The sequence below is a fragment of the Pecten maximus genome, chromosome 15 (genome assembly GCF_902652985.1).
Source record: "Pecten maximus chromosome 15, xPecMax1.1, whole genome shotgun sequence".
Lineage (NCBI taxonomy): Eukaryota > Metazoa > Mollusca > Bivalvia > Pectinida > Pectinidae > Pecten > Pecten maximus.
In genome coordinates, this window is record NC_047029.1 from 36007719 (window position 1) to 36151897 (window position 144179).

General features: G+C 36.5%; 2 protein-coding genes across 3 annotated transcripts; one reads left to right on the plus strand and one right to left on the minus strand.

Annotated features, from left to right (window-relative positions):
- The first annotated feature begins 1997 nt into the window (after window positions 1-1997).
- LOC117343821 (transmembrane protein 19-like) lies at window positions 1998-56439 on the plus strand. 2 transcript variants are annotated; one of them, XM_033906340.1, is made up of 7 exons: window positions 1998-2111; window positions 8545-8655; window positions 8975-9112; window positions 13262-13519; window positions 37461-37676; window positions 50318-55940; window positions 55982-56439. In XM_033906340.1, the coding sequence occupies exons 1-6, from the start codon at window positions 2024-2026 to the stop codon at window positions 50482-50484; spliced, it is 978 nt and encodes a 325-aa protein (XP_033762231.1). In that variant the 5' UTR covers window positions 1998-2023; the 3' UTR covers window positions 50485-55940; window positions 55982-56439. The 2 variants fall into 2 exon arrangements, with proteins under 2 accessions (XP_033762231.1, XP_033762232.1); XM_033906341.1 differs by having other exon boundaries at window positions 56023-56439.
- Window positions 56440-63088: 6649 nt separating this feature from the next.
- LOC117343822 lies at window positions 63089-92908 on the minus strand. The gene is given in 6 exon segments (XM_033906342.1): window positions 63089-64166; window positions 66147-66401; window positions 70624-70799; window positions 78544-78910; window positions 78912-79036; window positions 91778-92908. Coding segments are annotated over 6 exon segments (1626 nt in total). The 5' UTR covers window positions 92247-92908; the 3' UTR covers window positions 63089-63932.
- Between the last annotated feature and the right edge of the window lie 51271 nt (window positions 92909-144179).

The window sequence follows — 144179 nt, forward strand, 5'->3', positions numbered from 1 at the left end:
CGAATTCTGTCTTACCGACTACCACCTGTAATCTCGTGTCTGTTATAGAAATAATTCTGTCTTACCGACTACCACCTGTAATCTCGTGTCTGTTATAGAAATAATTCTGTCTTACCGACTACCACCTGTAATCTCGTGTCTCTTATAGAAATAATTCTGTCTTACCGACTACCACCTGTAATCTCGTGACTCTTATAGAAATAATTCTGTCTTACCGACTACCACCTGTAATCTCGTGTCTCTTATAGAAATAATTCTGTCTTACCGACTACCACCTGTAATCTCGTGTCTCTTATAGAAATAATTCTGTCTTACCGACTACCACCTGTAATCTCGTGTCTCTTATAGAAATAATTCTGTCTTACCGACTACCACCTGTAATCTCGTGTCTGTTATAGAAATAATTCTGTCTTACCGACTACCACCTGTAATCTCGTGTCTGTTATAGAAATAATTCTGTCTTACCGACTACCACCTGTAATCTCGTGTCTCTTATAGAAATAATTCTGTCTTACCGACTACCACCTGTAATCTCGTGTCTCTTATAGAAATAATTCTGTCTTACCGACTACCACCTGTAATCTCGTGTCTCTTATAGAAATAATTCTGTCTTACCGACTACCACCTGTAATCTCGTGTCTCTTATAGAAATAATTCTGTCTTACCGACTACCACCTGTAATCTCGTGTCTCTTATAGAAATAATTCTGTCTTACCGACTACCACCTGTAATCTCGTGTCTGTTATAGAAATAATTCTGTCTTACCGACTACCACCTGTAATCTCGTGTCTGTTATAGAAATAATTCTGTCTTACCGACTACCACCTGTAATCTCGTGTCTGTTATAGAAATAATTCTGTCTTACCGACTACCACCTGTAATCTCGTGTCTGTTATAGAAATAATTCTGTCTTACCGACTACCACCTGTAATCTCGTGTCTCTTATAGAAATAATTCTGTCTTACCGACTACCACCTGTAATCTCGTGTCTCTTATAGAAATAATTCTGTCTTACCGACTACCACCTGTAATCTCGTGTCTGTTATAGAAATAATTCTGTCTTACCGACTACCACCTGTAATCTCGTGTCTCTTATAGAAATAATTCTGTCTTACCGACTACCACCTGTAATCTCGTGTCTGTTATAGAAATAATTCTGTCTTACCGACTACCACCTGTAATCTCGTGTCTGTTATAGAAATAATTCTGTCTTACCGACTACCACCTGTAATCTCGTGTCTGTTATAGAAATAATTCTGTCTTACCGACTACCACCTGTAATCTCGTGTCTGTTATAGAAATAATTCTGTCTTACCGACTACCACCTGTAATCTCGTGTCTCGTTATAGAAATAATTCTGTCTTACCGACTACCACCTGTAATCTCGTGTCTCTTATAGAAATAATTCTGTCTTACCGACTACCACCTGTAATCTCGTGTCTGTTATAGAAATAATTCTGTCTTACCGACTACCACCTGTAATCTCGTGTCTGTTATAGAAATAATTCTGTCTTACCGACTACCACCTGTTATTTCGTGTCTGTTATAGAAATAATTCTGTCTTACCGACTACCACCTGTAATCTCGTGTCTGTTATAGAGATAATTCTGTCTTACCGACTACCACCTGTAATCTCGTGTCACTTATAGAAATAATTCTGTCTTACCGACTACCACCTGTAATCTCGTGTCTGCTATAGAAATAATTGTCTAATTCTGCATTGTCAAGTTACCTCTGCCATATATAAACTCCAGATACTCTAGACTTCGTTTTCTGTGTGGATTTATATATAGATCTTTACGAGGTTTGATATTATTTTGAATGACAAAGTGTTGATAACGAAGCATAAGAGTAACATGTAAAGGGAGACAACCTCTATAGATGATGCAACGATCGAGAAGATAATTTCCCACTAAGGAGACTGTAGCTATTAATAGAGTTTCGTGATGCATTATGGGGAGAATTTGGATTTCCCTTCATTTCCGATTATTATTTCCGGTGTGGTGCGGAAGATACTATAAAGATGTGGCTGGTTATGTTGTTGGCGTTTGCTATGCCAGTTAGCATTGCCTGCTGGCTGGTTAGTTTGGTCTACACGGCCTTCAATGGCGGTAAGAGTGTACTCTCTATAGATGGAGGGCTGTCAATCGGGGAATCAAATAAAAAGACAACAAATTATACTAATATACCACAGGCGTCTGTTCGACCAGTCAAGTACATAATGTAGAATACAGATAAATACAATGTAGCACAGATGAATAATAATTGAGTGTAAGCTAACCTTTACATCCTAGTGCACTACGTTTAAACTAGTAGTGCACTACATTTAAGCTACAGGTAAACTAGTAGTGCACTACGTCCAGTCAGGTGTGACCATAAATCCCCCTATACAGGTATTAAATGGACAGTGCCACTGGACACCTGTGTTAGATACCTGTATTTGTTACATAAACAGCCCTGTGTAAATTGACTGCCTTATTTCTGTCATCCTGACTTTACCAGGTATAATTAAATGTTGATGAAATTTTATCTAAAATTAACTGAAAATAAAATTGGCTGCGGTTCTTATGATATATATTGCACAAGAGGAATTAAAACTCTATCAATTGATTTGTATTGTTTTTTTTATCATTATCTTTTTTGAAAAGATTTCATTATTGTGTAAAATTAAGGTTTATCTTCCTGATTTCAAAATTTTGATGCTTTTCATTTATCTTTTTAGATGTAGTTAATATACATTTTATATAAATGATTAATTCTACCTTTAGCCTTGATGACTGTTTGTAGATTTTTTTCTCAAGTACACTGTATATGTATGTATATTTTAATATTTATTATTTTATCGCACAAAAATATTTTTAAATTTAATGTAATGTTACTTCACTAATATCTGTTAATTCAACCATGAAATCAGGGCCCAAGCCCCACCTCACCACCACCTTACGGACCTCGATTCCATAACACCTTACCTGTAATATATGTATCTGATGAGGATCAGTCTTAAGGTGTGCCTGTTTTAACACCTGGCTATAGTTTTGTCAAGTCCCCAATTACCCCCAGGGGTCCATTTATAGCATGCTGTGCCAGGCTCCTCTGCCTTACCTACCTGTAATTAGCAACTAACACTACCCATATATAATATCTACCTGTGGATGTTTTTAAAAAAATATATATATATATATAATTTTTTTTTGTGAATCATCCAAAAAAATAATTTATTTTTATATACATTTTTCTTCACAATAAAGATATTCAATAAATATAGTTTATAAGCTGATTTTCTTTAATTACAAGAAGAGGTAAAATCCCCATCAGTTATACATTTTAAGATAAAGAACAATTATAATTCAAATTTCTTAATGTAATAGGGAAACACTTAAATGCTGATCAAAATATATCCCAAAATTTTGTTTTTAAACAATATTGCAAAAAACATGTTAGCATGAACTGTAAAAAAAAACATGATCCACATGTGTTGTAATATATTTGTTAGCAGGTAACTTTATACAGAGACATATGTATATATGTCTCTGCTTTATAGAAGAAAATTATGAAATTACTAATTCAAGTGTTGTATAATTCAAGTGTTGTATGACAAGTACAGCTACAGATACATGAATTTGTATGTGTTATATAAGCTTAAAACTGTTGCCCTCCTCCTCCCCAAGTTTGCCAGTATTTCATAACAAAAATGACATTATTTGTTCCCTAAGGCCATTATCTCATTCTGTGTTAGGTTCATTCCCACTCAGCCAACATGTTGATTTTGCTATATAAACATTACCTGAGTTTACCTGTGGAAAATGTAGATATAGTCTGTTTCAGTATACGTATACATGGGACTCAAAGGTGACTAACAATAAAAGTGATGAAAATGTTTAAGAATACCTTTAAAAATATACATTCATGTGTACGTATTAATAACAGAATACATATACTGATAATTTATTACTTATATTAATAATGATAGTACACAACACTTCAAAAATGAAATAACGGAAAAATCTTTCATAATTAAAAATGCACCATATACAGGTAACAATGATATACAGTGTACTTTCAATCATTTTTTCCCTTGTTCTTTTTCCCCTTTCAATTAGATATGATTACTATCTTATAATAAGCAACTAATTCTTACAAATGGAATTATTGTTTCAACAAAAATAAAGGTGCATTTTGTTAAAATCACATAAAGAGTTAACGGCATAAACTTAATGATATGTAGTCAAAACTGTTTACAAGAGTATGTGTATGTAACCAACACAAAAACAACCAATTGTTATTCCCTCAAAATTACAATAAACAGTATACACCTTGGTCCAATCATTTGACCAGATCCATTAGTTATTTTTCTCTGAACACTTACTGTTTCCTGAACATTAACATTCAATTTCATAAAGGGACCTAAGTGTTTATGATATACTTTGAGAAATTGAACTTGTGTATTCTAAACATTATATACAAGCGTAATTTAACATTCAATTTCATAAAGCAACTTGAACTTGCAAGGGTTATGATTACCATATACTCGTGTTAAAGGAAGTGACAATTATATAGACTAGTATTTCTTTGTAATAATAAGATTGAACTATTTATTACGTGAATAATTTCGTATGTGAAGACTGCATATATGAGAACCGCCGATATGATTAATTGACTTTGGTGATATTGTGAACTTTATCCGTGCTTTCTAGGATTATACTGATTTGTGCTTTATTATTCAATCAGTTTCACTATCATACATGATTTGTTTTACTTGAACTATTAAAATGTGATTTAAAGTGTTTTGTTTTTAATCGTTTTCTCTTAAGTACATTATATATACCTGTTATATATTACAATGAAACAGGTAACGTTGACTTAAACGTATTGATAATGTGACCTTTCAATGTAAAGGTTAAAATTGAACAAACGTATTTTCTGTTTTATTTATAAAACATAATAATTATGATAAAGTGTGAAATTTTTAACAATGAAAGATATAGAAAAATGAATTATTTTCAGTAATGTATGAAAATTTGAGTTATTTTATTTTAATTTTTTTAATATAATAAAAGTATTTGTGATACATATACATTTAGTATACATTATCTACAAACTGATAACAGCATGTAGCACAGGTAATACAGGTAACACAGGTAACTTGAGAATCAAGTACTTCTCCAAAACAGGCTATAACTTACCTGTAATTAGTGCCTATTGTTCTCTATTGTTCCTGAGGTACGGACAAAAGCCCCCCCGGACATTAGCCCCCCCGGACATTAGCCCCTAGGACAAAAGCCCCCCCGGACATTAGCCCCTTCACACTAATCAAAAAGTGGACAAAAGCCCCTTCATAAAAAAAAAATTATATTTTTTTTTTTTATTTTTTACGTTTTTATTTATTCATTTTTTTTAAAATTACAATATATGTTTTAGCAGTGGTTATATTAAGTGCTACATATATATGTAAGTGACTTCAGTCACCAGTGGCTTCTGCAATGTAAACAACCAGTTCGAAAAACAACTACTTGAACTGTTACATAAACAATAAGCTGTTACACAGGTGTTTGGTAGGTTTTTCATTGATTTTACTGTTACATAAACAATAAGCTGTTACACAGGTGTTTGGTAGGTTTTTCATTGATGTTGTATTCTCCTCGAAGGAAATATATCATTAATGGCTTCATGTGTATCAACAGTGAAATTTCTATGTTTGCACAGGTATAAATTGTTTTTATATTGTTTCTTTGATTTTAATCATTCCTAAAATTAAGATTACAACACAGAGCAACATGTTTGGTTAGGTACTTATTATATTTCTTTGATATATGGCTGTGTGTGATATTAATGAATAATAACAAATTAAAAACTATGAAATCTACACCATGTTTTTGTATTCATTAATTGAAGTATGCAACATATATGACAGAAATGTGAGTAAGTTTGTGGGAAAACATCATTATTTATTGTACAAACTTCAAGACATTTTGTTTTAAATGATAAGCTTTCCTGAAATTTTCAGCTTACTTAATAATATAAAGTTTGAACAAATAAATGATGTTTAACCACAGACATATAATGCAGCTCTGACATTGAACCAAGGACCTTCATTTTCCACACAATTATTCTCCAAATTTCAGAGATAAAAACAGCAGTATATATACAGTTTTTGTTTTTCAAAAGTACAGATTTATATAAAGTATACCAGCTAAATTTATAATGAAGGGGCTTTTGTCCGGGGGGGCTAATGTCCGGGGGGGCTTTCGTCCGGAGGGGCTTTTGTCCTAGGGGCTAATGTCCGGGGGGGCTAATGTCCGGGGGGGCTTTTGTCCTACACTCATTGTTCCTACCCCCAATGTTAAAATAGGATATGTTGGCTGAGTGGGAAGACACCCTGTGTTACATGTACCTGGAGTCAGATCCAATATGTCAGATCTTCAAAGTATTAGATACCTGCACACTGGTACATGTACAGAAATTTCAACTTTTTCAGTAAAGGAAGATGGAAGGTGTATTAAAAGTAATATATACCTTTGATAAACTTAATTTTTTGAAATGTAGAACTGTTATGATCACTTAATTACCAGTACATTCAAAGAATCTCTTTCTTTACATGTTAATCATTGTTAAATCAGTCTAAGCATTGGATGTATACACATGTAGAATATACAACATACAATGTATATTATGGGCTGAATAAGGTTTTAATAAGCAAAATATCACATCAAAAATGAAATTATGAATATGCTGCTTAATTTAATCTGAAATTAAAACTACAATAAAAATTAAATGTATCAAATTGAAAATGTTGAAGTAATATACGATAATTGTTTTCAAATGTTTGATTATATATTTCATGTGATGAAAACAAAATTGTGAAATATATAACTGATTAATCATTTAAAAATATAAAGTACCGAAAGATAAATGAAACTTGGCTGTAACAATTTAACTTAGTTAGAGCAGGGACGTATGTCCCTGGTTTGAGGATTTATAAAGTAAATTTGTCTTAACTTAGTTACAGTGTATAATTAACAAGAATAGAACTGTTGAAATATAACATCAAACTGAACATCCAAAACATTTTTAATAACTCTTTGAACTGCTGGATAGCCTTATATATACAGTACAGGTAAAAATCACAGGTAGCCTTTTGTACTGCTCATTACCTGTATGGGGGTTTTGCTGTTCATCACCTCTTAGGGTGTACGTAGTGCACTACTAGTCTCGGTTGACCTATTATGATCGCCTTTCGTACGGCGTCGTGCATCGTGCCTCGTGCGTCGTGCATCGTCCGTCGCAAACAATTTACATTTTCGACTTCTTCTCATTTACCAAAAGGCCCAGAGACCTAATATTAGGCCTGTAGCATGCTGGGATGAAGGGCTACCAAGTTTGTTCAAATGGGTGACCTTGATCTTCATTCAAGGTCACAGGGGTCAAATATGCTAAAATCTTTGAACGCCTTCTTCTTGATAACCAAAAGGCCCAGAGACCTGATATTGGGTCTGTAGCATGATGGGATGAAGGGCTACCAAGTTTGTTCAAATGGATGACCTTGACCTTCATTCAAGATCACAGGGGTCAAATATGCTAAAATCTTTGAACAACTTCTTCTTGATAACCAAAAGGCCCAGAGACCTAATATTAGGCCTGTAGCATGCTGGGATGAAGCGCTACCAAGTTTGTTCAAATGGGTGACCTTGATCTTCATTCAAGGTCGCAAGGGTCAAATATGCTAAAATCTTTGAACGACTTCTTCTTGATAACCAAAAGGCCCAGAGACCTAATATTAGGCCTGTAGCATGCTTGGATGAAGGGCTACCAAGTTTGTTCAAATGGGTGACCTTGATCTTCATTCAAGGTCACAAGGGTCAAATATGCTAAAATCTTTGAACGACTTCTTCTTGATAACCAAAAGGCCCAGAGACCTAATATTGGGTCTGTAACATGCTTAGATGAAGGGCTACCAAGTTTGTTCAAGGTCACGGGGGCCAAATGTGCTAAAATATATCAAAACTCAGGTGACCATTAAGGCCCATGGGCCTCTTGTTTAATGAGCCGGTCCATGTGTTACAGGTTTTTTTTTTCTGTGAACCACTTATGTGTTATGTGTGATGATATTTGTTTGTATAGTCACCTGTAATATTGAACAGTGTAAAATCCATCAGATCTGTGTTATTGAACAGTGTAAAATCTAGATACACTTTTACAAAATGTCCCGACACCTTTGAGACGGTATGTACTTTATAAGAAATATGATATGTCCATAATGCAGTTGCTGTAGATAAGGTAAAAACCTGGTAAAGTGTATGTTGCCCCCCACCTTTGCTACAAATCCCACAACATCGTGCGAGAGAGGTACCCAGGTACTTATCTGTTGAATGCATAGAGTGATGTGAAAGGCGACTATTGGCAAATATAAAATGTCACTGACAAAATCGTATTTGTGTAAAAGTGCAGAACTGGACTGCATGAACATCACTGAGGTCAAAGTGTAGCTCAAATGTATACGAGAGAGTGGCTGTTATATATATTAGAATTTAAGTTTTTGATTGACAGGTACACATTGTGTTAATCCTTGGCGGTGGTTGGTGGCCACCATCGCTCCAATACTGATAATGAGATGGGGGCTGAAGAAACGCAGTCTGGACAAGACAGGGGCAGTTGCAGGTTAGTTTTTAGGGCCTCGGGGCCCTCTTTTGACCCTATTTCAATTGACAGTAGAACGTTTTCTTTCCATAAAATTTGACAGTTATTTCTACAACCCCACCATGATCTGATGTGAGACATATAGTATTCAATGACAATGTTTTTTAAACTGAATTTTTGATATAATTATCTTTGTTCAAGTGAAGATGATAACTTATCTAACTTATCTAACAATAAAGATTATGATCATGGTGGTTGGAGCCCATAACTTTCTAGGATATTTTGTTTATAAATTATAAATTACTGTGGTTGTATACTGTGATGTATTTTGGTATTACAGGACTTGTAGTTGGTTTCGTCCTGACCATCAGCAGTCTCTGCTTCTTCTCCAGCTTGCTAGCTTTTTTTGTACTCGCATCAAAAGCGACAAAGTACAAATCATCAACCAAGAAAAAGTTTGAAGAAGATTTCAAGGAAGGTAAGGTATAATTAAACGATAAACATTAAAATTTAAGTAAAGTTACTGCATGGTATGACTAAAAGAAAAGAAACAAATACATGTATATATGTACAAGTTAACTTTTAGATTTATTTCTTTATCCTGTTAGACTAATTAAACAATTTTAAGTATTAAATCTCCCAATTTGAAAAATCCCTTGGTACAATTTTTTTGTTAAGCAAATAACTCCTGTATTATGATATGCATAAAAAATGAAAAAATAAATGTACACTATATTTGGTATATTCAGTATGAAGAAGTACATACAGGCTTCACATTTATTAAAACAAAAATTAATAAATTGGTTCCGGATTTTAAATATCCGGATTTTCCGAACGTGTATTTACACAGGAAATTTAGTTTTGCCTACAGCGAAAAATGGAAGCCCACAGAAAAGAAAAGATAGCGGAAAAACTTAATTTACAACATATGTCCAAACAAGATTAATTCTGTCTTTGGGATAGAGATATTTAATTTTAAATAGGTTTCAGAAAAAAAAATTGTGTAGAGAATTGTGCCATTTTGGGTCAAATATCATAATTTTTTGCAATTTTTGAGAATTTTTTAAGCTCTTACCATGGTATTCACAGCTCTTAAAATCACAGAAAATATCAGTTTACTTATCCTACAGAGCTCTATTAAAATTGCAAATGTTGTACAGATTTTAAATATATATACTTTATTAGAGGTTATATGTAAGGTTAACTGGCAATGTTTACATATCTAAAACATGTGCCATATTTTTCAGAATTTGGCATTTTTACTGTACACTGCTACCTATAGAAGTGCAGTAAAATATGTTAATAACCAAGGTCCAAGGGACCAGGAAATTGGTTTGTTGTAACCAAAATTTTTGGGGAAAAAAAATCAGAATTCATTATAGGAAATATTGCACAAGAGGATCTACTTTAGTTCTGAAGAAATTTGTTTGTATAGTGGCCCTGGTTATGTTAAATCACACTTGGTTTACAAAAGCTGAATAGTGTGACATATTTGTGTTCATTTAGAATGAACAAAATTTCAAAATTAGCTGAATGCATGATGCAATGAAATCACAATCCCAACTGATTTATCAGGGAACATCGTACACAATTGTGTATTTACCCAATACATTTCACACAAAATCTGTGATCTTCATTTCTGGATTCCACAATGCCCTATGTTTCAGCGGTCTAATTTCATATAAGCCAAGGATATTCCTACTATTAGTTTAAAAAAAGTAATTCAAAAGAGTCTCTAAAATGTACAGAACAGTTTGAAATTTTATAACTTATGTGGGGTAACTTTTTGAAGTCTTTTTCCTATGAGGAGACAAAAATGATATTTCTGAAATGATGATAACAAGAACAGTATGTATATGATCCCTGTACATTGTGTTGTACATAACTCACTCATAGTTCTGTGGTACAAACGGTCGCCATGGGTTACAGGCTCTTTATGAATTTTGATAGGAAAATGATTACCATAATGTTTCAGGAAGGGTGAAGTGTCTAGCTGCCATCATAGTTTAACAGAAAAGTTTTCCATTTATTTTTATTTACCTGATGTATTTTAATTTTGAATGTTGTTAATAACTTTTTCCACATTTTATTGATAAAAACAGTTCAATAACTATTACAATAGAACACCAGGAACATATAAACCTCTTAATTAGTCAAACTTACTTGTGTTGGACAATTACCTGGATACAGGAATCAAAACAGATACCCTGGTGTCACACAGGCCCTGGTGTCATACAGGCCCTGGTGTCACACAGGCCCTGGTGTCATACAGACCCTGGTGTCATACAGGCCCTGGTGTCACACAGGCCCTGGTGTCATACAGGCCCTGGTGTCACACAGGCCCTGGTGTCACACAGGCCCTGGTGTCATACAGGCCCTGGTGTCACACAGGCCCTAGTGTCATACAGGCCCTGGTGCCACACAGGCCCTGGTGTCATACAGGTCCTGGTGTCATACAGGTCTTTGTGTCATACAGGCCCTGGTGTCATACAGGCCTTTGTGTCATACAGGCCCTGGTGTCACACAGACCCTGGAATCACAGGGGCCCTGTTGTCACACAGGCCCTGGTGTCATACAGGCCCTGGCATCACACAAGCCCTCCTGCCACACAGGCCCTGGTGTCATACAGGTCCTGGTGTCATACAGGTCTTTGTGTCATACAGGCCCTGGTGTCATACAGGCCCTGGTGTCACACAGGCCCTGTTGTCACACAGGCCCTGGTGTCACACAGGCCCTGGTGTCATACAGGCCCTGGCATCACACAAGCCCTCCTGCCACACAGGCCCTGGTGTCATACAGGTCCTGGTGTCATACAGGTCTTTGTGTCATACAGGCCCTGGTGTCATACAGGCCCTGGTGTCACACAGGCCCTGTTGTCACACAGGCCCTGGTGTCATACAGGCCCTGGTGTCATACAGGCCCTGGTGTCACACAGGCCCTGGTGTCTTACATGCCCTGGTGTCATACAGGCCCTGGTGTCATACAGGCCCTGGTGTCATACAGGCCCTGGTGTCACACAGACCCTGGTGTCATACAGGCCCTGGTGTCATACAGGCCCTGGTGTCATACAGACCCTGGTGTCACACAGGCCCTGGTGTCTTACATGCCCTGGTGTCATACAGGCCCTGGTGTCATACAGGCCCTGGTGTCATACAGGCCCTGGTGTCATACAGGCCCTGGTGTCACACAGGCCCTGGTGTCACACAGGCCCTGTTGTCATACAGGCCCTGGTGTCATACATGTCTTGGAGTCACACAGGCCCTGGTGTCATACATGTCCTGGTGTCATACAGGCCCTGGTGTCACACAGGCCCTGGTGTCACACAGGCCCTGGTGTCATACAGGCCCTGGTGTCATACAGGCCTTGGTGTCATACAGGCCTTGGTTTCATACAGGCCCTGGTGTCACACAGGCCCTGGTGTCACACAGGCCCTGGTGTCACACAGGCACTGGTGTCACACAGGCCCTGGTGTCACACAGGCCCTGGTGTCACACAGGCCCTGTTGTCATACAGGCCCTGGTGTCATACAGGCCCTGGTGTCATACAGGTCTTTGTGTCATACAGGCCCTGGTGTCATACAGGCCCTGGTGTCACACAGGCCCTGGTGTCACACAGGCCCTGGTGTCATACAGGCCCTGGTGTCATACAGACCTTTGTGTCATACAGGCCCTGGTGTCATACAGACCTTTGTGTCATACAGGCCCTGGTGTCATACAGGCCCTGGTGTCACACAGGCCCTGGTGTCACACAGGCCCTGTTGTCACACAGGCCCTGTTGTCACACAGGCCCTGGTGTCATACAGGCCCTGGCATAACACATTCCTACATGTAGCTATCACACACCCTGGCATTACACAAGTCCTCCCATCACACAGGCCCTGTTTTGCATGCAATCCCTAGCATCACACAGGATCTGGCTTTACACAGACCACTGTCATCATGCACACAGGCCCTGGCATCACAGAGGTCATGGCATCACAGAGGTCATGGCATCACACAGGTAATGGCATCACAAAGGTCATGGCATCACACAGGTCATGGCATCACAGAGGTCATGGCATCACAGAGGTCATTGCATCACACAGGCCCTGGCATCACACAGGTCATGGCATCACAGAGGTCATGGCATCACACAGGTCATGGCATCACAGAGGTCATGGCATCACACAGGTCATGGCATCACACAGGTCATGGCATCACACAGGTCATGGCATCAGAAAGGGCCTAACATCACACAGGGGTGACGACTGCCTGAGGGCCAGTATATATATATGTTATATGGGTAATAATGAGTGTTGATTCTGTCCTCAGCAGACCTAGAAGTGTCTTTGTTATAGGCATTAGTTCAATTTGTGACGTTTGTTATATATTTATATATAGAAAAGATAGGGCATTTGACAAGGAATTAAAAACACTTCCTTATAGCCATGAATTTATGAATTATAAATAGTAAGAGTTATCTCCCTTCCACCTGGAGAGATGTTTGTTGAGAATTTGTATCATTGCTATTATAAACTACTCTGACATCTATAGTCTTTCTTGTGTTGTTGTAAAATTATTATAAAAAGTTTGAAGGTTTACATAAACCACATTTTTTTGTATAATGTGTGTGTCTTGTGTACTTACAGGGGGTCAGCGTAACTGGATACAAGTATTATGTAACGGAGGGATCGCGGCCCAGTTTGCAGTACTGTACATGTTAGACAGTGGGTGTACGGAGAGGATTGTCGACTTTAAGGCCTGGTACAACTCCTCACTTTTCTCCATGGCAGTCCTGGGCGCCCTCGCCTGCAGCTGTGGCGACACTTTTGCCTCGGAGATTGGCACTGTTTTTAGTATCAACACAGCTCCTAGGCTGATTACTTCACTGCGAATAGTCCCAAAAGGTTAGTACTTTATGATACATAATCATATTTTATCATACATATTCACATTTTATCATACATATTCATATTTTATCATACATATTAAATTATTATTTTATCAAACATACCATTTTCATATTCTATCATACATATTCATATTTTATTGTACATATTCATATTTTATCATACAGTACGAGGAGGGTGATTTGGTACTCAAACGCTCACAGAGCGTTGGCCCGCGCAGCCCTCCGCTCAGAATTTGCGCGGGTTTGCAGCGGGATTTGAGCGGGCTTCGAGCGGGCTTGAGCGGGTTCGCAGCGTGCTTGAGCGGTTTTGTAGCGGGCTTGAGCGGGCGGACTTGTAGCGAACCCGCTCGCCGGGCGGGCTTGTAGCGGGCCCGCTCGAGCGGACTTGTAGCGGACCCGCTCGAGCGGAATTGTAGCGGACCCGCTCGAGCGGAATTGAATAGGACCCGCTCAATCAGTAATGACGGTAGACTTTCAACAGCCTGGTGTCGATTAATTATACTTTAATTACCATGTATATGTTTTCAGTTGTATCGTCCATCGTAAGTATCTATTGGATGATGTACCTCAACTATGAGATACAAATTCATACGTGTAATGTATTGCTCATGAAATCTATGTTATAAGTTGAATAATATCTGCAATGTTGTACAATATGACAGTGTACTTGATGTCAGACCATTTTGATAAAAACTATTTGTAGGGAAATATTGTAGTTATTAAAGTTCAAATAGACTATTTTCATGCATGTGCAAGATCACTCACTCACGAGTCATAAATCCAGTAATATTGGATATAGTCGTCATTTAGTGTTAGGAGCTGAGTCAATACATTGTAAATGTATCCTGTGACTGCTAACTGGTGACCGCCTTCTTTGGGAAAACAAAAGGTAATTATTCCGGTTAATGGTGGACAATGAACCAAGTGTCCGCAGTAGCTTTATTTCATTCTTACGGAATGGGGACGGGTCAAAAGGCGGTTTTGTCATCATTTCTAGAGTACAGTACTTAGGACGGTCGGATCTTGGTCAGAATTTTTGTGCACCTCGAGTGGGATATGGGGAACACGGAAATGTGCTCAATCCTGTAACCATTTTAATAGTGGACAATGAGCCACGTGTCCACGGCAGCATTATTACAATTCTGATTTAGCTGACCTTTGTATAGATGGCGTTTTGTGCATGACCCCGGAGAGGCCACATAAGGGGCTCGTTATTTTGATCTCGACTTATTTTTACGAAGAAATTTGAAGTATTTAGCTAGCAACATGTCCGTTTGAGAAAATTATCTTTGAATTTCTGTAGTAAGTTTCATAAACTTTACAATTATTTGAACATTTCGTAGTTTTAAATCCACGGCCTAAAGATATTGTGTTTTTATTACTATCATTATCTATGTGTCCATCGGGGACATCTCTTGCATGGCTAATATCACGGACATACACTTACATGTATATTACCGGTAGATATCGAAATCAGTGCTAATAGTTTCCCAACTATAGTAGCTAATCATTCAATTACTTTCTTATCAGAAAAAAAATCGTCACAAGTGCATTGCTCTACTCGAGCTGACTTGAATTATATTTTTTGTAATCGTATGATGTTGATGAGATGTTTACTCGCAAGACTTATAAAGAATTGAAAAAATTGTTACCATTTTAGCAGCCTGGTACAAAATTATTTTGTGAGATATCGAACACTTTTGTAAAGGATAATCGATTGCCTTTCCGATCTCTTTTTGCCAGCAAAGAAATACATGTACATGTAGTACGGTCTTTGATTACAAGACCGAGCATAATAGTATATACGTATGTATGTATATCTTATGTTGTATATATGCTATTAAATGGAAATTGTCAAATAAAATACAGTTTAAACTATATCGACCACAGAATGATTGTGTGTGTAGTCCAATATTCTTTCTTTATTGTGAGAAAAACAATACATTTGTGTCATCTGTCATGTGTATGTGATAAAAACGTCAACAAAAACACATTTTAAACAAATTTTAATCAATTATAACGACAACATGGGAATATTTCCTGTCCTTTTTATTTCGGAAGTAAAAAAAAAAAAAAAAAAAATACGTACTGACTATGCGAAAGTCACCATTATTATCAAGACCTAACACCCAAACAATGTGAAGTATTTCCTCCTTCACCGAGCTATTGACCAGTCCATTTTATGTCCGATGAAGCCTGAGATTAGATTAACTCTAATTGTATTAGATACACAGTGTACGTACATGTAATTGAAATTTTCCATTGAAACTGGTAGGTAACAAAGAGTTTCAGGAGAAGATATGAACCTTGTCTTCAGAGAATGTAGGAGATAAGTATCATTATCTGTTTTCCTGTAAAAACGCAATCATTGAAAATTTGCAAAGAAATTACATATTCTAAATTATTACCGCTCAAATCCAAATAAAACTAAACTAAAGGTCTGTTTAAGGTCATAATTATAAACGGAAGTTCTAAATGGTTTGTCTTTTTTTTTCTAAAAAAATTTCTTCTTTGATTACGTGTATGTAATATAATCCTATGAATATTATGTTTTTGTAACTGGATTGTTTATTCATGTATATGTACGTGTGATACAATGCTAATGTTCCTCATGTAACACATTTCCATGTGTTATAGTATCCAAATAAAACTGTGTGTATGGAGACCACGTGGTTAAAATCGCGTCATTTACAAATCATGATTGGAGTTAATCAATGTGATATAGATAAATCCTCTATACACAGGACAAATACCGGTCGTGTACAGTGTAGTTACCGTTATAGAAATGTTTTCACCTGCTGTTAACATCTGCCAATCACAGATTTTGATTACAATAGCGAGTATACCTGTATCGCAGTGACCCCATCGGACCCCTACGGCTTTTTTTTTACCTGCGGGCAGAATGTTGTTACATAAGGATTTAGCCTATGCTCCATGTTTACTAGTCTACCTGTATCTCACCTCTTACATTTAGGTCTTTTAGAATAAGGAGGCACCTGCCGTTTTCCTTTTGAGGCCGTAATAGCGGAAGTAAAACCCGTTAAATCCGTATGCGATGATAATTGTATTAATCATTCTTAAATCATATATATATTTCAGATTTAAATTAGGTACGTAATTTGTATTGTTGAAAGTTATACATTTATAATAGGTACATTGTACGTATTGGTTTAATGGTTGCAACATATCAAGATATACACGTGCATTGAAATAAGAGCAATTACTTTCACTATATCTTTATATATACCCCCCCCCCCCCATCCTCTCTCTCTACCGCTAAACCAATTTGTAAACATGTTAAAAAATAATATTATATTAAAATATTATATTATGCCATCTTCCTGTATTTTTTTTCATGTATACTTGTGTCGGGAAAGGTGGTTTTTGCCCAATCTCTTATATACATATAAGTTACAATAAAAATATGTTTAAACAAAAAATCAGGGTAACTATTTATGTCAGGTTTCGTAAGAAAATAGAACACTCAGTATCCATATTTTTAATTTCAACACATCTTATTGACGAGATGTTAAGTCAATAGGATTGGACATCAGACATAGCCTATATAGATCGATATCGTGATACACTTATTTATTGATCTTCATATTACTTTAATAAGGACGAACTTGGATATTTTACCCAAACATGCATATACAATTTACATATATATATACACATAATACTAATCATAATAACAACATTATCCGTAATAAATCATGTACATGTATTTGTTTCAACAAGCACATACAAATGTACATGTACATGTATAATGTATATATGAGACATACGTTATGGGTCCGGTTGTTCAAAACAAATGTGTTTTCATTTTATGAAAAATGTCAAGACTGGTTACCTATCAAACGGGTGATATACAGATTAATAAGTTTACAATACAGTACATTTTACCGTCTCAGCTTATGTAAATGATAAGGATGACCACAGTTCATTTCAAATATTTCATTCAGAGAATTACATAAATATTATATATATATATATATGAATGGATTGAACAACAAACTAAGCCTACATGTATCAGTGTATACTGCCCATCGCCAGCCGTCGAAAAACTGTCTCGGTACCCTGTACATTGCGCGTGCATTGTGCATACTACGACGTTTACCGAGCATTGAATACATTTGTAGGTAACTCAGACGGGCATGGCTACATAACGGCTGGCGATCGTACAATTCGACCACATTTCAAATCCTGCCTATATCAAAGAAAATGTTTCACTGACAGAACTAATTGCCTTCTTTATTTTAATATATCATACATAACTACGATACTTTAAGTGGATATACCACGCACAAATGTATATATAAGATAAATGATTGTTCGCGCACAGCGCTAGCGAGAGCTTAACTAGAGTACATGTGAAATATCACGTGACTTATTGCGAATCTACATCACCTTATACCAAAATAGATATAAACATATATATTGCACTCATATTTTGCTCAGTTGTCATCGCTGTGAGCTTCGCAACTTGTAGATATGTACATATGTATGCAAAATAGATAAATGTTGGTGGTTTGATCTCTTAATCTTCCGTATGCTGCATAAACTGATGGTTTTGTTTTCTATTATTCATGTAGTTAGTATAATTGACATCCAAACTTAAATATTTCATCAACTACGTCTTCCCCCATGTTATTGACACCAGCGAATATCAAATCTGAGAACTACTTTTTATTTGAAAATGGTCACCTTTAGGTCGAAACAGGCCAAATTGCGTCATGTTCCTCTTTCATACGATCCAGCTAACATGTACATGTACTGTATGTACACCAAAAAGACAAAACAACTTAGAAATATATCAGAATACTCAATCTAATTAAAATCAGATGTACATTTGCATTTTGCACTACGCTACTCTCCGTATGAACATTTTTAGATACAAGATGTTGTTTAAAAAATAACTTTGTGTTTAACCTTTGTCTATGATTATACTTTAAGATCCATAAAATGTATTTTTGTTAAAATAAACTTCATTACTTACGCTACCAAATTACTCCTGATTTGATACTTACACAAGCAGAGAACAACTCAAGCAAGTGAATACGAAACATATTTTGTAAACGTTACATTACATTCTGCGAACGTTTCTGATGAAATAAATATGAGTTCCTTCTTATTCATCGTTATATTTAAAAAAAAAAAAGATTGCAGGATTTCTTGTGTCCATGTTACGGGAGCGGGATCGCTGGCTGAGCGGGTTTGCTGGCCCGCCGGAGCGGGATCGCTGGCTGAGCGGGATCGCTGGCTGAGCGGGTTTGCTGGCCCGCCGGAGCGGGATCGCTGGCTGAGCGGGGTTGCTGCCTTGTCTGAGCGGAATCGCTGCGTGAGCGGGATCGCAGCGACATCGCTTGCGCGGGATTACGGCGGGATTGCAGCGGGGTTTTAATCCCCATCGCTCGACGGGCGCAAACGCGCTGTGAGCGTTTGAGTACCAAATCACCCTCCTCGTACTGTACATATTAAATTATTATTTTATCAAACATACCGTTTTCATATTCTATCATACATATTCATATTTTATTGTACATATTCATATTTTATCATACATATTAAATTATTATTTTATCAAACATACCGTTTTCATATTCTATCATACATATTCATATTTTATTGTACATATTCATATTTTATCATACATATTAAATTATTATTTTATCAAACATACCGTTTTCATATTCTATCATACATATTCATATTTTATCATATATATATATATTCATATTTTATTGTACATATTCATATTTAACCAATAATATATTTTTATATTTTACAGTTTATGTTATTCACATTCTATCATGCATATTCCTATCTTATCAGATTTTAAGTTTCAGCAGAAGTAGAATCGTAGTGAACAGGAAATTAATGAAAGAAAGAATGCTAATTGCTCCCCCCTCCCCCAAACTGGGCCCCCCACTGGGCCCCAAAGTGTCCCTTTAAAACTACCCATGGTAATGATCAATTGTTTAAAGTCCTGATAAACCCAAAAATATGTTGGCAACTATTGCACAAAATGGATAAGAAAATGAGACAGTCCAGAGACAAAATTGATGTGCCTTCCTGTAAATAGTGGACAAAAAATGTTCTGTGCACTAAAATATTTTTTTGTGGCATGCCACTCATAAAAAGATGATTTGCGTGCAAAATTTTTCCTCATTCTGAGGAATTGGATTTTCATGAAATGCTCAGAAAAAGCACTCTGAAAGAAATTATAACTTTTGAAATTTTTCAAGGGAGGTAACTCTAACAGACTTAATGTTGTATTTAATTTTCTATTCTTCCTGGCATATTTCATGTGTTTGATGTATGTTTATATTAAATCTTTTGATAATTTACATTTATGTCATGGATATATCCTGGAATAAACCCGACATGCCAAAACACAAACTTGGAATCATGAAGGGCTTACTGCTGGATAGTTGTAACTTTCAGAATTTAATGGAAGAGAACAATTAAGCCAATGATTATTTTCCTTTCATTGTCATATTTTCTGATAGGGAGTAGGACATTCAGAGGTAGTCGCTCCAACAATGCACATGTTTTTTTGCTTTTTAATTGATTTTTTTCTTAAAATGTAGTTTATTGGAAGTTCCAATGAATTTTAAATACCTTATATAAAATGTGATCTGACTGGGCGTTTAGTTATGTATGTTGAAAAGTGAAGTTTTGAGCAAGTGCATTACCTACAATGTATGTACAATAATATAATGGAGTGGAGGAATTAAACATGAACTTAGATTCCGTTTCTTTGAACATCCACACCAATTAGACAACACAGAGACAGCCCAGTAACATTCTACTTCAACTTTCAATCACACTTCAAACTGGAAACAATCAGAATACTACAAGTTACATCAACTCTTTATCATGACACCAGTAGGGAGCAATATCCAAGGTTAATTGTTGTATCCTACAAGTTACACCAACTTTTTACCATGACACCACTAGGGAGTAATGTCCAAGGGTAATTGTTGTATCCTACTAGATACATCAACTCTTTACCATGACACCACTAGGGAGCAATATCCAAGGTTAATTGTTGTATCCTACAAGTTACACCAACTTTTTACCATGACACCACTAGGGAGTAATGTCCAAGGGTAATTGTTGTATCCTACTAGATACACCAACTCTTTACCCTGACACCACTAGGGAGTAATGTCCAAGGGTAATTGTTGTATCCTACTAGATACATCAACTCTTTACCATGACACCACTAGGGAGCAATATCCAAGGTTAATTGTTGTATCCTACAAGTTACACCAACTCTTTACCATGACACCACTAGGGAGTAATGTCCAAGGGTAATTGTTGTATCCTACTAGATACACCAACTCTTTACCATGACACCACTAGGGAGTAATGTCCAAGGTTAATTGTTGTATCCTACAAGTTACACCAACTCTTTACCATGACACCACTAGGGAGTAATGTCCAAGGGTAATTGTTGTATCCTACTAGATACACCAACTCTTTACCATGACACCACTAGGGAGTAATGTCCAAGGGTAATTGTTGTATCCTACTAGATAGACCAACTCTTTACCCTGACACCACTAGGGAGTAATGTCCAAGGGTAATTAATTGTTGTATCCTACTAGATACACCAACTCTTTACCCTGACACCACTAGGGAGTAATGTCCAAGGGTAATTGTTGTATCCTACTAGATACACGAACTCTTTACCATGACACCACTAGGGAGCAATATCCAAGGGTAATTGTTGTATCCTACTAGATACACCAACTCTTTACCATGACACCACTAGGGAGCAATATCCAAGGGTAATTGTTGTATCCTACTAGATACACCAACTCTTTACCATGACACCACTAGGGAGTAATGTCCAAGGGTAATTGTTGTATCCTACTAGATACACCAACTCTTTACCATGACACCACTAGGGAGTAATGTCCAAGGGTAATTGTTGTATCCTACTAGATAGACCAACTCTTTACCCTGACACCACTAGGGAGTAATGTCCAAGGGTAATTAATTGTTGTATCCTACTAGATACACCAACTCTTTACCCTGACACCACTAGGGAGTAATGTCCAAGGGTAATTGTTGTATCCTACTAGATACACGAACTCTTTACCATGACACCACTAGGGAGCAATATCCAAGGGTAATTGTTGTATCCTACTAGATACACCAACTCTTTACCATGACACCACTAGGGAGCAATATCCAAGGGTAATTGTTGTATCCTACTAGATACACCAACTCTTTACCATGACACCACTAGGGAGTAATGTCCAAGGGTAATTGTTGTATCCTACTAGATACACCAACTCTTTACCATGACACCACTAGGGAGCAATATCCAAGGGTAATTGTTGTATCCTACAAGTTACACCAACTCTTTACCATGACACCACTAGGGAGTAATGTCCAAGGGTAATTGTTGTATCCTACTAGATACACCAACTCTTTACCATGACACCACTAGGGAGTAATGTCCAAGGGTAATTGTTGTATCCTACTAGATACACCAACTCTTTACCATGACACCACTAGGGAGCAATATCCAAGGGTAATTGTTGTATCCTACTAGATACATCAACTCTTTACCATGACACCACTAGGGAGTAATGTCCAAGGGTAATTGTTGTATCCTACTAGATACACCAACTCTTTACCATGACACCACTAGGGAGCAATATCCAAGGGTAACTATTGTATCCTACTAGATACACCAACTCTTTACCATGACACCACTATGGAGCAATATCCAAGGGTAATTGTTGTATCCTACTAGATACACCAACTCTTTACCATGACACCACTAGGGAGTAATGTCCAAGGGTAATTGTTGTATCCTACTAGATACACCAACTCTTTACCATGACACCACTAGGGAGTAATGTCCAAGGGTAATTGTTGTATCCTACTAGATACACCAACTCTTTACCATGACACCACTAGGTAGCAATATCCAAGGGTAATTGTTGTATCCTACTAGATACATCAACTCTTTACCATGACACCACTAGGGAGCAATATCCAAGGGTAATTGTTGTATCCTACTAGATACATCAACTCTTTACCATGACACCACTAGGGAGCAATATCCAAGGGTAATTGTTGTATCCTACTAGATACATCAACTCTTTACCATGACACCACTAGGGAGTAATGTCCAAGGGTAATTGTTGCTTTCTCAGTCAATATATTAGGGTTAGTAAATATTCCACTTTGTACATTTAACAATCAAGAGCAAGAAACAATACTCCAATATATTATGGGGGAATTTTTAGAGGTACATGTACAGAAATTTTTAAAATGTGTCACAATCCTGGCTTCTGGACACAATTTCATCTCGTTCTCATTCAATAAAAAAAGTTTTGAGTTTTGGTTTATTTGTTAACATGGAGTCTATTATACAATGTAAGTTACAGATTTAATAATGAAGATAACATGAGTTATAATGCTGTAATGATGATGATGATGATGATGATGTTCTTGTTGTTGTTGTTTGAGTGAGTCATCTATGATGTGTTTAATATAAAACACTTTGATAAAAAAAACAACAAAAAAACAAAAAACAGAATTATTAGTGATTATGTAGGAGCAAAATATTTTGGAAAGTGTTCCTGAAGATGATAGTATTTCCTTTTACATGTGCCAAAGAGTATTTTAGGGAAATTCTTTTTAAGGTCAAGGTCACAAACAGAGGTCAAGGTTCAAGTTTCACATCTTGAATCTGATGTGCTTATAACTATTGTATATACATGTATAACATTTGAAGGGGTAGTCATATTAACAGTCGACAGGGTATTTTCAGGTGCTCACTTCATACAATGTCTTCAATCATAAAAATGTGTAGTGGAGAAAATACAATATATCATAACAGTGTCAGACACTACACTTATACAAACACCAAATTAAACAAAATTTAATTGATCAATACCTCTTCATTTTAGAATGATCAAATACCCGAGTAGTCAAATAAACCATATGTTTCTATTGATTTGAAACACAAAAATGTACAAATTGACATATCGTGTGCACAGTTCCACTTTAGACCTAAGTGGGATGTTTCTGTTGACCTAGAGGTGAGCCTTGCCTTGTCTGGGATGTGTACTAATCCTGTACCTCCACCTGGTGTTGGAATGCTGGCTACCTGTCGCACTACATCACATGACAAGTGCCTGTGTCATTTTGATTCTTTAAGTGGTATTAAAATATTTACGGGAATATACATCGGATAGTTAACACAATTGTGAAAAAAACGTATTAAAAATAAAACAAATGAATAAATAAATGTTTAAGGAAAATAAATGAATAGTAATTATTCATTAAGATATAAATACTGTAATCGGATTAAAAAAAATCAATAACAATAAAAACAAATATAACAAAAATACAGGAGAAAAACAATTGAAAATTAAAAAGAATTAAAAATTTATGATTAAAAGTAAGAAAACATTAAAATCTAGCAACTTTCTTCTTCTGATGTTTCCCTCATTGACACTCCCTCACATTTGGCCTTTATGTCAGTTGAACATTCGCCCATGTGAGGAAGGCTTAGGGTTCTGTCCCCTGACTGAGATCGTGTCTAGTCTGTGTCCATCAATCTCTCATCAATTCTACTCTGTGTGTCCATCAATCTCTCATCAATTCTATTATGTGTCCATCAATCTCTCATCAATTCTACTCTGTGTGTCCATCAATCTGTCATCAGTTCTACTCTGTGTGTCCATCAATCTCTCATCATATCTACTCTGTGTGTCCATCACTCTCTCATCAGTTCTACTCTGTGTGTCCATCAATCTCTCATCAATTCTACTCTGTTTGTCCATCAATCTCTCATCAATTCTACTCTGTGTGTCCATCAATCTCTCATCAATTCTACTCTGTGTGTCCATCAATCTCATCATGTCTACTCTGTGTGTCCATCAATCTCTCATCAATTCTACTCTGTTTGTCCATCAATCTCTCGTCAATTCTACTCTGTGTGCCCATCAATCTCTCATCATGTCTACTCTGTGTGTCCATCAATCTCTCATCAATTCTACTCTGTTTGTCCATCAATCTCTCATCAATTCTACTCTGTGTGTCCATCAATCTCTCATCAATTCTATTCTGTGTGTCCATCAATCTCGTCAATTCTACTCTGTGTGTCCATCAATCTCTCATCAATTCTACTCTGTGTCCATCAATCTCGTCAATTCTACTCTGTGTGTCCATCAATCTCTCATCAATTCTACTCTGTGTGTCCATCAATCTGTCATCAATTCTATTGTGTTTGTCCATCAATCTCTCATCAATTCTACTCTGTGTCCATCAATCTCTCATCAATTCTACTCTGTGTGTCCATCAATCTCTCATCAATTCTACTCTGTGTGTCCATCAATCTCTCATCATGTCTACTTTGTGTGTCCATCAATCTCTCATCAATTCTACTATGTGTGTCCATCAATCTCTCACCAATTCTACTCTGTGTGTCCATCAATCTCTCATCAATTCTACTCTGTGTGTCCATCAATCTGTCATCATGTCTACTTTGTGTGTCCATCAATCTTTCATCAATTCTACTCTGTGTGTCCATCAATCTCTCATCAATTCTACTCTGTGTGTCCATCAATCTGTCATCAATTCTACTGTGTCCATCAATCTCTCATCAATTCTATTCTGTGTGTCCATCAATCTCTCATCAATTCTACTCTGTGTGTCCATCAATCTCTCATCAATTCTAAACTGTGTGTCCATCAATCTCTCATCAATTCTACTCTGTGTGTCCATCAATCTGTCATCAATTCTACTCTGTGTGTCCATCAATCTCTCATCAATTCTACTCTGTGTGTCCATCAATCTGTCATCATGTCTACTCTGTGTGTCCATCAATCTCTCATCATGTCTACTCTGTGTGTCCATCAATCTGTCATCAGTTCTACTCTGTGTGTCCATCAATCTGTCATCAATTCTACTCTGTGTGTCCATCAATCTGTCATCAATTCTACTCTGTTTGTCCATCAATCTCTCATCAGTTCTACTCTGTGTGTCCATCAATCTCTCATCATGTCTACTCTCTGTGTGTCCATCAATCTGTCATCAATTCTACTCTGTGTGTCCATCAATCTCTCATCATGTCTACTCTGTGTGTCCACCAATCTCTCATCAATTCTACTCTGTGTGTCCATCAATCTGTCATCAATTCTACTCTGTGTGTCCATCAATCTCTCATCAATTCTACTCTGTGTGCCCATCAATCTCTCATCAATTCTACTCTGAGTGTCCATCAATCTCTCACCAATTCTACTCTGTGTGTCCATCAATCCGTCATCAATTCTACTCTGTGTGTCCATCAATCTCTCACCAATTCTACTCTGTGTGTCCATCAATCCGTCATCAATTCTACTCTGTGTGTCCATCAATCTCTCACCAATTCTACTCTGTGTGTCCATCAATCTCTCATCAATTCTACTCTGTGTGCCCATCAATCTCTCATCAATTCTACTCTGTGTGTCCATCAACCTCTCATCAATTCTACTCTGTGTGTCCATCAATCTCTCATCAGTTCTACTCTGTGTGTCCATCAATATCTCATCAATTCTACTCTGTGTGTCCATCAATCTCTCATCAATTCTACTCTGTGTGCCCATCAACCTCTCATCATGTCTACTCTGTGTGCCCATCAATCTCTCATCAATTCTACTCTGTGTGTCCATCAATCTCTCATCAATTCTACTCTGTGTGTCCATCAACCTCTCATCAATTCTACTCTGTGTGTCCATCAATCCGTCATCAGTTCTACTCTGTGTGTCCATCAATCTCTCATCAATTCTACTCTGTGTGTCCATCAATCTCTCATCAATTCTACTCTGTGTGTCCATCAATCTCTCATCAATTCTACTCTGTGTGTCCATCAACCTCTCATCAATTCTACTCTGTGTGTCCATCAATCCGTCATCAGTTCTACTCTGTGTGTCCATCAATCTCTCATCAATTCTACTCTGTGTGTCCATCAACCTCTCATCAATTCTACTCTGTGTGTCCATCAATCCGTCATCAGTTCTACTCTGTGTGCCCATCAATCTCTCATCAATTCTACTCTGTGTGTCCATCAACCTCTCATCATGTCTACTCTGTGTGCCCATCAATCTCTCATCAATTCTACTCTGTGTGTCCATCAATCTCTCATCAATTCTACTCTGTGTGTCCATCAACCTCTCATCAATTCTACTCTGTGTGTCCATCAATCTCTCATCATGTCTACTCTGTGTGTCCATCAATCTCTCATCAATTCTATTGTGTGTCCATCAATCTGTCATCATGTCTACTCTGTGTGTCCATCAATCTGTCATCATGTCTACTCTGTGTGTCCATCAATCTGTCATCATGTCTACTCTGTGTGTCCATCAATCTCTCATCAATTCTACTCTGTGTGTCCATCAACCTCTCATCAATTCTACTCTGTGTGTCCATCAATCTCTCATCATGTCTACTCTGTGTGTCCATCAATCTCTCATCAATTCTATTGTGTGTCCATCAATCTCTCATCAATTCTACTCTGTGTGTCCATCAATCTGTCATCAATTCTACTCTGTGTGTCCATCAATCTGTCATCAATTCTACTCTGTGTGTCCATCAATCTGTCATCAATTCTACTCTGTGTGTCCATCAATCTGTCATCAATTCTACTCTGTTTGTCCATTTGTCATCAGTTAAATTTCATTAGATATCATAAATTAACAGATAGTATGATTACTCAAGGTCAAGGTCATTTGTTAAAAACATTCAGTCATTCCTAGTGCTGTATGTGTCGAGATGTCATCTTTCTCGCGCACCATTGATTAAGTTACATGTTTACTTTAAACTCACATATATTTGACTTCATTTTGTAAATCACATATTTTTGTGAAGCCAAATTTTCTTTTTTTTTTTAATTTTTTTTTGGACCCTGATTTCATGGACTGATAAAACTAATGAAATTCATTCATTTTCAAAAACTGTATAATTTAAACAATTTATGAATTCTAGATGTATGAGTTGATTAATTTTGAGCACACACGTCATGCAGCAAAAACAAATTACTTTGTAGAAGGTAATTTTGAAGGCTATGTAGTATTATTTCCAGTTTTTTTTTCAGTATAATGAATCAACTTGAAGGAATGTAGATTTTTCTTTATTCTCAATAACCTTCACAACTACAGTTAGTTTTTAACTCATATGTATGTATGCTGTTTACTTTGACTGTGATTGTAGCAACACATGTTTAGGTGGATGAGAAGGAATGTTTCTGGCCGTCCAGGTGAGGAGAAGTGTACAGGTGTTTTGTTAAAGTGTAAATCTAGTCTGACTTTTAATCTAAGGTACAGCTAGCTTCTGTAGAGTGTCTATACAGTCTATCTCTGGGCCTCACGCCAGACGGGTGGTACGCTTGTCTGACAGAAAGTGGTCCTGGGTTCGAATAATTGTCTCGCTTTGTGTTGATTAGGCATTTTATCGCTTTTCATTTGGTATATCATGCTCCGAGTAAGTACAATAAGGAAGTTGAAGGTCAGACCCTCAGTATAGGTAAATGTTTAACTCTATACTCCTATCAGTATAGGTAAATGTTTAACTCTATACACTATACTCCTATCAGTATAGGTAAATGTTTAACTCTATACACTATACTCCTATCAGTATAGGTAAATGTTTTACTCTATACACTATACTCCTATCAGTATAGGTAAATGTTTTACTCTATACACTATACTCCAATCAGTATAGGTAAATGTTTAACTCTATACACTATACTCCTATCAGTATAGGTAAATGTTTTACTCTATACACTATACTCCTATCAGTATAGGTAAATGTTTAACTCTATACTCCTATACTCCTATCAGTATAGGTAAATGTTTAGCTCTCTATACACTATACTCCTATCAGTATAGGTAAATGTTTAACTCTATACTATCAGTATAGGTAAATGTTCAACTCTCTATACGCTATACTCCAATCAGTATATGTAAATGTTTAACTCTATACTCCTATACTCCTATCAGTATAGGTAAATGTTTAACTCTATACACTATACTCCTATCAGTATAGGTAAATGTTTAACTCTATACACTATACTCCTATCAGTATAGGTAAATGTTTAACTCTATAATACACTATACTCCTATCAGTATAGGTAAATGTTTAACTCTATACACTATACTCCTATCAGTATAGGTACATGTTTAACTCTATACACTATACTCCTATCAGTATAGGTAAATGTTTAACTCTATACACTATACTCCTATCAGTATAGGTAAATGTTTAACTCTGTACACTATACTCCTATTGGTATAGGTAAATGTTTAACTCTATACTCCTATCAGTATAGGTAAATGTTTAACTCTTAATACACTATACTCCTATCAGTATAGGTAAATGTTTAGCTCTATAATACACTATACTCCTATCAGTATAGGTAAATGTTTAACTCTCTATACACTATACTCCTATCAGTATAGGTAAATGTTTAACTCTATACACTATACTCCTATCAGTATAGGTAAATGTTCAACTCTATACTCCTATACTCCTATCAGTATAGGTAAATGTTTAACTCTATACACTATACTCCTATCAGTATAGGAAAATGTTTAACTCTCTATACACTATACTCCTATCAGTATAGGTAAATGTTTAACTCTATACTCCTATCAGTATAGGTAAATGTTTAACTCTCTATACACTATACTCCTATCAGTATAGGTAAATGTTTTACTCTATACACTATACTCCAATCAGTATAGGTAAATGTTTAACTCTATACACTATACTCCTATCAGTATAGGTAAATGTTTTACTCTATACACTATACTCCTATCAGTATAGGTAAATGTTTAACTCTATACTCCTATACTCCTATCAGTATAGGTAAATGTTTAGCTCTCTATACACTATACTCCTATCAGTATAGGTAAATGTTTAACTCTATACTATCAGTATAGGTAAATGTTCAACTCTCTATACGCTATACTCCAATCAGTATATGTAAATGTTTAACTCTATACTCCTATACTCCTATCAGTATAGGTAAATGTTTAACTCTATACACTATACTCCTATCAGTATAGGTAAATGTTTAACTCTATACACTATACTCCTATCAGTATAGGTAAATGTTTAACTCTATAATACACTATACTCCTATCAGTATAGGTAAATGTTTAACTCTATACACTATACTCCTATCAGTATAGGTACATGTTTAACTCTATACACTATACTCCTATCAGTATAGGTAAATGTTTAACTCTATACACTATACTCCTATCAGTATAGGTAAATGTTTAACTCTGTACACTATACTCCTATTGGTATAGGTAAATGTTTAACTCTATACTCCTATCAGTATAGGTAAATGTTTAACTCTTAATACACTATACTCCTATCAGTATAGGTAAATGTTTAGCTCTATAATACACTATACTCCTATCAGTATAGGTAAATGTTTAACTCTCTATACACTATACTCCTATCAGTATAGGTAAATGTTTAACTCTATACACTATACTCCTATCAGTATAGGTAAATGTTCAACTCTATACTCCTATACTCCTATCAGTATAGGTAAATGTTTAACTCTATACACTATACTCCTATCAGTATAGGAAAATGTTTAACTCTCTATACACCATACTCCTATCAGTATAGGTAAATGTTTAACTCTATACTCCTATCAGTATAGGTAAATGTTTAACTCTCTATACACTATACTCCTATCAGTATAGGTAAATGTTTAACTCTATACACTATACTCCTATCAGTATAGGTAAATGTTTAACTCTATACACTATACTCCTATCAGTATAGGTAAATGTTTAACTCTATACTCCTATACTCCTATCAGTATAGGTAAATGTTTAACTCTATACACTATACTCCTATCAGTATAGGTAAATGTTTAACTCTATACACTATACTGCTATCAGTATAGGTAAATGTTTTACTCTATACACTATACTCCTATCAGTATAGGTAAATGTTTAACTCTATACACTGTACTGCTATCAGTATAGGTAAATGTTTTACTCTATACACTATACTCCAATCAGTATAGGTAAATGTTTAACTCTATACACTATACTCCTATCAGTATAGGTAAATGTTTAACTCTATACACTATACTCCTATCAGTATCGGTAATTGTTTAACTCTATACACTATACTCCTATCAGAATAGGTAAATGTTTTACTCTATACTCCTATCAGTATCGGTAATTGTTTAACTCTATACACTATACTCCTATCAGTATAGGTAAATGTTTAACTCTATACTCTATACTCCTTTCAGTATAGGTAAATGTTTAACTCTATACACTATACTCCTATCAGTATAGGTAAATGTTTAACTCTCTATACACTATACTCCTATCAGTATAGGTAAATGTTTAACTCTATACACTATACTCCTATCAGTATAGGTAAATGTTTAACTCTCTATACACTATACTCCTATCAGTATAGGTAAATGTTTAACTCTATACACTATACTCCTATCAGTATAGGTAAATGTTTAACTCTATACTCCTATCAGTATAGGTAATTGTTTAACTCTATACACTATACTCCTATCAGTATAGGTAAATGTTTAACTCTATACACTATACTCCTATCAGTATAGGTAAATGTTCAACTCTATGACACTATACTCCTATCAGTATAGGTAAATGTTTAACTCTATACTCCTATCAGTATAGGTAAATATTTAACTCTATACACTATACTCCTATCAGTATAGGTAAATGATTAACTCTATACACTATACTCCTATCAGTATAGGTAAATGTTTAACTCTCTATACACTATACTCCTATCAGTATATGTAAATGTTTAACTCTATACACTATACTGCTATCAGTATAGGTAAATGTTTAACTCTATACACTATACTCCTATCAGTATAGGTAAATGTTTAACTCTATACACTATACTTCTATCAGTATAGGTAAATGTTTAACTCTATACTCCTATCAGTATAGGTAAATGTTTAACTCTCTATACACTATACTCCTATCAGTATAGGTAAATGTTTTACTCTATACACTATACTCCTATCAGTATAGGTAAATGTTTAACTCTATAAACTATACTCCTATCAGTATAGGTAAATGTTTTACTCTATACACTATACTCCTATCAGTACAGGTAAATGTTTAACTCTATACACTATACTCCTATCAGTATAGGTAAATGTTTAACTCTATACACTATACTCCTATCAGTATAGGTAAATGTTTAACTCTATACACTATACACCTATCAGTATAGGTAAATGTTTAACTCTCTATACACTATACTCCTATCAGTATAGGTAAATGTTTAACTCTGTACACTATACTCATATCAGTATAGGTAAAAGGTTTAACTCTATACACTATACTCCTATCAGTATAGGTAAATGTTTAACTCTATACACTATACTCCTATCAGTATAGGTAAATGTTTAACTCTATACACTATACTCCTATCAGTATAGGTAAATGTTTTACTCTATACACTATACTCCTATCAGTATAGGTAAATGTTTAACTCTATACACTATACTCCTATCAGTATAGGTAAATGTTTAACTCTTTATACACTATACTCCTATCAGTATAGGTAAATGTTTAACTCTATACACTATACTTCTATCAGTATAGGTAAATGTTTTACTCTATACACTATACTCCTATCAGTACAGGTAAATGTTTAACTCTATACACTATACTCCTATCAGTATAGGTAATTGTTTAACTCTATACACTATACTCCTATCAGTATAGGTAAAAGGTTTAACTCTATACACTATACTCCAATCAGTATAGGTAAATGTTTAACTCTCTATACACTATACTCCTATCAGTATAGGTAAATGTTTAACTCTATACACTATACTCCTATCAGTATAAGTAATTGTTTAACTCTATACACTATACTCCTATCAGTATAGGTAAATGTTTAACTCTATACACTATACTCCAATCAGTATAGGTAAATGTTTAACTCTCTATACACTATACTCCTATCAGTATAGGTCAATGTTTAACTCTATACACTATACTCCTATCAGTATAGGTAAATGTTAACTCTCTATACACTATACTCCTATCAGTATAGGTAAATGTTTTACTCAATACACTATACTCCTATCAGTATAGGTAAATGTTTAACTCTATACTCCTATCAGTATAGGTCAATGTTTAACTCTCTATACACTATACTCCTATCAGTATAGGTAAATGTTTAACTCTCTATACACTATACTCCTATCAGTATAGGTAAATGTTTAACTCTATACACTATACTCCTATCAGTATAGGTAAATGTTCAACTCTATACTGCTATCAGTATAGGTAAATGTTTAACTCTATACTCCTATCAGTATAGGTAAATGTTTAACTCTATACTCCTATCAGTATAGGTAAATGTTTAACTCTATACACTATACTCCTATCAGTATAGGTAAATGTTTAACTCTCTATACACTATACTCCTATCAGTATAGGTAAATGTTTAACTCTATACACTATACTTCTATCAGTATAGTTAAAGGTTTAACTCTATACACTATACTCCTATCAGTATAGGTAAATGTTCAACTCTATACTCCTATCAGTATAGGTAAATGTTTAACTCTATACACTATACTCCTATCAGTATAGGTCAGTGTTTAACTCTATACACTATACTCCTATCAGTATAGGTAAATGTTCAACTCTATACTGCTATCAGTATAGGTAAATGTTTAACTCTATACACTATACTCCTATCAGTATAGGTCAATATTTAACTCTATACACTATACTCCTATCAGTATAGGTCAATATTTAACTCTATACACTATACTCCTATCAGTATAGGTCAATATATAACTCTATACACTATACTCCTATCAGTATAGGTAAATGTTTAACTCTATACTCCTATCAGTATAGGTAAATGTTTAACTCTATACTCCTATACTCCTATCAGTATAGGTAAATGTTTTACTCTATACATTATATACTCCTATCAGTATAGGTAAATGTTTAACTCTATACACTATACTCCTATCAGTATCGGTAATTGTTTAACTCTATACACTATACTCCTATCAGAATAGGTAAATGTTTTACTCTATACTCCTATCAGTATCGGTAATTGTTTAACTCTATACACTATACTCCTATCAGTATAGGTAAATGTTTAACTCTCTATACACTATACTCCTATCAGTATAGGTAAATGTTTAACTCTATACATTATATACTCCTATCAGTATAGGTAAATGTTTAACTCTATACTCTATACTCCTATCAGTATAGGTAAATGTTTAACTCTATACACTATACTCCTATCAGTATAGGTAAATGTTTAACTCTCTATACACTATACTCCTATCAGTATAGGTAAATGTTTAACTCTATACACTATACTCCTATCAGTATAGGTAAATGTTTAACTCTCTATACACTATACTCCTATCAGTATAGGTAAATGTTTAACTCTATACACTATACTCCTATCAGTATAGGTAAATGTTTAACTCTATACTCCTATCAGTATAGGTAATTGTTTAACTCTATACACTATACTCCTATCAGTATAGGTAAATGTTTAACTCTATACACTATACTCCTATCAGTATAGGTAAATGTTCAACTCTATTACACTATACTCCTATCAGTATAGGTAAATGTTTAACTCTATACTCCTATCAGTATAGGTAAATATTTAACTCTATACACTATACTCCTATCAGTATAGGTAAATGATTAACTCTATACACTATACTCCTATCAGTATAGGTAAATGTTTAACTCTCTATACACTATACTCCTATCAGTATATGTAAATGTTTAACTCTATACACTATACTCCTATCAGTACATGTAAATGTTTAACTCTATACACTATACTGCTATCAGTATAGGTAAATGTTTAACTCTATACTCCTATCAGTATAGGTAAATGTTTAACTCTCTATACTCTATACTCCTATCAGTATAGGTAAATGTTTAACTCTATACACTATACTCCTATCAGTATAGGTCAGTGTTTAACTCTATACACTATACTCCTATCAGTATAGGTAAATGTTCAACTCTATACTGCTATCAGTATAGGTAAATGTTTAACTCTATACACTATACTCCTATCAGTATAGGTCAATATTTAACTCTATACACTATACTCCTATCAGTATAGGTCAATATTTAACTCTATACACTATACTCCTATCAGTATAGGTCAATATATAACTCTATACACTATACTCCTATCAGTATAGGTAAATGTTTAACTCTATACTCCTATCAGTATAGGTAAATGTTTAACTCTATACTCCTATACTCCTATCAGTATAGGTAAATGTTTTACTCTATACTCCTATCAGTATAGGTAAATGTTTAACTCTATACATTATATACTCCTATCAGTATAGGTAAATGTTTAACTCTATACCCTATACTCCTATCAGTATCGGTAATTGTTTAACTCTATACACTATACTCCTATCAGAATAGGTAAATGTTTTACTCTATACTCCTATCAGTATCGGTAATTGTTTAACTCTATACACTATACTCCTATCAGTATAGGTAAATGTTTAACTCTATACTCTATACTCCTATCAGTATAGGTAAATGTTTAACTCTATACACTATACTCCTATCAGTATAGGTAAATGTTTAACTCTCTATACACTATACTCCTATCAGTATAGGTAAATGTTTAACTCTATACACTATACTCCTATCAGTATAGGTAAATGTTTAACTCTCTATACACTATACTCCTATCAGTATAGGTAAATGTTTAACTCTATACACTATACTCCTATCAGTATAGGTAAATGTTTAACTCTATACTCCTATCAGTATAGGTAATTGTTTAACTCTATACACTATACTCCTATCAGTATAGGTAAATGTTTAACTCTATACACTATACTCCTATCAGTATAGGTAAATGTTCAACTCTATTACACTATACTCCTATCAGTATAGGTAAATGTTTAACTCTATACTCCTATCAGTATAGGTAAATATTTAACTCTATACACTATACTCCTATCAGTATAGGTAAATGATTAACTCTATACACTATACTCCTATCAGTATAGGTAAATGTTTAACTCTCTATACACTATACTCCTATCAGTATATGTAAATGTTTAACTCTATACACTATACTGCTATCAGTATAGGTAAATGTTTAACTCTATACACTATACTCCTATCAGTACATGTAAATGTTTAACTCTATACACTATACTGCTATCAGTATAGGTAAATGTTTAACTCTATACTCCTATCAGTATAGGTAAATGTTTAACTCTCTATACACTATACTCCTATCAGTATAGGTAAATGTTTTACTCTATACACTATACTCCTATCAGTATAGGTAAATGTTTAACTCTATAAACTATACTCCTGTCAGTATATGTAAATGTTTAACTCTATAATACACTATACTCCTATCAGTATAGGTAAATGTTTAACTCTATACATTATATACTCCTATCAGTATAGGTAAATGTTTAACTCTCTATACACTATACTCCTATCAGTATAGGTAAATGTTTAACTCTATACACTATACTCCTATCAGTATAGGTAAATGTTTAACTCTCTATACACTATACTCCTATCAGTATAGGTAAATGTTTTACTCTATACACTATACTCCTATCAGTATAGGTAAATATTTAACTCTATACACTATACTCCTATCAGTGTAGGTAAATGTTTAACTCTATACACTATACTCCTATCAGTATAGGTAAATATTTAACTCTATACACTATACACCTATCAGTATAGGTAAAAGTTTAACTCTCTATTGGTAAGGTCGATCATCAACTATTTACTATAGTCTGGCTGTTCCATCTAATTTGATTACACATGCGGATAAACAACAACCAACGACTGCCGTGCTTCTAAATAGTGAGGCACGGGACAGTATTGTCTATTCATTGTGCCGTGGTTCGACCAAAGTGAATCGGTAGTTAAACCAAAGTCGCCTAGACATACACACTGTAACTTCCTGTTTCTGTACACATGCTCATTACATGTAGGTTCCTTCCAACTGTAGTAAGACCCTATAACCACCATAGTGTCTGTTCGAAGGCTTGATCTATATAGCTCAGCCGTTAGTTGGTGTCCTTGTCTGGATGACCTTTTGTATGACCTTAGAGCCCCTTAGAAGTCTTAAATTCTTAATGTCAAGGTCATCTTTAAAGTTTGGAAACCAGTTAAGTTTTGAGATATGAAGTGTTGTAATGTGTAAGCACAGGATCAAAGGTCAAGGTCATGTTTAAAGTTGAGAAATCAAAGGTTTTCAGGTTTGTAATGAGTTATATAGTATAACATGGTACATGTTTTTGATGGAACTTTATTTTTGTGGTCCAGTTTGTTTTGAGATATGGTAGTAAAGGATCAAAGGTCAAGGTCAATTTTCTTTCTCTTAATTTGTAGCTTTTTGTAATGTAAGGAATCCAGCAATTTGAATTAAATCAGGTGTCATCACAAATGACCATAGTTCAAGGATAGGGGTCAAATTCACCAGGGACAAATTGTTTCTTTCTAAAGTGCAAAACGGATGCTGTATTAATTAACTTGTACATCAGTCATTACCTATAGTAATATGCTACCTATATCATCTGTTGTTGTTCAGTTAGATGATAACAAACACTACCGTATTCAACCTAATTAACGCACATGCCCCTACAGACTCACTCTTTTTTTTTTAAATTAAGAGAATAGATGTGCTAATTAAAACAATCTGCCAATATATTCTTCCGTCTTTGTTTAACCAAAGACTAGATTGTTTTTGCTACATAAAGATATGTAAACAGAAAAAGGTTATTTTTCACAGCCAGATTTAAACTTGTCCTTGTTCATAGTTTTATCAAGTTTACCCATTTTGTTTTCGTAAAATTATATCAATCTATTCTGTAGGTACAAATGGAGGAATTACGTTTATCGGGACACTGAGCAGTGGAATGGGAGGGACGTTTGTGGGCGTGGCATATTACCTGACCCTGTTAATGTGTACCAGTGACTTTCAGCTACAAAAAAGCCCAGCCCAATGGTTGATCATCCCAACGGCTACACTGGCAGGTCTGCTCGGCTCCACCATAGACTCATATTTAGGAGCTTTATTCCAGTATTCAGGTAAGAAAGACTCCGCCATTGACTCATACTTAGAAAGACTCCACCATTGACCCATACTTAGAAAGACTCCACCATTGACTTGTACTTAGAAAGTCTCCACCGTCGACTCATACTTAGAAAGACTCCACCATTGACTCATACTTAGAAAGACTCCACCATAGACTCATACTTAGAAAGACTCCACCGTTGACTCATACTTAGAAAGACTCCACCATTGACCCATACTTAGAAAGACTCCACCATCGACTCATACTTAGAAAGACTCCACCATTGACTCAAACTTAGAAAGACTCCACCGTTGACTCATACTTAGAAAGACTCCACTATCGACTCATACTTAGAAAGACTCCACCATTGACTCATACTTAGAAAGACTCCACCGTCGACTCATACTTAGAAAGACTCCACCATTGACTCATACTTAGAAAGACTCCACCGTCGACTCATACTTAGAAAGACTCCACCGTCAACTCATACTTAGAAAGACTCCACCATAGACTCATACTTAGAAAGACTCCACCATTGACTCATACTTAGAAAGACTCCACCATTGACTCATACTTAGAAAGACTCCACCATTGACTCATACTTAGAAAGACTCCACCATTGACTCATACTTAGAAAGACTCCACCGTTGACTCATACTTAGAAAGACTCAACCGTCGACTCATACTTAGAAAGACTCCACCATTGACTCATACTTAGAAAGACTCCACCGTCAACTCATACTTAGAAAGACTCCACCATTGACTCATACTTAGAAAGACTCCACCATTGACTCATACTTAGAAAGACTCCACCGTCAACTCATACTTAGAAAGACTCCACCATTGACTCATACTTAGAAAGACTCCACCGTCAACTCATACTTAGAAAGACTCCACCGTCGACTCATACTTAGAAAGACTCCACCGTCGACTCATACTTAGAAAGACTCCACCATAGACTCATACTTAGAGAGACTCCACCATTGACTCATACTTAGAGAGACTCCACCATTGACTCATACTTAGAAAGACTCCACCGTCGACTCATACTTAGAAAGACTCCACCGTCGACTCATACTTAGAAAGACTCCACCATTGACTCATACTTAGAGAGACTCCACCATTGACTCATACTTAGAAAGACTCCACCATTGACTCATACTTAGAAAGACTCCACCATTGACTCATACTTAGAAAGACTCCACCGTTGACTCATACTTAGAAAGACTCCACCGTTGACTCATACTTAGAAAGTCTCCACCATTGACTCATACTTAGAAAGACTCCACCATCGACTCATACTTAGAAAGTCTCCACCATTGACTCATACTTAGAAAGACTCCACCATCGACTCATACTTAGAAAGACTCCACCATTGACTCATACTTAGAAAGACTCCACCATTGACTCATACTTAGAAAGACTCCACCATTGACTCATACTTAGAAAGACTCCACCGTCGACTCATACTTAGAAAGACTCCACCATTGACTCATACTTAGAAAGACTCCACCGTCGACTCATACTTAGAAAGACTCCACCGTCGACTCATACTTAGAAAGACTCCACCATTGACTCATACTTAGAGAGACTCCACCATTGACTCATACTTAGAAAGACTCCACCATTGACTCATACTTAGAAAGACTCCACCATTGACTCATACTTAGAAAGACTCCACCGTTGACTCATACTTAGAAAGACTCCACCGTTGACTCATACTTAGAAAGTCTCCACCATTGACTCATACTTAGAAAGACTCCACCATCGACTCATACTTAGAAAGTCTCCACCGTCAACTCATACTTAGAAAGACTCTACCATTGACTCATACTTAGAAAGACTCCACCATTGACTCATACTTAGAAAGACTCCACCGTCGACTCATACTTAGAAAGACTCCACCATCGACTCATACTTAGAAAGACTCCACCATTGACTCATACTTAGAAAGACTCCACCGTCGACTCATACTTAGAAAGACTCCACCATTGACTCATACTTAGAAAGACTCAACCGTCGACTCATACTTAGAAAGACTCCACCGTCGACTCATACTTAGAAAGACTCAACCGTCGACTCATACTTAGAAAGACTCCACCGTCGACTCATACTTAGAAAGACTCCACCGTCGACTCATACTTAGAAAGACTCCACCATTGACTCATACTTAGAAAGACTCCACCATTGACTCATACTTAGAAAGACTCCACCGTTGACTCATACTTAGAAAGACTCCACCATTGACTCATACTTAGAAAGACTCCACTATTGACTCATACTTAGAAAGACTCAACCGTCGACTCATACTTAGAAAGACTCCACCGTCGACTCATACTTAGAAAGACTCCACCGTTGACTCATACTAAGAAAGACTCAACCGTCGACTCATACTTAGAAAGACTCCGCCATTGACTCATACTTAGAAAGACTCCGCCATTGACTCATACTTAGAAAGACTCCACCATTGACTCATACTTACACCATTGACTCATACTTAGAAAGACTCCACCATTGACTCATACTTAGAAAGACTCCACCGTCAACTCATACTTAGGAACTTTATTTAGTGTTCAGGTAAGAAAGACTCCACCATCAACTCATACTTAGAAAGACTCCACCATTGACTCATACTTAGAAAGACTCCACCATTGACTCATACTTAGAAAGACTCCACCATTGACTCATACTTAGAAAGACTCCACCATTGACTCATACTTAGAAAGACTCCACCGTCGACTCATACTTAGAAAGACTCCACCATAGACTCATACTTAGAAAGACTCCACCGTTGACTCATACTTACACCATTGACTCATACTTAGAAAGACTCCACCATTGACTCATACTTAGAAAGACTCCACCATTGACTCATACTTAGAAAGACTCCACCATTGACTCATACTTACACCATTGACTCATACTTAGAAAGACTCCACCATTGACTCATACTTAGAAAGACTCCACCGTCAACTCATACTTAGGAACTTTATTTAGTGTTCAGGTAAGAAAGACTCCACCATTGACTCATACTTAGAAAGACTCCACCATCGACTCGTACTTAGAAAGACTCCACCATCGACTCATACTTAGAAAGACTCCACCGTTGACTCATACTTAGAAAGACTCAACCGTCGACTCATACTTAGAAAGACTCCACCGTTGACTCATACTTAGAAAGACTCCACCATTGACTCATACTTAGAAAGACTCCACCATTGACTCATACTTAGAAAGACTCCACCATTGACTCATACTTAGAAAGACTCCACCATTGACTCATACTTAGAAAGACTCCACCGTCAACTCATACTTAGAGAGACTCCACCATTGACTCATACTTAGAAAGACTCCACCATCGACTCATACTTAGAAAGACTCCACCATTGACTCATACTTAGAAAGACTCCACCATCGACTCGTACTTAGAAAGACTCCACCATCGACTCATACTTAGAAAGACTCCACCATCGACTCATACTTAGAAAGACTCCACCGTTGACTCATACTTAGAAAGACTCAACCGTCGACTCATACTTAGAAAGTCTCCACCATTGACTCGTACTTAGAAAGACTCCACCGTCGACTCATACTTAGAAAGACTCCACCGTTGACTCATACTTAGAAAGACTCCACCATTGACTCATACTTAGAAAGACTCCACCGTCAACTCATACTTAGAAAGACTCCACCGTTGACTCATACTTAGAAAGACTCCACTATTGACTCATACTTAGAAAGACTCCACCGTCAACTCATACTTAGAAAGACTCCACCGTTGACTCATACTTAGAAAGACTCCACCATTGACTCATACTTAGAAAGACTCCACCGTCAACTCATACTTAGAAAGACTCCACCGTTGACTCATACTTAGAAAGACTCCACTATTGACTCATACTTAGAAAGACTCCACCATTGACTCATACTTAGAAAGACTCCACCATTGACTCATACTTAGAAAGACTCCACCGTCAACTCATACTTAGAGAGACTCCACCATTGACTCATACTTAGAAAGACTCCACCATCGACTCATACTTAGAAAGACTCCACCATTGACTCATACTTAGAAAGACTCCACCATCGACTCGTACTTAGAAAGACTCCACCATCGACTCATACTTAGAAAGACTCCACCATCGACTCATACTTAGAAAGACTCCACCGTCGACTCATACTTAGAAAGTCTCCACCATTGACTCGTACTTAGAAAGACTCCACCGTCGACTCATACTTAGAAAGACTCCACCGTTGACTCATACTTAGAAAGACTCCACCATTGACTCATACTTAGAAAGACTCCACCATTGACTCATACTTAGAAAGACTCCACCATCGACTCATACTTAGAGAGACTCCACCATTGACTCATACTTAGAAAGACTCCACCATTGACTCATACTTAGAAAGACTCCACCATTGACTCATACTTAGAAAGACTCCACCGTCAACTCATACTTAGAAAGACTCCACCGTTGACTCATACTTAGAAAGACTCCACTATTGACTCATACTTAGAAAGACTCCGCCATTGACTCATACTTAGAAAGACTCCACCATTGACTCGTACTTAGAAAGACTCAACCATAGACTCGTACTTAGAAAGACTCCACCATTGACTCGTACTTAGAAAGACTCCACCGTCGACTCATACTTAGAAAGACTCCACCGTCGACTCATACTTAGAAAGACTCCACTATTGACTCATACTTAGAAAGACTCCACCATTGACTTGTACTTAGAAAGACTCCACCATTGACTCATACTTAGAGAGACTCCACCATTGACTCATACTTAGAAAGACTCCACCATTGACTCGTACTTAGAAAGACTCCACCATTGACTCATACTTAGAAAGACTCAACCATTGACTCATACTTAGAAAGACTCCACCGTTGACTCATACTTAGAAAGACTCCACCATTGACTCGTACTTAGAAAGACTCCACCGTCGACTCATACTTAGAAAGACTCCACCATTGACTCATACTTAGAAAGACTCCACCATTGACTCATACTTAGAAAGACTCCACCATTGACTCATACTTAGAAAGACTCCACCGTCGACTCATACTTAGAAAGACTCCACCATTGACTCAAACTTAGAAAGACTCCACCATAGACTCATACTTAGAAAGACTCCACCATTGACCCATACTTAGGAACTTTATTCCAGTATTCAGGTAAGAAAGACTCCACCGTTGACCCATACTTAGGAACTTTATTTAGTGTTCAGGTAAGAAAGACTCCACCATTGACTCATACTTGAGAGCTATTCATTACTCAGGTAAGATATCGTATACCATTGACTCATTCTTGAGAGCTATTCATTACTCAGGTAAGATATTTTACATCATTGACTCATACTTGAGAGCTATTCATTACTCAGGTAAGATAGTTTACACCATTGACTCATTCTTGAGAGCTATTCATTACTCAGGTAAGATAGTTTACACCATTGACTCATACTTGAGAGCTATTCATTACTCAGGTAAGATATTGTATACCATTGACTCATTCTTGAGAGCTATTCATTACTCAGGTAAGATATCGTATACCATTGACTCATACCTGAGAGCCATTCATTACTCAGGTAAGATAGTTTACACCATTGACTCATTCTTGAGAGCTATTCATTACTCAGGTAAGATATCGTATACCATTGACTCATACTTGAGAGCTATTCATTACTCAGGTAAGATATTTTACATCATTGACTCATACTTGAAAGCTATTCATTACTCAGGTAAGATATCGTATACCATTGACTCATACCTGAGAGCCATTCATTACTCAGGTAAGATAGTTTACACCATTGACTCATTCTTGAGAGCTATTCATTACTCAGGTAAGATATCGTATACCATTGACTCATAATTGAGAGCCATTCATTACTCAGGTAAGATATTTTACATCATTGACTCATACTTGAAAGCTATTCATTACTCAGGTAAGATATCGTATACCATTGACTCATACTTGAGAGCTATTCATTACTCAGGTAAGATAGTTTACACCATTGACTCATAATTGAGAGCCATTCATTACTCAGGTAAGATATTTTACATCATTGACTCATACTTGAAAGCTATTCATTACTCAGGTAAGATATTTTACACCACTGACTCATACTTGAGAGCCATTCATTACTCTGGTAAGATATTTTACATCATTGACTCATGCTTGAGAGTTATTCATTACTCAGGTAAGATATTTTACACCACTGACTCATACTTGAGAGCTATCCATTACTCAGGTAAGATAGTTTACACCATTGACTCATTCTTGAGAGCTATTCATTACTCAGGTAAGATATTTTACACCATTGACTCATTCTTGAGAGCTATTCATTACTCAGGTAAGATATTTTACATCATTGACTCATAATTGAGAGCCATTCATTACTCAGGTAAGATATTTTACATCATTGACTCATACTTGAGAGCTATTCATTACTCAGGTAAGATATTTTACACCACTGACTCATACTTGAGAGCTATCCATTACTCAGGTAAGATAGCTAGTTTACACCATTGACTCATTCTTGAGAGCTATTCATTACTCAGGTAAGATAGTTTACATCATTGACTCATTCTTGAGAGCTATTCATTACTCAGGTAAGATAGTTTACACCATTGACTCATTCTTGAGAGCCATTCATTACTCTGGTAAGAAAGACTCCACCATTGACTCATTCTTGAGAGCTTTATTTCAGAACTCATGTAAGACAATCCTTTGAAAATATTGATATATATATATGATGTATTTTTTGCTTCCTTGCAGTTATCTTAATGTCATACGTCAATCTAAGTGATGTAGACAGATAGTTTATAGATGTTTATTGGGTATATTACCACACTGACCGGTCATGGTTGTATTTATATCTTAGTACCTTATGTAAATATTTTAGCCCATCATCATCAGATAGTGAGCTATTCAAACAGACTGATTCGTTTTGGTTTACCATAGTCTGTCGTTCCTTGTCCATCCCTAAACAGTCCACGTTATCACTATTTCTTGAGAAGTACCAGATGGATCTGAAGACTTAAGCTTTAGATTTGTATAAAATGTGGATTTGTTATAGTGGTGGATGGTGTGGGTATTTCTGGCTAGGCGATTAGGTGCCGTAGATCTTGAGTTCGAGGCCTGGTCAGGTCACATGTCATAAAATTGCCATCCTTCGTTTCTCCATGTTGTTATTCTACAATATATTAATATCCTGCTATAAGAAAATTTTACAAAGAGAATAAAGAATTACAATTGTTAAATATAAAATAACACAATAAAAAAGATGTCATGGCACAAAATTAGTAGACAACAATGTCGTGTAGGATTGTAGAACGGTTTACACAAGTAATATAATCAATTATCTTATTAATGAAAATGAAAAAAAATGATGGTTATATCACATACACAGAGGTACATGCTTTAAGTAATCATTTGAAGTCATTAACATTTTAGAAATATGATTGACAGATGTCTGACAACATACTGTTAATCCTGATGTATTCATATTCAATTAAGATCTCTTGTTTAAAAAAAAATCGGAATTTGTGATAAAGTTATAATACACGATCTCGATCTCGTGAGACTGCTGTGCTGTCATTCTGTTCCACTTTAGGGATAGTTCCTCACATGAAATATTTTCAGGCGTAATTTGTGAAAGACACAAACTGTTTATTTGTGGTGCAAAAACCTACGTTTGTGAGATCATAGTTTGCTGAACTGATGATAGATTTTGAATAACCTGTCAGATACTGAGAGGAATATGACTCACACTTGATGGTGGCCCTAACAAGTGCGTGGTTTTATGGCTGGGGGACCGTTATTGATAGGCACTTGATTCCCATACAACACTTGTTTAACACCACAGATCACGTGTTATCAAATTATTGGAATCAGTGTTGTTTTATTTTCTGTTTAACTCCCGCTACTGTTCTGTGTTTTATTGTCAGATCGATGTGTAGTTCTAATTTAAGTGTGAAGTTGATTGACAGCTTCGTTTTTCAGGAAGTTTGTCTGTCGTTAAAGGTCAATATTTATCAATAGAAGACATTCATTCTCTCTATCTGTTCCTAGAAAAACAAGGTGATGGAGAGGATTGAAGACATTCATTCTCTCTATCTGTTCCTAGAAAAACAAGGTGATGGAGAGGATTGAAGATATTCACTCTCTCTATCCTAGACAAACAAGGTGATTGAGAGGATAGGTTTGGTTTAGTATTAACGTCCCATTAACAGCTAAGGTCATTTAACGATGACGTCTTGTGTGTGTGAGATACATGTGTGTTGTGAAGAGAGAACTGGCATATTGTTATGTGACTGACTTCTATTTAGAAATTCTGGAGAGAAATAATTTTCAGCATAATAAATTATTGATGTCTACTGTATACAAAAAAACATTGTCTCTGAGCTGAAACCTGCTGAAAAAGTGAAATATTTTGAAATAAGCTCTGCCCATTTCCTTTTATAGTCTCGGGCCCCCCCTTTAAGGTAAAAATGTGATACACCCATACAATTGTATAATTCTATGGCAATATACAAAATGTTGTAAAATTCTTGATCAGAAAATGTGAATTAAAATGTTTAAAACAACAGAAATGAAATAAAAAGATAAGAATAAAATAGATAAATAGAATTAATAGATAAATAGAATAATTAAATAAAGACGAAAGGCAATGCAAGATGTGGACATTCTACCAAGGAGCATGAAAGGGTGGAGTAGAGTAGTACAATGATTTGCCTTATAGAATAGCAAGCAATGCTACACTGTACAGTGATGTTGTACAAAATGAACATCTTGTTTCACAAAATGTGATCATAATATTTGATAAAATGTATATTTATGAAAACATCCTTCATTGATTCTAAATTTGTTTTCCTTTTCTTTTCACATTTTGAAAAACCTGCTGCTGAAATTTTTCGCTTAATCAAATCGTCCAGAAAATAAAAATGTGAAAATGAGGGGTACAACCCCCTTCCCCCAACCCCTCCAGAAAAAATAAACAAACAAACAAAAAAAAAAATGATTGTGTAGAAAGTCCTCGGAAAGGTAAAACCCCTACATTGCCACAAGAATCATTAGTCAGTAGTTTGGGCTAGGATCACAAGAATCATTGGTCAGTAGTCAGGGCTAGGACCACAAGAATCATTGGTCAGTAGTCAGGGCTAGGATCACAAGAATCATTGGTCAGTAGTCAGGGCTAGGACCACAAGAATCATTGGTCAGTAGTCAGGGCTAGGACCACAAGAATCATTGGTCAGTAGTCAGGGCTAGGACCACAAGAATCATTGGTCAGTAGTCAGGGCTAGGACCAAAATGCTCATTGGTCAGTAGTCAGGGCTAGGACCACAAGAATCATTGGTCAGTAGTCAGGGCTAGGACCAAAATGCTCATTGGTCAGTAGTCAGGGCTAGGACCACAAAAATCATTTGTCAGTAGTAGTCAGGGCTAGGACCACAAGGATCATTGGTCAGTAGTCAGGGCTAGGACCACAAGGATCCATTGGTCAGTAGTCAGGGCTAGGACCACATGAATCATTGGTCAGTAGTCAGGGCTAGGATCACAAGAATCATTGGTCAGTAGTCAGGGCTAGGACCACAAGGATCATTGGTCAGTAGTCAGGGCTAGGACCACAAGGATCATTGGTCAGTAGTCAGGGCTAGGACCACAAGGATCCATTGGTCAGTAGTCAGGGCTAGGACCACAAGAATCATTGGTCAGTAGTCAGGGCTGGGACCACAAGAATCATTGGTCAGTAATCAGGGTTGGGACAACAAGAATCATTGGTCAGTAGTCAGGGCTATCCATTGGTCAGTAGTCAGGGCTGGGACCACAAGAATCATTGGTCATTAGTCAGGGCTAGGACCACAAGAATCATTGGTCAGTAGTCAGGGCTATCCATTGGTCAGTAGTCAGGGCTAGGACAACAAGAATCTTTGGTCAGTAGTCCGGGCTGGGACCACAAGAATCATTGGTCAGTGGCCAGGGCTAGGACCACAAGGATCATTAGTCAGAGGCCAGGGCTGGGATATCGATAAAATAAATTTCTGAAATTCAGCCATGTACTACCAGGGACAAATTGATTTCATTTCCATATTTGCTATGTTATATTTCGATTTTACTCTTTCTAAACGTATTTCTCATTTTCTACATTTCTTTATCTAAATAACATAAACAATGTACATCTGTACGACTTTAAACCATTTATTGTTGATAAAAAGATAAAGATAAAAATGAAACTGATTTGAATTAAATCTTTGATAAACACAATTGTCAAAACATTTTTCAAATCCGAGAAAGGTAAAACGTACATTAACAGTGGTTTTGTTGACTAGATAAATAAAATTGATAATGGAGCACGTTCTGTAATACTTTCGTACCAAAGGTCTCCTGAGTTTTTTATGACTGTCGGTAATATTTACGGCCTTTGTATATAGTGCGAAAATAAATACCCAGCGAAAGTATGGAAATGGTCAGTGCAGAATGTTAACCAGTCGTTGCCCAAAATGTAATACCCGCGAACAATTTCCGACTGGGACAACCGCGAAATATTATCGCGCGAAATTTAATAACTACACAGCATATATACAGTAGGTAGATGGATGTCTCCTATTAACAAAGGCCAATTAGAGATCGCAATCAGATTAAACAACAATCATGTTGACCTGTTTCCGATTAATGGAGTAAGTTCTATTGATAATTCATGTCGTGTTTGTTGCACAGAAATTGGTTCTAATCAAGGAAATGTCGTTATTGACAATTTCGTACCAAACAATTATAGAGAACTGTCATCGACTACGGTGATATTAACTCTGTGTATGTTAGACGGTGACTTGATAATTAGCCATTTATCTTGACGAAGTTTGTGTAATTTCCTCAATTGCTGATTATCCTGCTATACTATTATATTTCTGGATAATAATACTGAATATTTATCATTCCAAATTAATTTCTGTCCACAAAATTCTGACTTCCCTATCAACACAATCTGTAGAGAAGGGCGGTGTTGGTTGATAGTATCTTTACCACAGACAAAATAGAACTCGTATCTCGCTGATGTTGGTATCAATTTAAGATTTATTTCAAATTTCATTTCAAAATTATATTGATGTTGTCATGTAGAAATGATAAGTGTAGCCACACCTTAGATGCGGAGTAGAAATCTGACCAGGTCCGCGAGTAGCCCGGCACCAATGGCGTGGCTCGCTCGTACTGGTACTGATCAGATGTAAGGACGTGGGTGGGGTCCATACAGCCTATTGTCATTGAAATGGACACCTTTATCAAGTATCATGTACTGTCGTTTATATCTCGTAATTTGCTCAAATTTGAACTATATTAGTCCTATATGTGGACAGGTAAATGATGTCTGTTTGAATACATCATGCAGGAGGAACCTTGGGTTTATCCCGACGACTGACGGGGCAATGCCGATCGTGTTAAGTTGTTATTCGTGAAGCAAGTGTATTGATAAATGATTATTTAACATGATTGATCTGCGGTGAACCATTGTGTCCATGTACACAGTCAAGCTTCAGTGTCGCCAATTTGTTTTCGGGATCAAAGAGAGTCGATCCGCCTGTATTGTTGAATATTATACCAATTCTGTCAGAGATAATAGCCCTTGGGTGATAGGGAACCAATCGCTGTCAGGATAAGATCTGACCCAACAGATACACCTAATAGAGGTCCATTTACGTAACTCGCCTAATTGAGATTTTTCTTGTCACGTAAGTGTGGTTCTGGTGACAATGGTAAATGTACAATACCATTTTAATTGACTCTATTTAGGCCTAAGTAGCTTAGGCTTCGTTAGATTTAAAGGCCTCCAACACGCATCAAGTAGTCTAATTTGTTAGTTTAGAGAGAGAGAAATGAACAGAAATTGATTGTAATTTAATTATTTATTTCATTAACTAGTAGGGTATGAAAACTGGTGATGTTTGTTTACCGACTTCAGTTTAAAGAACAGTCCATAATTTTCCTATGTTTATCTAATTTTTAAAACGGTATATTTAATTGAAATGTGAGTGAATTGTTTCAGATGTTTTTTATTGTTAACTAACTGAAAAACAACTAGTATTTCTATATGGAGGTAAATAACGACAGGGGTGATTGATATATTTCGTCAGGTGATGTTTATTTCATCATACATGTTTACCGAGAAAAAACATGTTTATCAAATCGCATTAGTGTAGTTAAAACCAAGACTAGATTGCATGTTTGTAGAATATTAAGAAGAAAACCCATGGTTTGATGTTTGTTTGCTGAAATCCTTAATGAATTAACTATGATACGTCAATGAAGTGTTTACCATCTGTTGACGTAAGTTAATTCAACTGACTTTCTTCGGTCCTCTTTCTACATGAATATGTTGTTTACTGTGTTCACTGAATCTTGACGTTTACATTTTTTCAGACAAACAGAAATGTAGTTTGGTGTTTGAAAATGTAGTTTGGTGTTTGAAAATGTAGTTTGGTGTTTGAAATCTGGAAGGTTTCTTCTGTTTTTAAATAAAAGATGCAGAGAATAGTTTTTCATTCTGATGTAAATTACTCATAACACATTTTCAGTTATAAAGCAGTAAAGCTTCTCTCCTAAATAATGGAACTAATCTTAGATTTCTTAATCTGTAACATTTTACTCCAGGATTCGACCGAGAGAAAAACTGCATAGTGGAGCACCCTGGACCAAACATCGAATTTATCAGCGGATCGGAGGTCCTGGATAACCACAGTGTCAACCTACTGTCTGCTCTCTTAACCGGACTGTTAACACCGAAGATAGCCTTTCATCTGTGGCAGTGTGTCGTCTGAGCAACTGTATCAGGGATCCTAGGGGTTTAACAGGACTTATAACACTCAAAATCGCCTTCTATACCTAGCATTGCGAATAACAACCAAGAAATCGCCTTCTATACCTAGCATTGCGAATAACAACCAAGATCACTTTCTATACCTGCCATTGGGAATAACAACCAAGATCGCCTTCAATCTCTGGTAGTGTGAATAACACCCAAGATTACCTTCTATTTTCTGGCATTGCGAATAACAACCAAGATCGCCTTCTATACCTGGTAGTGTGAACAAGAATCAAGACTGCTTTCTATCAGTATATCGTCTGAATATCCCTGTCAAGGATAAACCAGACCTGATATTTGATCAAACAAGGACCAATTAAAGGCGTTTGATAAAACGTGGGGAAATTTTAGGCGTTTGTATCACTGACAATCAACAATTGTGTATGCTAGATATTGATAGAAAGTGAGTTAGAATGCTGATTTGTGCAAGTCACTTTCTTTATTTTATATATATTTTTCTGTGTTGTTAAGGTTTTATTGTGATCCGTTATTCTGAGAATTGCATTACGCAGATATTGATACATTTAGTAATTATTCAAAAGTCTTCTACCCAGGACCCTAATAGGGTGTAAATCAAATACTCCTCATAGATGGAAGGATCATAGGATGCTTTACCAAAATTGTGAATTTTATTACTTTTTTCGTGTCCCTCCTGGTGATTGGATAAAGTTTACTATAGTGCATATAAGACGATCATATTTGTGTGCATCATTTGTTAGATTACCATTGGAAATAATCAGCATGGGCTGGCGCTTTGCTTGTATACGCATACAAAAAATGTATTTCCAAGGCTCGCTAAAATATGATCTACTATGAAATGTTTCATAAAATCTCATATGAAGTGAAAACTCATTTAAGATCATATATACAGCGGACACTGTCTAAACCGGACTCTAGCAGGACTACATAATCAGGCCGGATCGTAGAGTTGTCTAAACCGGACTCCGTCAGGACTGCATGATCAGGCCGGATCGTAGAGTTGTCTAAACCGGACTCTAGCAGGACTACATGATCAGGCCGGATCGTAGAGTTTGTAATTGTGACTGACATGATTACGTAAAACATTTTAATCAACAACCAGCATCATCTGTAAATGTAGTTCAGGTGTTTCGGCTGACTGTGTCTTCATTGCATGGCCAATTGCTAATTTTCCCGCAGAGGTATTTGTACGGTATGTACACTGGACAGAAAGAAGTTTACTAGCGTTAAGAAGAACAGAGAATAGACAGAGACTGGATTAGTCAGAGTTTAACAACTACAGAGAAAGACAATTTCGGGACAAATGTATTCGACCGGTTTAGACAAAGTTCCGGATTCATCAGATTTCGGTTTAGACAGAGTCCACTATCAGCAAATATATATATATATGTTTCACAAGTTGTATAGACTTTTCTTCACCTGTAACTTGGCATCAATATCATGTTTTATATTCAAATGCTTTTTTCCCGTGATGCATAATTAGCTGTTGCAAGATTATTCGATTATCTGAATTTATGTGAGTATGAATGCAATTACTGTGATGATATTCAAGGCAAATGATAAAATTAAACATATTTGTGCATGCAGAAACACTGAATGAATGCAATTGTGAGTGGATGAGAATATGTTTGATTATGTACTCATTTTAGTAATATCTACATGTATGTTTATTTTATTTAAATCAATGAAACCTTTCCGCAAGGCATCTCTGCCTTCATAGGCTTCAATGGACGAACTTAATACATATATAGTATGATAAAGAGAGCTGTAAAAATAGAACTCTAAATTAACATTTTACATATTCTGGATCTCATTTAAAAATAGATGTACGTTTGTGAGCTCAATATCGACGATATCATTACGATTTTTGGTCTACTAAGATATCCGTCTGGTAGCATGGTTCTTGCCTAGTCACTGATCTTGTATTGAATTGTCAGCTTATTGGTTTTAATTTTAAGTTTAAACAAACCACCAAAGATTGTTCAAACGAACGTTTAATGTAACTATGAAATAATGACTACTTTCAATGTAATACATGTACATGTACTTATGTCAATACCTTCGAATGTCTGATTCAGTTTAACAATTATAACTCTACTATGTCTAACTCTGAATTTGTCTTGAAAGGTGCTAATATCCTGTGACTTTTTACAATCCTTGGAACCATGTTAAGCAGATATATTGTATCCGCGAATTCCTTAATTAAAATGTCATTTTTATATTACGGAAGTCAGACTATTACTTTGATTTTTGTTTGCATTTCTGTGTTAATTATTTACTGATATACACACGTATTTATTAAACCATTCTGTAAATCTCTTAAATTTCGCATTGGATCTTTTTTCACAATTATTTTTACAAAAATAACTCCAGATGGCGGTCAACCAATCGGTTACCGATTAAAGGAGTCTTCCTGTAACCTTGACTCTAATAGCTCATCATTCGCGAATTTACAGTCATTTCTAGGTCAGTGCTCGCAAAATGATGTTTTTGCGAAATCTAAGGGATTTACAGAACTAGGGAACTCACATGTGCAATATGGTCTGTATGTGTTCATTATCATATTTTTCCAGTGGTAGTCGCTGGATCAGCCAATGTCAGTTGTACCTTTCCAGTGATAGTCACTGGATCAGTCAATGTCAGTTGTACCTTTCCAGTGATAGTCACTGGATCAGTCAATGTCAGTTGTACCTTTCCAGTGATAGTCACTGGATCAGTCAATGTCAGTTGTACCTTTCCAATGGGTCGCTAGATCAGCCAATGTCAGTTGTACCTTTCCAGTGATAGTCACTGGATCAGTAAGTGTTAGTTTTACCTTTCAAATGGGTCGCTGGATCAGTCGGTGTCAGTTGTACCTTTCCAGTGGTGGTCGCTGGATCAGTCAGTGTCAGTTGTAACCTTCCAGTGACGGTCGCTGGATCAGCCAATGCCAGTTGTACCTTTCCAGTGGTGGTCGCTGGATCAGTCAGTGTCAGTTGTACCTTTCCAGTGGTTGTCGCTGGATCAGCCAATGCCAGTTGTACCTTTCCAGTGGTGGTCGCTGGATCAGTAAGTGATAGTTGTACCTTTCCAGTGGTAGTCGCTGGATCAGTCAGTGATAGTTGTACCTTTCCAGTGGTAGTCACTGGATCAGTCAGTGTTAGTTGTACCTTTCCAGTGATGGTCGCTGGATCAGTCAGTGATAGTTGTACCTTTCCAGTGGTAGTCGCTGGATCAGCCAATGTCAGTTGTACCTTTCCAGTGATGGTCGCTGGATCAGCCAGTTTTAGTTGTAACATTCCAACGGCAGTTGCTAGATCAGCGGTGTTAACTGTCATTTTAATTTTTTAGAAACATTGCATGATATTTATCATTTCAAAGAGAACTGTTGCAGTAATCTTTTGTCATATACATACTTTAAGTAATGCTGTGTAGTCATGAAACAACATTTATATGTCTAATTGAAATTTAACTCTTTAATTTCAGATTCGTATAATCATTTAAAGCTCCCCGGAAAGTATTTGAATACATAAGGACAATTAAACATATACACTGCTGTGTAGAGCCAAACACATTAGTCCAAGTCAATATATTTTTTTTCTGCATAATATCTTGCAAACAAGCTTAGTATTTTGATACAATCGAAATTATGGAAATCTTTACTTAAGTTTCAAGTTGATATCCACAAACAGTCATTGTTCGCACTACTAATGAAAGCAGATAAAGGTCGCGATTCACTTCCCTTTCTATACTGCACATACCTTGTGATAGCAGTCCTCAGGAATTTGTATAACTGATGTACTTTTTACGGTTAATCTAACCATCAGGTTTACATATAGGAAATGATCCGTATATACAACGGATCGGTAAAAACGTGTTAAATGGTTTGTACCTGTTACCTGTGGATCAGCTGAACCATTGTTCTCCATTCATCAGAGAAAACGAAAATGTGAGGACTTTGTTCTGCTGTGAATTACGTAGGTCATTTTTCTCACCCCAAGAAATATACGATATTTCTTGATAAAGCGATATATATTTTTTACCTGATTTCTGGTAACTTTAATCTTGTTAATTAGCGTTCGATTTCAATACACTCCTTATACCGTAGTGAGAGTATATACCTGTGTGGGTCTGTGAGTGTGCACGAGATACGATCTCTTACCTGTGAAGGGATTTAGCCAGCTGTGTCGGAGGTACAAACGCTCACTGTATTTATGGGACAGATCGGATGTGATGGAACACCACAAAAAGACTTTCATTTTTGCTTGATTACTTATCGGATTCCATCCCACAGGTGAATAGAACTTTGTTTTAATGTGCTAGATTCATATCGGGCTTATTCAGCTATGATCAGATTCCACACACAAACAAATTTGAACCGTTGATACGTACAAGTCAATATATAAAAATCACTATTAACTCGCGAAGCCATACTCCGTAAGGGATACAAATTATAAATGATTTAATGATCAATAAAATTAACACCTATATATTGGCACACATATTCAGAATATTTTCTTTGTTGAGGCAAAGTAAAATATATATATAAAAAAACAAACAATTTTGATTTTCATCGCAAAGGCGCTGTTAAATTCCTTTTACAAGTACAATAAAAACATAAAACATCGAAGTCCACAAGGTGTGTAGTAAAACGTCATTATGTGTGGTAAAACGTCATGATGTCATTATGTGTAGTAAAACGTAAGAATACATTTAAACATTACACAGTAACAACTGTAAAGTGTGTTATTACAGCAAATCAAATAATAGTAATAAATAGGCATTGTTTTCGCATAACGCAATTCCTGACAAGAGTCACTCGTTTGTCTAATTATATCCTGGAAATCCTATTGTAAATAGAACAATGGCAGCTGTAATTCTGATTGGACATAGCTCAAGGATGCATTAGGCCTACCAGGTGATGTTTAAGAAATGGTATAGAGTAAGAGTATCTCCTACTCACAAATCCTAATTACGAGATTATTCTCAGCACTATCCGGTCTGCATCACTCCCCCCCCCCCCCCCCCCTCCCCTCCCCGCTCACATGTATATATTCCCCCTAACTCCTTTGCATTCCTGACTTCCTCTGTATACCCTCACAATACTAAATTCACACTAAAAAAAATCACAATTACTTACACAGATTCTTTTTTACTTTCCTTCCAGAAATGATATCTATTTCTCGAATTTTGGGTTCTGCATAGTCCTAAATCTTGTAAGCTTTATCGTAAATGCTGTCTAATACTTAACAACTTTGATTTATACATTTTATAGACTTGTCAATATAAAATTTACTCTGTAGAGTGGTTGTATTGTTAGTCAATATTTATAAATGTTTTGTTTACCGTCTAGGTAAGGTTACATAAGGTGTACTTTGACCAGTATCGACAGGAAACAACATCTCGATACTCGTGGACGGCGGATCATATTTAGTTAAGTCGGCTAGTGAACAGGTTACATGTTAACGCGAGTTCTACATCCGGCTAGTGAACAGGTTACATGTTAACGCGAGTTCTACATCCGGCTAGTGAACAGGTTACATGTTAACGCGAGTTCTACATCCATATGCGCTTATTCCTCGAACATGTTTTCGTGTTAAGTGAAAATATAGACACAAAGGAGTATACTATTCTTTATTGTCTTTGTATTCGATAACTTTATTGTTTATGTTTTTTACAATTGTTATTTTTCAATTGTTTATGTAATGAACAAATAATCTTTCATTGCCATTGTTTTTAACCTTTCACTCAAACACTTTTGTATGGAACCTCCAGAAGGTTTTAATATTTTTTAGTTGGAACTGATGGATTGTCCATCACCAATTGACGGAAGTAAAAAAAGTGTTTGGTCCTTAGCAACGCTTATCTTGTTACCTTTCAATCGATGGTATATATGAATAGGTTTTATATTTACCAATGCATGCATTTTGTAATAAAATATACATATATGAAATGAGGTATTTTGTTTTATAATGCCAAGGAGATGAATTCAAATAGTGTATTGATATATGATTTCACATAGATCGATAACACGGTGTTAATATTCCATACGACTTGAAAAATTAAAGTATTCAAAAATATTCATATTTTTGTTTATCTTAAACGAAGACTTTGTTTTAATGTTTTGGAAATAATTAACATAGATGGGAAGAAAATCTGTCAATACGTTAACATCTTTGTTGTTTTTGGTTGTTAGTATAACTTTGATGTTCTGAATACTCTTCAATCATACAGTTAGACATCAATACAAATGCTATAGACCTGTTTTTGAGCGAATATTGACCAAAACGTGTTAATGTGCCTTAAAAGAAAAAAATCAAAATTGACAGACACAGTTAAAATGAATCTACGTGACGCCAAGAAAATGCACTATCGCTAGAAATTCGTTCTGTTGAACGGCTAACATCACAGCTCTAGAATAGTTGACAGACAGACGAACACTCACAAAACAACCCGAAGGTCAATCAGAAATACTCGTTAAAGCTACTATAACTAGATTTCATACTGATTAAAGCGTGCCTTAATATCTCTATATTTCATATTCTTTAAAGCGACTATAACTGTAGATTTCATACTCTTTAAAGCGACTATAACTGTAGATTTCATAACTAACTAATAATATTGATGTCATTCGAGATACATCATCTGGGTGGTTCAGTTCGTTATCGATAAAATGCATTTAATGAATATTTACATCTTGGCTTTTGCTGTAAATATTGTAATCAGTAATAATGTTTTTACAATGCGGATGTTGAAATGAAGGCCTTTCATTTCCTAGTGATATCTTCCTGATAACTTCCAGACACAATATTTGTTCACCAATGCACTTTTCGTGAAATCAAGAACATTGAATGTTGGTTTGTTTTGTCTTACATACTGGAAGGTTTGCTTCCTTGGTCCATTGATGTGTAAATACAAATATTATCTACCTCCCCGTGAGATATGATAGAGTAAGTATGCTATTAAAATGTCTTGGTGATGTTGATTAAAGACCCGTGATACGTGTTCTAACATTTTGTGATACCATTACACGAAAAAAAATATAGTTATCTCTTTGGCATCTTTAAGAAAAGTTTCTGAATATTTGTTTGATGATATGAATTTCTCAACTTTTTATGACACGCTAATATAGGATTGTCGACTCACTGCCAGCTCGCTTTGAAGTAGGTGGGACTCACTAATCGGGAGATATGTTCGGATGCTGGGATACTTAAGCATGTCACTTTCCTACAGGAAACTTTATCCTTAAGTCTGTGATGTTTTAATCCGTCCATCAACAAGGATTTCATTGATTTCTGTGTTCTAGTGCAAATCGTAATTCTGGTATCCCGAGATAGTTATTTTAGCGATGTGTCTGGCCTTGTTATCGCTTGAACTTTGGCGATTTACCACGGGTTGTTATCCGAATACAAGAATTATCAGGCTATTTTCACTCGACACTCTTCCGATATAAACACTTCACCAACATCAAAGCAACCATATACAATACGTGTAATGTCAATACTATCTACACAAGTAAGAAAACATGTTTAGAATAATTATATATAACTCCTGTGTGTGTTTAATTATGAAATGAAGTGGGCGGGCACCGCTCGTGGCGATTACATAAACAGATTAAGCCAGGATGTGTTAGTTTGATAAAGCCCTATTCATTTGAAACGAAAATCGACTGAAGCTACTTAGCACGAGAATTTACTCGGTTATGTTGATATAGCTTTGAAGAGGACGTGCCACCTACTCCCTCCCACAATTCTATTCTATATCATTGATAATTATGTATCTCAAACTATCTTCAAAAGGCTCCTGCTGAATGCTGTCCTATTAAGATATTTGAGGGAGAACTCGATATGAAGAAGACACTACTTGACTCTGGGATGACGTTTGCCTACTGTTCGAAAGAATGACTTGTTGAATATTCCCTTTCCCCTCCCAGTATATCTCAAACGCCAACTTATTTAACACGCGAGTTGACACTTTAGATATTACGTACTTAAATCCAATCGATTAAGTCTGTCAATAAATGACAGTGGTATTATTTGTGACGGTCGACATTCCATCCCCCACACGCCGCAACACTGTTTACAGTGGCCCCATACAGTCTAAGGACACCGCAGTGTCTATTTGTAAGGGTTTTTTTGTCTGTTTTAGCTGCGTTATGTAATTTCGTGATATATTGGAATTCTGCAAAAAATGTATTTATGTAAAAGTATTTATGTTAGAAATTTGAAATGTTAACAAAGTTCCTAGCATCATTGACGAGCCCTAAAAGGACGAATCAGCTGTGTGACGTCTCTACCATGACTGACAAGTCCAACAAGGACAAAACAGTTGTATGATGTCCCTAGTATCACTGACAAGTCCTAGACGGTCGAAACAGCTGTATGACGTCCCTAGTATCACTGACAAGTCGTCATAGATGGACAAAACAGCTGTATGATGTCCCTAGTATCACTGATGAGTCCTAGACGGTCGAAACAGCTGTATGGTGTCCCTAGTATCACTGACGAGTCGTAATAGATGGACGAAACAGCTGTATGGTGTCCCTAGTATCACTGACAAGTCGTCCTAGACGGTCGAAACAGCTGTATGATGTCCCTAGTATCACTGACGAGTCGTAATAGATGGACGAAACAGCTGTATGATGTCCCTAGTATCACTGACGAGTCGTAATAGATGGACGAAACAGCTGTATGATGTCCCTAGTATCACGGACGAGTCCTAGACGGTCGAAACAGCTGTATGGTGTCCCTAGTATCACTGACGAGTCGTAATAGATGGACGAAACAGCTGTATGGTGTCTCTAGTATCACTGACGAGTCGTAATAGATGGACGAAACAGCTGTATGATGTCCCTAGTATCACTGACGAGTCGTAATAGATGGACGAAACAGCTGTATGATGTCCCTAGTATCAATAACGAGTCCTAGACGGTCGAAACAGCTGTATGGTGTCCCTAGTATCACTGACAAGTCGTCCTAGATGGACTAAACAGCTGTATGACGTCCCTAGGATCAATAACGAGTCCTAGGTGGACGAAACAGCTGTATGGTGTCCCTGGGATCAATAACGAGTCGTAATAGATGGACGAAACAGCTGTATGACGTCCCTAGTATCACTGACGAGTCGTAATAGATGGACGAAACAGCTGTATGACGTCCCTAGTATCACTGACGAGTCCTAGGTGGACGAAACAGCTGTATGATGTCCCTAGTGTCACTGACAAGTCGTCCTAGATGGACTAAACAGCTGTATGACGTCCCTAGGATCAATAACGAGTCCTAGGTGGACGAAACAGCTGTATGGTGTCCCTAGTATCACTGACGAGTCCTAGGTGGACGAAACAGCTGTATGGTGTCCCTAGTATCACTGACGAGTCCTAGACGGTCGAAACAGCTGTATGACGTCCCTAGTATCACTGACAAGTCGTCATAGATGGACAAAACAGCTGTATGATGTCCCTAGTATCACTGATGAGTCCTAGACGGTCGAAACAGCTGTATGGTGTCCCTAGTATCACTGACGAGTCGTAATAGATGGACGAAACAGCTGTATGGTGTCCCTAGTATCACTGACAAGTCGTCCTAGACGGTCGAAACAGCTGTATGATGTCCCTAGTATCACTGACGAGTCGTAATAGATGGACGAAACAGCTGTATGATGTCCCTAGTATCACTGACGAGTCCTAGACGGTCGAAACAGCTGTATGGTGTCCCTAGTATCACTGACGAGTCGTAATAGATGGACGAAACAGCTGTATGGTGTCTCTAGTATCACTGACGAGTCGTAATAGATGGACGAAACAGCTGTATGATGTCCCTAGTATCACTGACGAGTCGTAATAGATGGACGAAACAGCTGTATGATGTCCCTAGTATCAATAACGAGTCCTAGACGGTCGAAACAGCTGTATGGTGTCCCTAGTATCACTGACAAGTCGTCCTAGATGGACTAAACAGCTGTATGACGTCCCTAGGATCAATAACGAGTCCTAGGTGGACGAAACAGCTGTATGGTGTCCCTGGGATCAATAACGAGTCGTAATAGATGGACGAAACAGCTGTATGACGTCCCTAGTATCACTGACGAGTCCTATGTGGACGAAACAGCTGTATGATGTCCCTAGTATCACTGACAAGTCGTCCTAGATGGACTAAACAGCTGTATGACGTCCCTAGGATCAATAACGAGTCCTAGGTGGACGAAACAGCTGTATGGTGTCCCTAGTATCACTGACGAGTCCTAGATGGACGAAACAGCTGTATGATGTCCCTAGGATCAATAACAGTTCGTCCTAGATGGACGAAACAGCTGTAATCTGTGTATTTAAAACGCTTCCTTCTCTATTTTTAAACATTTTGTAAAGGGAGGTAACCAAACATTATTTACTATGCGGTATCTGTTGGTCTGTGCTGCAGTGTAAGTTGGGTACCATTTTGTTTAGATTCATCACTATTATTATTATTACAATATTATTGATGCTATTATACTATTTATGTATGCAGTCCATTATACCACCAAAGGGAGAGGGCTTATATAGGTTTTTGCATGTTGCCCAATACGCATTGAATTTAATTCGATAAAATCTTTGTGAAATGAAAAAAAAAACAAAAAACAAAAAACAAAAAAAAAAACAAAAAAAACACAGCTCTATGACATCCTGAACACCATTGACGAGTCCTACAAGGATGATGTAGTTATATGAATTTACTTAAATATTTTTATTGATTCCAATTCGACGATCCAATTCACGTATATGATTCTTGTAGAATAGCTTGAGATTTCAAGGTGGACATTGAGTCCCACAGCTTTGCCGTTACCTTGCATACTAGGTCTGTATTCTTATGAATAGTAGCACCGGCTCAGAATACACACAGGTATTTCTTATTATCAAATATCCAAAGTTACTAAAAGTTTTTGTGTAAGAGTAAGACGACTCTCTTCAAAGTATCCACGTTTCTTTATGCGAATTATACCTTCCTAACATCCAACTGGATTTTTTCACTGACGAGTTCTAAAAGAAAGAAACAACTGCATGGCACAGTTCTAGATTTAATTTAAACATATACTTTAGTACTTATTTGTTACTTAAATATACATCGGGATTGGGCATACAACTTATATTAAGCACAGTTCTAGATGTTTAATAATCAAATAACTTAACGTCAACTAGACAGACGGAGTAGTATGTAACAACAATTTAGAATGTTTAGCTGAAAACAATAACTCGTAAGAATCAATGTTCTGCTTCAATGAAAACCTAAAAAGATAGGTGAATAAATAAGAATGAATAAAAGACATTAACGTGTTGTTTTATGAAATACAACAATAAATCTATAAATTCTAGGAGTGTTAAAACCAACACTGGAGAAACACTTGTATACATTACTCGAACCTCCAGGAACACATCGTGTATTGACGAGTTTCATCTTTTGAATGTTTTTGTTTCACATGAAAATATTGACCACTGACCTCCATTTACAATCTAAATTTGATAATTTGGTATCAAACATCTGTCAGACATTAACGAAAAACTCATCTTAACAAAAATAGCTTAAGATCATTTATTTGGTATCAAATTTCGGTCAGATATGTACATATATCTATATCAACATTATCATTAAATTTAATTGTAAGTTATTGTCACAATTTTCGTTTTACTAATTCTATCACTTACGGGATCATTTCCTGTCGGGTTTTTTTCTGAAATAAACTCCGCATATAAAGTTGATATCTGTCCCGTATGTTTTGTGTACAGTATAATTATACCATCTCACTAATGTATCCGAGGACCATGTTACACGTTTTAACAGAGAGTTGATAAGATATGTCCGTATCCAATTACTGTCAACCTTTCAGATGATGTAAAGTGATTCGATATAACCCGAGTGTGTTACCATGACAAGCGTGCTCCAATACATTGAAGGTCATACTTGTTTGTTTGTACTGGGTGTTTCCGAACCTGCCAAGGTCATAATTATGGTGTAAAAGTCGGGATTAAAAAAATGTGTTTCCCCCCACATAACATGTACTGTACGCAATCAGAGATATTATCACGTAGTATGTTTTAAAGTAAATGCTAAAAACGTATTCATTGTGACGAATATTAATGTAGATTTTCCTGTAATGTAATGAACATACTATTTAAGTTCACCTTCAGTAGTAACACGTATCACTCGTGTATGTAAGATTCCATGTTGTGTACAATTGAAAAATATCAAGTATTTGCCACAATCGTGCGATATGTCAGTAATTACACAATTATATATCTACGTTTCCTCTCATTGTCTTAATAATGTTGTAAACCTTCTGAAAATTAATAGTTTTGATAATCTGTATTTGTAATGCGACATCGATACCGAATCTTGTTTTACTTATTGAAAACACATCTACTAGTGACTGTTATTTCTTTTCTTTTTATTTCTTTTCTTTTTCATTTTGATGGCCTTCGATAAATTACTTTTTTCGAAACAGATACGCGATGAAAACGTAATTTTCCCGATATTTAACACATGGAATATAACAAACTATATATTAACCCCGAAATACTAACTCCGAGAAGTTAAATGAATGTGTAGATCGGTCAATATAAACCAAGTAAAACAGACGATTTACAGTATTTTATTGGGATCAAGAATACACCTAACAAAGATATGCAAATTACGATAACAATTATTTCTTTGATGTCAACAAAACACAATGTACAACATGTTATTTAACAGTTTGTATACACATAAAACATTATTTACATATAAATTATCAACATGATCTAGTTTACCAACACATCGGGAATACCCAACAGCGATACTGTAAGCGCTGATTTCATCAACAGAAAACGTCATTATTTTATGGGTACAGTACATTTGTGATGACGTAGCACACGTTTGTCTGTTAAATGCGTCATACGTTCGCCGTCGGATACACAATGCTATGCTTTCTGATTTTCATAGAAGATTAATCGTCTTTGTCGATAGTAATTCTAATGCACGATCTCCCATGCCCCATTTATATGCATTGGCACTGTTTAAATCACAACTGCAATATAATCGGTAGGCGGAGGTTAGGTCACCATTGAGACAAATGTCTACGTATACATTTGTCAACAAAATGATGACACAAGTCCACAGGTACTAGTATATGAAAACGGACAGGTCTCCTCGAACACATTATATTCAAAATGAAGAATTTTCTCGATGATGTACTCTGTGATCAATTTGCTTTCTCTTCATCGAACATTTTATGCACTCCTTTGGACTCGATTCTTGGACCTTTAACAATAAATGTATCAACTGTTGCGGTCAAAGCAGTGTATTGTGAAGGATTATCACGAAGAGTTGAATCACAATTGTTTGAAGCACATGCACTGTCATTCCTTTTTTATAAAGGTCTATTATGGAAGGCATTCAGGTCTGAATGGTATCAGACATATTTACCTCCCTTCATTCGGCGTCATTTCCGTCGCCATGGCGATCCGTCCTTTGATTTGTATTCGGACTGTGAAAGGAGCTTGGTTATCCAGAGAGCTGTTGGTAAGGACTGGCAACCCAGATATTCGTGACGTAGTTCACGTTGTGTGAATGGTGGAATGACGTTGCACGGGGCACCAAATAGTGTCGTTCTTACTGCCCCACGTGACCCCTCGTTCACCTCCGGCGACGAGTGTTTGATAGAGTTTTTGCTGTGCTATAAGAGAAAAAATATCAATGAAAGTTTATCGAATGAATGTTTTCAATCGAATGTTATTAAATACTTTCAAGAATTATCGGTCACGTGATAAAATTCACTTTAACATACCACACACGAAGCATACTTCTATTTCAGAATGAATAGTCTTTCAAATGCGTCCAATTCAATTGAGAAATCAGAAAACTGAACGGAATGAGTTGACACTTTTCCCGATCATACCCTGTTGGCCTATTAGTACGTCCAGGGGTGTACAATTTCATTAATGGCAGAATGACAACATGATGATGCAAATCGGGGATAAAAAAATCGTGATATGATTTTGTGATATGACCTTTGCATGACGGATATCAATTATGGATGTGATTGATAATCCAATTTTGACACAATTTGGACGTATATCAAGGTGATGGTTTGCTAATTAGCATGTCTCCGATTACTCGTGAATGTTCACAAAACATTACTGAATAACATGTTGAATATATTGCCAAATAATACCGACTCAAAATAGACGGACGAGGTTTAGTGTATCAAAAGAATCGCCGATAAATTTAGAAGATTTGATATCAAACGCCGGCGGATTGATTTCACCATGCTCCTAGTGTTACCATCATGATTAGCCAAATTTAAAGTTTTACACTTCCGAGGAATGTTGTTCACGTCTTTTGGTGTTTGATCAGTCGACTACTCTATGACCTGCTGTATTATTTCAGTGTAGCCATGCGTCAACCTACACAGGCCATTTAACTAATATACATTTACACTTGTCAGGAATGTGACCATGTCTCATAAATCTCTGACCCCTGACCCCTGACCCCGTCTACTGTGTTTCTGTTATTGTGTCGATAATTATACATGGGTCAGTCCAGCCCCTCCCCAACCTTTTATTACCTCAACGAAATATTATCGACTGTTACGATCATAGAGTGCACGGCTGGAGGACAGATTTTAAACCCCATATCTCAAGTCAACTGATCCTAACGATAACAGTGTTCCACCGGCTATACTATATGCCATTCCAAATGTGCAGTTTTTTATGGTTTCATTGTAAGAGTATGTTATGTCAAAACGCGTTGACATTGCTGCACGACTGATTAATCATCGATAGTTGTACGTCAAGTCAAATTAATAAAATTAATAAAATACTACTACATTGCTGTTCTTCAACCTTCTAAACATGATTTAAATCGAACACTAATAAATCATGTTTAATTATTCAAACGTCAGGGTATTAATTGTATATTGTTGTGGGCATAAAACTTGTCAAGGTAGCATTACCGCATATCGTTTGTGATTACACATGGGTGACTTGAGAAATTCGAGCAAGTCGTTGCTTTTGAAGTGAATATTTCTATTGACAATATACGTAGTATATTTTTAGATTATTGTGAAGAATATCTTTTAGTGAAATTGAAAGACACTTTCACAAAATCGTAAGGAGCTTACTGCAATTACCGACAAAATGTACACAGCCCTCTATGGTTATTGATATGACTTATAATAAGACATTATTCATTTTTATACAGCTTTCATGAAAAAAATGACATTAAACCATCTTTAAAATTCTTACGTTATATTACTGTTCTAAAACAGAATCCGAGGTAGAAACAATGGGTTTAATTAAAATGTTTGATTTCCTGTTCTATTTCTCTATGTTTAATTACAAGACCGTGTTTATGTACTTTTACATTTTCTACGTAATTTGTAATAGCGTCAAGAACATTTCCCCTACTGTTTCCATAAGGAGGAAATAAGGGAAACAAATCTGTATAGAATATGTACATTCAATATAATTATGCCAAGGTAGAATATAACTCTGTTGTATCTCTGTAGAAAATAACTGTAGAATATTATACTTTGGAAAATGCATTTAAAACAGAAAGTTCGGCTTTACATTTTAAACCTGAACATGTGTACAATTGTTTACATGTCCTTTTTATTATTAATATTATTATTATTTTAAGTATATGTTGAACATACCCTGTGAACCTGCCACGTGCATTGTTGTGTGTGATTGGCCTTGACCCACTGTCGCGTGTATTCACCATCATAACTGTACTCGTTGTCACGGCCACTTGCGAACACAATCACGTTTCGATGGCGATGGGAGTTCCGGAAGGCGTCGCCAATCTGTCCGGCGTAACTTTGGTCAACGATCACGTGGACATAGCTTGCCGAGCAGTGTGATAGGTCTTCCTTTAGTTCATTCAACGGATACTTCTCATTATCCTCGGCCTAGGAAAGCAATAGGTAACAGAAATAAGATGGAATGTTATTTTTGATTTGTTGTTTCCTTATAGAATTAATCTTAATGAATATATCAAAATTTAAAACGTTACCTCACCAAACCCAAGTAGAGTTTCTTTATCGTGTTTTAAGACGCCGGTTGAGATAGAATTGTGAACATCTGAATTCGTATGGTCATTCCCCAGATGTTACTTACAAATTAGTAGGAATTAAAACAGTACATAACAAATGTAATCAATGATTGCAAAGCTCACCGACAACAGCCATTGCAAGATGTTTATTTTACAATCGAATCGCAGTAACTTTTAAATTCTCAATGTCAAATCACCGAACCTTATAACCATACGACATTTTGTTAACAGACATACGATATTTTGTTAACTTCTAATTCTAAAAGTAACAACTAGATCCAAAAATATAATTTAATTTAATCATGACAAGATCTATAATAATCAAATACACCAAATATTAGGGGTATGAGATGTATAGTTATAGATCGGAAACCCTTTAAAAAAACTTTAAACGTGAGTTTTGATACAAAGAAAGTCCTAAACATCGCAGAATTTGAAGAAAAATTTGTCCACGTTATTTTGTCATAACATCATTCCTAGACCTCTAATGAAGACAAATTAACCAAATTGGAAGCGTGTGGAGCGTATACTTATGGACTTATAAACTTTTCCAAAACTTGACCAAAAACCTTTATTTTTTTGGGCAGGACGCCGACGCCGGGGAGACGGCATAAGCTCCAGTTACAATAATAAATTGGTTGCACTAGAAATAATTACGAACTTGGAATATATTGACGTGACAAATACTTATCTTTGTTTAACGTCACATATTTGTCTAATAAAATTATATTGAGTATACCACCAAACTAGTCTTTATTTCCTATTATTATGATATGTTTACAACATGTTCTAGATAAATACATGAAGTTTGGTCCCGGCGCGACCACATAACAATTTGCATTGAGCCTCTCATATCGACATAGGAAACTAAGAGGCACGGAGAACTATTTATATATACGATCTGCATACCCCACAGTATTTATATATTAACCTAATCATCTTCCTGTCCCTCCACCACTGACCGTGACTAGAAATATTCTCACAGCTTATCAATAGAGACCACCCTCGACCATCTGATAAAGTCCTATCGTGTGATAACGAATGGTTAGATATACTCCCAACTGTTACGTTCGTGTGGTCCTAAATTGATTCAAAATTTCCATTTTCCCACCTGCGTCTGGTCTACACCTGGCAAAACATTGTGGTACACTCTATGTATTTATATAGATTTTACAAACTGTCCATATATACAATCGTAACACACTACCGACACAATCAATCAAAAACTATATCAATGTATGTTTCTTAATTATTATTGATTTATATTTGTCGATGCATTTTTAAATGCTATTTGATGCAACAGGTGTTGATACAATTGTGTTGAAATTTGTATGTCAACTATTTACAAAACATTATAAATATCATCATGATGTAAAAACCAACTAACAAAAACTAGAAAATATGTTTTTGCAATTCGAACATGTTTCTGTCAGGACATCTGTTCATCGTCGTTTATCAAAAATGCAATAAAAGCCTTTGCTTGGGTTTTTTAATGACAAGATACACGTTTGTTCTTAATTCCTTCTATGTACGATATTCATGCTTCTTTCATTAATTTAGACTGACATTTTCTCGGTGACGTTTTTAAATTTATCATCATTGCATCAAAACACGCTCGTCAACAAATATTGTTTTGTAAACAAGCATTTAATACAGCATAGAGTTTCGAAAAGCTTTCTCAAAACAACAGTATAGTTCAATGCTATGAAAACACCTATACACTTTGTATAAACGTCTCCCTGCATATCGTGGTACTACAGAAAACCTTCAGGGATGACAATCAAATGACCTTACAGCAGTATTTATAATTATTGAAACTACATAAACACACAATAGATTATCACTAGGAAGTTGACTGAAGACACGTGACCTTGATTTCACATTTGGCTATTATCGCCAACGAGTATTTTATTTCGAAAGTAATAATTTCCGTTATAACAAACTTAAGATAACGACGATGTCAATAAATAGTAGCAAACGTTCGTTAACAAATCTACGGAATGAATCTGTGATAAGAACGATTTATACGAGTCTGTATGGATTTCAAACAAAGCAGGTATTCGTCATTAGCTCAGCGCAAAATAATCAATGATTTTTAATTATTTTATTTTTGGGTCGGTAAACTATCTGCGAGCGGTGTCCGTTAGAGATATGAGGAAGTGTTTGTCGATTCTGAACTGGACCACGGCGATGACAAATATCAGTTTAACCTGATGATTCTATGCCGATGTTCAAACAATGACATTTCCATTTGTATATAAATGACACCACTTATTGTCAATTTTGTTTTGATTTCATTTGTTGTTGGTATTTAGTGATGGCTATTATACTGATATTGGTCAGACGCATATATGGCCTTCTGTGATATCAATATTGATTATTTATTATTTGTACTTCATTCTTATCGTGATAAAACGCATGGATTTTATACCAGCATTTAGAAAGAAAGACAAATAATAATGATAACAATAAAACAAATCTGCAAGGTCGTCCGACGAATGTCTCCTTAATGAGTACACAATTACAACAACTCTTCCACAGATCAGTGAGCATTAATACGAAGGAAAGTGTTAAACATAATGTTTTAGTTGAGGTAAAACTGTAAATGTGAATGTTATTCTTTCATTTGGGAATAATACATGTCCTTAAATTACATAAATTGTCTGGTGACATACATGTAGATGGAACTGAATAATTTATCAAAACCATCCAAATCAAACATGTTAATGTGGTCAAGTTATACCTGTATGTCTGTTTAGCGTAATATCAAGTAGTGTTTACCTATTTGATTATAGTTTTATCAATTTCTTTTTATACATATACTTATAAGGTTGCTTACCGTAATATCAAAGTATATGTATTTATATCTCTATAAGTGTGCCTTATATCAACTTTTACCTTCATGTTTGATTAATATCCTGTATATACCGCACCTTTGAAAGGAATGTCAACTTGTGATCATATTCAGGAGTTTTCATGAGTATCTTTTTATACTGTGCCTTTACTGTGTTTAATCGGTTTTGCGCTGGAATTATTGTTTTGTTATTATGACGGTATTCTTTGTTGTTTTTTATCGTCAAATAGGGTTTAATAAATCATGTAAATGATCTAATCCGCAGAAGTATTGTTTTACAGGATATATCAAAATATCCATTTCAAGAATATATATTTAAATTTGTATATGTAATTTTCAGTATATAATTATAAACACAACTACAATAATAATTAGATAATTATACGTTTATTTTAAGTTTTAAACCTATATAGAGTTAAAACAAAATTGGATTCTGACAATGTTTGACACCTTTCCCAGTATTGAGAATTTTTGACAACCTTTCCAACAATTGACATGTTTGACACCCTTCCTAATATTGACAGTGTTTTATACCCTACTCAATATTGGCAGTGTTTGACACCCTACCCAATATTGACAGTATTTGACACCCTAATCAATATTGACAGTTTTTGACACCCTACCCAATATTGACAGTATTTGACACCCTACTCAATATTGACAGTGTTTGACACCCTACTCAATATTGACAGTTTTTGACACCCTACCAAATATTGACAGTATTTGACACCCTACTCAATATTGACAGTATTTGACACCCTTCCCAATATTGACAGTATTTGACACCCTAATCAATATTGACAGTTTTTGACACCCTACCCAATATTGACAGTATTTGACACCCTACTCAATATTGACAGTGTTTGACACCCTACCCAATATTGACAGTGTTTGACACCCTACCCAATATTGACAGTATTTGACACCCTACCCAATATTGAGAGTATTTGACACCCTACCCAATACTGACAGCGTTTGACACCCTACCCAATAGTGACAGTTTGACACCCTACCCAATATTGACGTTTGACACCCTACCCAATATTGACGTTTGACACCCTACCCAATATTGACGTTTGACACCCTACCCAATATTGACAGTGTTTAACACCCTACCCAATATTGACAGTGTTTGACATTCTACCCAATATTGACGTTTGACACCCTACCCAATATTGACAGTGTTTGACACCCTACCCAATATTGACAGTGTTTGACACCTTACCAGTCCATCACTATTGATGTCCCATAGAAGCATGGTTCCGTCAGTCTTGGCCGGGCTATTGAGGTACAGAACCAGGGAATTCACACAGTGTGGAGAACGACACAGTGTCTGGATATGGTATCTCAGGGCGTACTTCATGGCCGCGGGGTGGACTTGGTGGGGACTTTCACCGGGCACTGTGTAAAGAGAAAATGTTTATTACTGATGAAATAGTGTTACTCAAGTGTGTATATAACTAGATAAATAGATAAATACTTATTCATACCAGTAACGATGAATTGAAGGTTAAATTGGTATATAGTGTTACTCAAGTATGTATATAACTAAATTAATCGATAAATACTTATTCATACCAGTAACGATTAATTGAAGGTTAAAGTGGTACAAACGACATTTTATGATGTGTTGACCTGTAGGAAGCATTCTTGATACTATTTTATTTTTGTAGTAGACAGCTACTGTATAAAATGATACACACACAAAAAAAAATCTAATTTCAGAAATGGGAAAATTATTAAAATTTCATGATCATTTTCATTTTTAACATAATTTCCTAATTATTTAAAAAGATAACAGAACTATAATAATGTATGAACATAGGTTATAAACAGGATACACTGTTGTAAAATATTAATTAGTAACTAACTTTCTTCCTAAAAAAAAGCATGTCTTGTAAAGAAAAAGAGGATCTTCTCAATTAGACACATAATAATAGGTTGTACGATATGTTATTATTATATACTGCTAACTTTAATTATTTACCAATATTTGACTTTTTACAGTGTAGGCCTATGTTGTGTATAATATTCACTTTAACTAAGTCATGTTTATTGAACTAATTTGCTTAATAGATTTCAATAACATTGATATGAATTGTGGGTACTGGTATGGCATATAAAATTGCGTATTATCATCTTATACATTTACGTGTTTATTTTTTATACATATTATATCACATATGCTGCCATTTGTAAATACCATTGTATACATGTTTATGGAAAAGGACGTTTATAAGTTTACAGCTTGTGTCCGATTCCTTTTGAATATTTTTTTCTAATAAAATATGTTTAGACTAATAAGCTGTACTGAGACGAGTCAGCAAACGAACGCAATGCTATATACATATATGGAACTTACAATGAATTGACATTAAGTACTCCAAGTACAATGTTACACTGAAGAAAGTGATTTAAATTACATAAAAAAGAGTTAACTATAAACAATATAAGGATACGATATCTTCAGAAATATTAGAGCTAATGTTCGCTCGCAAAATTGGACTGCCTTGGATAAAGGAAAAAATACAAATTACAAATGAAGTCGGGGTATCGTTATGACCTTGTGAAACAATTGATTATAATGCTAGGGTTCACTTGATCAAAGTGGGATTTCTCCGAGCGTGGTTTCAGAAATATTCCAGTAAAAAAATATATAGGTTTTCCTTATATATATATGTTTATGTCAACTAGGGTTTTACTGAATATTGCGTTAAATTTCATAAATGTGAGATATATTTCATCTTATTACACTATTTAAAGAAGTGGAAACATGAACTCTTATTAAATCACTCAAATGCCGCTAGCGTTATAGAATATGTATCACTGCTACATAGGAAAACACTAATACTGGACGTGGTTTGATAATGCTAGTTATTTATAGAACAAAGAAACAGAAAACTAGCATTAGGACTTGCGAGTGTATTACATATTTGGAACGTATTTGTGTATGATTGTATAATTAAAATGATGAAAACCCTCAGGCCATTCACTTTAATGCACAAAAATTACGTTAATAAGCTTCCCTTATACTCTGGCTGGTTCAGAAATACACTTTTGCTATCAGATAACATGTTATGGAAGGATTTTAACGGGTTTGTTGATGTGGCCCTTCAATATTGTTCTAAATTCAGGCGTTCAGCGTCAGTGTAAGTGGGTACTAGGGACGTGCATAATGTATCATGTTTAACGTCTTTGAAGTTGATGATCCTGTCAAAGTGCAATGTAGCTAATCAGATCAATTTCCGGGAACAACTTGGAAATAAAGATTTTTGGGTTTTAATTCATCGCTAACGGCACTGGTACAAGTCGGAGAATATAGCAATCTCGCATATAGTTTCTCAGGTGGGACTTTCTATTTACGAACCATTTCATCATCATTTACATTGTTTATACTGCGTGCAGTGATTCCTGTGAGGGATGTCGCCGTTTCAATAACGTGTACACATATAAAGCATTCATTTCACGTAGCTAACTCTGAATTGCGGTTACCTTTATAATGTTAATCAGGCATGAAAGATAGAGTTGTAAAAAACCTGACCCCGCCCACTATCGCTATCGTAAGTTCTCACGCTCGTTTGCTTGCCCATTATAAACTTTTCACTCATTCAGGAAATTATGCATGTCCTCAATTGGCCGGAAAATATCACGCTCTCACGCTAGTCTACGGATTTTCTGAATGGATATTTGTATGTCTGAAACGAATAAGAAAAATAAAAAATAAGAAGTTTTTATTATTTCTGAATGAGAATGACTGTTCTATTGTTAAGAACACTTATATAAATCTATTATTTATCTGTATGAAAAAACCTTTCTCTGGTCTATTGATTGATTATTTGTGCTTTTGCATGATCCTCGGTTGTATTCTTTTGAACCCTTCTTTGGCCTCTAAGTGTTTTGGTTTCGTGTTGTATTTGTGTGGTATTTGAAACCAGTGTTATCTAGATCAAAGTTTGAAGTTAATACGTGTGGTCAGTTCACATATAATAAACAAATGAAATTCGACCTCTCAGATTTCATTTCTGGTCATACAAAATTAGAGCCATGAATATCGGTTCGCTCCATTTCTAACATGTTGGTTACATTCAGCGATTTTTAGATATACGTTTTATGTACACGCTATGTATAATGTTATCACACGGAAACACTGTGGTTTTACGACTGCATACAATGAGATTTATAATCAACTTATCTATATTTGAATTATTGGCCATACTAACCCTATGAGTAAGTGCCTAAACATCTGATAAAACGTTTTTCGGTAGTAAAATAATTGGTGTATTATACCGAGAAAGTTATCATAAGAGTTTGATATGAGTATCCCTATCTACCAATTAATATATCATTTACCAATTAATAGATTAGTTAATTAGTAGATTGTTATATTACTTAGCAACATATGACTCACATATGTTCTCTCTCCGTATATCTATATACCTCTATTGGTGACTTTGTTTAGGTAATATAAGGAATTGTTCACCAGAGAAAGTGATATTCCCCGAGGATGGAGACAATTTAACAAGACCTCTAGAGGAGGAATCGTCCAATCAGTAAACGGCATAAATCACCGAAAAATGTGTCACCATGCTTAATATTTACAACAATGGATGTGTATTAAAGCTACTGACTCGATCTTTTACATAATATTGTTAATTTAAACATTTTTTCAACAACGAAGGGTACGAAAAGCCGCTAATATACCAGATGACAGTAAAGGTTATAGCTTAAAATGATCCGTGTTAATAAGAGAGAGCATCACCAGGGAATATAATATTGGTTCTATAAATCTATAGTAAACGTTGTCACCACGTAATCCTGAATACAATGGTTCATACATCAAAAACTCTTAAATATATTTCATTATAGGACATACGGAGGTGGGGGTAGGGGTGGGGGTTATCTCCTATCTCCACCGAGACAACCATATGACGTAAATTATTAATGCAGTATCTTAACACGTGTGTGACATGACAGTATATGTCACTGTTGTGTATTTACACGTGTGTGACATGACAGTATATGTCACTGTTGTGTATTTACACGTGTGTCACATGACATTGTCAATGTAGTATATTTACACGTGTGTCATATGACATGTATTATGTCATTGTCATGTATTTACACATGTGTAACATGACATTTGTCAGCCAACTATAGTATATTTACGTGTGTAACACGACATTTATTATGCCCTTGTCATGTATTTACACGTGTGTAACATGACATTGATAAGCCAGCTGTAGTATATTTTCACGCGTGTCACGTGCCATTATATATGTCATTGTCGTGTATTTACACGTGTGTCACGTGACATTATATATGTCGTTATCGTGTATTTACACGTGTGATATACTACATTATGATGAGATGGCCGTGAGACAAAGCCTAGCAGGCCTACTTCTATGGTCAATATGAAAATAAATTCAGCATTATTAGTTATAGATACCACAAATGTTGAATAATGTGCATCGAACTGTATCGTAAAGCTGGTTCATCATTCACGCGCTAAGTAAAGTTAGTCGACAAAACTGTGATAACCGAGAAGGGAAGTGAAAATAGGATCGTCTTACCAACTCTCTTAGCTTATATATTCAACGACACAGAAAACCAACCGTTTCAAGTGTCTGCCCTCGTGAGAGTTTGAGGGCATTAACAAATGACCAAGCGCTGGACACCCTTTGAAGTAGGTTCCATTTCTGTAAAGGTCATCAATTTATAATTTAATTATAGCACGGTGGGGAATGGGTTGTTATTTTTGGAATAACAATTGATACGGCGGTCCAATTTTATAGATTTTGATATTAAAGAGACAGTTTTATCTCTCTGCTATCAATGGAGATCGGCTTGATATTAATGACTCCATATCAGTGTAATGGTGAAATGGGCTTTGATCTTGAATATGTTGGAAATTCTACGGGTTGTCCTTCGAGCAAACTCCCAAGTGTATGGCTCATATTATCACCATCAACCTGTTCGATTGACATAGTGAATTATACGCATGTGCAAACAGTATCATCAGCGGAATGACCTCTTGACCTGGATTTATAGATTACAATGGATGTTCTTATCGATATAAAATACGAATACCTCCGGGATGCTCCCGATTGTATGTTTTTGGTTCTGTGTTACAAAACCATTTTCTGTGTCAGTTGTTCACTGAACGTCAGCAAGATTATACAATTGTTTGCTGCTGATCAATTTAGGATGAAAGTTTTCGAATAAATCTGAATTACAGTAAAAGATATTTTGTATATATTTCCCCGACTGATATGTTATTTAAAAAAAAACTGAATAATCGTAAGATTTGTGATGTTACTCTGACAAAATAGAACTGCGATAGTAATCAATTTACGACTACTGCATAATAATTATACATAATAAGACAAATATTAACAACATACGGGAGGCCCGTTGCATCCCATCCAATATCAATTTGGGAAACGTATCTTGCCCAAGGACACAACCACGACAGTACAGACCAGCCCATTTCTCAGCTTCCCGAGAAACACAAATCGACATACATTTGTAGGTAGGGAGGATCGAACCACACACCTCGGATCTTCACCTGAGGTTACATACGGTCGGTGTTCTAACCAACTGAGGTTACATACGGTCGGTGTTCTAACCAAATGAGGTTACATACGGTCGGTGTTCTAACCAACTGAGGTTACATACGGTCGGTGCTCTAACCAACTGAGGTTACATACGGTCGGTGTTCTAACCAACTGAGGTTACATACGGTCGGTGTTCTAACCAAATGAGGTTACATACGGTCGGTGCTCTAACCAACTGAGGTTACATACGGTCGGTGTTCTAACCAACTGAGGTAACATATGGTCGGTGCTCTAACCAACTGAGGTTACATACGGTCGGTGCTCTAACCAACTGAGGTTACATACGGTCGGTGCTCTAACCAACTGAGGTTACATACGGTCGGTGCTCTAACCAACTGAGGTTACATACGGTCGGTGTTCTAACCAACTGAGGTTACATACGGTCGGTGTTCTAACCAAATGAGTTACATACGGTCGGTGCTCTAACCAACTGAGGTTACATACGGTCGGTGCTCTAACCAACTGAGGTTACATACGGTCGGTGTTCTAACCAACTGAGGTAACATATGGTCGGTGCTCTAACCAACTGAGGTTACATACGGTCGGTGCTCTAACCAACTGAGGTAACATACGGTCGGTGCTCTAACCAACTGAGGTTACATACGGTCGGTGCTCTAACCAACTGAGGTTACATACGGTCGGTGCTCTAACCAACTGAGGTTACATACGGTCGATGCTCTAACCAACTGAGGTTACATACGGTCGGTGCTCTAACCAACTGAGGTTACATACGGTCGGTGCTCTAACCAACTGAGGTTACATACGGTCGGTGCTCTAACCAACTGAGGTTACATACGGTCGGTGCTCTAACCAACTGAGGTTACATACGGTCGGTGCTCTAACCAACTGAGGTTACATACGGTCGGTGCTCTTTCCAACTGAGGTTACATACGGTCGGTGCTCTAACCAACTGAGGTTACATACGGTCGGTGCTCTAACCAACTGAGGTTACATACGGTCGGTGCTCTAACCAACTGAGGTTACATACTTACCAACTGAGGTTACATACGGTCGGTGCTCTTTCAACGTAGGTTACATACGGTCGGTGCTCTTACCAACGAGGTTACATACGGTCGGTGCTCTAACCAACTGAGGTTACTACGGTCGGCGCTTTAACCAACTGAGGTACATACTTACCAACTGAGGTTACATACTGGTCGGTGCTCTTACCAACTGAGGTTACATACGGTCGGTGCTCTAACCAACTGAGGTTACATACGGTCGGTGCTCTAACCAACTGAGGTTACATACGGTCGGTGCGCTAACCAACTGAGGTTACATACGGTCGGTGCTCTAAGCCAACTGAGGTTAATACGGTCGGTGCTCTTACCAACTGAGGGTTACATACGGTCGGTGCTCTACCAACTGAGGTTACATACGGTCGGTGCTCTAAACGCAACTGAGGTTACATACGGTCGGTGCTCTAACCAACTGAGGTTACATACGGTCGATGCTCTAACCAACTGAGGTTACATACGGTCGATACTCTAACCAACTGAGGTTACATACGGTCGGTGCTCTAACCAACTGAGGTTACATACGGTCGGTGCTCTAACCAACTGAGGTTACATACGGTCGGTGCTCTAACCAACTGAGGTTACATACGGTCGGTGCTCTTACCAACTGAGGTTACATACGGTCGGTGCTCTAACCAACTGAGGTTACATACGGTCGGTGCTCTAACCAACTGAGGTTACATACGGTCGGTGCTCTAACCAACTGAGGTTACATACGGTCGGTGCTCTAACCAACTGAGGTTACATACGGTCGGTGCTCTAACCAACTGAGGTTACATACGGTCGATGCTCTAACCAACTGAGGTTACATACGGTCGGTGCTCTTACCAACTAAGCTATGTGGAAACGATTTTTATGACGTACTCGTTCAGATTGTCTATACGTACTGGAAATGCCTGTGTCGATTTAAGAGGGAGATACTATCATACGTTTTGGACGTTTTGTCAAAGTATGCGGCATGCATTTCAAAGTGTGTGTACCTTTAAGACAAGGACAATATGTTGCCACTTTTAATTATACTTACTTGCATAGCAATGAAAAATAAAAACTAACGGGTGCAGATAAGAAAAAGACTGTTCTGTTACCGGTAATGCTTTGAAGTGTTAAATATCGGGACAGACATCTTTGTAGAATAACATAAGTAACTGTTACTGGTTCTTATTCTTGGCACTTCAAAGTCGTCACAAAGAGAACGTATAGGAGTAGATAAGATTAGATTTCAGGGTTGCATATTTAGCGATTAATACGACACTATTTACACAATACCTGCTTTGTAACGTTATAGACTATCATTGTCAGTGAGGTAACGCGGTTGCACTTCACCTTCTGTATAAGTGTTAATTGTGTCTGACTAGAGGACGATTAGTCGAGTTTACTCAAATACACACGACTAAATAACAGATTTACGTCTGTGTAAAAACATCTTCAGACATCTTAGTTTCATTATATTAACCTTCCAGGTGAAGGGTTATCACACACATACAAACACACGCCATAGCGATAGACATTACTTACGGTTGATGCCGGTAGCTCCGTTAGCGAAGAATATATTGATGTTACGTTTTTTGAAGGAATATTGCCGTAACATCCAATAGAATCGTTCGAGGTTATGCTTGTGACTGACGCCTGTGGTTTGTCTATTCCAACCCCCGGATACAAGAACCGCCTGGTCACATATTTCGAAAATCCTGCACGTCGTATGAACCATTTCGTGAGTTGTGGAGCACCGTTTGGTGTTCTCTTTGATCGGATTGCAGATGAGTTCTGATGATTCATTCAATGGCCTTAATTCCGGACATCGTCCAAATCCATCTTTATTTTTCCAACATTTGAGAAAATTGTATCTTTGTTCCATATATAATTCCTGTGTTCCTGCCAGTGTCGAAGTGTACCACAGGAAGAAAATTAATCTCGCACCGTCGGGCGTGGTGCCTGCGTCGGCCATGGCGTTTTATGGCGTTCTTACAACGACGTTTTAATGCCAACGTTAAACAGTCCCCGGATGATTCTGAAATGAAAAAATGATAGGTAAAATAAATGTTAACCTAAATTATTTTATAAAAATTGGGAAGTTGTATTAACCTATATCAATCACGTGTCTTTGGCCCGGATGGAGCGAGCGAGGGTCTTATTGTGGGAGGAAACTGGAGAACCCGGAGAAAACCTACGTGGTCGGGTAGTTTACCCCATACCAACATGACTCCCTTCTCACTTTCGATCGGGCAATCCGTGACATCTAGATGCAAGACAAGTGTGTTTCCACTGCGCCATCCGACCACCCAGAAAAAAAGATAGTTATATATGCATGCTCAAAGTATTGATTTAAAACATACAGAGGGGAAATACCAAAATCAGTTACGTTAACTGAGATCAGTTTTCTGCAGGTTATCTTCGATAATGCACTTCAGTGAGATAGCACTATAAAAGTCGGCAGAAAGTCCACAATGCCACAAGTAAAGCGAACATATTAAAACCTCTCGAATGCGTATATACACTCATTAGGGAGTGATGCACGAGAAGAATTAATTAAATAATAAAACGGGACGATAAACAAAAAAGGCAACATCCTATCCGAAGAAGTATCCCCAATACTACAATTATGTTAGTCAATAAACCTTGGTAGTCATCATAGGACAGTTAAGGTATCAAACAGATACAACAATAAAGATAGGATTCAATTGAATACAATGTATATATATATATATTCTTTCAACCAAGAATTAAGAATCCCAAACAATGGATTCTCTCTACCCGGAGTGTCGGAATCCCTAAACAATGTGTGCTCTCTCACCAGTACATAAAATTGAACTTGAAATCCTGTCACAAACGTATGATGGTAAAGAACAATTCGTGATATTTCTAATGAGGATAATATCGCATCAAACGAAATTGACGCGGCCTTAAAGCATGACATGAAAGGTACTTGTTCAGTGGTAAGCTGATATAATCAAAAGTGTGTAGATTTCAAGCCAAGAATTGTTTAGTTTAGTGTATGTCTTTTATTCTTAACGAAAACAGGAAAAAAATATTAACACGATGTGATAATGACATCAAGGGATAAAACATGACGTGGCTGATTGATATGAAATCGACACACGTTTTGATCACAGTTTGACCAAGTAATTGTGTAAAATATTTTTGTGTTTGAAATGTACATACAACAACATTCAAAGAAGGGATTCAAGACGAGAAAGGCGACTTTAATGTATTAAGATTAGGAGTAAGACAGTGACTTTGGATATAAAACAGCATCAGTTATAATGATAAACATTCCGCTTTTGTGGAGTTGTTGGACCGTACTCAGAAACTCGGGCCAGAGCCCCTGTGTTTGTCCCTACTCACAATCGGATTGAACAACGGCTCCTACCTCTGCATTATGGCGCTCAAAGGAATATGCGCCACAGGTGCTGGGTATGGATATTAAAAGCGCATTAATTTAACAAAGTACATGTGTTGTTCACCTGGTTTCAACATCCGCGTGGAAAAGTGTCCCTGCGCTGGTGGGTCAATGAGAGCAGATTCATACACACGGATTAGTTCGATAAGGAACATATGACTTCAGAAATTTAATGAGATTCGCCATGAGTTGGTGTTCTGTAATTAAAGTACATTCTTCGCATGGGCAATGTTGCAGGATTCTGCGCAGATGCGTTTGTTTTGTTGATTTACCCAAATCCAAGACATAACAGAGAAATGTCTTCTATTCTCTTTGATTATCCAATTACTACAACGGAATACCTGTAATTGTGTATAAATGATGGGACTAGACTCATCAGTGTGGTAATAATGAGTACCTGATCCGTGTCATTTCCGTGAGTAGAGTCTGGCCCTTTCAGCCAGGCCGAGCACCTGTTGCATCTTATTGTCTCTGTAAAACCTGGCTAATTAAGTCTGAGGTAAACCACTGGCTGTGTACAAACGGAACAGACCCAACATCAGCCGTAACGAATAAAGCTTTAACATGTAAACTCACAGCTGTTTATAAAACTCACTATCTGCAGATTTCATTTCCATTTCATTTAAATCCTTAGAAGTTATAAAACCATGAGGTTTAGCTGTCATTTTATCCACGTTTTCAGATAAATTCTTTGAACACATCATACAAGCTGTATAATACCGTTTTCTATTCAAGGGTATTCATTTAATACGCTATCACAAATAAATCCTTTACACGTGCGAGATTCACACCTGTCTACTTGACCTATTTAATTTGATTTATCAAAGATTAAGTTTACCTTTAATTCAGTAAGTATAGTACATTGTAAATCATATTTGTCGGGGACAGAGTCCTCGTGTGTAATTCTACGTATGACAGTCGGGGACAGAGTCCTCGTGTGTAATTCTACGTATGACTGTCGGGGACAGACGACTCGTGTGTCAATGTCGTTATTTTTAAACGGAAGGTGTTATGCAGAGGCAATGAAGACATAAACGGTGAACTATTATTTAATGTTGATGACATATTTAAAATCAATTCATATCCATTGAAAGTGTTCATTCCTTTTTTCTGATATTCTATATTTATTGAGTTGAATAATAACATATATATCATATTATTGAAATTATAATCATTTATTTATACAATAACTCCTAGATATAAAATTATACAATATTGTCTGGCTACAAAATTATACAATATTTTCTGGCTACAAAATTATACAATATTGTCTGGATATAAAATTATACAATATTGTCTAGATACAAAATTATACAATATTTTCTGGATACAAAATTATACAATATTTCTGCATTAAAATGATACAATACATCCTTTCCATTTTGTTCCGTTTTCCGTTCGACATTTTAGTTACAACCTGAGTTGGCATATACCTATAGTTTACGGCGATAATTGGATAATTGCCCGAGCAAAGGCGAGGATTCCGTGCCGACTGCATCTATGTACATTCCCCTCTGTTAACGAGAACTGCGGCCTCTTTGAAGTCGGTAATATGTACAGAGTGACAAACGAGAGCGGAGATATGATAGACCTTTGTAAGCTCGTGCTAACCATGTTGTTACCCGATAACAGTTGACTTGGATTACCTTTGGGAATTTAATGTTTTCAATTCCCTCTCTAGCCACAACGTTCGGGGGTATTAAACCCATCAGTTGTGTGGATAGCAGTGCTACACGTAGGCAGTCTCTCATAAATAAAACAAACTCTAATATACATGGCACTGTGGTTTGTATTCTTTAAATGTGTATTGCTTTGTGTTTACCTGTAAGTCATTCGCTCAAGGCTATTTCAGCTTATCCGATTTTCCACCTAAACCATTTCTAGTAGTGTGGTTAGAGAAATACCTATCGGTCCACGGGGCAAGTAAAAGAGGCAGCAATAAACCTCAACAAATAAACCGATTTGAAATATTGTAATTCCATTAAATTAAGTAAACACGTCTTTGTCAGTAGGTTTGTTAAAAATGATTTAATGATTGATACTTAATGATTTCTACCCCCTCGGTAGGTCCGCTGTGTTTGGTCGTGTGCCCTGTGAGTCACTTTGTCCCGACTGTTGGTAAGTTTCGGGAGTACACCAGACAATATCTACCTTTGTGAAAACGATTTGAAATATGTTTCCTGATAGATTAGCAAATACTAGCGTCATCATGTTGGTCCCTCCCAGCCAATTAACTATACATATTATTATCTACTGTCCCGGTAACATGGGCTAATTGGTATCTTAAACATGTTTACAAAAGGTCGGAATTCCACGGTACATGGTTGGACTAAGCATAGTTAGATTTGTACTACAGCGTTCACCAGCAGTTTTCTTGTCTCCTCAAACAACGTCGCACGGATAATAATTTTAATTAAATAAATTTTGTAAAAATTCCGGTATAAAAAACTCTATCAACATGAAATATAAATCAACCTGATTTGATTTTGAAATTTAATGCTTTGTTTGATACATATTGTTATGGCATATATCAATGTATAAAATCATGTATCCATAAACATTTCTTATATATATATAAACAAAAACGTGTATATTGACATGATTCGATCGAATTTGCATTAATTTGTGTTTTTGTTTGAACGCGTTTTAAAATAAATATTTACAAAAAAAAGAAAAAAAAAAATACGCAGAGTTTTTATAAAAAAAACAACAACAAAAAACAAGTAAAACTCGCGATTTCTGAATATTGTAGAAAGCCGCTTAACGTACAGAAATATTCTGAAAGAGGAAAATGAGATGACTTGTCTCAGAGAGAATAAATTTCAGAATAATTGGAAACATTTTAAGGAAGCATTTAACAGACTGTTTAAATGAGTGTATCATATCCGAGTAGGAATTCTCGTTCCAATAGCAACAACTGGAAGGCTCGATCATCATTGGATTAAAACAAAGGAAAACATCTTTTGTCATCTCATACTCTACAATCATTAATCAGATTTCGAAAAATACCAAAAATTTGATGTCACACTGACCCGTGTTGTTGTTATGTCATACAGACATGTTGTACGTCACACTGACCCGTGTTGTTGTTATGTCATACAGACATGTTGTATGTCACACTGACCCGTGTTGTTGTTATGTCATACAGACATGTTGTATGTCACACTGACCCGTGTTGTTGTTATGTCATACAGACATGTTGTATGTCACACTGACCCGTGTTGTTATGTCATACAGACATGTTGTATGTCACACTGACACGTGTTGTTGTTATGTCATACAGACATGTTGTATGTCACACTGACCCGTGTTGTTGTTATGTCATACAGACATGTTGTATGTCACACTGACCCGTGTTGTTGTTATGTCATACAGACATGTTGTATGTCACACTGACCCGTGTTGTTGTTATGTCATACAGACATGTTGTATGTCACACTGACCCGTGTTGTTGTTATGTCATACAGACATGTTGTATGTCACACTGACCCGTGTTGTTGTTATGTCATACAGACATGTTGTATGTCACACTGACCTGTGTTGTTATGTCATACAGACATGTTGTATGTCACACTGACTCGTGTTGTTGTTATGTCATACAGACATGTTGTATGTCATACTGACCCGTGTTGTTGTTATGTCATACAGACATGTTGTATGTCACACTGACCTGTGTTGTTATGTCATACAGACATGTTGTATGTCACACTGACCCGTGTTGTTGTTATGTCATACAGACATGTTGTATGTCATACTGACCCGTGTTGTTGTTATGTCATACAGACATGTTGTATGTCACACTGACCTGTGTTGTTATGTCATACAGACATGTTGTATGTCATACTGACCCGTGTTGTTGTTATGTCATACAGACATGTTGTATGTCACACTGACCCGTGTTGTTGTTATGTCATACAGACATGTTGTATGTCACACTGACCTGTGTTGTTAGGTCATACAGACATGTTGTATGTCACACTGACCCGTGTTGTTGTTATGTCATACAGACATGTTGTATGTCATACTGACCCGTGTTGTTGTTATGTCATACAGACATGTTGTATGTCACACTGACCCGTGTTGTTGTTATGTCATACAGACATGTTGTATGTCACACTGACCCGTGTTGTTATGTCATACAGACATGTTGTATGTCACACTGACCCGTATTGTTGTTATGTCATACAGACATGTTGTATGTCACACTGACCCGTGTTGTTATGTCATACAGACATGTTGTATGTCACACTGACCCGTGTTGTTGTTACGTCATACAGACATGTTGTATGTCACACTGACCCGTGTTGTTATGTCATACAGACATGTTGTATGTCACACTGACCCGTGTTGTTGTTATGTCATACAGACATGTTGTATGTCACACTGACCCGTGTTATGTCATACAGACATGTTGTATGTCACACTGACCCGTGTTGTTATGTCATACAGACATGTTGTATGTCACACTGACCCGTGTTGTTGTGTCATACAGACATGTTGTATGTCACACTGACCCGTGTTGTTGTTATGTCATACAGACATGTTGTATGTCACACTGACCCGTGTTGTTATGTCATACAGACATGTTGTATGTCACACTGATCCGTGTTGTTGTTATGTCATACAGACATGTTGTATGTCACACTGACCCGTGTTGTTGTTATGTCATACAGACATGTTGTATGTCACACTGACCCGTGTTGTTATGTCATACAGACATGTTGTATGTCACACTGACCCGTGTTGTTGTTATGTCATACAGACATGTTGTATGTCACACTGACCCGTGTTGTTGTTATGTCATACAGACATGTTGTATGTCACACTGACCCGTGTTGTTGTTATGTCATACAGACATGTTGTATGTCACACTGACCCGTGTTGTTATGTCATACAGACATGTTGTATGTCACACTGACCCGTGTTGTTATGTCATACAGACATGTTGTATGTCACACTGACCCGTGTTGTTATGTCATACAGACATGTTGTATGTCACACTGACCCGTGTTGTTATGTCATACAGACATGTTGTATGTCACACTGACTCGTGTTGTTATGTCATACAGACATGTTGTATGTCACACTGACCCGTGTTGTTATGTCATACAGACATGTTGTATGTCACACTGACCCGTGTTGTTATGTCATACAGACATGTTGTATGTCACACTGACCCGTGTTGTTGTTATGTCATACAGACATGTTGTATGTCACACTGACCCGTGTTGTTGTTGTGTCATACAGACATGTTGTATGTCACACTGACCCGTGTTATGTCATACAGACATGTTGTACGTCACACTGACCCGTGTTGTTATGTCATACAGACATGTTGTATGTCACACTGACCCGTATTGTTGTTATGTCATACAGTCATGTTGTATGTCACACTGACCCGTGTTATGTCATACAGACATGTTGTATGTCACACTGACCCGTGTTGTTACGTCATACAGACATGTTGTATGTCACACTGACCCGTGTTGTTGTTATGTCATACAGACAAGTTGTATGTCACACTGACCCGTGTTGTTATGTCATACAGAAATGTTGTATGTCACACTGACCCGTGTTGTTGTTATGTCATACAGACATGTTGTATGTCACACTGACCCGTGTTGTTGTTATGTCATACAGACATGTTGTATGTCACACTGACCCGTGTTGTTGTTTTGTCATACAGACATGTTGTATGTCACACTGACCCGTGTTGTTGTTATGTCATACAGACATGTTGTATGTCACACTGACCCGTGTTGTTGTTATGTCATACAGACATGTTGTATGTCATACTGACCCGTGTTGTTGTTATGTCATACAGACATGTTTGTATGTCATTCATGCTTGATGACTTTTAAATGTGTATATTCTTTAGTTGAATCATTGTTTTCATTTCACCTAATAACAAGTTGATCGTATTTTCATATATTTCCAATTTTTCCTGTATATTTGGTATGTATATCTCCTTACGAAACAGTAGCCAGGTACCTTAACGAGGAGTACCTTGCCGATTTACAGTAGGGAGTATAATTGGCGGTTTTCTGGGTGATGTTGAAATTTAAACATTCTCAACCTAACCTCGTCACTATCCTAATCTATTTCAATGTGACGTTGAACACTTAATTATATTTGAAATGAGATCCGATAATTACAGTTTGTGGTTTAATTTCCATGCATATATGCATGACATAGAATGTTTACAAAAGAGGCATTTCGTTTAGTACGAATGCTATCTAACTGGCTAACATGGCACTCGGTTCTACCAAGTCCTACTGGCTTAATGAAACAAAAAGATAACATTGAAACATTGTGATATTGTCATTATCTTTTGATTTCAAATAGAAAATATTCATGAAATGGAATAAAAAGTAGTCCTTTTTAGATAAAATAAGCCAAGATTTTCCAGGCAAATGTCGAATGGAATTTAATTTCAAATTTTGATAGGAGGTTTATGAAGCTTATGTGACTTGATAAGATCTCGGCCTGGTTCTCACTGTACCCGAGGCTCAGATTTGAAGCAACAAAGCGTGATGGATCTCCGCCCGGTGTATTGTAACCGCTAATAAATGATATCAAATGCATGGAATAACAGAAAGCTGGTGCGAAGTCGTGAGAACGAAGTGAAATAGATGTTATTCCAAACCTTAAACACACAATTAATTAAAAACTCAAACTGTTCTAGCAAGTCATTAGATTTCATATAGGACACACCACATATTGAATACTTATGAACAGCCCAATAAGACAATTGAAACCAGAAAGATACCGGAAGAAAACGGAATGCACTATGACCTCTTGACAAGCGTGTCCTTACGAAATCAACACCTCGCAGAACCATCAGGCTATCGATGATATGTTACACCTCTGTTTTCCATCCACTTACCTTTACATTTTCTATTTCTTTCGTTTTTTCCTTTTCGTTTTTCAACTTTTTATTTTCTGATATTTTTAATTTTGTTAGGCTTGCTATCTAAGATTCGTAGTGAAGACTGATATTCTTAAAGAAATATATATACCGCTGTATAAATGTAAGTTAAGATCGCCAATGTTGTGTAATAAGACACCATATCCCCCACAAATACCCAATGACCCAGCGAAGATAATATGATCATTATGTTCACAGGGTGCATTTAGAGATTTGTATTCAGGTAAAAAAATGCAGATAAACTTTGATGTTTCGCTATACACACCAACATAAATCTGACTACTATCTGATGTCTGATTTGTCGGTGTACTTTACAGAGCCATCTGGGAATACGAAGTCTGAGTGAAGAAATGAGTTATAAAATACGGCAGGCCAATAACTGAACAGTGGGTTACCAACTCATACGTTTGACGGAACGTGCGTCTAATGCCATTTTATCGTAAAATATATACAATACCCTATACTCCTAATCTTATAATGAAAATCCTCTGTGGAGACAATGTGAACACTCCGGCTAGGGTACAGCACCCTACGTGCCCCGAACGCCGATGTCTACACGGCCTATCACAAGGCCTTCCTACGTCATGACGGTTGGACCATTACATGCATTACCAGCATAATCCGAATTCTGACAGTCAAATCATAAAGAATACCATCTAACACTCGCCCTTTGTTGCTGGATACAGTTACAATGAAGGAAGAGAAAACATACACGGGGTCCCTAACACAGACACGTGAAATTTGCATGAAACAACTGGAAATGAAAGTACACAGCTTCCTGGAGTTCATAATTCTATAACCGACAACTGAACCTCTGTCAATCATATGAAGATAAAACGGTTCTGTAGCATCAAAATGAGAGAAATAAATCAAGTGTGCTTGACTAGCAGACGGAACTATTTTGTAGATACTCTCTAAGAAACATATCCGAATGACAAAAGCGATGAATCCAATATCAGCCGACATGTTGATAACAAATTGCCAAACAGAAGATTTCTGTAAATACACTGTACATGCAGCAAATCACTTTATGCTCAGGAGAAGATAAACTCCTAACAGACACTGTGCCGTCGTATGGTTCCGTGAAGTTCAGATATATTGGTGTATGTGATAAATTACTGTTGTCATGAAAGAAGTCAAAGTTATTCTATCTATTGAAATAGAACGATGTTCTCCCGAAAATAAACCGGTCGTAAACTTTAACACCGAATTTGTTATTTCTTTGATAGATTTGTTTCTGTTGATTCTAGACAGTGTTCTGGTTTAAAACTGCAATAAATCTCGATAAATATACAGAAACAGACATATATATATATAGACTAATCAACGATGTTACGAAGGAAACTCTTCTCTCGTAATATCACCATTAACCATTAACCTTTCCCCGAACGACATTATTAACGAGATCGCCTTCGAATCATTGTATTAGATTCATCAATCTTTTAAACCCGGTTTTTCAAGCCAGCCAGTTTTCCAACAGGCTTCAGTTTTCCAACACTTTATGCCTTTTAATTTCAAAATAATGCAAAACAAATAAAAACTAAAGACTGCTCACTAATACCGTTACACTATCTACCCAGGTTGTTGTTAGGGAATGGAGTATATAGAGGATATTGAATGGTTTACCGTTTAATATAAAGTATATCCCACGAGTAAGACAGAATATCGATATTTTCACGAGTGCTAAGCACGGTAAAAATATCGAAATATTCTGTCATAATAGTGTTATATACTACTGGGGTTGGTGTTAGTGTTATATATACTACTGGGGTTGGTGGTGGTGTTATATACTACTGGGGTTGGTGTTAGTGTTATATATACTACTGGGGTTGGTGTTAGTGTTATATATACTACTGGGGTTGGTGTTAGTGTTATATATACTACTGGGGTTGGTGTTAGTGTTATATATACTACTGGGGTTGGTGTTAGTGTTATATACTACTGGGGTTGGTGTTAGTGTTATATACTACTGGGGTTGGTGTTAGTGTTATATACTACTGGGGTTGGTGGTGGTGTTATATACTACTGGGGTTGGTGTTAGTGTTATATATACTACTGGGGTTGGTGTTAGTGTTATATATACTACTGGGGTTGGTGTTAGTGTTATATATACTACTGGGGTTGGCGTTAGTGTTATATACTACTGGGGTTGGTGTTAGTGGTATATATACTACTGGGGTCGGTATTAGTGTTATATATACTACTGGGGTTGGTGTTAGTGTTATATACTACTGGGGTTGGTGTTAGTGGTATATATACTACTGGGGTCGGTATTAGTGTTATATATACTACTGGGGTTGGTGTTAGTGTTATATACTACTGGGGTTGGTGTTAGTGTTATATATACTACTGGGATTGGTGTTAGTGTTATATATACTACTAGGGTTGGTGTTAGTGTTATATACTACTGGGGTTGGTGTTAGTGTTATATATACTACTGGGGTTGGTGTTAGTGTTATATACTACTGGGGTTGGTATTAGTGTTATATACTACTGGGGTTGGTGGTGGTGTTATATACTACTGGGATTGGTGTTAGTGTTATATATACTACTGGGGTTGGTGTTAGTGTTATATACTACTGGGGTTGGTGTTAGTGTTATATATACTACTGGGGTTGGTGTTAGTGTTATATATGCTACTGGGGTTGGTGTTAGTGTTATATACTACTGGGGTTGGTGTTAGTGTTATATACTACTGGGGTTGGTGTTAGTGTTATATACTACTGGGGTTGGTGTTAGTGTTATATATACTACTAGGGTTGGTGTTAGTGTTATATACTACTGGGGTTGGAGTTAGTGTTATATATACTACTAGGGTTGGTGTTAGTGTTATATATACTACTGGGGTTGGAGTTAGTGTTATATACTACTGGGGTTGGTGTTATATATACTACTGGGGTTGGTGTTAGTGTTATATATACTACTGGGGTTGGTGTTAGTGTTATATACTACTGGGGTTGGTGTTAGTGTTATATATACTACTGGGGTTGGTGTTAGTGTTATATACTACTGGGGTTGGTGTTAGTGTTATATATACTACTGGGGTTGGTGTTAGTGTTATATATACTACTGGGGTTGGTGTTAGTGTTATATACTACTGGGGTTGGTGTTAGTGTTATATACTACTGGGGTTGGTGTTAGTGTTATAAATATAATTGAGCTTTATGATTTTGGTCCATAGGATATGACTGATTCAAGAGACCTTAAGTTTCAAACTAGGGACAAATAATCTAGTATTAGAATTTAGATTGGCAATTCCTAACAAAACAACTTAGTGTCTGATGGCCAGTATACGAGTTATAGTGTTAAACTATTACTGGGGTTGAATCCTGGGGTATGGTGTAGGCGTGGAGTTGTTGGGTAAGTACGCGTGGCAGTGTCCAAAAACACGTGTTTTTTCATTGCGTACGCATGGATCTTAGACTTTGTTCTAATAAGGATGACCTGTCAATCCAGACGGTAAATGCACTTGGGTATCCCCAAGGATGTGCTGACATGAATGAGACTGAATCCCATAGTTATGGTTTTTGGAGTGTAACAGACCAGCGATCGTAGGTGGTCTGTGGTAGGTGATGTGACCCCCGCCTCCAGGGGCCCTCCCCATCCTTCAATCCGTCACGTGCTCGGCCGTAACAGGTCCATGTGGTAACATCCACAGTCGTCACAGTCTAAACACGGCTTGTAATACAGCATGGATTCCCATGATGGCACCCTGTACAGAGTGCTAATTCAATAGACACAGGGGTTACAAGAATGTAACAAATAGTCCACTGTGTTCCATTTCACCTGAGGCTGCTAATACGTGTAATGGTGTTTCATTAACCACCTGTAGGCTAGCCACTATTATTAGAACTCAAACCTTAAGCGCTTTTACATATTTCACATCCTTAGCGTTCGAATCATTCCCAAAGCTACAGGAGTCGAGCTCAGGATTTGGTCTGGTCGGACTTTAACGTTATACATCAATTAGATTATTTTAGATGTGTTAAACCCTCTAAAGGCTTAGTAGTTTGTTGTCCTGTCGTCATTGTCAAACTGTCCACGGATATTTATGTGTTTACATAGTGACGATAGTTTAAATACTTGCATCTGAAAACCAACAACGTGCCTGCATTATTCCGCCGGTGTCTGTCTGTACCAGGACATGGGTTGTAGTTGTTACAACACCTAATCCGATGGTGACATATGTTGTGTGGCACATACTTGAATTTTAAATGAAATGGTTTCAAATCCCAATAAAACCCCAATACCATTTTTAAAGGGTAGGATGGATTTTAAGTAAAAAATATTTCAAAGGAATTCCTTCATTTAGAAATATGTATAAAATAGGTATATATATCATATACAGTCAATGACATGAATTTTTAATGTTATTTAGATTTATTCTAAGATGCATTTACAACGTGCACATAAGCATATCTTACCTATATATATCCCATCCTTCGTCCGACAAGTGTTCCTATTTTCTTCCTTTATCACGAAAACAACCACTAAATGTCCAAAGTTAGCGTTGGGGTAGGGATCTACCACCAAAACACCATCAAAGCTTTCTTTTCTGTTTAAAACCTCGTCTGGTAATACAGCTTTGTAACGCCCGACGATAGTTTTGGGTGCTATATGTATTACCATGGAGGCTTTAGGAATCGTCACCAATTCTCGACACTCTTTCCCTGTCGTGAAAAACACATTATTACAGTCCAGCGCATGTACATAGTTATAAGCTGCCTCTGCCCAGTCCGACTCTCGTAAGTTTCCTGAACTTGACCATTGTCCATCATCCAGACTAAACCGCTCCGAACTGTTGTCCGTAATGAACGGAAGAACACTTAACACCTGGAGAAAGTTACAGACACCTAACACGACAGAAAACGTTTTTTGTTTGAGGTAATGCATAGTTGGTGACTAGGGAGTGAGTCCTCGCGGTGTGAAGTAAGCGGTATATGATGTGTAAATCCTCAACAATCACTTTACATCTCGGGTATATTAATCCGGGAAAAGTCACATGTTGAAATCATTATAGCACTCATCCAAATAAAAAATGTTTGTATTTTAGTTTTACAGTTGAAACGTCTGTAAATATCAAACCTATCAATCCATATGAATCTTGATGTGACGTTTTTTTTTCTTAATTAATTAATTAATTAAGAATCCTATTATAAATATTTGCACACCTTTGGCAATGTCTTACAAGAGGAAATAGAATGCATGGCCAGATGTGTATCCATTTTGCCTGTATGCCTCACGATCAGCACAGAGCGACTGCTACCATCCGTCTATAACATCTGTTGGTATACCGGGATTTCTGATCGCTCTGTACCCTTAAAGCTTCCCGATGTCTTCGATCAACCCTGTTCTGTCGGGGCCGTGTATACAGTCTCCGTATACCTGTGCTGGCGTGAAGGCAATGAATGAACTTATGAGTGAGGCCTGACCGCTCTACACCTTGACAATACAATACAGGCCTACCTCGTCACTACTACTATTCATTGATAAAATACGGTTTAGCCGAGCAGTAAACCTCCAACCGATATCGCGCTCTCTGCTATCCGAGCTGTCACAGGTATGATCAAATCCTTGTCGACAATGCCTTATAACCGCGACGGATCGGGGCCAATTAGTCTACCACAATACAACATTAAATTTCATATTTGACCAATCAACATGGGTTTCGGGAATGCGGCAAAACGATTGGTTAGGTCAACTCTCATGCAGTTCTTGATGCTTATGTTTTAAGAATATTATTTCTGTGATCTAGGTATGTAAATATTTATCTTCACGTGAACACGTACGTCATCACTTAGGAATAGATATACGACAGGCTTCTAGGACTTGGAAATATTTATAAACTATACTGTAGTAAATTTACCGATCGATTTGGTTCGATGTATGTGTGTTTGTTTTTTGGCGAGATTCTTACTCATCAAGGCTAATGAGCTAAAACGTACCGGATAACTAACTGCGTATTATATAAGTATGAATGCACCTGTACCTAACGTCGTGCTAGGTGGGCCATTAATCATACCGCAATACACATAATTACTTTAACAAATCTTTTCAATTTCTACTTAGTAGTATTTCGGATTGGCAATTGTTACGTAATTATTAAACTACGTATATATATAAAATAATAATATATTTCATCACTTAATTTTCCCCAAATTAATTGGGCATCTTTTGATAGACAATAACTGGTATCTTATACACTGTTATTAGTATATCATTGTTTTGTTGTAATAAAGCAATAGACGGTTAAATATCAGAAGCACCGTATCCCCCCAACAGAGTCAGATTCATCACCCGTATCCCCCAAACAGAGTCAGGTTCATCACCCGTATCCCCCCAACAAAGTCAGGTCCATCACCCGTATCCCCCCAACAGAGTCAGATTCATCACCCGTATCCCCCAAACAGAGTCAGGTTCATCACCCGTATCCCCCCAACAGAGTCAGGTCCATCACCCGTATCCTCCCAACAGAGACAGGTCCATCACCCGTATCCTCCCAACAGAGTCAGGTTCATCACTCGTATCCCCCCAACAGAGTCAGGTCCATCACCCGTATCCCCCCAACAGAGTCAGGTTCATCACTCGTATCCTCCCAACAGAGTCAGGTCCATCACCCGTATCCCCCCAACAGAGTCAGGTTCATCACTCGTATCATACCAACAGAGTCAGGTTCATCACCCGTATCCTCCCAACAGAGTCAGGTCCATCACCCGTATCCTCCCAACAGAGACAGGTCCATCACCCGTATCCTCCCAACAGAGTCAGGTTCATCACTCGTATCCCCCCAACAGAGTCAGGTCCATCACCCGTATCCCCCCAAACAGAGTCAGGTTCATCACTCGTATCCTCCCAACAGAGTCAGGTCCATCACCCGTATCCCCCCAACAGAGTCAGGTTCATCACTCGTATCATACCAACAGAGTCAGATTCATCACCCGTATCCCCCCAACAGAGTCAGGTCCATCACCCGTATCCTCACAACAGAGTAAGGTCCATCACCCGTATCCTCCTAACAGAGTTAGGTCCATCACCCGTGTCCTTCAACAGGATAGGTACGATTACGGCGATAACATCCAACATAAGACGCCCCATTATGTTTAATAACTGTTCTTTTTTTCCTTTAAAGAAATTCATTCTTTTAATAGTTTAGAAGTATGACAGAATGTTTTATTGAAGATATAAAGTGTCCCTGTAAACTTCCTGTAACGCTGTATCTATATAAGTTGAAGATATAATATCATTGACGATGTTGATGTATTTATCAAAATTCTATAAGGAGAGGCATTTAATTTGTTTGAAGGCTCGATTCAATCATCGTTACGGATTGTGCAATATATATGGAATGTCAAAGTATAAATATAAATCTGTACCATATATATATAAGTCGTTATGTGACCCATCATTGATATTAGGAGCACCATACAGTTATTTCGTCCTTCCAGGACTCGGCAGTGATACCAAGAACATATAACAGATGTTTCAGCCTTTAGAAATAGTCAAAAGTCAAAAGGATGGGGATCCATTAGAAAAGTCAGGATGATAAAACTAGGTCTAAACGCAGCTTAATATATAGAAGAGATACATTAGCACCTTGATTTAAATGTATTATGTGATATACCAACGTAATGATTTTCAGAACACAGAACAGCAAAACGGGGTATAATGTTTTCATAAGGGAAAATGCAGATAGTAAAAAATCATATTTTGTAATTTTCTAAAACAATAAAATGCTTTTGAAAGATACGTTAAACCGTTAAGCCTGTAATCTGGTCCTTGTCATAATTACATTTCGAAATGGATGTTATTGACGATATGAATATGCTTGGTTGAAGTTGTTTATTAATATGTTAACTCTCGCTTTGGGAACGTGGACTATTTTAGCTCAGTTAAGATTTAAAAAGGAATACTGCCGTGACTCTCGCTTTAGGAACGTGGAATTATTTCGGGTTAACTCAGATTGACGTCGCCCTTACAGGAATGGTTTACCTCCGAAAACTATATTTATTCCACATATTCATTTTTAATTATCAACATGTTAAAGATAGTCACTTTGTCTTACATATTTTCATTGTTAATCGACTTCCGGATTAACTAACAGTCTTGATTACGTATTTTTATTATGTTTCTGTTCTTTACATGGACAATCTCTGCGAATATCGATCAGGTAGTCATTTTCAATAGTGTACACCAGGATTAGGATATTACATGTAAGAAAACGCATATAAGTATGCAGTATCAGAATTCGATATACATTCCGTTTTGTTAATATCATAGATATATCAGAGACACCACAAACAGATACAATCTTATATTAAAAAGTCTAATTTTACCAAATACTGGATGAGTTGCCTGCCGAGGTCAATGTAAGTGAATCTCAGTGTTATATCTTATAAGGTTCACGCACATGCCAACCAAGTTATTATCATTTTTAAAATATAAAATATACAGATTTGTTTTCAAAATGACCCAGTAAGTACTTATAAGAGGTATTCAGTACAGTGTATAGGTAGGATAATAAGCCAGGTGTCAGCTAACACACAACCTTCCTATCAAGTTTACTACTGCTTTGTTGACACGATACACCTACATATCGGGGTACAGGGTCGTTGACATACAGCCTGTTCACTGGTAGTATCGTTCGTGTTGGACTATATCATAGCATTGCTCTATTGATCCCCACCAATCTGCCATTAATAGGCCAAAACTAACCCTTTACAAATCTTAATTGAATAATTTGTCAAAAACATCAGAGAGCTTTCTTTAATCGCTGGCCATTCTCCATCGCCTGCTTTCTCAATATACAGCCATATGGGGATTATCGTCTTATGGTTTCCACTTCAAACCAATTTAGAACGCTGGGCGTGTGGCATGGAGTACCTACTTAAAGCCCCTTTGATGGTACCGCCATAGTAGTTGGGCATGTGTAGAGGTGTACCATGGGCATTTGTCAATGGAGTTAAGGAAATCCTGTTACATACATCAAAGTGTCTGTTAGGAAATGGTCAGACAATCCGATCTTACTACTTATCATTGTTCTTTACCTACCTCATATGTTTTGTTATGTTGGCATTACAATGATATTGAAAACAACCATAAGGACATATCTGTTTGACTCAATGCATGTATAACTATTTAAATCTGATGGTTTACGTAAAAAAGATACTGAGATATATCTTAATATGATTATATAATGATTAAAACAATAGTTTGGTAGAACAACGGAAATGTGTTTTACCTTTACTTCAAACAGATATTACATTATGAAGTTAAATTTGGACGATGGTTTAAACTTATCTACTTGACATAAGTCGCACGATTGGTTATCATAATTTGTACTTCTGTTTGTTCTGCGAATTTTTTTGAGAGATATATAATTCAATATTTCATAACAGGATTTAGAGTAAATATGGGCACAAATAAAAACAAAAGGATACAAAGCCAATTGTCTAGTATAGTCGGTAAATGAGTAATTTATTGTTTGTGTATAACTTCCGCCCATCATGGACGTAACATGTCAGCACTTCATCTTGTTGATATCAACTCATGTACTAATCCACGTTACTAAACACGTGCAAAAGGGCCCTGAAATCGATCAAGAGCTTACATGATTTATATGCTATGTAATGCAGTATTGTTTTTACAGATATAAGACATGCTATGTTATTGTAAAAGTACATGTTCTATTAATACATCAGGACAGTTACATATGATTGTATTTCAGTTTGGATACAGGCTAAGTGCATTTGTGGCATAGGAAAGTGAGTATACGTGTGAAAGACAGATGGTAATTCTCCAATATGGCCATCTTGTTTTATTCTCATAAGCATATATAACGTAAAAACAAAGCATTGCAACATTTCCTGTGGCTGAAGAAGTAAACATTGCTATATTGGCTGACAATGATATATGACTACAAAATGAGAAATATCCATTAAAAGGGACTATGACATGAGAAATATTCATAAAAAGGGACTACAAAATAAAAATATTCATTAAAAGGGACCATGACATGAAAACATTCATTAAAAGGGGCTATGTCATGAGAAATATTCATTAAAAGCGACTACAAAATGAATAATATTCAGTAAAAGGGACCATGAGATGAAAAAAATACTTAAAAAATAGACTACGAAAGAAAATATATTGGATAAGAGACTACAACATGAAAAAAATCATTTAAAGAGATTACAATATTAAGAAATATTCATCGAAAGGGACTACAAATTGAAAAAAATCATTGAAAGAGAAGACTACAAATGAAAATATTTTAATTAAAGAGACTACAGCATAGAAAATATTCATTAAAATAGATTATAGCATGAAAAATAAATTCATTAAAATGGACTATAGCATGAAAGATATTCATTAAAAGAGACTACAACATGAAAAAATGTATTCAATAAAATGGACTATAGCATGAACAAATATTCATTAAAATGGACCACAACATGAATAAATATTCATTAAAAGAGACTACAACATGAAAAAAATCATTAAAAAGGGACTTTTCACATGAAAATATATTCACTAAAAGGGAGTATAACATAAAAATTAATCCCTTAGAGAAGGGACTACAAATGAAAATATATTCACTAAAAGCGACTACAACATAAACAAAATCATTAAAGTGATTTCAAATGAAAGCTATACATTTTAAACACAAGACACCCATAACAATATAATTTTTATCAGAAGTACATTTTTTGTATTATTATGTAGATAATATAACCAATCTTAAAGTTTCAGAGACATTGCTTGTCTGAGATTATCTCTGTTGTTATTGTACAGCAAGACAATCAATATTGTTGGACAATGCCAAGGGGAAGTAATTCATACCCTGTAATCTATTCTTTTGACAAACTATTTTAGCACCAGAGGTCGATATTGTCTTAAATGAGCAGTAATGTGGCCTTTTTTTTAGCCAATCAGAGTTAATGAAAAATAAAATTTTGAATAATAAACATAACAATAAAAATGTTACCTGCCTATAACAATCAATAAAGTAACAGATTAAAGTTTGGTTTACCTTCACTTTCCTGAAATTTATTTATCAATAAAACATGATTGGAATGGGACGGAATGCAGTTTCATCCAACGTAGACAGTGTATCGGAATTTTCTGTATAATGGATAGTTAATCATGTTCTAACATAACGAAGTCATCTATTATATTAAATGGTGATCTTACCATGAAATTTATGCACAACACACTATTCATTAAACGATATTAAAATGTTTAAATGTTCATGTTTGATAGCTTCAGCGGTGAAAATATTTTGAATCTGCTGGTTGTATAATGTTTTACTTCATATCTTACGTCATTCATGCTACAAAATGGGCTTTGTTGATATTAAAATTTTAAAGGTATGATGTCGATATACATAGTAGATATCATTTTGATATGTTATAATTGAAATGTAAGGGGTAAGAATAATATAATTGTATATTTGAGCATTAGAAAGGTAAATTGTTTTTGGTTCACTAACGAAGGTATTTAACATCAAAGAAGAGTAAAATCCGAGATAAGGAGTCAAACGATACTATCGTATTCTTCTCGTTAGTAGATATCTCTACATATGAATTTATCATTCTAACATACGAACCATGTTTACGCCCCTTAGACAGAATGTCTGCTTAGGCGAAAAATGTTAAAATTATGGTAGTGCAAGCTAGTCATAAAGAGAATATTGACATTATTTGATTGTGATTTGAGATGTTTTATTGTATGAAGATTGTATTTGATAGTTATTGTATAACTCTACATTACTAAATATTTTTATTTTTTTCTGTAGGGATGCTTGTGCATTGTACATATCGGCCTAGATAAAGCACCGACTTGACAATGCTGTACGTCGTTTATGACGTTTCTTTCTGTCCCGTATATAATATGTTATAACCTGCGTTATATATTTGATGTCTGTTCAGTCCCTGTTGTTGTCGTTTTTGCTCTGATGTCGCCTGTTTTCCTATTGTTGTCTTTTGTTTTGAGGTCTCCTCAGCTCCAGTTATTGTCCTTTTGTGTTCTAACTTTTGCTTTTGTTCTGATGTCTTCCCAGTTCCTGTTGTTGTCCTATATTTTGTTTTGGTGTCTTCTCAGTTCCTGTTGTTGTCCTATATTTTATTTCGGTGTCCCCTCAGTTCCTGTTGTTGTCTTTCCTTTTGTCTCGATGTCTCCTCAGTTCGTGTTGTCTTATATTTTGTTCTGATGACTCCTCAGTTCCCGTTGCTGTCCTATATTTTGTGTTGATGTCTCTCCGGTTTGTTTTTCCTTTTGTTTTGTTGTCTCCTCAATTCATATTGTTGTTTCTCCTTTTTTGATGTCTTTTCAGTTCATGTTGGTGTCTTTCCTCTTGTTTTGGTGTCTCCTCAGTTCATATTGTTGTCTTTCCTTTTGTTTCGGTGTCTCCTCAGTTCCTGTTGTTGTCTTTCCTTTTGTTTTGGTGTCTCCTCAGTTCATATTGTTGTCTTTCCTTTTGTTTCGGTGTCTCCTCAGTTCCTGTAGTTGACTTTCCTTTTGTTACGATATCTCCTCAGTCCCGGTTGTTGACTTTCCTTTTGTTGCGATGTCTCCTCAGTCCCTGTTGTTGTTCTACCTTTTGTTGCGATGTTTCATCAGTTTCTATTGTTGCCCTTCGTATTTCCCGGTCATGTTTTCCCTTGGTGCCACATGCGTCATTTGATGGGTAAACACAGAAATATAAGTTGTTATTTTCTCGCTTTAAACATACATAATTAACATAATTGAGTTGAAACAGGTGTAGTGTATTTGATATGCTACGTACCATATCTGTCAACTGTGACCGCATATCTGATAATCGAGTGACACTGATTAAAGGTTATTTATTAACATAATTTTCTGTCAACACTTAGAAAGTTGTGTATGATTTATAGGATATTGACTTGATTTTTGGTTGATTTGACGTACTAGAGATCCAGGTTTAGTGGAAACTTTGTCAGAAAAATGTACTTTTATTCACAGATACAAGTAAATGTTACAAATGTTCGGTATAACACCGGCCAATTAGTGTTTCCTTGTGGGGTGATGCACCTGTTGGAATCTAAGCTATGGAAACCGTAACAGATTTTTAAACTCTCTCCGAGGCGCGCTTAGTCTAAGAAACAAAACCTTTTGTTATGAAAATTGATATATATACAATATATATCCAATGATTTTTCCCTATTTCTTTAATAAAGAAACATTTCTAACATTGGGTCAATTAAATAACCGTATTGGCCACCCAACCGTAAACTACTAACAAACAATTAATGGATACCCGCTATCCGGAAATGGTAATACTAAATCCAGAGTAGAACAAATTAGGTTTCTGATCTTTTTTCAATCTTCAAATGTGTATAATAATCAACAGAATAATTCCTAATCTCCAAGTATAAGGAAAGTCTAACGGTGTGTGGTGACATTGACAACAGGACAGTGCCCGATTCCCCAGGCGTCTCTCACATGGTTATAACAATAGGTGTACTCTGTACCCTCAACTCGCTGTATGCATGCAGGAATATAGAGATAATGAGAAATAGACTGATGGTTAGAGATTCCACCTTTAGTCAATCAAGCATATCGAATCTCATCAATTTCATTTCCTTTATAAGATACGGCATTCAGAAACTTGTTATTTTAAATCAATATAAAGAACACGGAATCAGAGAAAATTGTTTCAAATATATGCCTGTAATTCATATTAGACTTTCCAATCATGAATCGCTGACACAAACACGATTCCTATATGTAGAAATTCTTATCGCTAATTATCTACGTGTTCTTCGGTTTGATGGAAATGTACCGAATGAACTTGCAGTGTTTACTCTCCGTCAATCAATACTAGTAAATTTGTTTCAATTATTCAACATACAGAGTAAGTAGATTTATTTTTCGCTGTACGATATTACCGATAAAACCGGGTGACACCTCCATCACTAATGCATTGCAAAGTACGGGTACGTCGTAAAGATGCAATAAAGCCGTCGGGTATAATGACATCTAGACTAGATAGCCTTACTGTTGGAATGATGGGAAACTGTTGTAGATAGAATAACAATAAATGTTGAACTCAGCAGGAAAACGTCTGGATATTCGCAAATGCATTATACAGGTTCGCCGCAGTCTGTATTTTTTTTTAACTTTCTTTTTTTTTATTTTCATTTCTGAGTTGCAAGCGCTGCTGGTAGACAGAACGTCCCCAAGGTTTTCCGTTACCCTGAATGCCACGTCAGATATATTAGGAACAGTTGAACAGGTTCATAAAGCACACGCATGTTTAAATTTCTTTTGAAATTACCAAACATCCCGAAAAGGTATCATTTTAACACACAGCCTCCCCCACATCATTATTGATCTTTAGAAGAATGAAAGGGTATATTTTTTTTTACTTCTTATTTAGTGTGTCATATAATGTATTAAGAATGGGTCCCAAGATGCACTTGGTTTTTTTATCCCTGCCTTCGGTAATTCGAATTTAGCAAATTTCAATTTTTCGTAGTCGCCTTTTAAATTAATCATCGAATCATGATAATTATTCCAGACATATAGTGGTCTTTTTCTGGATTAGTATACTTGGATTTCTTACGATCATAACATCATAGTTCTGTTTATCACTCACTTGTTTAAAACCTCAAGTCTTAAATGTATCAATACATTAAAGACTGTCCCAAATATATGATATGTTCAATATATCTTAAGGTAACTTGCTAACAATTATATATATATATATATATATGGTATGTCCGACATGTTTTAAGGTAACTTCCCGACAATTATATATATACTAACGTGGTACATTATGAACATAAAAATACGATTTCCCTCTATACTTCAAACGATCAGTTAATATAAAGTAAATGATGGCATTAAACCCTGGAAACTGCAGCGATGTTATCTGTTCCATAAGTAAAGAAGTTCATCAAATACGTCTTGTTTAATCTTAACATCAGGGCGTGTTGCTTAGGTTATTTTATTTCACTTAAAACCCTAACGAAGTTAATATTCATTCTAACAAAACATCAAAGGAGAGGGCAATCGGACCTCTAGAAACGTTCGGGATATTTGATCAGAGAACACAAATCGATATCATTAAAGAACGTCCCCTGTATTCTTAATAAATATAGTTTTAATATACAAAGGCGATTGCTGAGATTAGCGAGTCGGAACTGGGCGAAATTAGAGCTTTAAAAATACCACAAAAGAACCTGGCAATTAGAACAGAGAATTCGGGCCACCGCAGTCATTGGGGCCAAGCTTCACCTCCTGGGCTGCCCTCATTTACCGAACGTCCCACACTAGGTGTCGCCTTCTGTATTCTTTCGGGAACAGCTAATTTGCACGAGGATGTCTCTCGTGGCGCCAACACCTATTCGAAATATAACGACTCTAAAACCATCAAACATTCTTATCATTTCACCAAGTCCTCGCCTACACTTTGTCCTGTTATGCGATATTGGAAATCTTCAATGTCCCACGTCGTATATCGTGAGTGACAGATTGGTATGAAAAGGAACAAGATTATGCGTAAATATTTAAATGATTCGCTTGAATGTATGCAACTTGATATAAGAATATTCTGTTAAATCTAATTTTCGATAAATCATACGTAAAATATCCTTGACTGAAGCATGATTACGTACGTCAACCATGGACTTAGAGAGGCAGTAGCGATTAGGTATTTCTAGTATTCATTTTCTAAGCTCATGACATTTTGACCCCGACAATGATGACATTCAATGCTATTTATATCCTAGTCGTCCGTACTGTATCGGCCAGCTTGTTGTGTACTACAAATAAATGATTAAAATATTTCTTATCTTTTGTGATGTTTATAATGATGGGAATGAAGTATAATAGTGTGATTTGCCATCAAAATTTCCTTTTCAATTACTCGATTGATTGAAAATGTTCTAATTTGAGTTTATGCTGGTTTATTGTGCATAAAAATAGACGAATTTACGAGCGTATATTAAAGTTTCTATGGCGATTTACTTTCTGACAAATGTACGCCAATATAAATCAGTTATATGCTTCAACTCTGGCATTCACAAATCATATATGTGTTTCATTATTTTGATTTCTCAAGGAGCAACCTTTTCTGCCATTGCGTACGGTTCTGTCATTATGACTGTTAACCATGTTAGACTGTTTCGGCATTCAAAAAATACATGACATAAAACAGTTTTAGATAGCTTGACATAAAATAAACATTTATCATTTTCGATGTATACTTTAACGGAGATGAACTCCTTGTCCACAAATACGGGAAAGTTGATATTAAACCATAGCGAACTCCTGCATACTTAGGTGTAAAACGGTTTTTAATTGTATGAGATGTAAATGTAATGTGGCATACAAGAACCAAATGGAAGGATGTCGAATTAATGATGAGTGACTTTATTTAACAGAGAGTACATAATGGATAAAAAGAGAGAAAGAAAATAACAATATAAACAAGAACAAAAGCAAAAACAAAAATCAAAACAATACCATACTGAAACCGTTATGGGGTCGGTTTCGGTAAGGCGTTACACGTAGGTCGGTATATATAAACTTTCAGATTTGTCCCCTTTTTCTTTCGTTCGATACTTTCCTTTGAGAATATTCTGTGGTAAGATCTGGATATAATGGTCGACTTTTCAGTCTCCGTGGTGTGTTATCCCCACATGCTACAACTTAATAGCAACACAGACCCAGAAAACATACTATCCTGTTAAGATTATCAAATATCCTTGATATGAAGAACAAACAACACAGTAACAATAAAAAAAAAACCCAAACAAACAAGCAAAACCATGATCATGATGTTATTACACCTTCTCGTTGATATTTTATTTGTATATGTCCATCTTATTACTGTATTGTCTTCCCCGAGTTCCAAATCCTTGACGACTAACATTGCTGACGAGACCTCATAGAACAAAACTGCTGTATAATGTAGTTCTATTATCTTTATTCGGTATATGTAATATATTACTAAATTAATATTCAAAGTGCCAGTGACTCGTTATAAGATAAGATAAGATAGATGTTATTACCAGTGCAGGACCTTTTGATCCTCTATACCGGACTCCAACATATGATTATTACAATAAATAAAATCAATAAATTGTGACAACAGTTCCAATTCCTATATAATTTCACACGTATAGTTATATAAAAGTTCCTGCTTTTCCCAATAATAATCTGGTCTGTTTTTGAAATAATTTACTGTTGGTGCTAGGACAACATGTTCTGGGAGATCGTTCCATATTCTAACAAAGAGCAGACCAAACAAGTGTTTCCTTATAAAGTTATCCTTTTGTACAGGTAAATAATTAATATACCGTAATCTGTCATTGATGAAAATAGTTTGAACAGATGATTCAAAGTCTTATATTACATAAAGACATCATACATGCACCATGTACACAATTCAAACACACAAATTTGATTATGTGGAATCAAACTCATACGATGGCTAACCACCAGCTAGGACCAAACCGGCAAAAAAGGAAAGGCTCATTATGTACTTTGGAAACGATTAAATACCACATCTTTATATTTACCTGGCATTCTTTACTTAGAGTTGATAGGATCATGAATGCCATGGCGTATATCTTAAAGGAATCGAAATACGAGACAACAAAAAATGTCTTAATAGTTAAAAAAAAAACGTCATTTTTGACGAATAATATTTTCATTGTCATTATTCAAGTACTCATTACCATATCTTGATATATATCAATACGTATTCGCTATTCCAACAATATGTTTAGGGTAGATATGAACAAAGCATTAGGCTGACCGTGTTTAACTGAAATCCATAAGTTATATGAATGTCACTTGTTTTCGGTAATTCCTTAAGCTTTTCACTTTTCAATGCTTTAAATTTTTTTCCCAAAGCTCCAACCTCCAAGATTGATTGTCACAAAATTTTGCATTGGAGCTGATCTGAAGCATATCACGGTTTTCTTACCACCAAGTTTTAAAACTGCATTTTAATTTCATAGCGATAGGACGGGTTTGAGATTATTTTTAACTCTGTGAAATGTATTTATTAATTTGAAAGGTCCTACCGTGGAACACTTTACCCACTTATTAGATTTTATCTCTCAAAACTGGGCCATGCTATATCTTTATCTCATTTAATTCACCTCGATTTTAACATATCAATATACAACATTCCATTAAAAAGTCACTTTTCTTTTTCCTTATCATCCTATGCAAACAATCTATCACATCATACACCCAAGCCTTACAACAGTACACGAGATAGTATACTTAATCCCACCGCCTTATACGAGATGGACAAGATAAGAATACCATCAATACGATTGCCTTCGTGCATTATCAAATTTAAATGGTATATGATGCATAATGACAGCCATAATTGAACGTAAATTATCAATTAAAACTTGGTTATGATTTAAAGATCTGAACTCAGAACATAAGTTGATTACTTTTTGCCTATATGCTAACTTAAATATAACTGCTTGTCTTCATTGGGCAATATAATTACTTGTCGTGGGTTTATGGAGAATTTCATTTGGACAACAATGTTTGACAATAATATTTCAGAAGAATACATATTTCAAAGGGATAAAATTGTATTTGTTATTGTTTGACTTGACTTAAAACATAAACGAAACATTTATTTCGTGTATAGTTACAATACCTGTGGATAAAACACCTGGTGTAATAGGTGTACTGAGAGATACTATCTATAGTAAAGTCATCAGTCATACTCGTTCTAAAATGATAATGATTTCGGAAACTCGTTATGTATAGGGAGCAAAGTTAAGTTTAAAGTACACTACAATTATATTCATTCAATTTGTACATTTGTGTTGAACTACATTTTTAGCATTAAGAAGATATAAGTATTTTTCCACATATTCATAGACTATTTTTCTAAAGTCTGTATTTGTGTGTTGTAACACTGAATCAGAGCGGTGTTAGTTCTGTGTGAATATTTTAACATTTTTTGTAAATAATTGAAACTCACCGATTGTATTTCCTTTAACACATGTTATATATCAAAACGTTCACAAAACTTAATATACTCGATAAAAATCAAGTAAATCGTGGGTAAACGGGTTCGTAGTCTCACAACGTTACAATTTAATGTTTTAATAGTGTGGGAGACACAGTGAATATATCTAGATAACATTTTCTCGATATCACCTAATTGTAAAACGCCTCGTTGGGCATCATTAATATAAACGGATGCTGACTTTAATTTGTATACATATCAAGTGTATGAATCACAGGGGTGACTGGGTACATTTGTAGTACTATAAGCCTTTTTAAAAACACTGGTTGGATAATTGGACTTGTTTGCATCATATCAATGATATAAACAACCAAGTTGAAACTACTACGTGACGTAAAACTGTCTGTAATTATTAAAGTTTCAAGATATATATTTGTTGTCACTAGCTTTAATTATTTTCCACATAATATACTTACAATGATACTATCGGATGTTGGGCCGCGGTGGCCGAGTGGTTCAGGTGTCCCGACACTTTAACACTAGCCCTTCACCGCTGGGTTGCGAGTTCGAAACCTACGTGGGGCAGTTGCCAGGTACTGACCGTAGGCCGGTGGTTTTTCTCCGGGTACTCCGGCTTTCCTCCACAACCAAAACCAGGCACGTCCTTAAATGACCCTGGCTGTTAATAGGACGTTAAACAAAAACAAACCAAACAAACCAAACTATCGGATGTACGGGTATATTAACAACCTATCATCTATCCGATTACTTCATCTAGACCTCAGCGTGAAGTCAGAATCTGAAGTCGTAATTATGATCTTACGACAGCCACCGAGGTCATGTTTATCCAATCATCGACGTGGGTTCTGCCCTCATTCATATGTTTAGTATACATATTATATACTAGTATAGACCAGGAATACGCTCTCATTTATAACAAATTAACTATAAAGTGGGAGCTATCCTCATTTAAGATATATTTATTTTAAGTGCACATAGTATATACACCTACAACCCCCAATCACGATGACCTTTGACTTTCTCAAAGCAATCATCCAATACCCTTCACCGTATCGGAGATCAAGGAGAGGTATGTTAGGCACTATTTGGCAGCAAGCGTTACGATAGTTTAGGTATCAAACCAGATTCTTTTTTGAAAATAAGTCAATGATTTAACACTGAAATGTTAGAAAACGGCAAAGGGAAATACTAAATAAGTTAATGATTTAACACTGAAATGTTAGAAAAACGGCAAAGGGAAATACTGAAGAAGCAAATAATCAAATAATTTCCAAACAATATGAATAAAAATGCAATATTGTATGTTTTAAAATGATCTGTCCTGTGTATTCTTTATGTCAAATGCCATTGTTATTCCACAATAAAATATGACATTATATGAACATTTAAACTGTCGCAATATTACTAACGCCCTTAAAACGACATCGGTCATATGCAACATATCACAAATACAAGTATTATCAAATGGCAGTTTGAAAAAGAAACCAAAACTAGCCAACGGACATGGTAAAATGCTTTCTATGTACTTGAGCCTACACTGTTTAAGTGTACGGAAGTTATACATTTCTAGATAACGCAGGTACACTTGAAGACATTGTATATCACCTACATTGAGTTGTACGAAGAGCTGTTATTTAGATGTTGATATGCCTAACCTCTTTGTCCGTCCAATTAGATAGCTTGTGATAGGGTAAGTTTGACGCCAGTTTTAGATAACAACTTTTGCACTCAATGGTATTCTTTTCCGGTGTTTAAAGATGGATATATCTTACTTGGAAACTGAATATCCTTCTCAAGCAAATTTCACAACAAAGACTCAGTCTTGTAAACAATCTTTGACAACCGGAACCTCTCGGGAATTCCGTTTTTCTCACGTTTGGTGTTGAAATACGAAATTAAGGTACATGTTAATCTTATTTCAGATTTATAATGTGTAAATAGAGGATATCTAACAGTTTTTTCAGTAGTACCAAATATATTACCCGACTGGGCTAAAATTTTAATATTTTTCACGAGTGTGCAGCACGAATGAAATATATCAAAATAGAAGCTACACGAATAAAATATATTTGGTATTACTGAGGATACTGTTAGATATTCTGTTTATGGCATTTATATTGCAAAAGATACCGGGTCAGCTTTTAATTTACTCGGTTCCTGTTTGTAAGCAGTGTTTTGATAAGTAAAACAGAAAAAGAAGAAGATATTTTTACTGGTGAAAAATATCACTTTTATGGAGTGAATACTTTTCGATATTTCACTTGTAAAAAATTAAGAAAAGGTGAAATCGTACGTACAGTCTGTTAAAGATACAGATACACACAGTAGGTAGTATACATATTTATGGCATGCTGTATTCTACTGTAGGATTCTATAGTGTGACCAATATTGGCCGATAATTTAGGGGTTTGTTGTTTGTCTTGTTCTTCGTGAGAATTAAAGATATCGTCAATACGTCGACCTTTGTAGCCTTCTACATTTACATAAAGTTTATGTTCCATGTCCCCTCTTAAATTTGTTATGTTTTTTTCAGAGTCGCATTTTCCTTACTCATTACTGGAATGTTTGTTCCCTAAATAAAATCGCTGACAATTTCCTTGGAAGACTAAAAAGCGTTGAATGCAGATTAATATTCATACATCGGGTGTTATATAATGGTTATATCCTCGATTGTACTTTGTAGTAACTTTGGAATTAAAACAGAGAAACCGTCAACGTTTTGCCTACGTTTTTGTATTCAATCAAATTGTTTCTTAAAGTGTACACGATTAAGAAATCGTATTAGCATATGCAATGTTTGACATAGAGGATGTGATTACACAATGCAAAGAAGAAGAAGAAGAAGAAGAAGAAGAAGAAGAAGAAGAAGTATTTACCTGATTTTTCTCCTACAGAATTTCGTTCCCAGAGCAATAATAATAATAATAATGCAAATAGTTATCCAAAATCGAATTATTAAACAACAAAGAATACCGACATTATAACGAAACCATATTTTCAAATCGAAATCGCTATATCGAGGATAAACAAATCCAAGAAGAGCAGGACCAAGAGCTTCGGCAGAGTAGCCTTTTCAGCTCACCCGCCATACAAATCTTCCAAAAGTGAAAACTAGGGTAGTGAAACCCGTGAGGCAAAAAAACGAAACACTACAACGCGTTCTGTTTTATTGGTGACTGAACTTTATTTTTTTAGGATGAATCATATTCCGTCACAAAGCTTCATTCAAAGTTCTCTGTAGAATGTGTTGACATTTTATATGATGATATGTAGGGCGATGTAATCCCTGATGTACACCACGGTAACACGAGTAAATACATTATAGAGCTTATATATACAAAAATATCAGACACGAAAGAGTCGACAAAGATGCCAAGGAATAGGATGCTTAGAGGATTGTATACGAGAGAGAAAAAAAATCTGTATTTGGAGTGGAGATAAGATCAACATCAAACGGGGTTGCGTTAAAGATGGCCGAACAGGACACTGTTACAGGGGACACCCCGTCATTACACGTCACCTGCTTCACCTGGTGTTGTGTTTCAGCTGATTTACCTTGATATGGGAATCCTCACCTGTTTATTATAGGGTACAACGCGGGGTCGACACCAACGAGAATCTCGTGAGAGTTCCGGCACGTCTGCTTCACCGTGCGAATAAATTGTCATTGTGGACTCACATCGTGGCTCAGTCCCGTCAAAGCAGCAACTGAAATCAAATTATTTAACAGAACGAACAACACCACAGTCATCATTCATTTCTTTCTTCTTCTTTTATAAATAAGCGACGTACGTTTTTGAATAAGCAAACCCTTTAAACTCTGGAAACAGTATATGTCATATACTGTAAACGTGGAATTTTACACGAGTGGGAAATTTACGCTTATTACACAGAGTCCTTTAGATCGCGAACATTTCCCCCACGCGTATTATTTGGATATCAATTTGCGTAATCTCGAATTACACATAGGTAGATCGATCGTGAAAATAACCTCTACGCGTATAGTTTACATATAGAAATCGCGAAATTAACCCCCCGCGAAAATAACCACGTTTACAGTATAGGTTTTCTAAATGATACACGATCCCTTTATAAGATGACTTATGTTGTTTTATATAACTACACAGAGTGTCAGAGCATGCCAAACATGGCTAGATATACCGCCATAGAACACTTAGGATCGTAATGAGAAAATAACATTCATGGAAAAAGGGCCAATGATCTGATTGACCTTGCGCGCCGACTCATACGTCGAAGGTATGGTTTCTCGTTCTAACATTTGCATGTTGAGATTATATTTGGCTTAGAGGAGCCCAGAAGGCATACAATGTCGCTAGGTTCACGACATTAAAAACAGGCAAGCCATTGTCCTTAGTATGGGAATGTTGACTTGACTCATTGCACTGCACTGCATTTATATTATGTAATTAAAATCACCACTAGGAGCCCCCGGAGCTTCGGATTTGAGTCACGTCCCTCCAAAGTCCCGATCAGCCATTATCGGGCGACTGTCACCGCTTTATGGCACATCGAACTGCAATCCAATCATTAAACCTGTCGATTAATTCACACTACCGGCATTGATGTCGCGCGCGAAGGTCAAGGTCGACATACGAACCTTTCGTAAACAGTAGAGTTTTTATCACGACTATTATCTAGTGATTCAGAACCGTAGCTTTTGGGAAAAGTTTGATTAGTCAATACGCTCATCCACAAAAAAATATATATTTACATTGAATATCAATAAATACAAGAGTAGCGACAGGAATGCTTCACCTGGGAACAATAACATAAACAAAACACACCGACATATCTCAAAGGTATTGTTATCTACGTACAGTCATTTGATGTCGGGAAACGTTTGACAATAATGTTGGTTCGAAATCTCGTTAAACATCTGTAAACGTTGTCAACAAATGTGTCATAAAGGTGATGCTTTAGGTTTATAGACATAGCGACAGACAGCTAGCTAGGCCGAGCACTGTCATCGACACCACTCCTTTCCTATGTCTCATTTTGTAATCAATGAAAACGTATTTAATTTCTTAATCATCCAGGACAATTGTTTACGGTTTGTTTAACAATGACCTACGATAATTAGTAACTCGGGTTTGTCATATCATCGGGCTCTGATCTACAGTCATTGTTTGGGAAGGATGCGGCAACAGGAGGACAGGTCACTGTAATGCCAAAGAAACCCGAATTTCTTTAACCGTTCCTGTAGTCTAACTAATCAGCATTATGTAGCATACAGTCTATCAGGCGACTAATGTTTTTCTTGTGTGTTATTGTTAAACGTTTTATCAAGAGAAGATTACAGTTACAGACCTGTCCATACATAGTATTCTACAAAACAGGATGAACAACATGCATCCGACGTATGCATTTTTTCTGATTCAAACATGACGGCAAGGGTAAAAAAATATAGATTTGTATGGAGACGATGGGTAATGTCCACGGAGAAGAAGACCAGGTGTTCCGCGAGAGCAAGCGTATTCTGCTTCATCGACGACACTTACATACAGATCTAGGTTACGTCACATTCTGAAAACGAGAACTATTGTGACGAGAACGGAACAACTAGGTATAACATATCTGACTTCATATCGGACAAGGAAATAGGATATATTTGTCAACGAGATCACCATGATATCGTCCTAAGTGACAGACTAACACTCCGAGAACTTTATATAACGAATATTCACCATGACCTTTTATCTATAGGATTGACTCCAAGTATACATCCACAATGTCACCACACCAGACTGACAGTATCCTCCCAGTAAGAAACTATTCACGTAGACTCGAACCAATTTATGGACTTTTTTTGCTCTTGAATTCTATCAGTTCCCAAGTTTTTTTGTTTTTGTTTTTAATGATAAAAGCAAACGAATTATCTTAACAATCAACTGACTCAGGATTACTTGTGCGTTTATGAGGAAATCGGTATTTAAATCCGGAAAGAAGCGGTTTTAAATATCCGGATTATTCTGAAACGCTCAGAAAATATGTTGTATGTGAAATAATTGAGGTTTGTAAAAAGAAACTAACAAAACAAAGCGTACTAAATTAACACAATAGAGCAACCACTAACAATTACGTAATAATGCCTTTTATTTTCGAACATGCAATAATTCTTTTGACTAAGCCAATTCCGGAAAATTATCTCTAATCCAACAAGAACGTGCACAAATCTGTCACGTCATTCTCGATCTTCCTGTGTATTATATCACCATGGAAACAAGCAAGTAACATTTACGAGGATTAAACTGTATCGAGATTCAACGATAAAAGTTACAAAAAGGTAGATAGCGTCAACTGTCAATGTCGGCCAAAGAGTGAGACAAAATTTGACAACATACGTATTTAATGTGATCCCCTTCTCAAATTCAAATTGCCGCGAATCCAACATTTGAATCATAATATTAAAATGCATTACAACCTCCGGTGTTAATCTGACAGATATTTAATTCGACGTCAGATTTCGATAGTTGTCGCCAAGTGAAGCATGTTCAGCGTAGCCATATGGGTCTTCTTTATATTGGTATTTTTTCAGGGCTTCGTATAAACCTTGAGGTTAACGTATTTCATTTACAAGAACTGAACATTTTACTGTAAATAGGCGAAAGGAGACGGCTAGAAGTAGACAATGCTAATCACTGAGAGGAGTGTTGAGAATAAGCGGTATATTATAAAATTGCGTATTTTATCAGAAATGGCTTTACGAGCTAAGGGCAGCAACATTGCAGATTCTTAGCAATGATAGCAATGATCTGTCTCTTGGTATCGTCATATTGTGTTTCTTTACATAATATCAAATATGTAGTTACAATGTACCTGGAAAAGTGCAGTGAATGACGTCATTTACTACGTCATATTGGCATGCATAAATGTAAACATACGCCTGTGTACGTGCACGCGGACAGATGTGCGATTTGGGGACGCTAAGAGTAAATTATTACTAATTAAGATCCACGTAATCAATTAATAGTTTAACTGAGGCCATAACGCCAAGCTCTCCGCCAATGAAGTCACGATACCGAGCGAAACGGCTCGATCTGTCTTAATATAAATCCAATTAGCGTTAACAGACGGGGTTGCAGGCTTACTAATTATACATCCCACCTCCAACTTCACTGCTGATCGCTCCAAACACATTAGGAATTTCTCGTTTTGAAAAAAAGAAATAACAATGCATATTGTCTTTTGTATCCGCGTGTTACACGCGGCCTGGTGTGTGTTTTCAGCCTGTGTGGTCGCGGTAAAGTGCTCGTTTTTTGGCAGAGATCTTTTATATCCCGTTACAGGTAAGGAACATACATCGCTATAAACGCGGAACCGTCCAATTACGGAATCCAGGACAGAGGAAACATGTGATCACTCATCCACGGTCTAGACATCCGGGTACTGCACCAACAATGAGTTGTCGAACTTTAAACATTGTACAGGTATCAACACTTATCTTTAGTTCAATCATAGATTAATTCTACTATTTAATTGATCTTATAACAAACCAATGGCAAACATTCAAATTATTTTCAATGTAAATAATAAGAAATGATTTAAGTTCCCTCGCTTCTATACACCGATAATAGTGACGCTTGTTTGTTAGATGAAAAAAATGTTGATTGGATTGACGACGACGACGACGACGACGTAGCCCTGGTAAATACTAGCCGTATTAAATATTTAGCTTGATATGTCGAGCGAAAGACTAGTAAGCCAGAGGTCCCGGGTTCGATCCCTAACGGAGGCAGTGATTTCAATCGAATCAATCATGCGCTCTGTTACAAGTACCTGGAGTAAAACGAGAGATATTAATTTAACCTTTCAAAAACTGTACCAATTATTTTTACTAGAGAGACACACTACACACAGATGTATTGTAATGATAGCCCAGTTCAATACTAGTACCTTCTTTTTCGGAAGATGGTAAATTCATCATGTAAATTACATACATGAGAACGCGTTTTACAGTTTCTTAATTCTGTTTTTGGATAAAATATACACATAGGTCTATTATTGCTGCCATAGTCAAATTGTGGAGGAGAGGGCTTCTTTAACTTGTAATAACTTGTGCCCAACTATCTTGCTTGATTTTCAGAAAAGGGCAAATATATCAAAATCTTTAAAAAAAAAAAAAAAAAAAGATTAAAAACTTTTTTTTAAATATATAAAACATAAATCATGCTTATATGATATATAAAAGATATGCTAACATCCAAAAACTCCATACTTATTTTAGTCGCAACAAGAGCTCGCACGAGCTAATGTTCTTTGTTTTTATGTATGTGACGTTAAGTAAAGTTTCTTGAATATTGAATCTTGTCCTTTGGGACTATTGTACGAAACAATCGCTACAACTACTAGAACGTGTTTATTTAGAAGCTGCTAGATTCAAAACCGGATGTTGCGCATAGTTACCTACAATGTACATCATAAGTTATACAATGTACATCATAAGTTATACAATGTACATCATAAGTTATACAATGTTCATCATAAGTTATACAATGTTCATCATAAGTTATACAATGTACATCATAAGTTATACAATGTACATCATAAGTTATACAATGTACATCATAAGTTATACAATGTTAGCGCTCTAGCCATAGGAACTGTGGGCATAGTCACCGTATACTCACCTTGCGTTCCTTTATCGGGTCCGTACCAGTTGTACCGGCACGAATCTACTGTACTCGTAATGGAACGCGGTGTAACAGCAGAACCGAACCGGTTCACGTGGTTTGTTTCCTGAAGCGTACCACTTGGATTCAACATGGCAGAACTGCAATGCTTCATTCGTCATAATTATGTAACGAAAAATCTTCATCTGCGATGAAATTGTATAAATCATACGTGCTTTTATATGACAGAACTATTAAGCTATAAAAATTGTAAAAAGAAAAACAATCGTTTTTTTATGTTTGTAGAGACGGCCGCCATCTTAGTTAGGAACTCTCTTGAGATTCAGTTGCGTTCCATTATATGGTACCGTACCTATTTGGTACAACTTGTACGAACCCGATAAAGGAACGTACGGTCAGTCAAAATTAGGCACGATCCTTAAATCCATCACAATGAAAATAAAAGATATCCATTAAGGACGACAGGATATTTCAATATTACATTATGTAGATCAGCATGTATTTATATCATATATTTTTGGTACATTAAGAAAATTGAACTCATTTGGTCTCAATTTTGACTAACCATTGTAAACTCTCTATCACAATTCAAAACTGTACTCTTCAAAATGCTAAAACTGTCAGATACACCAAAACCTAGCGTAAGTGATAGCAGTCGAAATATAGTAAAAGTATTGTCAACTTAGAAATGCAGAAAGCAATTTGACCTCATCCTTGACCATTTAAAACATTCTCCTATGTGGAGCCTCGGTGAGGACACTGCGGAGCACTATTTTCATCTGTCCACTATTAAACCATTAACGGCGTATGGATGCTTTCAGGAAGTAAAATTCGTTGGGAAAAAAAGCCTCCAAAATAATAATGAAAAAAAAAAAAAAAAAAAAAAACACGTTTGACGTTTGAATATAAGTGTATTTGTATATACTCAAATGTTTATTGGTACAAATGATAACCTAGAGATATCCTGACGGCAAACATTTTAAGTGTTTTTGAATGAGAAATAAATGGCATTGTTATCACGCAGAAACGCTGCTGCACATGCGTGTCTATCAGACCGGAAGTGATAGATGAGGGAGACCTGCTGCTGTCCGTGCGGACCAAAAGTCACGTGCTATACATTAACACCGTATTAAAGAGATATAGACAACAGCAATCACTGTTTTACACGTGTAAAGTGTAAAATATACACTTGTATAATGGTACAGTATATACACAGTCGATTGACACGGCAGAACAAACAAGTATCCCACGTGTTGTGTTGGGGTAAATGAACAGCAAACGAACCTTCGTTATCTCCCGACGATTCCTTGCCATCTGCTCAAATCCGGGATGGACAACAAGATATTACAATACCAGATAATCACTTTGAAAAATGATAGCTTTGTTGCTAAAAGGCTCAGAGTCATTCTGAAGGATATCGTTTATATTTATGTGGGTGTTAGTGACTAGAGTTGGAGAGTGCAATCGCATCCTGAAGAGATAGGGTCTTACTATGGGGTCAACTAAATAGGGTCCCTCCCCGGGGTCAACGAGATGTTGACCTCGTTCCGGAAACAACTGTGTCATAGGGATAAGAAAAATGTGACCTGATGACCTGTGACTGGAGTCTCCAGACTTGGACTCGTAGGGACACTGGGACCTAAAATCGGCGTCCCCACCTCAAATAACTGCGGTGTCCCATACTGAAACCCACCTTACTGCGGTATCACACCTTGAAACTCACCTTACTGCGGTATCACACCTTGAAACTCACCTTACTGTGGTATCCCACCTTGAATCTCACCTTACTGTGGTATCACACCTTGAAACTCACCTTACTGCGGTATCACACCTTGAAACTCACCTTACTGCGGTGCCCCACCTTGACACTCACCTTACTGCGGTATCACACCTTGAAACTCACCTTACTGCGGTGCCCCACCTTGACACTCACCTAACTGTGGTATCACACCTTGAAACTCACCTTACTGCGGTATCACACCTTGAAACTCACCTTACTGTGGTGTCACACCTTGAAACTCACCTTACTGCGGTATCACACCTTGAAACTCACCTTACTGCGGTATCACACCTTGAAACTCACCTTACTGCGGTACTCACCTTGAAACTCACCTTACTGTGGTATCACACCTTGAAACTCACCTTACTGCGGTATCACACCTTGAAACTCACCTTACTGCGGTATCACACCTTGAAACTCACCTTACTGCGGTATCACACCTTGAAACTCACCTTACTGTGGTATCACACCTTGAAACTCACCTTACTGCGGTATCACACCTTGAAACTCACCTTACTGCGGTACTCACCTTGAAACTCACCTTACTGTGGTATCACATCTTGAAACTCACCTTACTGCGGTACTCACCTTGAAACTCACCTTACTGCGGTATCACACCTTGAAACTCACCTGCCTGTGGTATCACACCTTGAAACTCACCTTACTGCGGTATCACACCTTGAAACTGAACCTACTGCGGTATCACACCTTGAAACTCACCTTACTGCGGTACTCACCTTGAAACTCACCTTACTGCGGTATCACACCTTGAAACTCACCTTACTGCGGTATCACACCTTGAAACTCACCTGCCTGTGGTATCACACCTTGAAACTCACCTTACTGTGGTGCCCCACCTTGAAACTCACATAAGTGATGTGTTCCATTTTGAGACTCGCAGTGATGTTTGGACGGGCAGGAATGTAGCTAATGGATTGTAAGCGTCACATTTATAAGCAGTGATGAATGGTGGTTCCATTGTCTAAACTTACGTTCTCATTTTGTGGACGTGATATTGATTGGATAGGGTCTAGACAGATTAGACAATTACGGCCGATGAAGCGGATGGGCTGATACTTCTAGATCATCTGGTCGAATTCCGGTATATTTGTAAAGGTAAAGATCTATCTTTTTGTCATATGTGATATTTTCGAGGTCGAACAGCCATCGACCTTGCATCGCCGTATACACTAGTTCGAGTCCCGGCACGGACGTTATGGTGTATCCTTAAATAAAATACTTGACCTCGTTTTGCTCAAGTCGACCGAGCTGTAAATGAGTACGTGGTAGGGCAGTACAGAAAATGTCACAATGCAGCGCTGAAATGGCAGCTCCGACGGTATGCCAACCAGGGAGTTTAGAAAGACATTGGCTGATTACTACAGGACCGATAACCACGGATGATAGTTTGTTAACCACTTTGAGACGACTACATTGGTGTGATACAGTGGTATTTACAACTTATTATGAATTATTATGAATTATTTTTCACGAGAAGCGTATAATCGTATGTAAGGCGGAAGATCGATGGCGTGCAGTCGACTTTGTGGATGTATTGGTAAGATGGTATATCTTGTTAAGTCTGTGTTACTGCTCCGTGACGCGCTCTCATTTGTGCGACAAAGACTTCCAATAAGTGAATATTAGAGATTCGTGAATATTAGAGATTCGTGTATATTAGAGATTCGTGAATACTAGAGATTCGTGAATAAAAAAGATTTGTGAATATCATATATTCATGAATACTAGAGATGCTTGCATTGATAACTACAGATTCGTGAATACTAGAGATGCTTGATAACTTCAGATTCGCGAATACTGGAGATTTGTGAATATCAGATATTCATGAAAACTAGAGATTCTTGATAACTCAGCTGATTATTTTAATCATGCAAATGTTTTTAAGACAGAGTGATCTATATATTTTGAAGAGTACAACCCCTATCCTTGCCTTGTTTTATACATTTTACCGTTGACTTTGTTAATACAATCCCCTTTTGCCTAAGTGGTATATAAGGTAATAACTATAAGATACATAATATTAATGATTTCTTAAAAGATGTACTGCTGTGTTAATGGGCCGTTTGACTTGCTGTCTCCCATACACATGGGATTCTGGTTTTAAAATCGCACAGTATCTAAATAGAGGGTCATTGGAGAGAGCACATACACATATCTAGTGGGAATACGCGTAACAGTTAAATACAGCTCTGCGGTTAAATGTCAAACTGAGAAAACAATCTTACTGAAGTGATGGATTACCTCTGGGTCCTATTAAAGTAACTGTGTATTACAGGGTTAGCATTATCAGTTTAGTATTAAACCAACCACAATTTATCCTATTGCGTGGAAAATAAAGATTTACTATCAAGGATAACAATAGCAATTTGAAGGGATAACAATTTAACGACTCCCGAAAAGCAGAGGTCTGTCAAATGGATTCTGAATCAAATCAACCTTGTTCAAACACAAATCAATGTCGACAAACAAAAACTGGCGCGCTAATTGGTGTGTGAGCACCTTCTGACCTCCAACATCAAAGAGTTCACGCAAAAATTCATTGGTCTTTCTCGCTTAATTAAAGAGAGTAAATAGTTTGTGTTTTCGGCTACCTGCTGCGTTCTGATAGTACCTCGAGATACCTATGAATATCTTTACTAGGAAGTTCGCTGATACACTAGGGAGGGCGAGTTTGTGGAGGGGATATGCTTTCCGTCCGTCTACCTCCCCAGACATTACAATGGATTATGCACTCAATGACCCCTCTCTGGATTGCGCGCTGTTAGCGAGAGACTTTGCTATTGTTAGCTGCAAAAATTATCCTTTATTTTTTTTATAAAGCTCTACCTAGGCGAGAAAAAAATCTTTGTCAATCTGAATAATCCAAATTTTTATTGGTCAAAGCTGATCGTTGTCTTGAAAGATAATGGTACACTTACAGGTGTGGAATGTGGTTAGTCGTGTAGAGTGAAGGGCTTCCCCTCCCCTAAGTCACTCGGCGACTCCCGTTGTTTTCTTTTCTTTTCAACAATGTGAATTTATGAGGAGTGAAAAAACCCTGAAAGTATGCGAAGCGCTACCGGTAGGTTGAATTACGGAGACTCGGTGTAGCTATGGCGAGTAATGGGGCGGAAGACAGATCGATACACGATAAGAGGTAGAGTAATGACCTAAATCATTGAATTAAACTCACATACCTGTCGAGGTTTTCACGACTCTATACGGCTAAATGTAAAAGTTAATTTTCCTTGACTTAATTTAAATGATTAATTATCGTAAAACTTGCCGGATTTACGCTCTGTTATTCGCTGTCGCATGCTAACATATTTAACAATATGCCGAACTACCCTGCCGAACTTCACACAATGTTCAATTGTGCTTTACTTGCGATGTTCCTTTTTCCGATTTTTGTGAAGCCAAAAATCAATGTTTCTGGTTGTTCAATTCTTTTCTCATCTTCTATACGTCTCAAATCACGTTCAGATTACACGCCTTTTATTTGGTCATGTAGTTCCCTCTGTACGCGTGACAAGAAACACAGGTCAGGAGGCTTCTATCAGATACGTTTGATATCTTGAACTTGCGTGTACATAAGTCGATAGGTGTTCATAGTTTCAGTGAAAAAGAAAGGTACATTGTAATTTATAACGGTGAACATATGTAAATAAGTATTGCTTATAATCCTGACATGGAATACTGGAACGCAAACGCTGTCAAATATTTATTTATCTTTTTTTTTCAAATGTTAATGTAGGCCTTGACAGCGTTCGCGTAAATAAATCAATGAATAATAGATAAATACATAAATATGATGAAATAAGATAAAAAAAAACCATTTCCAATACCATGCATATAACATCTTTTACGATACACAACTTACGGAATAATTTCTTAGATGGGTGTTACGTCCCCTAGACAAAGAAACGGCGCGCGACGTACTCTGTGTCTTATTTCATAAATATTAATCCTTTTTATACTTTTTTCAGTCTAATTCCTAACTCTCTTACTTATGTAGCCCTCCATATCAATTTTGTAAATTTATTTATTACCTTAAACCTTTTGTTACAGTGTACATGACAGATAATTACATACAATATAGAAACAGGTAGTTAATAAACACATATCTCACATCATCATCATCATCATAATCATCATAATCATCATCATCATCATCATCATCATCATCATCATCCATCACCATCATCACACGTTGCATCATTACAGCATCATCATCATCATCGTCATCATCATCATCCATCACCATCATCACACGTTGCATCATCATCATCATCATCATCAAATGTTCATAAACCATTATGTAATACACTGAGTTTATAGTCATCAGGGCCCAGTTGTTCAAAATGTGACTAGCATAATGACTTAAACAACTTGGCCCTGGTAAGCATCATCACATTTAGTTAGTAACAATATACTCACAAACTGAACACAATGCTTAGAACAGGTGGGGACAGTTTTGTGCCAGCTGGGTTATGTTAGATTTATTTGTACACGTTGGTATCTAACCTCGAGGTAACCAAACAATAAACAAAACCTTTGGAATATAAAATGCTGAATTGAAAAACGATTGACATTTTATTATCGAGAGAGGGTGTTAAGGTCAGTATGGAACTGCATCAGCAAATCATTGAAATGACAATCCTGAAATCATCTGTCTGCAACAAGGACGAGGAAGAAACCATGGAAATAAAACAATGGGTGATTTCACTGTTTGAGTATGAATGACGGGTGGTTTGTTGGTATGACTGTGGGGGAGTGGTTTGTCGGTATGACTGTGAGGGAGTGGTTTGTCGGTATGACTGTGAGGGAGTGGTTTGTCGGTATGACTGTGAGGGAGTGGTTTGTCGGTATGACTGTGAGGGAGTGATTTGTATGACAACTCTCACTAACACGTACATCTGTCATAACATCCTGGTTCTATTTCAGGAACCTTTTATGTGACACACAGGACCACGAATACATTGTTTACGGAACCTACAGAAGAAGGTGCACGTGCATAATTGCGCGTGATTTAGTGCGGGGCGGACAGGTATGACGAAAGACTCTCTATTACTCTGTATACATGTATCCTCACCAATCTACTGGTGATACCCCAGGTAGTTTAAAGTGATCACATTCACGATAGCTGGAGACAGAGTGTGATAGTTGGGGGAGTAAATGGCCTTAGCAGCAAGCGTTTGAATGACCTTGATTTCACGCTGATGTCAACAATTATGACGTGTTGTATATTCACAGCTGCCTGTGATATAAGGTCATTCAAGCGCCCGGCTGAGTCAGACTCCACACGCATTGTACATATTTTGATGCATATAAACGAACGATTTTGATAATTGCTCATCATGGTCAGTTCTCAACACCTTTTAGCAACACCTGTGCATCAAGATTTATTTAAGAATGAGTGTATGGCACCGTTTAAACAATATTTAAGATATGGTTCAAGGACGTGACATTTGACCAGAATAATGTAGGCAAGGTCGTGACTTTGGTTTGGTTTATTTTGTTTAACGTCCTATTAACATCTAAGGTAATTTAAGGACGGCCTCCCGTGCGTGCAACATGCATGCGTGTGGTGAGTGCGTATGTGTGTTTTGGGAGGCTGCGGTATGTTCGTGTTAAGTCTCCTTGTGATAGGCCGGAACTTTTGCCGATTTATAGTGCTACCTTACTGAAGCATACTGCCGAAGACACCCAGCAGGACACCCCACCCGGTCACATTATACTGACAACGGGCGAACCAGTCGTCCCACTCCTTGTATGCTGAGCGCTTAGCAGGAGCAGCGACTACCATTTTTAAAGACTCTGGTATGTCTCGACCAGGGGACAGAACCCAAAGCCTTCCTCACAGGGGCGAACGCTCAACTAAAGGCCAAAAGTGACCTTTCGTCAATAATACCATTCATCTTATGAACGAGATCAAGAAAAGCGTATGTTACATTTCTGAGAGTATCATTTCCTACAAAGATATTTATATATCCAGGTTGCTTAATGACGAAGAAGCTATTTCACAGTGTGTTTCTATGGTAACCATGCTTTACATGTCGACAGAAGTTACGTAATCGGACGACAAACGACGATCGGAAGCTGTCCTTTATAATTGTTCTTCAACCTTTGTTTTCTGCTGTTTTTGTTAGGTCTGTAAAACGCAAAGTATAAATAAATATGTGTAAAGGTCAAGGCCATAGTTGTTACATGTCAATTTTACATCAGACATTTCGAAATACGCGAGTAATGGGGTCATGGCCATGCGAAGTGGCAAAAGCGCCACCTATAATGTCTCATCTATGGGCAAACAAATAAAAGAAGAATTTAGGGTCGTACGAAGGTTATATATATATATGTGTGTGTATACGTTATTTAAAACTGGAAGGGAGGTCAGAGTTATGTGTTGACATACTGCACAGTCGGTGAATTACTGGTAATATAAACAACACTTCACCAGAAAAATACATAGACATTCTCGTAAAATATTTCTCATTCATAACAAATCGTTCACTTAGTGCTATAGGAACCGGTGGTTACTAATATACAGAGCCAAGCTAAGAATTATGTCCAGGGGGGAATTAGGCGTAAATGTACTGGTAGTATGTGTACTGTATACGACATATGTAACATTCCGTTCGTTAAAAAGTTTGAAAAACAACCCCATACTCTAGTATCAGCAGAATGGATGCACTAAATGCCCCGCGAATAGTGTCAACACTGCTCATTAATTAATTATACTAATCACTTTGTATTTTATCACATCGCTTATCAGTCGTACGAGGTTGTCCCGCTACATACCACTCCGGGGCGAGCTGGTGTGACGACTTTGATGTCAAACATCACCACGGGTCGTCATCCGAACCTACACTTAATGAACTCGGCCTAGTCAACGTAAATTGGTGCGAATTAGCTTTGAAATGTATTTCGGAATAAATTTCGACAGATATGCTATAATGTATACGATTGTGTGTGTGAATTATTGATGAGTTGGTTAGAAAGCGTTACGGTTTGTTTTGATACTACCTGTTTGTGTCGACACGTGAGAGGGAACCCCACCTGCTGTGTCGAGGTTCACTAGTTTCACAATGCGATACATACATGTACATAGTAAAACTTTAACCTCTTTCTAGGGTTACACATAATCAGCTCCGTTAATGAACACAGACATTTTTGTTTGTGTTTGGCAGTGATGGTTTATGAATTGATTATGCATAGTCTTGTCAATCGTGCGTGAATCATGTGCGCAGTCGTAAGTAAAAATGCAATCTAGTATAGGTATTCGATACGTAATACCTGTTATATAATGTACGTGTGTGATACGTAATGCACATGTGAGATATGTAAAAAAAACGTTTGTGATATGTGATACGCGTGTGTGATATTTAATACAACTGTGTGATATCTAATGTACGTGTGTGATACGCAATGGGCATGCAAGATATTTAATAAGTTGTGTGTTAACCAATGAACGTGTATGATACGCAATAAACGTGTGATATATTTAACACACATGTGTGATGTGTGATATTTAAAAACGTGTAATATGTGATACGCATGTGCGATATACAGTATAATACACGTATGTGATACGTAATACACGTATGTGATATGTAATATAATATACATTCGTGTGATTTAGACCTGGGTACTCATTTCTGATGGGAGCGGGAAGGGGAGGAGGGGCTTTTGAGTAAATAGACAGAATACATATAAAATGCGTGTGATATGCAGTGTATTTTTCTTGCCAAATGCATGTTACATATGTGTGATATATATGTTAAAGATGCATGTAGATAAGTACATGTGTACTGTAGATATCGGTTAAACGCTTGTTATGGTTTAAATAAGACACTTGCGCTGTCAAATGTCACTGACACGGCTGAACGCATCGATATGGGCAATCGAAAGCAATCGCAACAACAAATATGGCGCCAATCGGTGTACTGAAGACGTAGAAGTATGTTACGTATGTGGGTTGTCCTCGCATTTTTCTATCTTTAGGCAGAGTTTTACAGACATTCATACCCACAATATATATGTAAACTCGGCATCTCAAACAGACTATTCTATAACGCTTGGACAATATGTTTCGTTGTTGTTTTTTATACGAAAACCTATTAGGACGTCATCTTTGTCGCAATTCTCTTCTTATGGGAAATTCATTCGTTAGGATAGACATAATTTGACACAACAACAACAACAACAACAACAACAACAACAACAACGGAGCCTTTGTTTTTTTATTGTGTCGCGGCTCATCAAAAATTGCTTTCATCAAAGAAAACGAAAAGTTACACAACATAATCAAAATTAACTTGCTCATAAAAACGCTTTAAGTAAAATATCGGGTCTGTCACAAATTTCAAGATAATTTCAATATGTAAAACAAGAGTCGTTTAGTATTTTTTTTTGTAAGAAGTGTATTGAGCTTTATCAATATTTGCAACCAATGAGCGTTAGGCGACATGTACTTACGCGCCAAAACGCACACCCTTTGTGTTGAAAAGAATAACTATGGCGTGTACAGACATCAACTTCCACTTTTTATGTAACTGACATGCATAATTGTTTTCCTCAATCAAACTCGCTGATAGAATAAATTATGAAAACAAAAAACTATTTCTTCTTTTTTAGATTAGCATTCAACTGAACAGATATGACAGTCCTAGGTCTTTATCCAGGCATGCAACGGGCCCAATATCAGTGCCCCGGGGTGTGTGTCTTTAGAGAAGAAGTCGTTTGGAAAAAAAAAAAAACGCATTTGACCCATATGACCTTGAAAGTCTGTCGAGGTCGTATGTTGGAACGTACGTGAACGTTGGTTGAAAACTGACACTAGTATATTTGGTGATTCTAAAGTTTTACTTTTGTTTTGTTTCGCATTGTTTAACGTCCTACATGTATCAAGAACAATTGGTTGTATTGATGATTTCATACTCGGATAAATCTACCCTATAAAGGTGAAGCATACAACAGACTGGCCGTGTCGTTTTCCACTCCGTGTGAGAAAATACTCGCGAATGGTGTAGCTATTGAATGTAAATGTATCACCATGCAAAGAGTGACGCAATACTTTATTAGTTTTTTTTGTAAATTCAAATATTTCCCTTCCGATCAACAACACATAGGCTAGTACATATGATACATTGTGTAAATAATTAGATAATTATTTTATTACGTAGTAAGGAGGGAAACTATGGCTCGTACCCTGACCGGGCCTAGCTCTCGATCTCCGGAAATACCCACAGCTTATACCTGCGCAACATATATGAAAAATACCAACAGAACACTTTTGAGTCTTTGTGACGTATCATATTTGCTGTTTTAATATTAAATACCTGGTATACGTTCATTTTAGTTGTCAAAGAGGCGAGCTCTACTAGGTTTTTGGATACTGAGGAAAATGTTTGTAAAATCTGACAATTCTTCGATAAAATATGTCATGTTTCTCTTTTTCTATCGGTTAGATGTAGCACGCGGAAGGTCAGTGATGTTCCGATGATTGACACAACGTATTCAGAAAGCGTCAGATAGGAAGAGTATCATCTCAACGCACTTCAAGATAAATACGAAAAACTACAGACGAATACAAACGTTCTGTCCCCTATCAATCGATTTCTGTCTGCAATAGATTATACGCTACTTTATCACGTGCAGTTATCAGCTGAACGCCTCGCGGGGCACGTGGAGAGAATGCTTGAAATAAACAAACGGTCTCCCTGAGGGGATATCATTGAAAATCAGAAACGAAAGTCTTTAGGAAATTTGAAGAAGAACTTGTTAAACTTTAGGCGGATGTTATGATGTATATATATGAACTGTTTGTGTATATTGTGAGGTATCCGTCTACCGACTTCATCCTCCCCTCACGGACTTGGCAGTCTCTCTGAGTCTGCCCACACATCTGATCGCCGGTTTACACACATCTACTGTGTAAACAAGAGCTCTCGCGCTGCGTGTAAGCTATGGTAAGCCTAACTGTTATTATTTTTACTGAAAGCCTACCCTGGAAATCTGTCCATATGCTAAACACACTACTGATAAATAATGATCTAACGCAATTGGTTCGGCGCATTTACAAAGGTGATGTAGTGTGCTGGGTTTGGCTTGCTTACGCTAAATATTTTGAAAATTTCTTTGATCTTTCCAGAAGCTTTTATTTTTTAGGCCCCTATAATGATTATCTCTCTTTGTTTTTCTGTATTTTCCCCACAAAAAACTCTATACCTCTCATTGCCGGAGACCCTCCCTTGTATAGCTCATCATTTGTTTGGCTTAATATAATTGCAAACGGTTTTTATTTTTGTAACATGAGTTTCTCAGTGAGACTTTCTTTGAAGTTGTGCCTCTCAGAGATAAACCGCCTTCCGAGCAAACTCCAGGTACACGAAGTAACCTTAGATGTTGACAGTGTTATTAATAAGAATGTATAGAAATTGTCTGCTTGGATTTACAGACACGCGTCATCCCGACCACAAACTCGCCAGGTGAAATCAGCGACCAGGAGGGATTGTATAGCCAAAAGGTCCAGATGTAGAGGAATCGTGTGTTGTTTTATTTAAAAATAAACTGTTAACTTATTAACCATGATGCAAGTATATGATGTCATATCTGCTTCCGGTTTGATGTACATGTATCGTGTAAGAAGAACTAACCTTCTGCCCTGATATATGAATTTTTAAGAGTCGATTTTATTTGGACCATATCTATTCTCTTCGTCCTAAACAACTTTTTCGTTCTAATGTCACCTTTGACACAGAAAGCGTTTCCGGTTCCGGTAAGCATATTAGAGGGTGATGTTTATGTTCTGTTGATTAATTAATTAATTTCATTTGTACGGAAAACGACGGAAACGCGTATGAAAGAAATGACGATCGAAATGATATTGTAAATGTGCAATTGTTCCGGACTGTTTTATCAACCAGCCGCAATTTGGGATTTGCTATACATGTCATCTGATGAAGGAAACGGGGCTGTGAGTAATTTATGAGGGTGAGGTTTGCTGTAAATAACATTTGACAAGATAAGTGAACAAATCACAAAAACAGAACGAAGAAAATGTTCGGTACAAGAATTATTATGGCGACAATATCATCGTTCAAACCCAAGTATTAACATAGGGATATCAAACATAAACAAACATTGACAAACATAAATAAACATTGACAATCATTCAAATGAATAAGATCCCCATCGTCTTATTATGGTTTGGAGGTTTGAACTACAATTCAGTAAGGTCGCGTAATCAGACTAGTGTATGACATAATCCCGGCCTGTAACACAGCTGTAGAGAACAATAGATGAATCAAAGCTGATATTCTGGAGACCAGCTGTCTATTCTGTAATCTGGTCCATTCCCAAGGTCCCATTCCTTCTTTACACTATAGCTAGCAGGCTGCATTCTAGTCAATGTATAGCAATCTTTATCGTTCACATAGCTCTACAGGAAAATTATCAATTGAACATGTACGATAGACACAGTCATCCGAAACACCTTAACTCCTTTATCACATAACAGATGATGCTGGTTTGTTGATGAAAACGTTTTACGTAATTATGTCAGTCACAATCACAAACTACTTTATGCGAGCGAGATTTTCTCTCGATGGCCCTACGATTGAGGATTATAGTGATCATGTTGATGAGGAACTAGCTAGAAGATAAGAAGACATGTTTTCGGCACTAGGCCTTCCGATATCATTTCGAAATCGGGAGGAATTCTTCTGAACGGGACGATACACGTGACAATGACCGACCGGTTCATGCTGGTACGGAAACAAGGAGTCAGAAATCGCAGCGGAACCAATAGAACGAGACGAACTGGGTAACAGATGTGTAAACGGGACGTTCCTCAACTCATCGAAAAAAATCAAAACAAAGGATGACCGGTAACTACCTCATCTGGAGGAATTGGAAAATGATGGTCAATGAAAAACAACAACAGTGGATTCGGTCATTAAGATGAGGGCGAGTGATCTTCATTCAAAAAGCAAAGCATCGTAAATTAAAGATGTTAATTAAGTTGACAAGAAATGATATAATGAGGAAATGTCCTAACCGTGTTAAATTGGACATTTTACAAATTGTACATAGTTTGCATTAAATAAACGCTGTTTCCATAAAGAAATTTTAGTTTCAAGATTGGTTTGTACGTATTATATTAGATATATAATAAAATTATTATAATTATATTGTAGACTCGACAAACTATCCATTTATATGACGTTACGTATGAAGCCAGAAACTCAACCAAACAGAATTCTGGCTAAAAATAGTAAAATAGAAGAGTACCTATTTATGGAACAGATACCCTCAATGTCAGGACGTTTACAAGATACCTTTAATGTCAGGACGTTTACAAAAGATACCCTCAATGTCGGGGCGTTTATAAAAGATACCCTCAATGTCAGAACGTTTATAAAAGATACCCTCTATATCAGGACATCAACAATGCAGCCCAAAAGGGACACCGTATCCCAGGTGTATTTAGGAGACAGACAGACATCCTTTATTTCCTCTAAAACATTTAAATACACGGACAACATAATGTTTCTCAATCTATATAAATCATGAATAAACTTCACCAGGAGTATGCCCCTCAGCACGGTTAGTACCAACCAAGAGAGACGACAAAGCCCTCGAAAAATACACAAATGGTAAAGGGTGCAAAATATAGACGCTTCCCAGAGAGGTTTACCAACTCTGGACTACAGGTGGCGCGGTTACGTGTTGTTATAGGATCCACAACAGTATCAGAGGCAACAGTCACAGCTGGTCAGAAAATGGTGTAGATTGGACATTTGTAAGTATAGCTTCTCTAAAAGAGCGGCCAAAACTTAAAATAGGATCAGTTTAGGAACGGTTAGCTAATTTAACAGTAGACTGCATTAACACTAGGACAATGTCATCAAATTCTGTCTTTTTTTTTGCTTTCTTGCTTACCGGCGCCTGATGAAAACAAGTGATGGTTCAGAAAAGCCTTAGGCCTATAAAGAAAATGGAGATCACAGGGACTGGGAGAAGATTAACAATGGCTGACGTCAAACCCCTGAGTTGAGCATTCGCCAATGTTATGACGTCAGACCCCGGAGTTGAGCATTCGCCAATGTTATGACGTCAGACCCTGGAGTTGAGCATTCGCCTTATGACGTCCGACCATGGAGTTTCAATTTCAGTATAAAGGCCCAATAAAAGTATCCGTCAGTGTCGAGATATAACATTTCAGTATAAAGGCTCAATAAAAGTATCCGTCAGTCTCGAGATATAATATTTCAGTATAAAGACCCAATAAACGTATCCGTCAGTGTCGAGGTATAACATTTCAGTATAAAAGCCCAATAAAAGTATCCGTCAGTGTCGAGGTGGAACATTTCAGTATAAAAACCCAATAAAAGTATCCGTCAGTCTCGAGATATAACATTTCAGTATAAAGGCCCAATAAAAGTATCCGTCAGTGTCGAGATATAACATTTCAGTGTAATTGATTGATTAAGTAAGATATACTATAATGTTTATGATACTACAATTGATTGATGAAATAGGAGGTATAATCACGGGTGGTATATAATACTATCAAATACTTTGATATTTGGTGTTTAGATATTTTATAAATGAAGAATATACCTTAGTAATCATACAAATGAGTTTTAACTGATAGAAGGGAATGTGGTTGGCCACCAGTCGGGACGTATTACAGTTCGTTATAAGGTCATAGCCTGTGGTTACTTAGGCATCGCCATCTGTTTACACTTTCAATATCCAGTATTATTGTTTGCAGAAAAAATATCTAAGTCTCTACACTTACTATACCAACGATATGGTGAAGCTATTTGAGGATCGTTGTATTCAACATCTTTTTTTTTAATCAAGTAAGCGTGGCTGAAATCTATGTCGAATGATGTTGTCAATCTTGTGACGTAGGATAATGAACAAATTCTGCTTAAACTGTGATAAGTTTTAAAAACAAGAGACCATGTTCGAGTTTACCCAGCATCATGTTGCCCTAAGCGTCCCGCCATCTTTTGTCCCTCTTACGTTTCTGACTCAACTCAAGGTCAAACGGTCAAATTTCAAAGTGTCATAGATATTTGTACTTGTATTTCTACTGGTGAACACAGCCGATACACATCGCGGTATACGGTGTATCATTATACAGGGGTATATGTTTCTATCTCAAACGACGAAAACCTTCTAATTAACATAGTGTTTATAGCACGGAAACAGAATAGCACTGTATACTGAGATTTTAAGACGAAACTTTTTTTTTCATACAAATTTTTTTTTAGCGATCTTCCATATTTGATCCACCAATTTACTCGGTTACATCCGGAATCGCCACACTAACACATGTCACGTGATTTTACTATAAACTTGAAGGTCTTACCTAACGTCGTGGAAGTGAGATTAGCACGTACGCCGCTTTATTTAGTATTTGTTTAAATGTTTTTAACTTTGAACCTGAATTTGCACCTGATTTGTTTATGTGAAATTACATCTATAACATTGTTTCTGAATCATATAGCGTAAAAACAAAACACAAAAACGGTAATATTATACAATTATTGACCTGTTTACATATGAATACAAGTACTGATTAAACATTTTCAGCCAGCAGCAATATCCCCCTACTGGCCTAAAATAGATAAACAGCTTTGTAAGGCGAGGTGAAACCTGTGTCAGCCAACATTTTTGATGTCGGGCTAACAGAAAAGGGAAAAAATGCCCTATGTGTCCAAAACCCTTTAACAAGGAACGAGGGAAATGTTATCTTTCAGGGTTATCTTTTGTTTGTTATGATCCATTGTAGTTTTCTTTTCTAAATTACACTACAGGTGTGCATATGTATATAGTTAACCACAAATTGGAATCCTAGCATCACCGAATGGTTTTGGAACGACGAATCTAGGGCTTATATTTAACGGTGTGATTTACAGCACGGAGGAAAAGCCAGTAGCTTCACTTCCCGTTAATCGTTATCAGTACAAAGGGAGATAACTCTTACAAATCGGACGAAAAAATTAGGTCATGATTTTAGAATATTTTATGCATTTAATTTGGTTTTTCTTTGAGTAAGATATCATTATTGGATGGCTTGATTACTTTTGCCGTTGGTGACCGACCATTTTTATGGACCATCTATATAGAACAAAAATGTTGAAAATAGTCGTGTAATATACCAAAATGTTTGTTTCTTCAAATTGGCAATAACTTACTGTAGATGCAAACAGTTTTTTTCTATAGAGTAGCTTTGTTGTTAGGTGTAGGATGGAATAATTCTAAGTCACGCAAATAATCGAACCTGGGAAATGGCCAAGCTGTTATTCTCACAAGTGTAGCACAGGGTAGGAGCATTTGTTTGACCGGATTTGACATTATGTACGTATAAACGACCTTGAAATGCATATGGCGGCTGTGGATAACGTTACATTAATGTGGCATAAAGGAAGGCATGTCAATCAATAAAAATAACCTGAAACGTGCATTTTTTCGCATGTTTTGTTGAAATTTTCAGACAGCTTAGGGAATTCCATAACAACAGAAAGGCCCACGGTTTGCCGTGATCAATACTAAACGTCGATCAAGTTACTTCTGTTACATTTCAGCATAGTATATGATTTGTATGCTCCAATGCTTTCGAAATATAAAGCAGACGACACTATAAAAAGCGGGGTTTTAGATAAAATACCAATGCTTAAACTGAATTTTTCATTGAAAGTATATGTATTTTTTTTCATACAAATATATTGTATGACTAATTATGCATATAACATACAATGCAACCGAATTCTGATTGAAAGTATTATGGATCTTTATTCACTCGAAATGATTTTATCGATATGATATGTATAAACCAGATAGTCTCCTGTCATTAACAAAAAGGGATTTACAGGCTTGTAAGATATCACTATATTAACTGGATCTGCTGTTTAGATAAACACATTTTATTCATCAACATATTGGATAAGAAAGGAAATATCCTATGGGCTAATTTCAGCTGATAAAAGAAGCTTGATTATCTACCCGAGTGATAGAATGTATTAATAGTACAATGCAAAAACGTCGAATGCACAAAAAAAACAAAAAAAAAAAAACCCTCCCCTCCCCCCCCCCCCCCCCCCCCAAAAAATAAAATATAAAAAAGGAGGAGGAGGAGGAGGAGGAGGAAGAAAAAATACAATTTACAATTTTGAACTCGGCTGCAGTAATTGAAACCAAAGGCATGGTACAGGTACAATACGTAACATCGAGAATTGAGGAAACACCAAAACAAAGGAAATATCTGACATTCTAGTGTGTTTCCACAGGCCAAGAATAACTAATGTTCTATTGGAAACGTCAGGTACGTAATTCTTCAAAAATACTCTAAAAAACAAATCAAACATGACACTATAATGAGACGCATTTTGTATAATATGTTGTATTTATTTATCATTATTACAATTTTTCGAAAATGTTTGTTTAATCAAAACGAAATTTTTAAATGTGCTGTACTATCAGAGTGCCAATGTCTTCCAGCAACTGATTCTGTATGTACAGGTGGGACAGTTTATAACCTATAAAAATGCATCTCGAGCTGCCACCATATTGACACGGGTGTTGACTGATTGGTAACGTAATGTAGTGTTACGTACGTGTGTTTTAACAATGCAGTATATTATTGATACATCATAAAATCCGCATGCACTGATCAACGTGATGCGTTTTATAAATTTCTTTTGCTGATGGTCAATGATGCATGACGTAACCTAGGTGATAGACTGGCAATATCATGCATTATATAAGACTTCATTGCATTCATTGCCGATTTCAAATGAACAACGCGTAATTGGTCTTCTAGAAGGAATGTCTGTTTGGTGTAGAAGGACGACAGAAATACAGATGTAGTGTACGTGTTAATGTGAGAACGAGGTACAGCATTCTCTCTTTCTATTGGGCTTTTAAAACAGCATTTTCTGGATCCTTCACTCATGGAGTTGCTCGAGATATTTCATCTTTTGTCTTCCGTTGTTATTTCAAGTAAGTATTCGGATTCAATATTCTTCAACTTTGTAAAGAGGTATGGCGCATATTGGCCGGTTTCGACCTATCTGTGACCGTTTTCAAAATAAAAAAAAAATAGATGTTAAAAACTGAGTTTTTGAAAACAAACCTTAAATCTATAACATATAAAAAAAATGTTCATTGCAATGGATATTTCATTAAATGACCGTAAAGTTGCATCATCGGTCTATTTGTAACTCTCGAGGGGGGTTCCCCGTACTCATATCATGTTTTGACATAGAGCGCACCAGAAGATCATCTTTTGCAACGTCTAATTGTATGCTATGTACCAAACGACAACTAAAATCCTATTCTTAAAAAGTGGTCCTCCAGTGCGCTGGTATCGTAAAATTGAAAAAAAAAACATTGCTGATAAAATATTTTAATTTTAGCATTTATAGACTGACTATAACCAGAGACATATATATGTCTCTGCTATAAGTGATAACATAAACTTCACGTTGCCATAAGTCCGCATAGCTCATATGGTAGAACCATCGCTTAGCAACCCGAAGGTTCGGAGTTTGAATCACCAAGATGTATCTTATTCATATTCTGTTATATTTCTAAGAATTAATACCATTCAATTTTTTTGGTCGTATTTGAAAGATATTTTCATCATGCAATGTATCTTTAATATAGAATATTTAGCATAAAGATATAAATGTTCAGATAGAAAATTTTCTCTTGGATAAAAAAGAAAGTGAAATCAAACCCGATTTACTCCGTATCATTCGAAGTAAAATGCAGCGTCGACAACAGGCATACATGGATGAGTAGTGTAAAATTCAATTTAGCTTGATTACATATGGTATTGATTGACTACACATCCGTTTATTGGAATAGTTTACTTGAATTTATTCATTTGACAATCTATAGTCATAATGATTTTTTTAAATTATATCTTCATTTATATTCATTTAACTCTCTCTCTCTCTCTCTCTCTCTCTCTCTCTCTCTCTCTCTCTCTCTCTCTCTCTCTCTCTCTCTCTCTCTCGCTCTCTCTCTCTCTCTCTCTCTCTCTCTCTCTCTCTCTCTCTCTCTCTCTCTCTCTCTCTCTCTCTCTCTCAAATATGTAAATAAAATATATGTCATCTTGTAAAAATAAATGTATTATATGTATGTAAAATTATATAGGGAAAGGGCTTAATATAAGTTTGATAACTTGTGCCCAATTCCCATGTATATAATAAGATACAATACAATATGTTTAAATCAAAATCCGCTCGCAACACACAGCGCGCCAATTGACCATGGCGATCTATTTTGGCACCGTGGGAATCACTGGGGTCACATGATATTTTACATGTATTTTAGTCCAGACTATCGATAGGTCCGGATAAGCGGAAAACGACCAAACCTCTTTCAAAAGCATGTTTTCATTCAGGCTTTTCTTGATGAAAGACTGAAACACATACCTTCGCTAATGTTAACTTGTCTATTTACTGAAATTACAAACAAGTGAAAAATATGTTTTTGTTATTTCATATATTTAATTTCTTATTTATTTAATTGTTGTTGTTCCTTGTTCATTTCGAATGACATATTTCACTACATAGAATAAAATGAATCTTTGCGAGATTACAATTGTAATGTCTATACTCTAAGTTCAAACAAATGGAAGCCGTAATTCGGAATCCTCTCTCATGTTATCGGCTTTATTTGAATTTGACATTTTATCACGATGTGTTCACGGCTGAACAAACAATATGACTGGGAAAAAACGAATTTTTAAATTGGAAAGTTTTCGCGCGTATTTGTTCTTGTTTTCTTCATAAAAAAAAACAACAACAAAAAAAAAACAACAAAAAAATCAAACCATTATTGAAACTATGTCTTACGATGTGACTCGACCTGTAACTGTATAAGAAGTTGTTATAAATGGTTTTGCGCGAGTATATCGCACCAACAATAACACTCGGCATGTATTACGACTATGAATGTCATAGCAGTACCAGTTAGATGTTGTTAACATCCTATAACAAGAGGCCAAGGGCCTCGTAGCTCTCTGGACGTTGATTTGAAATCCAGCTTGTTTGTAAATACAGTTAAGTGCCAATTTTAGTCTTTCAATTTTTTTAAATTTTGCTATATATTCTTTGTATTTTCAACGAATTCAATGAACTTTCCTGACTTTATGTATGGATCGTTTTAAATGAAATTTTGTACTCTTATAGAGAATTGTTTCCTGTTTCATCTCATAATATTTTCAGTATTTTCCGTTGTGTATAATCATAATTCATAATTTATTATTTTAATTTGATTTTATTTCGTGACATAATTCCAAAAAAGGGCGTCACACGGAAATCAACAATGCAGGGAAGTCCTTGCTTTCAAGAAATTAAGTTAATATTATGAGAAGTTTATAACAAATGGACAGATTTTGTGAAAATCCATTAATAAACAATTGGAAAATATCAGTGTTTGCCAGGGACGTATACGTATACCTCGCGAGACACTGTACACAGTAGCAGACGACATAATGTGTATAAAGTAACACGCATAGCAGCAATTTTTTGCAGCGGCACAGGGATACGTGTGTTGCAGCACATTACTATATACATGTACACATTACAGTGGGTTGATATAGGAAATTTGCCTCATAACTCCTCAGAATAACGTTCGGCATGTCCCTGTGACACCGAGTATGTCCAAAATGACACCGTAAATTGACGATTACTCGAAAATGAAAACATTTAACAACTCAAATTTCTTGTCAAATCTAGTCGTGTCGACCTCAATCATGTGTCTTGAGATCCATTCTGACAGTCCCACTGTTTCTGATATCCCCTGTCCACAAAATTTTAATAATTCTACTTCCGGCAAAAACAAGAGAATGACTGCGTAAGCTCTCCTGGACTCCGTCCAGAGAGCTAAAAAATGAGTTTATCTAAATACAGCCCTTTAATCTAAAAAAGTATCTCATTGAAAACTGTAATATTAAATGTAGTTATAAACATTTTCATTTTGACTAAAAAGGCTTAAATTGACTACAGTCTCTCGACGTTTCAATCGTTACAAATATGAGGTCATAGTAATGCTATTGCTATAATTTACATCGCATTGCTTTCAAGACACATTAACAAGAACTGTTAGTATATTGTTTACAATTTTATGTATTCCACAGAGTGTATAGAAAGCCGTACACTTTACAACGTAGCGTTAAATAAACCAGCTAGTCAGTCCTCGACCTCGAATACGAATGGATATGAAGCGTCCGCATTTTACGCGGTAGATGGCGCCTTTGATGAGTCGATCTGGTCATTGGATGGACGCTCGTGCGCATCCACTGCTGTCACGACTGAGGAATCATGGTGGCAAGTGGACCTGGGCCGAGGATACAGTATAAAACAAGTCACGGTTCGAAACCCACTACTCAAATGTAAGTTAGCATCCTCACGATTTTATCACCAGTAATGTATGTGTTAGGCTAAGTTTTGTATTAAACGAAATACGCCCCAATTTGTTTCAAAGGGAAAACAAACTTATATCAACACAACAAATGTATCCTTATGTCTGGGACAGGAAATGTTTGTGAACATCTAGATTTCAAAATCTCTTCAAAATTTACGGTTGTTTATTGGACTTGAGCTTTGCATTATCACTACCCAAGTTATTCCCATTTTGAGAATTTCACTTAATCCGGATTCCACCTAGATTTTTATTGCTGAAAAAACAACTATCACGGCCTGGAAAGAAACTATTACGGCCTAACAAACTTCATTAACACGTGTTGCCTCTCCCATTTCCCTTTATTCTCCAAACAAACATCTCAGTGCACATGATTAAGACATATCACTAATTTTTTTAAAATTAGAACTAAGGCGGATCCGGAAAAAAGTCAGTCAGCAATGAAAGGGACATAACTCTCAATGGGAATTAAATAGTCAAAATATTGTTCCAAGTTTCATATCTATGATGCAATGTAACATTATATTCTATGGGTAATCCATGTAACTGATGTCATAACACACAGTTATAGCAGATGTACACACGATTCGGACTATAAAACAAGTTGAGACCAAGTGTCGACTTTCTTTTTAACAGATCACCCGTATAACTACAGCATACAAGTGGCTAAAGATATCGAAGAGTCATCGTCTCGTCTGATAGGCGAACAGCAATGTGACAACTTCATGTTCGGTGGCATTGGAGTAGGTATCTTCAAGTGTCCTAACCAAACAGACGGACGCTATGTTAGGATAACAAAGGAGGTTAGGACGTCTGATGCTCTTGTATTGTGTGAAGTCATAGTAGAAGGTAACCATGTTATCTACTTATCAAAACGTTTCATTTATCACCGTGCACCACAGATTTAGCCCTTCCGAGTGTCCTGGAGTTGTTTTACACAATAATAATACCATTTATTACATTTTTACCAGTGAAATATCAAAAATTATTCATTCTATAAAAGCGATATTTTTCACTAGTGAAAATATCACTTTTGCTGATTTGACCAATCAAATTAATGATTAGAAAATACCAAAATAAATGACCAATCAGAAAGCCCGACATATATGTCATCACCTGGACAGGGGAAACTACTTTTTTTGTATGCAAACTTTCGCTGTAGGCCTAGTTAGCATACGGGGTAGGTTGTTCGTTGATAAAAAATGTAATAAACAGAATATCTAACAGTGTCTTCAGTAATACCAAATATAGTTCACTCGTGTGGCTAATATTTTGATATTTTTCACTCGTGCTGCGCACTCGTGAAAAATATCAAAATATTAGCCCCACTCGTGAACTATATTTGGTATTACTGAAGACACTGTTAGATATCCTCTATTGCTTAATATATGCAAATACCTTTTTATGCTTAATGGGAACAACGAAAACGACTCTCGGTTTATATATTTACATTGTGTTTTGCCATGTGATTGAGGTAAACCGAACTGTTGTATACGATACTCTATACTACAATTTGCAGTAATTCGGTATATGCATTCTAAAATAAATCAACTATTCGAACATGAAATTATGGTATTATACATTTCGACGTCATAGAATTAAAATGTCGTAAGTGAAGCTATGTCAAAAAAATAATTCCGGGATATCATCAAAAAACTTAATAATAATTATTTCAGCAAACCTATTTCAACGCAATTCGCATAAAATGTTCAGTATTATACCAGTTTGATATATATCATTAATGTATGCCTCACATTTAAAGATATAAAGCGGTGAAATTGACAAAAAACTGACCCAAGACCTTTTAATATTAAAGAAATTTTATGTCATATCAGAAGTGAAAAGTCGTAAGTGTCACTTACGACCTTTTGATATTAACCAAAAGTTATGCAAGATCAGAAATGAAAAGTCGTAGAATTTAAAGGTCGTAAGGACAGTTACGACCTTTTTTGCCTTTTTCGATTTTTCGATAAATTACTTAATTACGCGTCTTTGGGCAAAAAATCTAAGCGATCTGCTTCCACAATGATCATGTCAGGGTATCGGGCCGACCATCACTGCGCCATTGAAACGTTTTTTTTTAAGAACGCCGATGTGGCGCAGCGGTACAGGCTGCGGATATTTCTGGCTGGCGATTGGGTGCCGTAGATCGTGAGTTCGAGGCCCGGTCAGGGCACGAGTCAAAAAGTTGTCTTCCTTCGTCATTTGTGTTTCTAAGCTATATATATAGATATCATAAAATAAAAAGCCAAACACAGATCTGCTGTCTCCCTAGTACTTTCGCGGAATAAAATAATATATATATAGCAGATAACCCGCGGGCAATGCGACAGAGCGGGCTTTCTGCAGAATTAAAAACATAAATACCAAATTTTGGTCAGTGCAGGCAATTTAACGGAGCGGGCAATACGCAAGAAATTACGGTATTCCTGGCGGTGTTGACCTAAAGAGTCGCCACCATCTTTGTTTACATTGACAACACAAAGCCAAAGAGTGTGTCTGATTTCCTTACAAGTGTAAGTTTATAGGCATGGTTTTTGAGCCAAATTATATCAAGTTAGTTTAAATAACTTGTCAGAAATCTTATTGATCCAAACTTTCATTGGTAAACGGGCTAAACTCGCTATATTGGGCGATTGTTTGTGCAGCGTTTATCTGCTTCTCTCGAGCAACTGTTGTAAACGGCGAACGGCAAACTCAGTTATTTCACGAATTCGACATTCTTGTAAGCTAAATTATTGTTAGAAATGGTTTGTATGCATAATTATGATTAACTTGATAATGTTTCTGACTTGGATAATTTCCCATTTTTAATTTGCAAATTATTGCCGGTTAGATTAGTATTGAGGATACGACGGTGATTCGGTCGGAGATGCGTTCGGGGAGTTTTGGTGATACGGTTGAGGACGCGGCCACTCATATGATAATTAGGGGCGGGGCGAAGATATTTGGAGATGCGATTTCATTCCTTATAAGGTAAAAAGGGCGGGCTTGAGGATACGACGAAAAAGTATAAAAGGCCTGTACTCAATTTCCTATTTTTCTAAAGTTTTTAGATTTCTCTGGTTTCTCCAGTTACTAAAACATTATTCTTATTGTATTTTATTGTATTTCCAGTACTTCTTACATATATTATGTGTTTGTATTTGTAATTTTTTGTGTTTTGATAAAGGGGCGGATTGCCTCGAAAATTTAACAAACCTTATTGTTTACACTGTTTGAATGACTTCTTTGCCCCATATATATATATATAAGCATTACTGTGATTTAAGAGTGTCGTCACTCTTTATAAATGTCATTCCATCCAAGTTTTGTTCAGGATAGTTGATAGAGTTATATACTGTTGGTTATTAAGTTTTCTTATTATATGAATGAATGGGTGATGTTTCTTTGCCTTGAGGTGGACTTTGTGGGTCTAATTTATTGGCCATTGTGATCGGTTAAGCTAGGGGAAGAGTGTGTGAGACAGTATTTATATGTTACTGGTTATTCTTTCATATCAACTTAGTGAGTTACGGTTTGATCTAGAGCATCGCTCAGTGTACCATTCTGGTAACAACATGGGAGCAAATATAGAACTAGTCTAAGTGGAGATAACTCTCCAACGCAAAAGGAAACACCTAATTGGTCAACATCAGTCAACTTTGGTTAACTGAACCAACTTATATATTTAGCGGTGTCCTAAATCTTCAAAGGTAGTAGTCAGTGACTACGACTCGTTATATTGACGAGAGGATCCAGACGAGGCGCAACTGGGCGTTTCAATATAGCCTATATCATTCCATGATAGTTTCACATAATTACGTAAAAGTAAATATGCAGCCTACATCATTCAATAACAATTTTTCCTAAATACCTTGTCCATATTACTCATTCCACCTAAAAATTTATTTTTGAAATACCGTATAAAATGTCTGTCTATATATAGATTACGGTAATATTTTTATTGCTGTTAACCAGTGAGGACTGATCGATGTACAAACCTCGACCTAGCTCTGGATAAACCGACCTCGCAGTCTTCCACTTACTACGCAGGCACGCATTATTTTGGAGACGCCTGGAGAGCGGTAGACGGAAATCTTGCACCAAATATGCCTCAAAATGAGTCGTGTTCCCACACATCCGGAACCGGCTATCAATGGTGGCAGGTCGACCTCGGCAGTCTTTATCATATCAAACAAGTGTCCATCCAAAACAGAGACGAGCATGGTAGGTATATACTCATACTCCTATTTTTTTGTTTGGAATGGGCTGGTAATCAAGGGAATTGAATGAATAAACTATTTTAACAAAGAGACGTTTTGAAGGAGAAGATTGATCTTAATGTAAACTTTAAAATGATAATGCAGGTTTATTATATTGCTCGCCGTGAGAAACTGGTCCGTTCCCCACTGTGAGTAATGCATTGACAGTATTGTACGCCGTGAGTAATGAGTTGACTGTATTGCCCGCCGTGAGTAATGAGTTGATGCTATTGTACGCCGTGAGTAATGAGTTTATGATATTGTACGCCGTGATTAATGAGTTGATGATATTGTACACCGTGAGTAATCAGTTGATAGTATTGCCCGCCGTGAGATATGAGTTGATGATATTGTACGCCGTGAGTAATGAGTTGACTGTATTGCCCGCCGTGAGTAATGAGTTGATGATATTGTACGCCGTGAGTAATGAGTTGATGATATTGTACGCCGTGAGTAATGAGTTGACTGTATTGCCCGCCGTGAGTAATGAGTTGATGCTATTGTACGCCGTGAGTAATGAGTTGATGATATTGTACGCCGTGAGTAATGAGTTGATGATATTACACGCCGTGAGTAATGAGTTGACTGTATTGCCCGCCGTGAGTAATGAGTTTATGATATTGTACGCCGTGAGTAATGAGTTGATGATATTGTACGCCGTGAGTAATGAGTTGACTGTATTGCCCGCCGTGAGTAATGAGTTGACTGTATTGCCCGCTGTGAGTAATGAGTTGATGATATTGTACGCCGTGAGTAATGAGTTGACTGTATTGCCCGCCGTGAGTAATGAGTTGATGATATTGTACGCCGTGAGTAATGAGTTGACTGTATTGCCCGCCGTGAGTAATGAGTTGATGCTATTGTACGCCGTGAGTAATGAGTTGATGATATTGTACGCCGTGAGTAATGAGTTGATGATATTGTACGCCGTGAGTAATGAGTTGATGATATTGTACGCCGTGAGTAATGAGTTGACTGTATTGCCCGCCGTGAGTAATGAGTTGACTGTATTGCCCGCCGTGAGTAATGAGTTGACTGTATTGCCCGCTGTGAGTAATGAGTTGATGATATTGTACGCCGTGAGTAATGAGTTGATGATATTGTACACCGTGAGTAATGAGTTGATGATATTGTACGCCGTGAGTAATGAGTTGATGCTATTGTACGCCGTGAGTAATGAGTTTATGATATTGTACGCCGTGATTAATGAGTTGATGATATTGTACACCGTGAGTAATCAGTTGATAGTATTGCCCGCCGTGAGATATGAGTTGATGATATTGTACGCCGTGAGTAATGAGTTGACTGTATTGCCCGCCGTAAGATATGAGTTGATGATATTGTACGCCGTGAGTAATGAGTTGATGATATTGTACGCCGTGAGTAATCAGTTCATTGTATTGCCCGCCGTGAGTAATGAGTTTATGATATTGCACGCCGTGATTAATGAGTTGATGATATTGGACGCCGTGAGTAATGAGTTGACTGTATTGCCCGCCGTGAGTAATGAGTTGATGATATTGTACGCCGTGAGTAATGAGTTGATGATATTGTACGCCGTGAGTAATGAGTTGACTGTATTGCCCGCTGTGAGTAATGAGTTGACTGTATTGCCCGCCGTGAGTAATGAGTTGACTGTATTGCCCGCCGTGAGTAATGAGTTGATGATATTGTACGCCGTGAGTAATGAGTTGATGATATTGTACGCCGTGAGTAATGAGTTGACTGTATTGCCCGCCGTGAGTAATGAGTTGATGATATTGTACGCCGTGAGTAATGAGTTGACTGTATTGCCCGCTGTGAGTAATGAGTTGATGATATTGTACGCCGTGAGTAATGAGTTGATGATATTACACGCCGTGAGTAATGAGTTGATGATATTACACGCCGTGAGTAATGAGTTTATGATATTGTACGCCGTGAGTAATGAGTTGATGATATTGGACGTCGTGAGTAATGAGTTGACTGTATTGCCCGCTGTGAGTAATGAGTTGATGATATTGCCAGCCGTGAGAAATCGGGTTCGGCACCCAAGGTCGAAAGTGTTCTTTGCATTAAGGTTTTATGATGAAACAAACACAATGACTTGGTGTGGAGTAAGTAACACATTGATTCATTGGTTTACAACATGACAAACGTCAAGGTTCATAAACATAATGAATTCATAATTGTAGTAGTAATATGAACATAAGAATTGTTCTTGCTGTTTTGGATTCAGCCGAAAGACTAAAGAATTTTGAGATAGAGATTTCAAAAACAAACGACACAGACAATGATGACCGTCTGAATGGTTCCACACTGTGCTACAACTACACTGAGCCCCCAGTCCAGCCTAGTCGACTGGTAACCCTGCCCTGTGGGGATAAAGTGGTAGGACGCTATGTTAGGATTTCCAAGTATATTCCTCCAAACAGTAATGATCACCTGACACTCTGTGAAGTTATTGTAGAGGGTAAGTCTGCGTATTAGTTACTCTTCATTTATTTACCGAATTATTTTATATGTGTCATTCATATGTATCTAAAACCATTACACTCCCTTGACTTATCGTAACAACATGCATAAAGGATAATTGAACAAAAAATACAAAAATGAATAATGTCTAAATATAAGATTTCAAATGTTATATTTTCTATTGTATGCATTTTTTAGAACGGTATATGGTTTTTATCATTTGAAGGACAATCCTTTTTATGTTTGATGTGT

Bases quoted from the DNA above. Each gene is read 5' to 3' on its own strand.
- LOC117343821 (XM_033906340.1), top strand. From the start codon at position 2,024: ATGTGGCTGGTTATGTTGTTGGCGTTTGCTATGCCAGTTAGCATTGCC. The intron at 2,112-8,544 runs GTAAGAGTGTAC...TTTGATTGACAG, and splicing joins CTACACGGCCTTCAATGGCG to GTACACATTGTGTTAATCCT. The intron at 13,520-37,460 runs GTTAGTACTTTA...TCTATTCTGTAG, and splicing joins ACTGCGAATAGTCCCAAAAG to GTACAAATGGAGGAATTACG.